At 43.1% G+C, this 121,970-nt stretch overlaps 1 protein-coding gene across 2 annotated transcripts; it reads left to right on the top strand.

The window, feature by feature from the left end:
* The first annotated feature begins 17,749 nt into the window (after positions 1–17,749).
* On the top strand, positions 17,750–108,998 carry scn8aa (sodium channel, voltage gated, type VIII, alpha subunit a). 2 transcript variants are annotated; one of them, XM_064957668.1, is made up of 26 exons: positions 17,750–17,901; positions 23,363–23,695; positions 44,962–45,080; positions 48,028–48,117; positions 48,501–48,629; positions 49,483–49,574; positions 60,558–60,779; positions 60,981–61,044; positions 64,588–64,729; positions 69,528–69,734; positions 70,569–70,856; positions 73,397–73,687; positions 75,801–75,936; positions 77,523–77,761; positions 80,007–80,180; positions 80,609–80,965; positions 81,225–81,698; positions 83,212–83,332; positions 83,561–83,715; positions 85,792–85,965; positions 94,579–94,701; positions 100,051–100,335; positions 100,710–100,901; positions 101,221–101,325; positions 102,000–102,270; positions 102,635–108,998. In XM_064957668.1, exons 2-26 carry the CDS (start codon positions 23,420–23,422, stop codon positions 103,783–103,785), a joined length of 5,877 nt encoding a protein of 1,958 aa, XP_064813740.1. In that variant the 5' UTR covers positions 17,750–17,901; positions 23,363–23,419; the 3' UTR covers positions 103,786–108,998. The 2 variants fall into 2 exon arrangements, with proteins under 2 accessions (XP_064813740.1, XP_064813741.1); XM_064957669.1 differs by having other exon boundaries at positions 73,397–73,720.
* Positions 108,999–121,970: the final 12,972 nt, after the last annotated feature.

Here is a 121,970-nt window from a genome sequence, read left to right as displayed (position 1 = left end):
CTTTCAGATAAATGTTTCTTTGTTAACTTCGGGGCTTGAGGTCTGTTCACGATGCATAAACGCTATGCATCAGTAGTGCAACTCAGAAAAGAGGCATAATTATGGCCTATTTGACCAACGTTTTGTGAAGTTGTTCATCGGGATCATTTGTTTTCTATTTGGTTTAGCAAAATAAAACTATAAAAATAGGCTTTTGTCAGCACTCCTCTGGGCCCTGTTTCCCAAAAGCATCTTGCTATGTTCATCATTAGAACCATAGGATGGAAACAGTAACGATGAACTTAGCCTTATGATGCCTTTGTGAAACCGGGCCCTGCTCTGTGATCTGTAAAGCCACTAGTCTATTTTCAGTTGCTTGTCTCTGCCCACTTGGTGTCTGATTGGTGTGATGACCTGTCAGTAACTTCATTTTTAACATCAACAGCCCATTGGCTGAATACCCAATAGTGTTGAACCGAGATGCTGTGGCGAAGACAAGTGAAAAGACAACTGTAAAAAGAGACTACAAAGCCACAGTGCAGCTCCACATTATTACAGAGAGAAGTTACATCTCTCCACCAGGGGTCAGCCAACCCTCTTTCTCAGCTGAATTTTCTAGTCGTTTCTAGATGTCAACAGTGGTTGCTCCATTTCCTGGCTTATCTTCATACCAAATGTAACTTGTCTGAATATACAGTACCAGTCAAGACACACCTTCTCATCCAAGGGTTTTTCTTTATTTGTACTATTTTCTACATTGTAGAATAATTATGAAATAACACATATGGAATCATGTAGTTACCAAAAAAAGTGTTAAACAAATCAAAATAAATTTGAGATTCTTCAAAGTAGCCACCCTTTCCTGACAGTTTTGTACACTCTTGGCATTCTCTCAACCAGCTTCACCTGGAATGTTTTTCCAAAAGTCTTGAAGGAGTTCACACACATCCTGAGCACTTGTTGGCATCTTTCACAACACTCTGCTGTCCAACTCATCCCAAACCATTTTCCACTGGTCAAATGTCCATTGCTCATGTTTCTTTGCCCAAGCAAGTCTCTTCTTCCTAATGGTGCCCTTTAATAGTGGTTTATTTGCAGTAATTTGACCATGAAGGCCTGATTCATGCAGTCTCCTCTGAACAGTTGATGTTGAGATGTGTCTGTTACTTGAACTCTGTGAAGCATTTATTTGGGCTGCAATTTCTGAGGCTGGTAACTTTAATGAAATTATTCTCTGCAGCAGATGTTACTCTGGGTTTCCTTTCCTGTGGTGATCCTCATGAGAGACAGTTTCATGATAGTGCTTGATGGTTTTTGTGACTGCACTTGAAATGTTCAACGTTCTTGAAATGTTCCTGATTGGCTGACCTTCATGTCTTAAAGTAATGATGGACTGTCTTTTCTCTTTGCTTGTTTCAGCTGTTTTTGCCATAATATGGACTTGGTCTTTTACCAAATAGGGCTATCTTCTGTATACCACCCCTACCTTGTCACAACACAACTGATTGGCTCAAACGCATTAAGAAGGAAAGAAATTCCACAAGTGAACTTTTAACAAGGCACATCTGTTAATTGAAATGCATTCCAGGTGACTACCTAATGAAGCTGGTTGAGAGAATGCCAAGAGTGTGCAAAGCTGTCATGGCGAAGGGTGGCTACTTTGAAGAATCTCAAATATAAAATATATTTTGATTTGTTTAACACTTTTTTGGTTACTACATGATTCCATATGTGTTATTTCATAGTTTTGATGTCTTCACTATTTTTCTACAATGTAGAAATGTACAATGTACAAATCTACAATGTAGAAAATAGTAAAAAAATAAAGAAAAGCCCCTGAATGAGTAGGTGTGTCCCAACTTTTGACTGGTTCTGGTATGTCTAACCATTTGAAGCAGTAGGCTATGTGGCGAGCTATACTTTGCCGATGCAAAGCAGTGTAGTATTTTTGGATTTACCATTGGGCCCTGTTCCTTAACATTTGGATTAATCTGGGATGCAAATTTGATCCACAAAGGTGTTGAATACAAGGGGGTTTTCATGTTCATAAGTGCAACGTTGTATCACAGTGTGATGGGATTAAACCTTTTATGACTGACTATTCTCTAAATTTGTAATGCCTGTGTGTTAGCGTCATTGTTGATTGCATCCATGGTCCCAGATTTGACTATCAGGTAGGTTGAAAGGCTGCAACAAAAAGCGCAAATGTAAGTTACATTTTGGAAAGAGTCATAACTAAAGTAGCTAAATGGTAGACATTCAATATATGATGGCGTGTATATATACACCAATGCTGCGGTGAATGATCACATACGGCAACTGTGAGTATTCAGTCTTGGCTGATGATGATGGCTCCTCCACAGTGATGCTGGAAAGAATCTGCTGCAGTCTGTCAGTTCATGATAGAGACTTGCCATGGCCAAATAATAGGGTCAACTTGTGGTGTTTTCAAGACAACTGGGAACTCTGGAAAAAAAACTTGGTCAAATCACAATGTCAGTGCCCTTCAGATCAGAACGTCGTAGCTCTAGAAAGATAAGTGTTTCCGACTTGGTATTCCAGAGTTCCCAGTTGTCTTGAACACACTGAAGTCGGAGACTTCCCAGTTTTAAACAAGGCATTGGAGTGCCACTAACAAACCGACCACCACCATAATCACCATGGTCGGGTGGCATCATCATTGATGGTGTCTGGTCTCTTTCCACAATTGACTAAAAAGGAAGACCAGAACCATAATACTGAGTTTGTGCTTCAGCTTAATTGCAGATAACCCCTCCATTTGATTTGGAAGGACTACAAAAAGGATGGGAAACTTTGATGGGGGTGGGGGCCACAAACAACTCCTCATGAGGGCCCGCAGTTGCTCGCAGGTCTGCATACCCACATCTACAGTTGAGTTGGAAGTTTACATACACCTTAGCCAAATGCATTTAAACTCAACTCTTAGGTCAGTTAGGATCACCACTTTATTTTAAGAATGTGAATGTCAGAATAATAGATTTATTTCAGCTTTTATTTCTTTCATCACATTCCCAGTGGGTCAGAAATTACATACACTCAATTAGTATATGGTAGCATTGCCTTTAAATTGTTTAACTTGGGTCAAATGTTTCAGATAGCCTTCCACAAGCTTCCCACAATAAATTGGGTGAATTTTGGCCCATTCCTCCTGACAGAGCTGGTGTAATTGAGTCAGGTTTGTAGGCCTCCTTGCTCGCACTCAGTTCTGCCCACAAATTTTCTACAGGATTGAGGTCAGGGCTTTGTGATGGCCACTCCAATACCTTGACTTTGTAGTCCTTAAGCCATTGTTCCACAACTTTGGATGTGTGCTTGTGGTCATTGTCCATTTGGAAGACCCATTTGCAACCAAGCTTTAACTTCCTGACTGATGTCTTGAGATGTTGCTTCCAATATATCCATATAATTTTCCATCCTCCTGATGCCATCTATTTTGTGAAGTGCACCAGTCCCTCCTGCAGCAAAGCACCCCCACAACATGATGCTGCCACCCCCGTGCTTCACGGTTGGGATGGTGTTCTTTGGCTTGCAAGCCTCCCCCTTTTTCTTCCAAACATAACAATGGTCATTATGGCCAAACAGTTCTATTTTTGTTTCATCAGACCAGTGGACATTTCTCCAAAAAGTACCATCTTTGTCCCCATGTGCAGTTGCAAACCATAGTCTGGCTTTTTTTATGGCGGTTTTGGAGCAGTGACTTCTTCCTTGCGGAGCGGCTTTTCAGGTTATGTCAATATAGGACTTGTTTTACTGTGGATATAGATACTTTGGTACCTGTTTCATCCAGCATCTTCACAAGGTCCTTTGCTGTTGTTCTGGGATTGACTTGCACTTTACGTAACCAAGGTACGTTCATCTCTAGGAGAAAGAACGCGTCTCCTTCCTGAGCGGTATGACTGCTGCATGGTCACATGGTGTTTATACGTGCATACTATTGTGTGTACAGATGAACGTGGTACCTTCAGGAGTTTGTAAATTGATCCAAAGGATGAACCAGGCTTGTGGAGGTCTACAATTATTTTCTGAGGTCTTGGCTGATTTCTTTTGATTTTCCCATGATGTCAAGCAAAGAGGCACTGAGGCCTTGATATACATCCACAGGTACACCTCCAATTGACTCAAATGATGTCAATTAGCCTATCAGAAGCTTCTAAAGCCATAACATAATTTTCTGGAATTTTCCAAGCTGTTTAAAGGCACAGTCAACTTAGTGTGTGTAAACTTCTGACCCACTGGAATTGTGACAGTGAATTATAAGTGAAATAATCTGTCTGTAAACAATTGTTGAAAAAATTACTTGTGTCATGCACAAAGTAGATGTCCTAACCGACTTGACAAAACTATAGTTTGTTAACAAGAAATTTGGGGTGTGGTTGAAAAACGAGTTTTAATGACTCCAACATAAGTGTATGTAAACTTCCAACTTCAACTGTATGTTGTAGTGTTAAAGCAAGTCTGTTGCAATTCTACACATTTGCCATGGGGCGGAGAGGAAAATGAGCTGTTTAAATTTCTTTCAATTCTACACATTTTGCCATAGAGTGGAGAGGGTTTGCATTTTTTAATATGATATCTGAGTAAAATTGATCATGATAACAAGTTTAGATAGCTGGCCACTAAACTAACATGGCAATCTAAAAAACATTAGATGACATGGCTAATTGACTGACTGATATCAGTGACTGACATAAAAAGAGAAACTGCTGATGCACAAGCAAATTTTGTATTTTACTATTCTCACTCGAAACAGTTGAGACCCTGACTGAGTTCCAAAAAAAAAAAAAGATAGTGGCAAGAAAAGGTATGTGAACCCTTTGGAATTACCTGGTTTTCTGCAAAAATTGGTAATGAAATTTGATCTGATTTTCATCTAAGTCACAACAATAGACAAACATAGTGTGCTTAAACTAATAACACACAAATTATTGTATTCAATATAGACAAAAAACAACAACATTTTAAACATTCACAGTGTAGATTCTAAAAAGTATGTGAACCCCTAGGCTAATGACTTCTCCAAAAGCAAATTGGAATCAGGAGTCAGCTAACCTGGAGTGCAATCAATGAGACGAGATTGGATATATTGGAGCTGCCTTGCCATATAAAAAACACGAACAAAATTTGAGTTTGCTATTCACAAGAAGCATTGCCTGATGTGAACCATGCCTCGAACGAAAGTAAAAAAACAAAAGTTTAGTTGAACCTAGCTAAAATGCTTGCTAGCCTAACTTCCTCGCATGGATTTGACTTTTAATATTAATCTGAAGACGGTTCTTTATCTAATCAGCCTAAATATGTTTAATTGTTACCCGATTTTAAATTAATCATGTCACAATTAACTAATTAGGATCTGGGGCACCACGAGATCAGTTCTTTAAAGTCACCATCTCTCGTATTAAACTCTAAAGGTCTTTACCTATCACATTTATAAACAGTTAACTTATTACTCATAACCTCGTATCATATCATCATTCTGAACAGTTGTAACCTCTTTGCATCTGCAAAAATCCGAGCCTTACTTATGATTCAGTACTACACAAATGTGTTTAATTATTTATTTACTTGCTAACTAAATGGTAACACTGGATAAACATACACACTTAATATATTAAAAACAGGTTCCTAGCGGTGTCACGTTCTGACCTTAGTTCCTTTATTTTGTCTTTGTGTTAGTTTTGTCAGGGCGTGAGTTGGGATGGGTAGTATATGTTCTTTTTTCTATGTTGTATTTCTGTGTTTGGCCTGGTATGGTTCTCAATCAGAGGCAGCTGTCGATCGTTGTCTCTGATTGAGAATCATACTTCGGTAGCCTGTTTTCCCCATTTTATTTGTGGGTGATTATTTTCTGTTTCGTGTTTTTCGTCACCTTACAGGACTGTTCGTTTGTCGTTTTTTTTTTCAGTGTTCAGTTGTTTTATAAAAAATATGAACACGCTGCGCTTTGGTCCTCCTCTCTTTCTCCAGACGACAACCATTACAAGTGGACTGACAACAATATGGCTGATTGTTACAAAAGACATGGAGAGGGACAGACACTTAATGTTGGTACATTTTAGATACTACTCTCACTTAGCACTCCTATGCTTTCCACACCAACCACCACCTGCTTGGAAGAAATCATGAATGTATTTACGTGAAAATGCCTTTTGCTGTGGTTTGCTGTGTATTTCTCTGAACCGGGCCACCTTGGAAAGGGGTTGGGAATTTTCGTGGCAAGCTTGTAAGGCTGTGATTGTCCAAAAGGGGTCCCCACCTGTCTTCTACTGTTCTCCTCTACAGTCGTCCGGTGACTTGTCGTGTAGTCCTGAACAGAACTACAGAGTTGATTTTCCTTCCATTCGCTCCTGAAGCTTCTTTGAAGATAGGCTAGCCAGCTGTGTTGATGGTTCCCAGTGGGGTGATGAGAATACGATGGTTTGAAAAGAGTAGTAGAATGGTCCCACTTAAATTCACTTTTGAAGATACTTTACTTAGGACAGCTAATCAGCCGTACCAGTGATTGTCCAGGAGGTGACTTTATCATCTCTACCTCGTGTTGAGATTGAGTACAAACTACTTTAAAAGTGAGCTGCAGCTCTATGTCTCTCTGGTCTGATAGGTTAATTCTTAACTCATCATTTTATGCAGTTTGTTCAAAAGGGCAGTTCCATCAGGCTGACACGCTCTCTGACCTCACTCACGGGCATGACTTGTCACTGTGCAAAGATATGTAAAACTATTATCTCTTATGGCTCCAAAATTCATGTCCCTCTCTTAAGAAAAACACTCATCATTTTTCATATTTCATGCACAACGCATAGGATGGACACTTCACACAAAGAGTGGGTATATACAATCCAAGTTACAGTATTTCCTTTATAACATTTTTAATGACATCACAAAATAACCAAAACGTCATTAGTGTTCTTTGGATCGCCTCTCACCATTCCCCACATCCTAAGTTAGAAATATTGTGCTAGTATTTGCTTTAGAACGTGTTAGAGTTACGTGTTAGAGTTTCGGCAGGGGAAGTCTTCTTAAAACAAAGGCACATTCCTCTGGTGAACATTGGAAAGGGAGATGCTGAATGTTCTGTCTTTGATTTACAACAGGGCGTGAGGTGTTAACCCCCCACCAGTTGCCTATTCCTCCCTCTACAGGTGAGGGGGGGTCTGGTTGAAGTTATTTATTGCAAAGCTGATCTGACCTATTTGGATCCTCACAGGACAGTCATGACACTAGTTAACGTGAGCCTATTAGGCTACATCTAGGCTAACGTTACATATTTAAGTGATAATGTCCGAGAAGCCAGTGTTTGGAGGATATATTGGCACTGGTGTTGTTAGGGCCAAGAAGAGGTCAAGGGCCGGCAAACCGTGCCAATATATCCTCCAAACACCGCAATTGAGGACATTACCACTTTTATACATCGGGTTACCAACATATTCAAATAATGATTGACCTATTTTCATTAAACATGTTAATTTGATTAATTTACTTGTGCTATTTCATCCTACAAGATATAGTCCCAACACAAATCTAGTGTTGCTTCCTAACCCGGCTGGTTGTTCGGTCAATCGGTTCGGTTGCCAGAGACGCGACCCAGTCGTTGTCTTTTTGTTCTGTATCTACGGATGCATCCCAGTCGTTCGTTATAAATGTTCCATTGCCATATTGGCTGACAACGTTCTTAACCCTTTCTTGCTAGCTAGCCCAACTACGGCTAACTTAGTCACTTCAAACAGTGCAGCCAGAAGAACAACAATGTAGCTTCATTTGCATTTGTTTAAGCTGTTATCTAGTGACATTTATTTAGATACATGCAAAACAATGATAATAATAATGATGCAAGATTTCACCTGGCATAGAAAATGTACTCTCTCGTCGGGACACTGTTGTTCAAGAGCTAGCCATCAACACAGATACCTGTTTTCTATTGATAGTTCTTCTTATACACTATCGGTCAAAAGTTTTAGAACACCCATTCATTCAAGAGTTTTTCTTTATTATTACTATTTTCCACATTGTAGAATAATAGTGAAGACATCAAAACTATGAAATAACATATATTGAATCATGTAGTTACCAAAAAAGCTTTGCACAATCTTGGCATTCTCTCAACCAGCTTCATGAGGTAGTCACCTGGAATGCATTTCAATTAACAGGTGTGATTCTTAAAAGTTAATTTGTGGAATTTATTTTCTTAATGCATTTGACCCAATTAGTGTTGTGAGGGGTATACAGAAGATAGCCCTATTTTCTAAAATACCAAGTCCATATTATGACAAGAACAGCTGAAATAAGCAAAGAGAAATTACAGTCCATCATTACTTTAAGTCATGAAGGTCAGTCAATACGGAACATTTCAAGAACTTTGAAAGTTTCTTCAAGTGCAGTCGCAAAAACCATCAAGTGCTATGATGAAACTGGCTCTCATGAGGATCACCACAGGAAAGGAAGATCCAGAGTTACCTCTGCTGCATAGGAACATTTCATTACAGTTACCAGCCAGTTACCACCCAAATAAATGCTTCACAGAGTTCAAGTAACGTCTGTAACGTCTCTCAGAGGAGACTGTGAATCAGGCCTTCCTGGTCGAATTGCTGCAAAGAAACCACTACTAAAGGACACCAATAATAAGAAGAGACTTGATTGGGCCAAGAAACATAAGCAATGGACATTAGACCAGTGCAAATCTGTCCTTTGGTCTGATGAGTCCAAATTGGAGATTTTTGGTTCCAACCGCCATGTCTTTGTGATACACGGTGTGGGTGAACGGATGATCTCCACGTGTGTATTTCCCACCACAAAGCATGGAGGTGTTATGGTGTGGGGGTGCTTTGCTGGTGACACTGTCAGTGATTTATTTAGAATTCAAGGCACACTTAACCACCATGGCTTGGGCTTAGTGGGAACAACCATCAAGGTAGACAAAATCTGTGCAAGGGTAGCCTTCCAGAGAGACTGTAACGTTCTTTGTTTCACGGAAACATGGCTCACTCGACACGCTATCGGAGTCGGTACAGTCAGCTGGTTTCTTCACGCATCGCGCCACAGAAACGAGCATCTTTCTGTAAAGAAGAAGGGCGGGGGTGTATGCCTTATGATTAACGAGACGTAGTGTGATCATAACAACATACAGGAACTCAAATGACTACCGCCCCGTAGCACTCACTTCCGTCATCATGAAGTGCTTTGAGAGACTAGTTAAGGACCATATCACCTCCACCCTACCTGACACCCTAGACCCACTCCAATTTGCTTACCGCCTCAATAGGTTCACAGACGACGCAATCGCAATCACACTGCACACTGCCCTAACCCATCTGGACAAGAGGAATACCTATGTGAGAATGCTGTTCATCGACTACAGCTCAGCATTTAACACCCTCCAAACTCATCATCAACCTCGAGACCCTGGGTCTCAACCCGCCCTGTGCAACTGGGTCCTGGACTTACATTTACATTTAAGTCATTTAGCAGACGCTCTTATCCAGAGCGACTTACAAATTGGTGAATTCACCTTCTGACATCCAGTGGAACAGCCACTTTACAATAGTGCATCTAAATCATTTAAGGGGGGGGGGTGAGAAGGATTACTTATCCTATCCTAGGTATTCCTTGAAGAGGTGGGGTTGAGACGGGTCGCCCCCAGGTGTTGAGAGTAGGTAACAACATCTCCACGCTGCTGATCCTCAACACTGGGGCCCCACAAGGGTGCGTTCTCAGCCCTCTCCTGTACTCCCTGTTGACCCACGACTGTGTGGCCATGCACACCTCCAACTTAATCATCAAGTTTGCAGACGACCCTACAGTGGTAGGCTTGATAACCAACAACGATGAGACGGCCTACAGGGAGGAGGTGAGGGCCCTGGGAGTGTGGTGTCAGGAAAATAACCTCACACTCAACGTCAACAAAGCAAAGGAGATGATCGTGGAATTCAGGAAACAGCAGAGAGGAACAGTAGTGGAGAGTGGAGAGGGTAGTAAGTTTTAAGTTCCTCAGCGTACACATCACGGACAAACTGAATTGGTCCACCCACACAGACAGCATGGTGAAGAAGGCGCAGCAGCGCCTCTTGAACCTCAGGAGGCTGAAGAAATTCGGCTTGTCACCAAAAGCACTCACAAACTTTTACAGATGTACAATCGAGAGCATCCTGTCGGGGTGTATCGCCGCCTGGTACTGCAACTGCTCTGCACAACCGTAAGGCTCTCCAGAGGGTAGTGAGGTCTGCACAATGCATCACCGGGGGATAACTACCTGCCCTCCAGGACACCTACACCACCCGATGTCACAGGAAGGTTCATCAAGGACAACAACCACCCAAGCCACTGCCTGTTCACCCTGCTATCCTCCAGAAGTCGAGGTCAGTACAGGTGCATCAAAGCAGAGACCGAGAGACTGAAAAACAGCTTCTATCTCAAGGTCATCAGACTGTTAAACAGCCATCACTAACATTGAGTGGCTGCTGCCAATATACTGACTCTACTCCAGCCACTTTTATAATGGTGTAATAAATGTATCACTAGCCACTTTAAACAATGCCACTTCATATAATATTTATATACCCTACATTACTCATCTCATATGTATATACTGTACTCTATACCATCTACTGCATCTGGCCATCTTGATGTAATGTATCACTAGCCACTTTAAACAATGCCACTTGTATATGTTTACATACCCTACATTACTCATCTCATATGTATATACTGTACTCTATACCATCCACTGCCTATGCCATTCTATACCATCACTCATTCATATATTTTTTGATGTACATAGTCTTATTCATTCCTTTACACTTGTGTGTATAAGGTAATTGTTGTGAAATTGTTAGATTAGATTACTCGTTGGTTATTACTGCATTATCGGAACTAGAAGCACAAGCATTTCGCTACACTCGCATTAACATCTGCTAACCATGTGTTTGTGACAAATAACATGTGATTTTTTTTTATACCTTTATTTAACTAGGCAAGTCAGTTAATTAAGAACAAATTATTATTTTCAATGACGTCCTAGGAACAGTGGGTTAACTGCCTGTTCAGGGGCAGAACGATAGATTTGTACCTTGTAGGCTCGGGGTTTTTGAAATTGCAACCTTTTGGTTACTAGTCCAACGCTCTCACCACTAGGCTACCCTGCCGCCCCTTTGAAGGCAAAGGATGGCTATTTGAAGAATCGCAAATATATCTTTATTTGTTGAACACTTTTTTGGTTACTACATGATTCCATATGTGTTATTTCATAGTTTGTCTTCACTATTATTCTTCAATGTAGCAAATAGTAAAGATAAAGAAAAACCCTTGAATGAGTAGATGTTCTAAAATTTTTGACCGGTAGTGTATATGAATTCATATCAAGCCTACACGCAATACAAGACTCTATTATTATGATGGGAGATTATAATACATTTTTAAATACCTTAATGGACTGCAAAGGAAATCACACGACAAACTATTACCCTCATGCACTTAAGGAAATCACGAATATCATGGATATATTGCAACTAGTGGATATATGGAGGCTTAAATATCCTGACCTTGTGAGATATATAGTACATGGCGGAGGATCAATCATGCTAGTCATCTTGACTACTTTCTTATGTCATTCTCGTTGCCACCAAAAGTTTAAAAAGTGTTGATAGGGAACAGAATGCAGTCGGACCATCAGATAATTGGCATATACATTACACTTACAGAATTTCCACTTGGGCAATGATATTGGAAATGTAATCAAAGCCTTTTGGATTACTTAAAATAACTTATAGCTGACTTTTTCCAACAAAACATAGGTACAGCAGATCCATTTATTATATGAGACACGTTTAAATGTGCCTTTAGAGGCCATGAAAATCTATACTCATATTTAAAACAAAATCAATTTAGGTTAATTGAGTTCATAATAGAGGGACTAACAGTACAGATAGATAGCAATTAAAACTGTACCATAGAGGCACAGAATAAGCAAGAGGAAAAACAAAAAGAACTGGAGGAACTTATTCAAGAAAGATCAGGTGTAATATATTGTAAAAAATAAAGTGAACTGGATGGAATATGGGGGATAATGAACCAAATTATTTTTGAACCGTCAAAATAGAAATGCTAGTCACCCATCATTCACCAAACTATCTTTTGAAAGTGGAAGCAAAGTACTTCCAGCATATGTTTTTGTTTCATTCTTCTCCATCTCCACTAAACCATAGTTAATTGTACAGATGTTTTTTCTATGAATAATTAACAGCTGTACAGAAAGACTCATGTGAAGGCCAAATTACAGAGGAGAAACATCTTGATGAAATTAAAGCCTTTTAAAGACGGGAAAACTCCAGGGCTGGATGGCATACCAGTTAAGATACATCAAACCTTTTTGGATGTTCTCATAGGACCGTTATTAGCATGTTTTAACCACTCCTAAAAAAAAGTGTCATACTCAACAAAAAGGTCTGATTTCACAATTGCTGAAACAATATATAGATCCAGTCCATTCAATAAATTGGAGGCCCCTTACACTTCGGTATGAGCAAAATACCAAGCGCATAAAATTAAAAACGCATTGTCGGATATTATTCAGCCTAATCAGATTTTTTTTTTTACATGGACAATACATTGGAAATAATATAAGACAAGTACTGGGAACAGTAGAACACTATGAAAAATCTGGGATACCAGGTCTGGTATTCATAACTGACTGAAAAGGCTGGAGTGAAGCTTCACCTTCCAACAGGACAACGACCCTAAGCACACAGCCAAGACAACGCAGGAGAGGCTTCAGGACAAGTCTCTGAATGTCCTTGAGTGGCCCAGCCAGAGCCCAGACTTTAACCCAATCAAACATCTCTGGAGAGACCTGAAAAAGCTGTGCAGCAACGCTCTCCATCCAACCTGACAGAGCTTGAGAGAATCTGCAGGGAAGAATGGCAGAAACTCTCCAAATTCAGATGTGCCACGCTTGTAGCGTCATACCCAAGAAGACTCAAGGCTGTAATCGCTGCCAAAGGTGCTTCGACAAAGTACTGAGTAAAGGGTCTGAATACTTATGTAAATGTAATTGCCGGCTGTCCTGCCTTGACTTACCTTTTGCCTGCCCCTTGTACTATAATGAACTCTGAGACTCGTACTATCCGCCTCCTGTGTCTGCATCTAGGTCTTAGCCCGAGCCTTGATAATTATAGCATTTCTCCTTTGCCAAAATAATCCAATCACCTGACAGGTATGGCATATCAAGAAGCAGATTAAAATCATGATCATCACACAGGTGCACCTTGTGCTGGGGAAAATCAAAGGGCACTCTGAAATCTGCAGTTTTGTTACACAACACAATGCAACAGACATTTTGAGTGAGCTTGCAATTGGAATGCTGACTGCAGGAATGTCCACCAAAGCTGTTGCCAGAGAATTGAATGTTAATTTCTCTACCATAAGCCTGCCTCCAACTTTGTTTTAAAGAATTTGACAGTACGTCTAACCGGCCTCACAACCGCAGACCACATGTAACCACGCCAGCCCAGGACCTCCACATCCGGCTTCTTCACCTAAGGATCGTCTGAGACCAGCCACCCGGGCAGCTGATGAAACTAAGGAGTATTTCTATTTGTAATAAAGCCCTTTTGGGGGGAAAAACTCATTTGGATTGGCTGGTGACTGATGACTGATTTCCTTATATGAACTTCAACTCAGTAAAATCTTTGTAATTGTTGCATGTTGCATTTATATTTTTATTCAGTATCCTGCGACCAAAAAAAAGCTACATATAGACAGTACCAAAACAAATGATCTAATGAGTCTGTCTCTTCGTGACCTAAATCTGCAGGGGTGGGATTGTTGTATCCCCTATACAGTGCAATAGGAAAGTATTCAGACCTCTTGACTTTTTCCACATTTTGTTACATTACAGCCTTATTCTAAAATGGATTAAAATGTGTTTTTTTCGTTCATCAATTTACACACAGTACCCCATAATGACAAAGCAAATACAGGTTTCTAAAATGTTTTGCTAAATTCTATAAAGTATATATATCACATTGTGTCCAGCCAAACACGTAAGTATTCAGACCCTTTACTCAGTACTTTGTTTAAGCACCTTTGGCAGCGATTACAGCCTCGAGTCTTCTTGGGTATGATGCCACAACTTGACACACCTGTGTGCCAAGTCTGAGGTCCTGAGAGCTCTGGAGCAGGTTTTCATCAAGGATCTTTCTGTGCTTTGCTCCGTTCATCTTTTCCTCAATCCTGACTAGTCTCCCAGTCCATGCGCGGAAAAACATCCGCACAGCATGATGCTGCCACCACCATGCTTCACTGTAGGGATGGTGCCAGGTTTCCTCCAAATGTGACGCTTGGCATTTAGGCCAAAAAGTTCAATCTTGGTTTCATCAGTGCAGAGAATCTTGTTTCTCATGGTCTGAGAGTCCTGTAGGTTCCTTTTGTCAATCTCCAAGCAGGCTGTCATGTGCCTTTTACTGAGGAGTGGATTCCGCCTGGCCACTCTACCATAAAGGCCTGATTGGTGGAGTGCTGAACTCTGGAGCTCCCTGATCAAGGCCCTTCTCCCCGATTGCTCAGTTTGGCCGGACGGCCAGCTCTAGGAAGAGTCTTGGTGGTTCCAAACTTTTACATTTAAGAATGATGAAGGCCACTGTTTTCTTGGGGACCTTTAATGATGCAGACATTTTTTGGTACCCATCCCCAGATCTGTGCCTCGAGACAATCCTGTCTCGGAGCTCTACGGACAATTCCTTCCACCTCGTGGCTTGGCTTTTGCTCTGACATGCACTGTCAACTGTGGGACCTTATATAGACAAGTGTGTGCCTTTCCAAATCATGTCCAATCAACTGCATTTACCACAGGTGGACTCCAATCAAGTTATAGAAACATCTCAAGGATGTTGGAAACAGAATGCACCTGAGCTAAATTTCGAGTCTCATAGCAAAGGGTCTGAATACTTATGTAAATAATGTATTTCTGTTTTCTATGTTTTATAAATTTGAAACAAATTCTATAAACCTGTTTTTGCTTTTCATTATGGAGTATTGTGTGTAATTTTTTTTTATTTAATCACTTTTAGAATAAGGCGGTAATTTAGCAAAATGTGGACAAAGTCAAGTGGTCTGACTACTTTCCGAAGGCCACTGTAATGGAGAACACAACTTTATTCTCATAATGAATTCATGAAGGGGAAAAAGGAATAAATTAACCCCTTTTTATAATGTACCATAAGCAGACATATAACGCCTTAGTTATGAGATAGGTATAATGCATGGGGTAAGCACAGGGAGCGATTATTTTAAAAAAAGTTCAAAATGGTTTATGTCCCAAATCGCACCCTATTTCCCATTTGCTCTGGTCAAAAGGAGTGCACTATAAAGGGAATAGGGTGCCATTTTGGACACACTCACATGATGGCCATCTCACCTGACATGTGTCAACCCCCCCAGTCTCAGAGCCAGCACAGATCATACCATTCCTGATGTAACTGTTGTACCAGTCTATCCGATTACAAGTATTTCTCTCAATCAGCTTCTCCTCAACTTCCTGCAGTATGCCCATCGGCTTTTCTAAAGAGAGACCAGACACACATGCTGTATTCATCTACTGCTAAATTCAACATTCAGCACTGGTGTGCCCTTGAGCAAGGCTCTTATAGTCTGGTCCCAGATCTGTTTGTGCTATCATGTCAACTCCTCGTCATGATGGCACAAACAGTTTGGTACCCAGGCTAAGGCTCTTAACCCCTAAACTGCTATCCACCCAGGGGCACTGAACTATGGCTGATCCTGTGGTTCTCTCAAATGGGTCTCTTTGTGTTATACGGGGGGTTGAGAGCAGTGCAGGAGACCAGCTTCCGATGTTACAGTTTGATTAATAAAGATAATATTGCACTGTATTGTAATTTCCTAATAGATCCCACACAAACCTTTGAAATAAGTGCTGCCCCAGCTACTGACAAAACACAGGTTGAGGTTTAAATTTAATTCCTCCATCTCGTCTTCCACTGTACAGACAGGCTGGACAAAGTCAGTGTTCTCCAGTGGAGAGCAGAGACGGAGAAGAGGTAGGTCACTGGAGTAGCTGGGGTGGTCAAACTCATGAGTTCGGACCTCTGTAACATAGCGCTGTTAGCACATTGAGTTTTGCCAACGTACGTAGACTGGACATCCTATGGGGTCTAGGTGCAGCAGAAAAGAGAGTTGGGGTGAACAACAAAAAGCAGAAAAGTGATAGCAGATTTTTTACATTGAGCAATGACTAGGAAAAATGGCAGCATGTGTGTGTCGGTAACTCATGTCATTTCAAAGTGTTATAGGATTGTTTTATTTGGCCTAAACAATTAACAAAATAGTAATCTGAAAGGTGTAGCCAAGCCTGCATGTATCAGTGGCACTGTCAATTACCTATCTCAAGTAATTATACCTTTATGACTTTTTTGGATTTATCTGCTTTCAGTAATTCCTTTAGCCTATACCAATATATATATGTGCTCTTGCCAACTACATTGCTGTCGTTGTCCAGCCAAACACATGGCGTGACAAGGAGTTGGCATGATAGCGCAATCAGACTGGCATTCAGGCTAGGATTTATCTAATAACAATATATGCTAAATATAGGCTGCCTATTCTTGCAGGCCTGTAAATGACTCACGGAACGACTGTGAAGCAGTGAGCACCCAGAGGTTGTTGAGGATAGTCCCGCCACAGAGGTGCCACGACTTCACCTGCACGCTGGCCTGCCAAGGCCAAGCACCACAGGTGCATCACGCCCTCCAACAACACGTGACCCTCCTGGAGCGTCTGCCAACGGCCGCTGTCAGCATGCAATCATTAACAACACCGAATATTGGACGTTTAGAATGTACATTTATGTTTCAGTTCAAGTTTTGATTTATATTAGAAAGGGGGAAGATCTCCCATGTGTCAGTTAAATAGAATCAGCGTTCGCGTCATGGCAACTTTGAGACACATTCAGGCCACGTTCAAGCATCATTTAGCGCCGGCTCCAAGTGCAAACCCTAGCCTACTCGTTGCGAACAAGTCTACGACTTACTTCCCGGTGCTGAAACTTCAGACAACAATACACTTATATACAGGGCACATAGAAAGATTCCAAATGCCCTAAAGTCCATTACTTGAGTGAGGAAATGTAGGCTAGATGGACTAAACTGACAGGTGGATCCAATCGGGGGTTCATTCATTGATTCCTTCATTGATTGTTTCAAAGTGTCGACATTGTGACGTAATACCACGTTTGGTCACTCTTCAATTAGTACTGCAGGCTTGTAAAAAAACGGGGATAATGTTGATACCCTTGAACAATGTTATAGGTTTATCCTACCATAGCCTACAATCTAATTTCTGATTTTGCATATCCTTATTTGCAACGAATTGTAGGCCCAATTTCAAGTTTCTCATGTAATCATTTTAGTAAAATATTCCTGTAGGTCTATACCAACAACTCATTACTTTGCCTACCATGTACCATGTAAGCCGCGTATCATCCATCAGAAATCTTACAAGACTGTAAAAAGTGGTCCACACCATGTTCAGCTGATATGGCTTGGCTCATTAAGTCGCCGTGCCTATGTTGAACGTCTTATAGGCTAGTCTTCTTTTAACGATTTCACATCTCGTGGAGGTATTTGAGCAAATGTTAGATAACAATTCACCTGTTTATCATAGGCCTATTTTTAAGCGAAGATGAATGGTGGTGGTGGTCACTGATTTCTTCAGTGAAAGGCACTTGGCGACACTCCCTTACATTTCTGCTGAGAGTCATCAATTATGCAGCCAGGGTAGCTGCAAGTACTGAGAGGGAAGATAGCAGCAACAATATGGCGACAACCGCAGTTTCTCCCGAATCTTTTCGACATCTGCAGTCCTACAACGCCTTTCTGGGTTCCTTGTAACGCTTATAAAGTAGGTGAATTCTTAGCTTTTTCTAAAACGGTTGCATGTTTTGACGAATCGGTTGGTTATAGTCTGTCAATAGCCTTATAAAAATGTCGCAGAGCCGCTCTCTGACCAGCATTTTTTGTTGTTGCTTGAATAGGCTGCCTGCCAGAGCCTAAACCAGATTCCCGTTATATTTAAGCTTAATCGATATATTGCTAATTTCTTTCACAGAGCTAACCATAATATTGTTCAGATAAATAGGAAAAAATATGAGGTGACGATGTCCCCGATTTTGACTGCTTAAAAAACTAAACGATTACATTTAAAAAAAAAATCTAAATGTATGATTATCAAACGAAAATGAATGATTTCGTGCTTAAATTTGTATTTATTTTCGTGACAGTTGTGCCACGCAGCAAATATGGGCCAATGTATGGCGATTAGAACCAGTAGCCTAATGTGATAGCCTAATTCTCTCCTCCACCATGCATTTAAAAAAAATCATCCATCTATTCTAGCCTATTCTAACATGTAGGGGGGTGGGGGGTGTTGGTACCAGAGTCTTTCAAACGGTGCCGCTATCCTTCACACATCTTTTTCATCCACCTTTCATCTAAAAAAATATATAATCAAAGCAAGAATCTTATTACCGTTGTAATTTCGTTGCATACACATACCCTGGTATCGACCTGGTGGTCGACATGGCTTTACGGGTGTGGTAGCCTACATACTGTATCTCCTTCCTTCAAGGAGCCTATTTTAGGACTAGGCAGCGTGTTAAACGCTCAGAATATCCTAGAAACACTGAATTATTGGAGAAAATGATGGAGAACAATATTTTTTTCTTGAGTAAATGATGTTGATGGCGACAAGGTAGGACTATGTGTTCGAGATGGGACTTTTGCTCCGTGGAAAAACCTGAGCATAACATAGAAACCACCCACTGCAGCATTTCGCAGTGTTTCCTAGGCTCTGATGGGCCGCACTTTTGGGTAGGCTGCTGCTAAACGTGTGCATCGCAATATCTCTGCACGATGCTTGTCATGCCTTATTATGTAAAGCCTACAAACCGACTTTGTAATTCGATTGGCAACGATAGAATGATCGATATTAATGTTTATACATCAGAACAAACACACCATTCAGCAATAGCTCGCCTATTGCGCCTGTGAAAATGAGATTAGATAACAACGATACAGTGGCCTAGTGTGCATGTCTTTGCCAGGGAGATTGGTGTCATTGAGCTTATAATATAGTAAACAATAGTATAAACTGAAATTGATAGGGCCATCGACTACCAGAAATAATGGCAGGTGGTGCAACAACCCACAGAGACCTGCCTGCTTCTTTACAGAATATAGATTGCCATCATACCATGACGCCGAATGTGTAGCCTAGGGTATGTTTGGAAAATTAAAGGGGTGGTCATTATGTAAGGGCTTTTTAGGTAGCCTAAGGACATTTGGCCACCGGTTTACATGTGAGACACGGTCGTTAACGGGAAAAGCTGCATGGTGCTCTCTGTCTGAAATGGTTACATAAAACATGCTGGTGCACCGCTACTGGATGAAACAAAATTGCTGAAAAACGGTTAATTTCGTATGTCCCATTGGGTCCAAGTAAGAATAGAATGAGGGATGGTTGCTATCACATTATGCTGATGCATAGCCTTATTTTACACCAGCCAGTGTGTAACATTTAAGTCGGTAAGTAAAACGCTGTAGCCTAAACAACCATCATGTGCTTTTTGATCTTGCTTGATGAGTTAAGTGTTTGTTTTATCAACGTGACATATTTAATTATCGGATTATACCACACCTGCAGCCCATATCCTTGTTAGGCGACAGGGTAATGGCTTACTATGTCTATAGGCTCATGGCCTGCATGCATCCCAAAATCTTGTTGTCTTGTTTGTCCTGTCATCTATATCCCTTTTGAGTGTAAAGCAATAACATAAAAAGAGTGACGAAGTTGATATCGCATTAAAACGGCTATTTTGTAACCTGATATTTCAGCCGCTAGTCCCCTTCCTTGCTCGATCTTGTGGTGCTGAAATGGACAGCGCCCGTGAGAAGCGTGAGATGAGGGATTGGAATGCAGCTTTCCTTCTCTTATCTCCGATTTTCGGCTGCAATATGAGATTTTAGCATTTTCTAATTGTTTCATGAGCTGTAAGGTCAGTTATGTTGTCAATCCCTGTAGTTAGTTATATTGTGCAAAGGCAAACAACACAATTATACAATCTCTACAGTGGACGAGCATTCAGCATGAGAACAAACCCTGACATTTTTGTCATTTGTTGAATCGAATCTTTAATTTGAAATCGTGAGATTTATACAACGTTATTCATTGCAATATGTTAGCAGGAAGTTTCGATATTTACAGGTTTCTAAATGATGAATGATAGGCCCATTTTGGATGTAGGCCTGGGCCTCATCCTCCTTCGACCTTCTGGGTCTGATGAGAGATCTGATTCAGAGGTTAGATATAAACCTATACAGAATGTGTAGGCTATAGACTGTACCATTTGTAAAATGTGCGATTTGTTCTGATATTTGTTTAACATACCTGTAATCTGGACAGCATGATTTTGCTATATGGACAGAAGTACCCTCCTGGAGACGCTTTGAAATGGTCTTTTGACAGATGTGATGCCCCGGCATGATTCTGTACTAATGTCATGTACGGTACAGTATCCTATTATGTGAGGTATGATGTGGGAAATAGATCTACTGAATTGCAACTGAATTGGGGCTGTTTTGATACTTTCTTAAGGAAATTCAAAGCAAAAGTATAGTTATACTGTTTTGGGACCCCATAAGCAAGCTACTGTAAGACAGTGCCAATGTAAGTGGAAGTTCTGGTATTTTATTAGTGGGATTAAACTGTGTAGTGACAGTGTGTCAGAGTTTTGCTCTGATTAGTCTCTCTCTCTCTCTCTCTCTCTCTCTCTCTCTGTGTGTGCGTGCGCGTGCGTGTGTGTGTGTGTAGGCTCTCAATGTGTGCTCTCAGGCAAGGGAGGGACTGCTGCTGCTGGCTCATTCATCCCCCTGACCGCTGTCTTAGTATCTTCATCCTTTTTGCTTAAGAGTCACGCGTCCCAAATGGTACCCTATTCTCTGCACTACTTTTGACCAGATTCCTATAAGCACTGGACTACTTTTGACCAGATTCCATTAAGCGCTGGACTACTTTTGACCAGATTCCTATAGGCACTGGACTACTTTTGACCAGATTCCTATAAGCACTGGACTACTTTTGACCAGATTCCATTAAGCGCTGGACTACTTTTGACTAGATTCCTATAAACACTGGACTATTTTGACCAGATTCCATTAAACGCTGGACTACTTTTGACCAGATTCCTGTAAGCACTGGACTACTTTTGACCAGATTCCTGAAGGCACTGGACTACTTTTGACCAGATTCCTATAGGCACTGAACTACTTTTGACCAGATTCCTATAACACTGGATTACTTTTGACCAGATTCCTATAACACTGGATTACTTTTGACCAGATTCCTATAACACTGGACTACTTTTGACCAGATTCTTATAGGCACTGGACTACTTTTGAAAAGAGCCCTATGGGCACTAGTCAAAGGTAGGGCACTATGTAAAGGGAATAGGGTGAAATTTTGGCTGCAGGCAAAACTACGAATACAGTATAGCCCTAAAAGCATGATGTCATCCCATGATCATGTAGCATCTCATGTAGCCATCTCATGTAGAATCTCATGCAGCATCTCATGTAGAATCTCACATAGCATCTCATGTAGCCATCTCATGTAGCATCTTTAGCTCTGTCAAGTAAGTGTCTATATTGTCAAACTAGGAAACATGACCCTATGAATGCACTTATGAGGCAAAACATTGTAAAACATTTTTTACCTTTAATCAAACTGGGAAAGACCCAAAAGGTAAGAAACCTTTTTTACGAGGGGAAGCCTATGAATGATAGGCTATGCATTGTGCTGCTGTTGTAAAACAGATTCTGTTGTACTATAGTGTGTCTGTGTATTCTCTGAATCAGCAGGAAATACAGGTCAGTGGAAGGTATTTCCTTACAGTTACACATCCCATTAGTCTTTTGTGGTCTGCTGGGTCTGTTGCCAGATGGGTCTCTTATTGCCTGTATTGGCACAGAGATTCATGACATGACACATTTCTATACTACTACTATATTATTACCATAATATTATTGTGTTTCCTACATTGGGCCAAGCATGGTTAGCATGGATTGTGACAGTGAGAAACTTATAAATTTCATAAAATGAAATGGCAAGTATTCTAATTCTATGCTTGCCATATGTAGACAATATTAGTGTTTTATACTGGGTTGGTAGTCAGGATGAAGCTCCTCCTCCAAGACGCTACCCATCAAATCCTTTCATCATCGTAATAATATCCTTTGAATATTCATATTCCTTTCAGTAAGTTGACACATCTCTGATTTCAACACGCCTGAATCAACCACACCTTTTAAAAATGATGCAGTTAGTATCTTCAATTGATAATGAGCACAAATAATATATCAATCTGAGTAAAACGCTATTGAGTAGTTTCTACCCCCAAAATACTTATCTTTTTAAATTTTAATAAAACACAAAGTGTCACCTATAGCACTTAATGGCTTCCTCACAAATGGCACCCTGCTTCCTGTATAGTGGACAACTTTTGACCATTGGGCTATGTAAACTATATAGTGACTAGGGTGCCATTTGAGATGCAGACAATGATCAAACCTACTTGTCATATCTATCATAGATGAAAGCCATTGACTCATATTTGTTCCTTCTTTCTACATCTGTAGTGTGTTTCGAAAATAGCAGCATCATTATTTGATGTTTTCGTTGGCATTTTTAGTTTGATGATCTCACATTAAAACCCTTATCTCTCATTCAGTGTTAGTGTCTGGGGGCCCGTACCAAATGGTACCCTATTCCCCACATAGTGCAATACTTTGGACTAAGGCCCATAGAATTCTGGTCAAAAATAGTGCACTATATAGGTAATAGGGACACATTTGGGACACACATTCTGTTCTTTTCTTCTTCTGTCAAGACTAGACTGTACTGGTCCATTTCTGTGATGGCTCTGCTGTGACAGAACTAGAAATACCTTCTCATGCTCTGAGGCTCTTCCTTACTGTAGACAAACAGGGAGAGAGTATCTGCACCCAAAATGGCACTCTATCCCCTATATAGTGCACTACTTTTCACCAGGGCACATAGTGCATGCACAAAAAGAGTTACACTCAGTAATAATAATGATAATACTTCCAGTTCATACAGATACATCTTGCTGTTATGATAATTCATGTATTACATTTACAAAAAATGCAAAAAATTATTCAAACCATTTAATATTTTATGCCTTTTATTTTCAAGAAAAATACATAGAAAACTCAAGGGCCTCAACTCCTCTCTTGGCTCAATTGTTCTTCTTTCTCCTCCTCTCTACTCTCTCTCTTTGGCCCCCCAGAGCTGGTTACAGTGGATGGTACAATACTTGATGACCAAGTAGCTGCAGGATGAAAACATGGCTGCACCCCTTATGGCACCACCAGGACCTGACAGCTTCAAGTATTTTACCGCGGAATCATTGGCTAACATCGAGCTCCGGATCAACGAGGAGAAGAACAAACCGCCGCCCAAGCAGGACAGCAGTCACCGTGACGACGACGATGACAACAAACCCAAGCCCAACAGCGACCTGGAGGCTGGGCGGAATCTGCCCTTCATCTATGGCGACATCCCTAGTGGAATGGTGGCGACACCACTGGAGGATTTGGACCCCTTTTACCAGGCTCAGAAAGTAAGTGAGAAACACACCTCCTCCGTGTCCCCTTCTCTATCACACGAACACACACACATCCCTTCTTGCCCTTGCTTTTTCTCAACACCTTACATCAAAGATACAGTGCCTTCTGAAAGTATTCAGACCCCTTGACTTTTTCCACAGTTTACGTTACGTTACAGCCTTATTCTAAAATTAATTAAATTGTTTTTTCTCTCATCAATCTACACACAACACCCCATAATGAACAAAAAAAGGTTTTTAGAAATTTTAGCAAATGTATAAAAAACATACCTTATTTACATAAGTATTCAGACCTTTTGCTATCAATCAATCACATTTATTTATAAAGCCCTTCTTACATCAGCTAATATCTCAAAGTGCTGCACAGAAATCCAGCCTAAAACCCCAAACAGCAAGCAATGCAGGTGTAGAAGCACGGTGGTTAGGAAAAACTCCCTAGAAAAGGCTGGAACCTAGGAAGAAACATGGAGAGGAACCAGGCTATGTTGGGTGGCCAGTCCTCTTCTGGCTGTGCCGGGTGGAGATTATAACAGTACATGGCCAAGATGTTCAAATATGACCAGCACGGTCAGATAATAATAATCATAGTGGTTGTAGAGGGTGCAACAGGTCAGCACCTCAGGAGTAAATGTCAGTTGGCTTTTCATAGCCGATCATTCAGAATATCTCTACTGCACCTGCTGTCTCTAGAGGGTTTAAAACAGCAGGTCGGGGACAAGGTAGCACGTCCGGTGAACAGGTCAGGGTTCCAGAGCCGCAGGCAGAACAGTTGGAACTGGAGCAGCAGCACGACCAGGTGGACTGGGGATAGCAAGGAGTCATCAGGCCAGGTTGTCCTGAGGCATGGTCCTAGGGCTCAGGTCCTCCGAGAGAAAGAGAGCGAGAGAGAATTAGAAAGAGCATACTTAAATTCACACAGGACACCGGATAAGACAGGAGAAATTCTCCAGATATAACAGACTGATCCTAGCCCCCCTACACAAATGTTGCAGTATAAATACTGGAGGCTGAGACAGGAGGGGTTTGGAGACACTATGGCCCAGTCCGACGATACCCCCGGACAGGGCCAAACAGGCAGGATATAACTCCACCCACTTTGCCAAAGAACAGCCTCCAAACCACTAGAGGGATATCTTCAACCACCAACTTACTATCCTGAGACAAGGCAGAGTAGAAGATCTCCCGGACAGGAAGATCACGTCAGTGACTCAACCCACTCAAGTGACGCACCCCTCCTAGGGACAGCATGGATGAGTGCCAGTGACTCAGGGTTTGAGGCAGAGAATCCCAGTAGAGATAGGGGAACCGGCCAGGCAGAGACAGCAAGGGAGGTTCGTTGCTCCAGTGCCTTTCCATTCACCTTCACACTACATCCAATATGGCGTAGCAGTGCAGACGTGTTTTGTTCGTCCTCTCGTGTACTTTTGTATTTTTTCATCTTTTTTGTATATGTTTAAATTTGATTTTCAATCTCTTCTCCATTTTAGTTAAATTATACCTTCCGGTAACCTGCCTCACCCAATGTGATACGGAACCGCTATTATTTTTAATTTCTAGACCTTATAGCAAGAACCATCTAGCCATCAGAAGCTAACCAGCTAATTAGCTACAAGCTATTTAGTCATTGTTAGCCACTGCTAGCGGCCATTACCTTCTGCACAGGTACCAGCCCTTTTTTTTAGCTTGGATAATACTCGCCAGCCTACCAGTAATGGACTGTCTCTCCACTACAACGCCGGATTCCTGCCGTAATCCCTGGACCATTCTCCTGATCTTCACAACTAGCTAGCACCCACCGAGTTACCCAGTACCGAAGCTATCCCTGAGGCCCACTTCCCAGCCTACTCAGTTGTTCACCGGGACTCCACCCAAACACGGCTATAACACACTACTCCACCGGATCCTTGCCGCAAGCTCTGGACCTTGGCACCGGATCACCGCTGCTACCGGGTGGCTATAGTGGCTAACGCCCCTGCCCCGAAGCTAGCACCATTTCGCCTTGAGCCAGGCGCATCTCCCGGATAGAAAACTAAATTACTACATCTACAATACCTCTTTCGCCATCTGGCTTGGATCCTTAGTCGACACGGCGCCCCGCCGCACCACCAAGACAGGTCTGCCGATGAATACTCCATCCGCTGTGCCTTCAACCGGCCTCCGTCGGACATTGGAGCAGATGTGTCTACTAGCCCCGGGCTACTAACTTTAAACGCCGTGTCGCCCGCGCGCTAGCGTAGTAGCGACTACTCTGCGGCTTCCCGGTTCCAACTATTGCTGCCCCCTGGACCCTATGATCACTTGGCTACATAGCTGATGCCCACTGGACTGTCCATTAATCACGCTACTACATTCTGTTTATTTAAAAAATATATATATATATGTATATATTTAAATCTGTCGGCCCCAGCAGCGAACTCAGGCTCTGTGTGTAGTTAACCGACCCTCTCTGCACATTCATCGCCAGTTTACCTGTTGTTGTTTTAGCTGATTAGCTGTTGTTGTCTCACCCGTTGTTGTCTTAGTTAGCTCTCCAAATAAACACATGTGGTTACTTTATGTCTCGCTGTATGTCTCTCTCATATGTCAATATGCCTTGTATACTGTTGTTTAGGTTGGTTATCATCGTTTTAGATTACAATGGAGCCCCTAGTTCCACTCATTATACCTCTGATACCTGCTTTGTCTCCCACACATGCGGTGACCTCACCCATTATAACGAGCTTATCCAGAGATACAACCTCTCTTATCATCACTCAGTGACTGGGCTTACCTCCGCTGTACCCGCACCCCACCATACCCAACTGCACATTATGCCCTGAATCTATTCTACCACGCCCAGATATCTGCTATTTTTATTCTTTGTCCCCAACACTCTAGACGACCAGTTTTGATATTCTTTAGCCGTACCCTCATCCTACTCCTCCTCTGTTGCTCGGGTAATGTGGAGGTAAACCCAGGCCCTGCGTGTCCCCAGGCACCCTCATTTGTTGACTTCTGTGATCGAAAAAACCTTGGTTTCATGCATGTCAACATCAGAAGCCTCCTCCCTAAGTTTGTTTTACTTACTGCTTTAGCACACTCTGCCGTGTCTGAATCCTGGCTTAGGAAGGCCACCAACAATTCTGAGATTTCCATACCCAGCATTTTCTGTCAAGATAAAACTGACAAAGGAGGAGGAGTTGCAATCTACTGCAGAGGTAGCCAGCAAAGTTCTGTCATACTTTCCAGGTCTATACAAACAGTTTGAACTTCTAACTTTAAAAAGGAACCTCTCCAGAAATAAGTCTCAAACTGTTGCCGCCTGCTCCCAGCTGTGCCCTGGACACCATTTGTGAATTTGGTCATCCCCCATCTAGCTTCAGAGTTCGTTCTGTTAGGTGACTTAAACTGGGATATGCTTAACACCCCGGCAGTCCTACAATCTAAGCTAGATGCCCTCAATCTCACACAAATCATCAAGGAACCCACCAGGTACAACCCTAAATCCGTAAACATGGGAACCCTCATAGACATTATCCTGATCAACTAACTATTGACCTCATCCCGTCAGTCGAGGATGCTTGGTCATTCTTTAAAAGTAATTTCCTCACCATAGATAAGCATGCTCCGTTCAAAAAATACAGAACTAAGAACAGATATAGCCCTTGGTTCACTCCAGATCTGAACGCCCTTGACCAGCACAAAAACATCCTGTGGCGGACTGCAATAGCATCGAATAGTCCCCGCGATATGCAACTGTTCAGGGAAGTCAGGAACCAATATACGCAGTCAGTCAGGAAAGCAAAAGCTAGCTTTTTCAAGCAGAAATTTGCATCCTGTAGCTCTAACTCCAAAACGTTTTGGGACACTGTAAAGTCCATGGAGAACAAGAGCTCCTCCTCCCAGCTGCCCACTGCACTGAGGCTAGGTAACACGGTCACCACTGATAAATCCATGATAATCGAAAATTTCAAGAAGCATTTCTCAACGGCTGGCCATGCCTTCCTCCTGGCTACTCCAACCCCAGCCAACAGCTCCGCCTCCCCCGCAGCTACTCGCCCAAGCCTCCCAGCTTCTCCTTCACCCAAATCCAGACAGCAGATGTTCTGAAAGAGCTGCAAAACCTGGACCCGTACAAATCAGCTGGGCTAGACAATCTGGACCCTCTCTTTCTAAAATGATCTGCCGCCATTGTTGCAACCCCTATTACCAGCCTGTTCAAACTCTCTTTGGTATCGTCCGAGATCCCTAAAGATTGGAAAGCTGCCGCAGTCATCCCCCTCTTCAAAGGGGGTGACACCCTAGACCCAAACTGTTACAGACCTATATCCATCCTGCTCTGCCTATCTAAAGTCTTCGAAAGTCAAGTTAATAAACAGATCGCTGACCATTTCAAATCCCACCGTACCTTCTCCGCTGTGCAATCCGGCTTCCGAGCCGGTCACGGGTGCACCTCAGCCACGTTCAAGGTACTAAACGATATCATAACCGCCATCAATAAAAGATAGGACTGTGCAGCCGTGTTCATCGACCTGGCCAAGGCTTTCGACTCTGTCAATCACCGTATTCTTATCGGCCGACTCAATAGCCTTGATTTTTGTCATGACTGCCTCGCCTGATTCACCAACTACTTTGCAGACTGAGTTCAGTGTGTCAGATCGGAGGGGATGTTGTCCGGACCTCTGGCAGTCTCTATGGGGGTACCACAGGGTTCAATTATCGGGCTGACTTTTTTTCTCTGTATATATCAATGATGTCGCTATTACTGCAGGCAATTCCCTGACCCACCTATATGCAGACGACACCATTCTGTATACTTCTGGCCCTTCCTTGGACACTGTGCTGACTAACCTCCAAACAAGCTTCAATGCCATACAACACTCCTTCCGTGGCCTCCAACTGCTCTTAAACGCTAGTAAAACCAAATGCATGCTTTTCAACAGTTCGCTGCCTACACCCGGCTAGCATCACCACCCTGGACAGTTCCAACCTAGAATATGTGGACAACTATAAATACCTAGGTGTCTGTCTAGACTGTAAACTTTCCTTCCAGACTCATATTAAACATCTCTAATCCAAAAGCAAATCTAGAACCGGCTTTCTATTTCGCAACAAAGCCTCCTTCACTCACGCCGCCAAACTTACCCTTGTAAAACTGACTATCCTACCAATCCTCAACTTCGGCGATGTCATCTACAAAATAGCTTCCAACACTCTACTCAGCAAACTGGATGCAGTCTATCACAGTGCCATCCGTTTTGTTACCAAATCACCTTATACCACCCACCACTGTGACCTGTATGCTCTAGTCGGCAGGCCCTCGCTCCATATTCGTCGCCAGACCCACTGGCTCCGGGTTATCTATAAGTCTATGCTAGGTAAAGCTCCGCCTTATCTCAGTTCACTGGTCACGATAACAACACCCACCCGTAGCACACGTTCCAGCAGGTATATCTCACTGATCATCCCCAAAGCCAACACCTTATTTGACTGCCTTTCCTTCCAGTTCTCTGCTGCCAGTGACTGGAACGAATTGCAAAAATCGCTGAAGTTGGAGACTTTTTATTTCCCACACCAACTTTAAACATCAACTTTCTGAGCAGCTAACCGATCGCTGCAGCTGTACATAGTCCATATGTAAATAGCCCAACCAATCTACCTACCTCATCTGTTTTTGTTTTATTTACTTTTCTGCTCTTTTGCACACCAATATCTCTACTTGCACATCATCATCTGCTCATTTATCACTCCAGCTCCTATGGCCTATTTATTGCCTACCTCCTAATGCCTTTTGTACACACTGTATATAGATTTTATTTTTTCTACTGTGTCATTGACTTGTTTATTGTGTTATTGGCTTGTTTATTGTTTACTCCATAAGTAACTGTGTTGTTGTCTGTGTCACACTGCTATGCTTTATCTTGGCCAGGTCGCAGTTGCAAATGAGAACTTGTTCTCAACTAGCCTACCTGGTTAACTGTGTTGTTGTCTGTGTCACACTGCTATGCTTTATCTTGGGCAGGTCGCAGTTGCAAATGAGAACTTGTTCTCAACTAGCCTACCTGGTTAAATAAAGGTGAAATACTTTTTTTTTAAACACTCCTGGGCCAGACTACACTCAATCATAGGACCTACTGAAGATATGAGTTTTAAAGGTCGAGACCGAGTCTTCGTCACTCACATGGATAGGCAGACCATTCCATAAAAATTGGGCTCTATAGGAGAAAGCCCTGCCTCCAGCTGTCTGCTTAGAAATTCTAGGGACAGTAAGGAGGCCTGCGTCTTGTGACCGTTGTGTAGGCATGTACGGCAGGACAAAAATCGGAAAGATGGGTAGGAACAAGCCCATGTAATGCTTTGTAGATTAGCAGTAAAACCTTGAAATCAGCCCGAGCCTTAACAGGAAGCCAGTGTAGAGAGGCTAGCACTGGAGCAATATGATCACATTTTTTGGTTCTCGTCAAGATTCTAGCAGCCGTGAGACTCGAAATTGAGCTTAAGTGCATCCTGTTTCCATTGATCATCCCTGTGGTAAATTCAATTGATTGGACATGATTTGGAACACACCTGTCTATATAAGGTTGCACAGTTGTCAGAGCAAAAACCAAGCCATGAGGTCGAAGGAATTGTCCGTAGAGCTCCGAGACAGGATTGTGTTGAGGCACAGATCTGGGGAAGGGTACCAAAGCATTTCAGCAGTATTGAAGGTTCCCAAGAACACAGTGGCATCCATCATTCTTAAATGGAAAACGTTTGGAACCACCAAGACTCTTTTTAGAGCTGGCCGCCTGGCCAAACTGAGCAATCAGGGGGGAAGGGCCTTGGTCAGGAAGGTGACACTCTGACAGAGTTCCAAAGTTCCTCTGTGGAGATGGGAGAACCATTTCTGCAACACTCCACCAATCAAGCCTTTATGTTAGAGTGGCCAGACGGAAGCCACTCCTCAGTAAAAGGCACATGAATGCCCATTTGGAGTTTGCCAAAAGGCACCTAAAGACTCTCAGACCATGAGAAACAAGATTATCTGATCTGATGAAACCAAGATTAAACTGTTTTGCCTGAATGCCAAGTGTCTAGTCTGGAGGAAACCTGGTACCATCTCTACAGTGAAGCATGGTGGCGACAGCATCAGGCTGTGGGGATGTTTTTCAGTGACAGGAAGACTAGTCAGGATTTAGGAAAGTATGAACGGAGCAAAGTACAGAAAGATCCTTGATGAAAACCTGCTCCAGAGTTCTCAGGACCTCAGACTGGGCAAACATACACCTTCCAACAGGATGATGACCCTAAGCACACAGCCAAGACAACGCAGGAGTGATTTCAGCACAAGTCTCTGAATGTCCTTGAGTGCACCAGCCAGAGCCCGGACTTGAACGCGATCGATCGAACATCTCTGAAGAGACCTGAAAATAGCTGTGCAGCAACGCTCCCCATCCAACCTGACAGAGCTCGACAGGATCTGCAGAGAAGAATGGAAGAAACTCACCAAATACAGATGTGCCAAGATTATAGCATTATACCCAAGACTCAAGTCTGTAATCGCTGCCAAAGGTGCTTCAACAAAGTACTGAGTAAACGGTCTGAATACTTATCTCTTTCCATTTTATTTATTTTTTTGCAAAAATGTCTAATAACCTGTTTTTGCTTTGTCATTATGGGGTATTGTGTGTAGATTGAGGGGGCAATGACTATTGAATACATGTTAGAATAAGGCTGTAATGTAACAAAATGTGGAAGAAGTCAAGGGGCCTGAATATTTTCCCGAAGGTAAGCAACATAGTAAGCAGCATGACTCAGGTCCTGTCCTGTGTAGAATGAGTCAGCTTCTGTGCAGGTTCGGCATTGTCAATGAGTTTTAACCTTATTCAGTTGGTTTAGAGGACAGGATTCCTGTCATCGATGGCTTTGGTGGTTTTGACAGTTTGATGTCAATATAGATATTTTATGCATATTTAAGAAATTATTTTTATATCAAAATACTGACACGTTGTCCAGTTGAGATATTTAATTAAACCACATAAAGGGGTTGTTCAGTCACATGATAAACTGTAGCCGACATTTACTGTAAGGCCCACTTTGTATATATTATTATTCAATTCCAGATATTATAAACCCATGACACAATGATCATGGCATCGTGTAAACTGGTGGTACAGGAGTTGCTTTTTGGCTCGTGATTGGTCTGTGCACAGTAGCTACTAGGGGTGTAACGGTACACGTATTCGTATCGAACTGTTCGGTACACGGTTCTTGGTTCGGTCCGCACTGAACCCGAATAAATACAGAAAAACTCAAGGGCCTCAACAATAGGTCAGCCTAGAAAATAATATATACAGTTGAAGTCGGAAGTTTACATACGCTTTGGTTGGAGTCATTAAAACTATTTTTTTCAACCACTCCACCATTTTCTTGTTAACAAACTATACTTTTGGCAAGTGGGTTAGGACATCTACTTTGTGCATGGTAGTTACCAGCAAACAGGTAGTACCCACAAACCAAAGCATAGGTTTTCAATGAATTGGCCAAAGCACCCTGTGCGTACTTAACAGTGACAGCCATTCCCATTACCCCAGAGTGGGAGATGTACCGTTCTACAGACACGCTCATGGTGCATTTGAAACCAAGTGGGAAGTGGGAATTTACCACAAATGATTGGTAAAAATCCACTTGAACGGCTCTAAAACTGGTAATTACTTGTGGGAAACTCGTCTATCATCCTGAGCACCCACTTCTCCCACATGGTGACCTCTGACGTCACCTACTAAGGAAATGGTTTCTATAACAGCATTTTTGGTAGTTAAATGCAATTATGTATAAAAAGCAATCTATGAATGTGGTTTTTGAACTCTATCATTTGTTTACAAGCATGATAGCTGTGCTTAAAGTTTATGGATGACACAGCTTCTTGGGCGTTAGCCAATTGACGTTTCTCAACGAGTTCAAATCACATGAATGTATCCAACTCGTATTTACAACTTCGCAACTGGCATCTCCCACATGGTTATTAACGCAGAATCAGAGTGGCAACTTGAGAGGCCCAACATAACAACCTGGTCACAACAGTAAATGTCATGGAAATTGTGAATGCTGAACATTGTGAATTGCATTTCATTTTCCTGCTGTACCGAAATGTGACCTCAAAACCACATTACCTACTGAATCGTGGGTTTGGTGAACCGGTACACCCCTGAAAGCTACATACAGTATATGTTTCATTATTATTATTATTATTCTGTACAATGCCCTGTCCCCGCTGTCCCCAAGGCATTAAAGTTTTAGTGTGCTTGAGTGCAGATTACTCTAGAATACTCTAGTTGTTGAGGTTCAGTTGTTGTACCTGCTTGTCTCCCCCATCTCTCCTCTTCCCTCTTCTCTGTGTCCACCTCGCTCTCCCTCCCTCTCCCCAATGGCTTAGAGGGCTACTGGGAAAAGGTTAATAGCAGACACTGTTCGTTGAAACACTGACGTTCCACATGACAGACTTTCCTAATTGTTCAAAAATGTATTCCTGCAGAAGAAATAAGGCAACGCAAACCAACAGAAATGCATTAGCGAGCTAACTTAAACAAGCAGTGTGGACAGTGTGTTTTTTATTTTACCTTTATTTAACTAGGCAAGTCGGTTAAGAATAAATTCTTAATTTCAACGGCGGCCTGAACAACTGCCTTGTTCAGGGGCAGAACGACAGATTTTTACCTTGTCAGCTCGGGGATTCAATCTTGCAACCTTCTGGTTACTAGTCCAACACTCTAACCACTAGGCTACCTGCCGCTCCAAGTGTAAGTGTGGCCTTGAAAATGGTTTTCGCCAATGCGTTACAGTAATAAAAAACATAGCGCCGGTAATATGGGTCATATATTTTGAACAGTGTGGGCTAGAAACCATCCGTTTTCTCTCTACTAATTAGGGCTGGGAATTTCCAGGGACATCATGATACAAATGATTATCTTCATACTTATGTGCCAATATGATATATGTTGCAATTCTCACGATTCTATACGATACTGCCATTTTATTGTGATTCGATGTGCCAAACAAATTGCTCGAATCGCTTATCTGCTGCAGAAGGACAATAGAGAACCATGAGAACTCGTTTTGATCAATCATAGTAACAAAAGTGCTGACAACATGTTGGCTCACCATTTAAAAAGAAGATAATGGCGAAGGAGAAATACCAGATTTTTGGCGCAGGTACAGCCGACTAGCGCTAGCTGACGCCAACTACCCAGCAAAACGTTTGTTTAAAGAAAAAGTAATAAATCGTTCTCCCAAATACATATTCTAGGTCTTACAGCTAAATCTTTAGGAGCGTTTGCGACCAAAATGGTCACACATAGCTAACCTCTATGGAAGTTATTGTATTGGATGATGTAGAATTATGTTAAATTATATTCTAAAGAGCCCGCGTGCTCTAGTATATGTGTGTTTCACTTACGTCCCTCTCTCTATCTAGTACTGCCGACAGTTCTGTAACAAGCAAGTTCAGTGCACAAGACAGAAATTGTGTTCTCCTGATGAAATGTGAAAAACAGACACAGGGCCAGTAGAGGGAAGGCGAGCCAGTTTATAATCCACAGCCCAGCCACTCTGTTCTTGCCTCCCTCTCACATGAACGCAGGGATGAACGAGATCTATGTTTTTCGTCTCTGTTTTAGGTTATGTCTGAAATGCCACCTTTTCCCTACAAAGTGCACTACTTTTGACCAGATCCCTATACAGGATAGGGTGCTATTTTAGACATAACCTCTGTTTTACAACCACTCTCCCTCCCAGCCTTTTATCAACACCCCTCTCAGCTTTCAGCTAACAGGGGAATCTGATTATGGCCAGCATCAAGTCTTGTGCTACTGCCAAAGGGAATGGATCCTCATTGGCTAAGATTATAGCATCCCTGTACAGCCATGATGTGAAAACAGTTACTGCTTGAAGGGGCAAAAGCTAATGAAAGGGAAGTCATCCTCCCTGGGCTAAGATTCTTCCATCTCTGTAGCCTATCTACAGTTTCTTCAGCTGGAGAGTCGCGTATGGCTCGCGAGAATACTACAGCCATGATGGGAGAACACCATGTTATTGCTAGTAGTCATGAGAGACCATGTTATTGCTTTGGGGAATAATAAGCAAATGAAGGAAACACACCAACAGCCTGTGTACGGAGGATGGATGGACGGATGTGAGGAGAATATAATGTGGAGAAAGCTGGTCTGTCTCCCCTCCCCTGACACAGTACTGGCTCTGTTAGAGTGTGTCAAGACTGAGACTGGGAGAGAGAGGGAAGGGGCCGGCCAACGAACAGTCTGGCTGGCTGATGGTTGATGATGCAGCACTCTCTCAGCCTCACTGCTGTGTGGGGGGCTGGGGCTGGGCTATACTGGGACGCTGTTCTGACTCTCTGAGAATACTGATGCGTGTGTTCCCACTCCCAAATGGCACCCTATCCCCTTTATAGTGCACTACTTTTACCAGGGCACATATAGGGAATAGGATGCCATTTGGGGCGCAGATGAGAATCTTCATTCAAGGGTATCGCACCCTCTGTGTGTAGGTCAGTTTGTCAGAACACCAGGTCAGCCAACCTGGATGCGGGCTGGGTTGTGTTGGGCTGGGGCTAGGGCTAGGACTGGCCCATGCTATACTGTCCTGGGTTGAGTTGAGGATTGGCCAGGCTGTGCTAGCTAGATTGTGTTTAGCCTCGATTTCCTCACGTCCGTTCTCAACAGCCGAGTGATGAACGAGACAATGCAGTGTGGTAATGCGAGACAAGCTTGTGCCCGGGTATGGAATTTTGTCACTACCAGCCCAGTTTAATGGGAGGGAGGCTGGAAAGGAAGGCGGGGGGAAATGGAAGACGTGTGCAAGGATGCGTGAAAGAGTGGCATCACTCTCTTAGATGCACAAGCCCATGTTATTGAAATGTATTTCGCTGTGAGGAACCTTTGAGGTACACTTAGACTCAATCCCAATAACTCTCCCCTCACCCCTCCCCCTCATTTTTTTTGTGTCCCTCGAAAACGGAGCAACTAGTGATAGGGAGAGAAATAACGCTATGGAATAGGACATCACTACAATACTCACTCGCGAACAGCAGAAGCGGCTAGGATAGCCTACCACGCAATTCATTGACGACGTGCCTTGTGTTTTTCACAATGCCTATACTGGCGGCAGTAACAGCTTTCCTTATATTTCTCATGCAAAATGCATACTAACCATATGGGCAACATATACTATATATACAAAAGTATGTGGACACTTCACATTTGTGGATTCGGCTATTTCAGCCACACCCTTTCTGACAGGTGTATTATATCGAGAACACAGCCATGCAATCTCCATAGGAAAACATTTGCAGTAAAATGGCCTAACTGCAGAGCTCAGTGACTTTCAACTTGGCACCGTCATATAATGCCACCATTCCAACGGAGTCCAAGTAGAAACCTCTAGGACCAACAATGGCAAGGCCACACAAGCTCACAGAACAGGACTGCTGAGTCCTGAAGCGTGTAGCATGTAAAAATCATCTGTCCTCAATTCCAACAATCACTACCGAGTTCCAAACTGCCTCTGGAAGCAACGTCAGCACATGAACTGTTCGTCGGGAGCTTCATGAAATTGGTTTCCATGGCCGAACAGCAGCACACAAGATCACTATGCGCAATGCCAAGCGTCGGCTAGAATGGTGTAAAGTTCGCCGCCATTGAACTCTGGAAGAGTGGAAACGCGTTCTCTGAAGTGATGAATCACGCTTCACCATCTGGCAGTCCAACGCACAAATCTGGGTTTGGCCGATGCAAGGAGAAAGCTACCTGCCTCAATGCATAGTGCGAACTGTAAAGTTTGGTGGTTGGAGGAGGAATAATGGTCTGGGGCTATTTTTCATGGTTCGGGCTAGGTCCTTTAGTTCCAGTGAAGGGAAATCTTAATGCTACAGCATACAATGACATTCTAGAATCTTCTGTGCTTCCAACTTTCTGGCAACAGTTTGGGAAGGCCCGTTCCTGTTTCATCATCACAATGCCCCTGTGCACAAAGGTCCATACAAAAATGGTTTGTTGAGATCGGTGTGGAAGAACTTGACTGGCCTGCACAGAGCCCTGACCTCAACTCTATTGAACACCTTTGGGAGGAATTGGAATGTAGACTGCGAGCCAATATCAATCAGTGCCCGACCTCACTAATATTCCAACATTTCCTGGAAAGCCACCCCAGAAGAGTGGAGGCTGATTGTTCAAAGTAGAGTAGTACTGAATCAGGACATTCCATAATAACAGTTTGACATGTAACAGTCGCATTCCTTTCACTCATTTTCTGCCATTTCTTGGGAATTAACGATTAACCAGTGGAACCAATAAAAAATTAAAACCACTGTTCTGAACTAATAAACTCATAAAAAAATAAACGTTCTCTCACTGTCAACTGAGTTTATTTTCAGCAAACTTAACATGTGTAAATATTTATATGAACATAACAAGATTCAACAACTGAGACATAAACTGAACAAGTTCCACAGACATGTGAATAACAGAAATGGAATAATGTGTCCCTGAACAAAGGGGGATCAAAGGAGGGGGATCAAAATCAAAACAGTCACTATCTGGTGTGGCCATCAGCTACATTAAGTACTGCAGTGCATCTCCTCCTCATGGACTGCACCAGATTTGCCCGTTCTTGCTGTGAGATGTTACCCCACTCTTCCACCAATGGCACCTGTAAGTTCCCGGACATTTCTGGGGGGAATGGCCCTAGCCCTCACCCTCCGATCCAACAGGTCCCAGACGTGCTCAATGGGATTGAGATCCGGGCTCGTCGCTGGCCATGGCAGAACACTGACATTCCTGTCTTGCAGGAAATCACACACAGAATTAGCAGTATGGCTGGTGGCATTGTCATGCTGGAGGGTCATGTCAGGATGAGCCTGCAGGAAGGGTACTACATGAGGGAGGAGGATGTCTTCCCTGTAACGCACAGCATTGAGATTGCCTGCAATGACAACAAGCTGAGTCCGATGTTGCTGTGACACACCGCCCCAGACCATAACGGACCCTCGACCTCCAAATTGATCTCGCTCCATTGTACAGGCCTCGGTGTAACGCTCATTCCTTTGAGGATAAACGTGAATCCGACCATCACTCCAGTGAAGACCAATTTGTGTCAGTCCTGTCTGGTCTAGTAACGATGGGTTTGTGCCCATAGGTGACATTGTTGAGGTTGACGTCTGGTGAGGACCTGCATTACAACAGGCCTACAAGCCTTCAGTGCAGCCTCTCTCAGCCTATTGTGGACAGTCTGGGCACTGATGGAGGGATTATTCATTCCTGGTGTTACTCGGGCAGTTGTTGTTGCCATCCTGTACCTGTCCCGCAGGTGTGATGTTCGGATGCACCGATCCTGTGCAAGTGTTGTTACACATGGTCTGCCACTGTGAAGACGATCAACTGTCCATCCTGTCTCCTTGTAGCGCTGTCTTAGGCGTCTCACAGTATGGACATTTGCAATTTACTGCCCTGGCCACATCTGCAGTCCACATGCCTCCTTGCAGCATGCCTAAGGCACGTTCACGCAGGTGAGCAGGGACCCTGGGCATCTTTCTTTTGGTGTTTTTCAGAGTCAATAGAAATGCCTCTTTAGTGTCCTAAGTTTTCATAACTGTGACCTTAATTGCCTACCATCTGTAAGCTGTTAGTGTCTTAGCGATCGTTCCCACAGGTGTATGTTCTTGGTTCATTGAACAAGCATGGGAAACAGTGTTTAAACCCTTTACAATGAAGATCTGTGTATTTGGATTTTTTTACGAATTATCTTTGAAAGGCAGCGCCCTGAAGTTGCTGAGTTTATTTATACCAAACATTTTAGGGTCTCTACACATATTGGCTACATTGCTATGCATCCATTGGCATACTTTTTATCCTCCACTTCACAATAAGCAAAAATAGTTAGCTAGTTGACATTACTTCAGCTCAGTGGTGGGCCGTCAGGGCCAGCAAGGCCTCTGCTGGCCTAAACATTAACAGAATATAACATTTTTTAAAATATATTTTCCCACAAATATGTATTAAATTATTCCCCAGAGTAAGAGTTACACTCTTCATTGCATAGCTTTCCTCTTGATTGCACTGCTTCCAGCCCCAGGTTGAGATTTGGAGGGCTGGTCTTTATGTTAGATCCTTTATCCAATCATATTCAGCCATCATGTGTTGCCAGGGGTCTAAAATCTGCCCTCAGGTCTTCAGAATCAACAGTGCGGGAGCTTGTAGCTTAAAGTGAATGGAAATGAAAATTTAGTGTCAACCAATCAGCTTTAGAGTTGGCTATTGTACGCCTGCTGGCTGGCTCCAGTGTTACACAGAAGCCAGCTAGCAGGCGTAGTGCGTGCACGTCTTTTGATTGGATCACCAATATTGAGAGTCAAGTCCTATGGGCACTGGAAACTGAATTTGATAAACAAATTAATTTGCGTACTACTAAGCTGTTTTTTCAATCCACAATGGCGGAAGGAGGAGAAGATATCAATTTGGTCGAGGTAATAATTATAACGCCATTCTCAAGACAAACTTTTCAAGAAAAGTTAGACATTGTTAGCAGAGGTTGCCCGACGCTACAAAGCCTGTCACAGGCGGGAAAGGGGTTCGTTCGCCACTTTCAAAGTTCCAACTACGAGCGCTATTAATGGCTCACAGGCTCCGAGAAGCACTGCAAACTGTACTGCTGGGAATGCCTATTATTTGCAAGTGATCGATTTGGTGTTTGGAGCCACACTGGCTTTGCAAACTTGAGTTGTCTAACCAAGGCAGCAAAGAGACACCAAAGTACGGCTGGGCACTTACAAGCAATGGGGCTTTTGAAAACTTTTGGAGACACCCGAGTGGATCTACAGCTCAACGAACAAGCGTGCAGGGCAATTGAGCTGCACAATGAAAAGGTGAAGAAAAATAGGGAAATATTGAAAAGACTCATTGATTGTGTCATGTTTTTGGGTAAACAGGAAGTGTTTGTTTTTTTGGACTCAAAGTTTGTGGACCAGAAATGGATAGAAGAAGAATATTAATATAACTCTGTTGCACTCGACTATGTTCTTTCCTATTAGTTGAACTGTACTCTATTGTACTCTTCCCCTGCAATTCTCTAAATAAAAATGTCAATTTCAAGGTGACGCACAGCTTGGTTATACTGTTTATCTGTCTAAATGTATAGTGTCTAAAGCCATGGCATCATAATGATGGTAATAAGAGGTGGATTAATTCAGGTGGGACTGTGTAGGACCTCACTGAAGGCCCAGACCCCAGGCCCACGGCACGCCACTGCTTCAGCTGCATTGCTTGACAGATATCTTCAATCTCTAATGTTAGTGATAGAAATTCAGACTTTTTTATGAACAGCAAGGCAAGCTTACAAAATTGTTTTATTCAATTTGCAGTAACATTAAATGCTTTAGCTACATTCTTTACATCCACTGTGTTACACAAGATGGTTTGCTGGTTTGCTCAGGAGTACCTAAAAATGAATTACAATTCATACAAATGTCAAACACCCATGTAGCAAACTAAATGTATACGTATAGCTGGCTAATGTTAGCTAGCAAGATAGCTTGTAAAATAGTGATTTTCGTAAATGAACTTCATGACGAAAAAATATGCAGAATTGTTTGTCTACTTTAGCTAATATATACCTCTTAACTGTAATTTTTTTCATGATTCCTCATGAAGTTATAATGACTTACAATCATCTATTTTCTGTGACAAATGTTTTTTTTATAGATTAATAGATTTATTTAAACTATTTTCATAATTCCTTATTCATTGTGATAATGTGTGAGTAACCCTTTTAGAGCGTCCCGCGAATCTATGCCAGAATATTATTTTATAGCTCACGTAAAATAGGTCATTCATTTTTAATGGTTTGAGCTAGAGACAAGTGGTTTTCTGCATTGTAAAGGTGCAACCACTGACACAAAGCCATGCTCCGTTTGTTTCTATCGATGGCAGAGGCTGTGGTACAGCTAAGCCTAATCAGACTTGCCTGTGCTAATGGTTCTCATAGGCAAAGTAAAATTCTACAAATAACTTTGCTTGTTATGCGCTCCCCTCAAATTATACAAATGTAACAACATTTCTGAGCGCACCGGACTTGAAACAACAACGATACAGATGTAACCATGTGCTATTCAATCAGTGTTTCCCCTATGTTCATTTATCAGCGGCGGATGGTAAAACATTTAAGTGTTAACTTAAAAACCAGATATAAAGTATGTAGAAAAGCTATATTTTGTAAAATAACATCATCTTTGAAAATTAACAATCACCAAAATAGAAACTAGATAGTCAGGGAGAATCTAAAATTATAAAAAATATCATGGCATATCACCCCCCAATTGATTTAGTTATTATGTTTGAGTCACTCAGATAGCATATGAACATGGCATAAGCCATGACAGAATTGCAGGAATTTAGCTTTAAAACTCAACATTTTCTTTATAGCCCCATGGCAATTGCTAGAAATTACTGTAGCTTTAAAGTAACTGTCCATTGTTTCCAGATTTCTATGAAATACCACAGCTTTTCTGCGTTTGGATGGTGTGGGCGTACCCCAAAAACAGAATGGTGTGGGTGTATACCAGTCATTTTAAAATATGAATGTGTGTAGACTGCTGATTGATGGAGGATGATATCATTCTCTGAGGCAATAGCATTTTTGAAGCGGTCTGTTTTGGCCACACAGGCAGCCCAATTCAGATTTTTTTCCCCCACTAATTGGTCTTTTGACCAATCAGATCAGCTCCGTAAAAGATTTGATGTGATTGGTCAGAAGACCAATTCGTTTTTTGTCCAATTTATGCTTTGGCCAGAAATACGAATATAAGATTTGAAAAGTTCGATTTTCACTGGAAAGTTACTTTAAAACTTCGGAGACTTTGTAATGCCAACTACCAAAATGTTGTCAACGTAAAATTATGTATTTTCTCAACTTGTCTCATATATGTTCCTTCATCTAGAAATTATTATTTGGGCGTCTTCACTAAAAAAGGCTGCGGAGCTAGTTACACACACAGTGTATCACAAACAACTTTAGCATTTTAGCTAATTATCAACGTTGCAACTTTTTACTACTTTTGAACTACTTTGCAACTACTTAACATATTAACTAACACTTCCCCTAACCCTTTAACCTTAACCCTAACCTTAACCCATAACCCTAACCCCTAGCCTAGCAAACATTAGCCACCTAGCTAACGTTAGCATTGCCACCTAGCTAATGTTAGCCGCAACAAATTGCCATTTGTAACATATCAGCTGTTCTGCAAATTTGAAACATATTGTATGAATTTGGAAGTTGTAAGATATCATATGAAATGTAATTCGTAACATATCATACGAAATGGATGATGGACATCCACAAATTAATACATACCATATGAAACGTAACATATCATACTAATTAGAGAGTCCCAAATTTATGTTTACTATGTTAAGTCTACCTCTGAGTCCATGTTGCATAGAGAGGACCACAATGGAATTAGGTGAATTTAAAAAACAGAGAGAGGATGCTTGACATATGGAAACTGAGAGAGTGAATGACATAGGGGTGTGGTGGCTGGGTAGCGGATGGATGGATTGATTGATTGAAGAAGAGTTGAATTTGAGGATGTAAGCACTAAGCAACTAGCCCGGCTAGTTTAAGAGGTTAAATGGCCACTGCTGTCCTTCGGATGCATATCCTGCTGCTGCTGCTACTGCAAACAACCCTCTTCTGACCTGCCTAGTGCCTGGTGACTGGAGCTACGGTCAATGCTATCAGGAATCCTTGGGACATCCCAACTCTGACGTTAGCCCATTAAAGTTGACATTTAAAACGATAAGGGTCGAGGATATTAGGGTTAGCTAAGAGTTATGCTTAAGGTTAGGGTAGGGGTTTAGGGTAGGGACATCGCAAAGGATTCCAGATAGCACTAACCCTGGAGCTACATCGTTTGAGCTACTGCTTTTCTCTCTCTCTCTCTCTCTCTCTCACCTTTCCTCCTCACTCTGACTTTCCTTACCGCTCCTTCACCACTCTCCTTCCTTCCCTCTATCCTGCCCCCCCCCCCTCTCTCTCTACCGAGTCTACTGCTACTACTGCTGCTGCAGTTGCTTCTAGCCTGCCTAGAGCCTTTTGGTCTGCCTGTCTCTCTCCCTGTTCCTCTGGATTATAAAATTTTCAGTAGCTTTGCAGCAGTTTAGTCATGCGTTACAAAAAGGTCTCTTGCATGCGGGTGTGTCTGTGTGAGACTGTGTGTTGGTGGTGTGATGTCTGTGTGTGTGTTTGTGTGCATATGTGTATTGTGTTTGTTCATAAATGTGTCTCTCCTTACATGTAAGTGCATATGTAGCACAACTTGTGTGTGTGTGTGTGTGTGTGCACAAGCAACTGCTTCTTTCCAATGTAATGTCATATTGGTATTCTTGGCATATCTAAATGGCAATTGGTACATGTCCAAGTGTATCACACTACAGCTGGACCTGTGTGGTTGGCTTGTAATGTTCAGAATATATGACAGCATTAATGCCGCTGGCCCGCTATCCTGACCCATATATATATATATATATATATATACAGTACCAGTCAAAAGTATATATACACAAAAGTTTGGACACACCTCATTCAAGGTTTTCACCCGACTTCAACCCAATTGATATGGTTTGGGATGAGTTGAACTGCAGAGTGAAGGAAAAGCAGCCAACAAGTGCTCAGCATATGTGGGAACTCCTTCAAGACGGTTGGAAAAGCATTCCAGGTGAAGTTGGTTGAGAGAATGCCAAGAGTGTGCAAAGCTGTAATCAAGGCAAAGTGAGGCTACTTTGAAGAATCTAAAATCTAAAATATATTTTGATTTGATGAACACTTTTTTGGTTACTACATGATTCCATATGTGTTATTTCATAGTTTTGATGTCTTCACTATTATTCTACAATGTAGAAAAAATAGTAAAAATAAAGAAAAACCCTTGAATGAGTAGGTGTGTCCAAACTTTTGACTGATACTGTACATACAATACAGCTCCAGGAGTTAGCACTGTACTGTAGTTAGCACTGTACTGTACTTAATGACTTACTCAACATCACTCAACCCTGCCTTACTTACATCAGGCTCTGATTTGAATTACAATCAAATTAAGGTATGCTAGCCATGTGACTGAAACAAGTCAAGTCATATGATTTCCATCCTGTGTCATGTACAGTATTATTCCCCATAGCACTTTGCTATAATAACTGTACAATATTTCATACATAACTGTACAGGATGTATACAAAATTGCATGTTAGAGCAGGTCAGCTGAGGATGATATAGTGTGCTCGCGGTATATGGCCTCTCTCTCTTTTCTCTCCTCCTCTCGTCTCCTCTCTGTGAAAGACTAGATGGGGAGCCCAGTTTGAGGTCTCCCAATGGGGCTGGGACACTCTCTCCTCTCATCTCCTCTCTTCTGTCTTTGGGCTAAAACACTGGTCCGTGGTCTCTGCAAGGCGTAATGCAGGGAAGCCTTGTCTTGTTAAAAGCACAAGGGTACATATCACTTTTGCAAATGCACACAGGGTCTCATTAAAGTTTCATGCAAATTGTCATGTTTTATTGAAACAATTATGAGGTTATCTGCTGAAAGAGGTTGGCCAGCCCTTCCTCCTCCGTCGGTCCCTCTGCTTGCTTCCACTCCTTTCAAAACCACTACAGCCATCAACGGCAGGCAGGGCAGGACACAATGTAGAGGCAGGAGCTGAAACATTACGACATTAGGACATTTCTCTACACACTGCACATTTCCCGTTATGATTGGGTGAGAGGGGCTGATGTGTAAAACTCAGAGATTAGAGACTGCCTCTGCCCTGCATCGAGTTTGCTTGGTGGCCATTTTCAAGATGTTGCATAGTACAGTATTTCAACCCTGTAGTTTACCTATGTTGATCTGATGTAAGATAAAGTGGAGAATTAGAAAATTATAGATTTATGCTTTTTGTTAGTGAAATGTGATTTTTTTTTTTTTTTTTTTTTACACAAAACCAACAGTATATATTCTGGTGGAAGAGAATACTGGTATTGGGAATTTTCTGTTCAAATAATAGATGAATGTCTATATTATACATAAAAGTTTGGTATGATGTATGTTGTAGACTTGTGTTTTATCTGACATTTTTGTGAGCACATATGGATGGATGAACCACCTCTAGCTATTTTGGGTGTGCATGCCTTAAATGATTACTTCAATATTTCACTTCTCTGTTTCTCTTGATCCCTTTCTCGTTGTTTCTTTCTCTCCACAGACATTCATAGTGCTAAACAGAGGGAAGACAATCTTCCGCTTTAGTGCCAACCCTGCCTTGTACATCATAAGTCCTTTTAATCTTTTCAGGCGAATAGCTATAAAAATTTTGATACATTCATATCCTTTCAAATGGTGTCCTACCAGGAGAGACAACAGTCTTTCCTGTTCGTTTAGAGTATTCACGGTGATGTTGCTCCTTCTGTTTCTGCTGCATGCTGCTATTGCTGTTCATATGGCTACTGCTTCAGTGTTGGTAGTATAGACTGTATCATGTCATGGGTTGATGTTCAAAATGGCACCCTATTCGCTTTATAGTGCACTATATGGAATAAGCCAGGGTGAAGTTTTTGGATGCACAGTCAGCTCTATAGAGTCTGAAAGCTGCAGATATCAGCAAGGGCAAGACTGTTAACCACAGTGGGGAAAAATACATGGATATGCTCTTTAAATTGAAGATTAAACCACCAATGAGAATGGGTAAATGCCAAAGTAGATGATCCTTAATCTTGGAAAGAGTACATGTATGGTTTTACATTTAATCTATCCTTAACCTGACAACCATAAACCCTCTTACTAAGCCCCCTTGTAGAGGGGCTTCTAAAGTCTTCTAAAAAGAGGGATTACTTTTTCTTCTTTCCCTCTTTTTGGGAGACTTCTAGTATCTATTAACCCAGGCTAGCACCCAATGATTTCCACAGAAACCTTAGGTAACGTAGACATACCTATGTTTACGCTTACGGAACTGATCAGAGCAGATTGCTAAATTGGGAGAGGGGAGGAGTGGAGGGCTAGTGTAAGAGTGACTTCGATAAGAATGCAGGTATTAATCCAGTATTATTCAGTTATAGTGTATTAAGACTTGTTATGATAGATTACCCCCTTATAATGTATTATTTCCTCAGGATGACTCTCAGCCATGGAGAAGGAGAGGGAACTCTGACTAATAATGATGTCACATCCCGTCTTTAGATGTTAAAAGAAGGGATGGCTATTGTCTACCAATATAAGAGTAGGTCAGATGGCTTAGTCCATACATCCTACAACCATCGATCTATTAAGATGATGAAAATAGCACTGAAACTGATCCTCATTCGTGGTTCCTGAGCTGGGCACTGACTTATAGACATTATATATCGCTACAGACTCGACAGGTAGATGTATAGACATATCCAGTTACAAAATGTGTATTTGACCCACAGTCCATCCATGCACCCACAAGAGATTTGTGCTCGAATACCACAGACAATCTGTTTTGAAGTATTACTTAGAGATTTGAGAGTGAAATTAATATGGGGGTTGCTGCTATTTTAACAGTCACACAAATCCAGGCCTCAAAGTCATAAAGCTTCTCAGATTAGGAGTGCTGATCTCGAATCAGTTTTAAATTATAATGAATACAAATATATGGACAGGGAGGACCTGATCTTAGATCAGCACTCATACTGTGAGACATTTTGTGAATACGAGCCTGATGAGTCTTAGTTATTGAAATCCTTGAAATTGTTGGTACTATAAGGCCTACTACTTCAAGGTTAATCCTGTCTTGAGAAGTTTGATCATGTCATTCACTTCCGAGATTGGACTTCCCACTCAGCACCAATCACAGCCTGCCATGTGGGTCTGCTGACACATCAGGGTTGCATCTCAATAGTCTAAAGATGTGTCCTCTCCTTGTCTCCTACTGGTCGCTTCTCTTCTCTTTGTCATTAAACCACTAGACAGGTGAGATGTAATTCATTGCTAGATAGACTCCGTTTTGATTTATCACAGTGTAGATAAAGGAAATGAGACGTAGAGGAGAGGAAGTCACTTTAGAATATTGAAATACATCCCTGATTGCTCTACTGCTGACATTGGAGTTTCCTTCACACTACCACATTTTTTTTCCTGTGGTGAAGCCTTGTTAGTCTTGAAATGTATAGTGCAGTATGGTTCATGGTTACATCCCAAATGGCACCATTATAGTGCACTATGTTTGACCAGGTCCCACAGGGGTCTATAAAGGGAATAGGGGACTGTCCACTCCCACCACCTATACATTAGATCAATATTTAATGGGAAATAATGGTTTTAGGGGGAACCTATATGTGACCTGTGTACACACTTAACCCATTGTACTAGTATTTCAGTTAGTGTTAAGTTCATCTACTATGAAAAGTCCATTAGGATATACTTTTAGCTAGATTTGATGTGTTCATTCTTGCCTTTTGCAGATATATGAATAGTTCTACAAATGTAGGATCTTAATTTGAGCCAGTTTGCTACAGCAGGAACATTATCTTGCAACAACAGGAAATGATAATTAATGGCCATTTTTTTTTGTAGGGGTTGATACATTTTTCATAAGGAAAAATCAAGTCTGAATGAATCGCCTTTTTAATCGTCACATACACTACACGTTTTAAATATCCTGCATTGCAGGAAAGTTCTCCTGCAACAGGGTGATCAGATTAAGATCCTAAATCTGTATTTATAGTATGCAGTAGCATGGTTCAGTAGTACTACAGTAGTAGGATATGGGTCATTCTACAGAAGGGGGCAAAAAAAGAATACCATTTGGATCCTATTTTTCCCAAACTTTCAGCAATATATAATTTATACTACTCACACACTTTGCTTGTATTGCATATTTGAAATATTTACCTGAATTCCTTACCGCTCCCCTAAATTTGTTGCTACCGAAACATAGTGAAGAAGTAATAGAGAGCCATGCACAGCCACCGCTCAATATAAATAGGTGCATAAACAATGACTTTGTACTATTTTAATGTTTGTAATAGCCTTTGGTTGAATTAGAACATACAGTACTGTATCATGATGTAAATAAATGTCCCAAGTTTGGAGACAACAGTTTTTTTTTTTTTAATTTTGGGGGTTGGGACTGCAATTTGCACCACTTCTGTCGAGTCACCCATATCTACCTAATGAGAGAGAGTGAGTGAATGTACATAATCTGCATGAACTGAATGGAAAATGACCATCAAACGTAATGTGATAGATAGTAAACTGTTTTGGATGACATTTTTGGGTTTGTTTCCGACTTTTCCTTAATTCATTTCCTCACTCTTTTCAGCATGATCATTATGTGTACTATTTTGACCAACTGTATATTCATGACTTTTAGTGATCCTCCTGAGTGGTCCAAACAAGTAGAGTAAGTACACGTTTATTATATTTATCTACACAAGTACATAGTAAATACTAGAACAAGTTTATTATGCATGTCTCAACCAACATCAGTTCAATTTTATCATTGGTGTATTACTAACCGTGCTCAAAAGTCGTAAGTTGTGTCTGAAATCTTTCTCGCCTACTACTTACTAAAACTACATACCGTGTAAAAAATTTAATCCTGCCAATTAGGCCATACTCATTTCCAACATACTATGAAACGGTCTATTTAGAACGCAAGTTGGGTATTCGGATGACGCCTTAGTGTTTTACCAGTGCATCATTTCAACAAATAAAAACTCTTTGTTGTTCATGGATTTGATAAATTGCTAATTCTGATCATGCTTCCATGCTTCTGTCTTCCAGGTACACGTTCACAGGGATTTATACGTTTGAATCTCTTGTAAAAATTGTCGCTCGAGGATTCTGTATAGATGGGTTTACATTCCTAAGGGATCCATGGAACTGGCTGGATTTCATGGTCATTTCTATGGCGTAAGTATCAGACTCGTACCTACCTGTTCCTTCTTATTAGAAATACTTAGCATTATTACTGTGTGAGGTCATTGAGTAGAGCATAAATACATCTCAAGTTATTTTTACTGTCCAGTCTTTCTTTCTTTCTCTTTACATTGGGAAAGAGTGGTTCAATCAGGTGTTTACAGAAAGGTTCCTGACTGTTCCTGTATACTCCCTTATCTCTCCCCCATTTTCTCTCTCTTTCTCTCTCTCTATCTCCATTTTTCTAGCTCAATTTGCTCTCAACCATGTTGAATTTGACATGATCTAGATGTATATAGATTTATAGTTACTAATACATGACATTTGTTACAAACTAACTATAACGCTAACTATTTATAACTATATACTACCATGTTTTTGATGATACGTAGAACTAGTTCAGCGACTTGGGCTTTGAATATCTTAAACATCAAGAAGTGCTTCTGTTGAACCACTACATTTGTGATTGTATCTGTGTTTAAATAACAAGAGCTTGTAACTTTGATTTGATTCTGCAGGTATATAACAGAGTTTGTAAACCTAGGCAATGTCTCAGCTCTGCGCACGTTCAGAGTGTTGAGGGCATTGAAAACTATTTCTGTAATTCCAGGTAAGACAGGATGGGGGAATGGGGGTTTGGTCCATGGGGTCAGTGTTAGGTGTATTGTGGGTTGTGTTTTTTCTTTCCTTTTTCCTTTCCTCCCCTTCAGTGGACAGGCTCTGTGAGTGGCGTCGTGGTTACTTCCTGGTTCGGTGCGTGCGTAGCGTGCGTGGTGGTGTTGTGGTGCTCTTGCGTGTGGTTTTGTCATTGGTGTTTGTTTGTGTGTGATCCTTCCCCTGTTTACAGATATATAACAGAGTTTGTGGACCTGGGCAATGTCTCTGCGCTGAGAACATTCAGAGTTCTCCGAGCATTGAAAACTATCTCTGTCATACCAGGTGAGATTCAGTTTAAACACTAAGGCTGATACTTATATCTCACCCTTTTACTTTTCTTATACTCACTATTATTATAATTTGTAAGCAACAAAAAAAAGATTTGGAAATAATAATCATTTTTATTTATTTTTTTCCAAAATTATCAAAAATGGTACTAATACATTTTTGATAGGCTTTGCAGTCTACTCCAGGGCCCTCCAACGTGTCTGCACTCTCTTCTACTAAAACTCTCATCCTAAATAAGGCTCTAGTTTCCAAGGCAGCTGTGGTTCTCCTCAGAAATTGCTGTAAGCCGCTGCAAATGGCTATTATAAAGAAAAGGACACTGACAGTACCAGTCCGATAGCATATCACCAGAATACAACCAGAGACAAAGTCAAATATATATGTTGATTATATATGGGATACATTTTTCTTTAGCTTAACATAAGGAATAGCTTATAGTTAACCAACCTTTACTAATTCGCTGTACTATACACTTTGTCAAAGACAGTTGAGCTCATCAGCTACAGTAAAGCTCATCCATAGTACTTTCACCATTGGATAAAGCCTCCAGGTTTTTTCGGAAGATGAAGATAATTATTCATATTATATAAAAATAACTTGATAATTGGCTTGGAAGAAAATATTCAATTAACAAAAATCCATTTACATTATTTATTACAAAGGATGGAAATTTCCGAATTTTACTCTATGTATCCGACTTGAAGAAGAAAGCTAGAGTATGATGACGTCAAGTTGAGAGCTGACATAGCTCTTAGCGACAGCCCACAGAATATATCCAGAAACATATATATAGAGAGTTAGACCAGGTTTTAGAACGGCTGCCATGTTAGCCTCCATATAGAACTGTACTCTTGAATTGTTGGTGTTGATGTAACAATACGAGAGCACCTCCGACAAATGACCTATGAAATGACCCACTGTAAACAAGCAAAACAGAGCAGCGAATTGAACAGACTTTCTTAGTGATTAGCATTCTGGATAACGTGTTGTATCTTCAACAAATTGCATATCTGCTTTCACGTCTTAATAGGTTTTGAAAACTATCCGAAATAAACAGCCTCCCATGTGGCGCAGTGGTCTTAAGGCGTCACTACAGACCCATGTTCGATTCCGGTCTGTGTCACAACCAGCTGTAACCGGGAGTCCGGTAGGGCGGCGCACAATTGGCCCAGCGTTGCCCGGGTTAGGGGAGGGCTTTACTTGGCTCATCACGGTCTAGCGACCCCTTGTGACGGGCAGGGTGCCTGCAGGCTGACTTCGGTCGTCAGTTGAACGGTGTTTCCTCTGACATATTGGTGCGGCTGACTTCCGGGTTGGGCGGGTGTTAAGAAGTGCGGTTTGGCAGGTCATGTTTCGGAGGACGCATGACTCGACCTTCGCCTCTCCCCAGCCCGTTGGGGAGTTGCAAGATAAGATCGCAATTGGATATCACGAAATTGTGGAGAAAAAAGGGCAAAATACAAAAAAAAGAGAAATTAAAAAAATAAACAGCATAAATGGAAGCATTAATAATCACTTAATAATCGCTATGGAGGAAAAAGCGGCGTCTCGGAACATATGGCTGTGAACTCTCTATATATATGGCTGTGAATATATCTATTATTGATGAAGACTGCCAAGCCTAGTTTGTGGACATATTTTATGCTGCATGATGCTTTTTAGTCACTTGCTTTACAGTATTAGCCTACCAAGAAGCTTGGCTGATATCAAAATGGCATTGAAATCGTTTGTTTTTCCAGTTTTCGGTTGCTGTTTTGTTTATTTTGATGATACATTTTTAGAAATAATACTTGACAAGAAAGTAGAACACAAACATATTTTCTGCTGATATTCTAAAGCGTTGTAGAATGCTGATGGGAGGACTGAATGACCAACTAACCTTTAATTGAATCAACTTATACGGTACCTACAGTACATACAGTACCAGTCAAAAGTTTGGACACACACACTCATTCAAGGGTTTTTCTTTATTTTTACCATTTTCCCGTTTTGTAGAATAATAGTGAAGACATCAAAACTATGAAATAGCACAAATGGAATCATGTAGTAACCAAAAAAGTGTTAAACAAATCCAAATATATTTTAGATTTGAGGATCTTCAAAGTAGCCACCCTTTGCCTTGACGACAGCTTTGCACACTCTTGGCATTCTCTCAACCAGCTTCATGAGGTAGTCACCTGGAATGCATTTCAATTAACAGCTGTGCCTTGATAAAAGTTAATTTGTGGGATTTCTTTCCTTCTTAAGGAAAAGTTGTGTTGTGACAAGTTAGGGGAGGTATACAGAAGATAGCCCTATTTGGTAAAAGACCAAGTCCATATTATGGCAAGAACAGCTCAAATATGCAAAGAGAAACGACATTCCATCATTACTTTAAGACATGAAGGTCAGTCAATCTTGAAAATGTCAAGAACTTTGAAAGTTTGTTCAAGTCCAAAAACCATCAAGCGCTATGATGAATCTGCCTCTCATGAGGACCGACATAGGAAAGGAAGACACAGAGTTATCTCTGCTGCAGAGGATAAGTTCATTAGAGTTAACTGCACCTCAGATTGCAGACCAAATAAATTATTCACGGAGTTCAAGTAACAGACACATCTCAACATCAACCGTTTAGGGGAGACTGTGTGAATCAGGCCTTCATGGTTGAATTGCTGCAAAGAAACCACTACTAAAGGACACCAATAATAAAAAGAGACTTACTTGGGCCAAGAAACACGAGCAATGGACATTAGACTGGTGGATATCTGTCAATTGGTCTAGAGTCCAAATTTGAGATTTTTGGTTCCAACTGCCGTGTTTTTGTGAGATGCAGAGTAGGTGAACGGATGAGCTCTGCATGTGTGGTTCCCACAGTGAAGCATGGAGGAGGAGGTGTGATGGTTTGGGGGTGCTTTGCTGGTGACACTGTCAGTGATTTATTTAGAATTCAAGGCACACTTAACCAGCATGGCTAGCACAGCGTACTGCACCGATAAGGCATCACATCTGGTTTGCGCTTAGTGGGACTATCATTTGTTTTTCAACAGGACAATGACCCAACACACCTCCAGGCTGTGTAAAGGCTATTTGACAAAGAAGGCGGGTGATGGAGTGCTGCATCCGATGACCTGGCCTCCACAATCACCCGACCTCAACCCAATTGAGATGGTTTGGGATGAGTTGGACCGCAGAGTGAAGGAAAAGCAGCCAACAAGTGCTAAGCATATGTGGGAACTCCTTCAAGACTGTTGGAAAAGCATTCCAGGTGAAGCTAGTTGAGAGAATGCCAAGAGTGTGCAAAGCTGTCATCAAAGCAAAGCGTGGCTACTTTGAAGAATCCAAAATACATTTGGATTTGTTTAACACTTTTTTGGTTACTACATGATTCCAAATGTGTAGTTTCATAGTTGTGATGTCTTCGCTATTATTCTACAATGTAGAAAATAGTAAAAATAAAGAAAAACCCTTGAATGAGTGTGTGTGTCTGAACTTTTGACTGGTACTGTATATGATATGATATATGAAGGATGGTCAAATGTGGTTCTTTATCCTCAGCACACAAAGCTGGGCAAAACTGGTTGAAATTACCTAATGATAACTTCATGCTGACATGACATCACGATGACCTGTTTCTGGTTGTAATGATGTCATTTTAACCTGTTTACTCACTGGGTTATTGTTCTTCTCACAGAAAAGAGTAACTGCTGTTTTCTCTTATTTTGATGGAACATTTTTGGGGGAATCTGTTGTATTGACAACTCAGGTGATGTCAAAGCAGTGAGGTGACAAAAATAAACAAATATTTATCTCAGATTAATTTAAAGTAAACGCTGTCTGGATAATAGTCAATGGCCGTGTCCGAAGTCTCGCCTACCACTTACTAAAACTACTTAATGTGGGGTAATCATACTACATACTTTTTTAGAAATTACTGTGTAGTAAAAATGTATGCAGTAAAAAGAAATATCAACATACTAGACTCATAGATAGCTTGTGGTGCATGCTCAAAAAAACATAATTTGGTAAGAATTAAGTATGTGATGATGGGTATGCTTAGACAAACAAACTATGAAGGGAAATAAGTGGCTACTGTTAACACAGATTTTGTTGCTTAATAAAATATATATTTTTAGAAAAGCAGTGTTTTTCCCCTCTGAGTTAAAATTAGTGTATTGAATTATATTTTATTTATATATTTGTTTGTAGTTAACTCTTAAAAACTAAAGTCTACACTGCAACGGAAAACTGTAAATTATACGGTAATATTTTGTATTATCAACAGTAAAATACGTTTTATTGCAGCATACTGTAAATTATGGTGCATTCTGGGAAATAATTGCTGTATTTAGAATGGTTCTGTAATTTCACCCCACAGAACACAGTACAGTACCGTATTTTTACAGTGCCAAAAACCTTTTGACCGCTAGTGAGTCCATGGTATTGTTGTTACTGGTGCATTAACATATTTTGTGTTGTGCCTTGTAAGAGGCTATATTTGTTGCACCCTTAAGTGAGAATGCTGTACCAATTTAATTTGTATGTGGTTACAGTGCCCCATCAATTAAATATTTACAGTGGACAGATTGGAGTGGCAGCGTCTTAAACCTTAAATGGTTGAGCATTTTGCCATGTCCTTGTTTTCTCTGTAGTCGCTGCAAGTTTGGAAGCCTTTGTTAAGGCCTCTAGAAGTGCAGTTGATATAAAACACGAAATATTCATTAATATGCTGTAATGTTTGTAAACACTTGATTTAGCAGCCAACCTGCTTGCACCAATCCCTTGTAATTACAGTAAAATACTGTCATTACACAGTACTTGCTTTGATACCATGTAATATGAAATACCAATTTACTGCTAAATTCATTGTAACCCCTGTACTGTGTTGGTATCTTATTTTAATCAAATATTGAAACAAAATGGCTTCACACGTTACTATACAGTGCCTTTGGGAAAGTATTCAGACCTCTTGACTTTTTTCCACATTTTGTTAGGCTACTGCCTTATTCTAAAATGTATTAAATATTATTTTCCTCTCATCAGTCTACACACAATACCCCATAATGACAAAGCAAAAACGTTTTTAGACATTTTTGCTAATTTATAAAAAATATGACATATACATAAGTGTTCAGTCCCTTTACTCAGTACTTTGTTGAAGCACCTTTGGCAGTGACTACAGCCTCAGGTCTTCTTGGGTATGACGCTACAAGCTTGGCACACCTGTATTTGGGGAGTTTCTCCCATTCTTTGCAGATCCTCTCAAGCTCTGTCTTCTTGGATGGGGAGCGTTGCTGCACTGCTATCTTCAGGTCTCTCCAGAGATCGGGTTCAAGTCTGGGTTCTGGCTGGGCCACTCAAGGACATTCAGAGACTTGTCCCGAAGCCACTCCTGCATTGTCTTGGCTGTGTGCTTAGGGTTGTTGTCCTGTTGGAAGGTGAACCTTCTCCCCAATCTGAGGTCATGAGCACTCTGGAGCAGGTATTCATCAAGGATCTCGATCCTGACTAGTCTCCCAGTCCCTGCCGCTGAAAAACATCCCCACAGCATGATGCTGCCACCACCATGCTTCACCGTATGGATGGTGCCAGGTATCCTCCAGACCTGACGCTTGGCATTCAGGCCAAAGAGTTGGTTTCATCAGACCAGAGAATCTTGTTTCTCATTGTCTGAGAGTCTTTAGGTGCCTTTTGGCAAACTCTAAGCAGGCTGTCATGTGCCTTTTGCTGAGGAGTGGCTTTCGTTTGGTCGCTCTACCATAAATGCCTGATTGATGGAGTGCTGCAGAGATGATTGTCCTTCTTGAAGGTTCTCCCATCTCCATAACTCTGGAGCTCTGTCAGAGTGACCATCAAGTTCTTGGTCACCTCCCGGACCAATGCCCTTCTCCACCGTATGCTCAGTTTGACTGGGCGGACAGCTCTAGAAAGTGTGTTGGTGGTTCCAAACTTCTTCCATTTAAGAATAATGGAGGCCCATGTGTTCTTGGGGATCTTCAATGCTGCAGACATTTTTTGGTACCCTTCCCCAGATCTGTGTCTCGACACAATCCTGTCTCAACGCTCTACGGACAATTCCTTTGACCTCATGGCTTGGTTTTCGCTCTGGCATGCAATGTCAACTGACAGGTGTGTGCCTTTCCAAATCATGTCCAATCAATTTAATTTACCACAGGTGGACTACAATCAAGTTGTAGAAACATCTCAAGGATGATCAATGTTAACAGGATGCACCTGAGCTCAATTTCGAGTCTCATAGCAAAGGATCTGAATACTTATGTAAATAAAATAAAATAAAATGTTTTCGCCTTGTCATTATGAGGTTTTGTGTGTAGATTGCTGAGGATCTTTTTTTTATTTCATCCATTTTAGAATAAGGCTGTAACGTAACAAAATGTTGGAAAAGTCAATGGGTCTGAACACTTTCCGAAGGCACTGTATATATCCCCACTATGATGAGGCTTTGGGTGTAAGGTGCCTCCTTTCATTTCTGCACCAAATCATGTCCCAAAAAATGTATGTACCATATACTTGCATTGGATTGCTCCAATCAAACTCACCTTAAATTGTACTGCTTTATTAAATAAGTCAATTATAAATGTTTAGGCTCCCCTAATGGTATATATATAACTTATTTGGATTATACATTACTTTTTCTTAAATTATTAAATATTAAATACATTTACCTCAAAATTGTTTTGCTGGAATGACTTTTAGTTTTTGTTTTCGAGAAAAAATATTAAATTATTAGTTGAGCAAGAGGTTTGTGTCCCAAGTAAAATTGGTGACATAAAGTGGTTTCTGTGAGAATTATAGGCAGGGGGTTAGATAGCCCACGTTTGTCCTTAGAATGCATCATCTAATGTTGTTTCCCACCATTCCATAATTTTGGTATAGCGCGTCCTCTTATCTGATTATCAGATGATTATCAGCTGTTGTCAAATACACGTGGGTATGAAAAGACAATTCTCTTCCTCAATAGCATGAAAAGCCAAAAAGATTATGACCTCCTGGCATTTAAAGCATAGCATTTTCTTTTAAACTTTATATACTAAAAAACATTATATTCGCATACCCAAAATGCTTACTATTTAGACCGCAAGTATGGGTATTCGGGCAAGGCCATTAAGAATAAATAGATTTTATAATGTTTGAAGTAAATTCACGCAGAAGCGTCACTGAAAATATAGCAAAAATTGTTTCTTATTATGTCAACAATATATTGATTAGGTGCATGACGCCTTATTAGTGGTCCATTTTTTGCCACCAGTCAGCATCGTAGTGGTTTTGTTTTTTGGTGCATTCAAGACAACTGGGGAATCTGGAAAAAACTATGAAAAATTGTGTCGTCAGTGATCTCTTCATGTCGGAGAGGTCGTGACTCTAGGAAGATGCCAGAGTTTCCGATTTGTAATTCCAAGTTGAATGACAGTTTAAAAAAAAATCACAGTCTGAGCTCGTTTTTTTTCAGAGTTCCCAGTTCTATTGAATGCACTGATGTCAGAGTTCTGAGATTTCCTTGTTCCGAGTTCTGAGTTCCGAGCTGTCTTGAACACACCATAAGATGGGAGCATATTATAGAATGAGAGGCAAAGCCTGTTGTACCACTAGTGCAGGCTTGGTCTAAACCAAAAATGGGCCCTGGGTATGTGAGAGGTGAGTCCCGAGTTATGAGAATACATCTATAATCACACACTATTTTGTTCTTAATTTGGGTTGTTGGATTACAATTTGGGTCACCGATGTTCAATTTCACATTTGCGTCTCGAGCTGAAAAGGTTTAAGTACCCCTAAAGTAAAGAGTCAACAGAAGCCCCGCAGGGGTTTCGGTTCCATGTTTGAGGGGACTTTCTGGTTTCAAGAGTAAGAGACATTCCGTTTCCAGAAATGTTTGGAATCCTCCTGCACTTTATGGACCCATTGCTTCAGCCACTGTGAGTTCTGCCTGAGGATGATGCCTGTCCTGAAGGTAAAATAATATGATTCTGTCTTCAGTAAAGCGCTGTAGGTTTGGAGAAAGAGTCTGGCTGTAGTAGGGTTGGGCTAAGAAGGGGTAAGAGTCTGTGCTTCAATCTAACAACAGTAAAATACAAGAAAAGAAGAAAGGAAAGGCCACAGAGTGGCAATGGCATTGAATTGTTTCTGTTCAGCCTTGGAGTTTAAATGACCTGCATGTGGTTGGTTTCGATTCCTGCCTGCTTGTGCCTCTGTCCTTTTATCATGGCCCCCTTGTTGTGCTGCTGTGCTTCCTTTCTTTCTTTTCCTTTCTTTCTTATGGATTTTCACTGTTCTGTTTCGTCCTCCCCCTCTAGTTCAGGTGTAATCCACCATTGGCCCTGCTGGCTAGAAGTGCAAATCTTTTGAAAGGCAAGATACTATAGGTCTCTTCCTGGTTCAATAGTGATATCTCTTCCTGGTTCAATAGTGATATATTATCTCTGTCATATTTTTCTCTGACTAACTGTATAAAGCCATTGAGTGTCTCAATACTGAAGCTCAGAACAGAGGGGGATGGCTCTTTAATATTTCTTGTTCGTTTTGTATTTAAAAATGTGTTGTATGTGTTCAGTTGTTGAAATTTGTCTAAAGTTTGACTGTCTTTAACCAATGAAATGTAAATTTAAGTAACATTTCTGTGATTATGTTAATGAAACTACTTTCAGTATTCTATTTGCCAAGATTTAATCAAATGTCAGTTTTTCAGCCCACCTTCTTAAAGACAATTTTACCTTTTTTATATACACTGAGTATAACAAATATTAGGAACACCTTCCTAATATTGAGTTGACCCCCCCCACACACAAAACCTTTGTCCCTCAGAACAGCCTAAATTTGTTGAGGGTTGAAAAGCACTTATATTTTTGGTCTTGCCCATCCACCCTCTGAATGGCACACATACACAATGCATGTGTCAGTTGTCTCAGGGCTTAAACATAATTATTTAACCGGTCTCCTCCCCGTCTTCTACAATGATTGAAGTGGATTTAACAAATGACATCAATAAGGGATCATAGCTTTCACCTGGATTCACCTGGTCAGTCTATGACATGGAAAGAACAGGTGTTCTTAATGTTTTGTATAATCAGTTTACGAAGTGCATTTGAGAAAATATTCAGACCCCTTGACTTTTTCCCCATTTTACTTTACAGCCTTATTCTAAAATGGATTAAATTGTTTTTTACCCTCATCAATCTACAAATAATACCCCACTCAAGGACATTCAGAGACTTGTCCCGAAGTCACTCCTGTGTTGTATTAGCTATGTGCTTAGGGTCGTTGTCCTGTTGGAAAGTGAACCTTCGCACCAGTCTGAGGTTCTGAGCACTCTGGAGCAGGTTTTCATCAAGGATCTCTCTGTACTTTGCTCCGTTCATCTTTCTCTCGATCCTGACTAGTCTCCCAGTCCGTGCAGCTGAAAAACATCCTCGCAGCATGATGCTGCCACCACCATGCTTCACCGTAAGGATGGTGGTTTCCTCCAGACATGACACTTAGCATTCAGGTCAAATAGTTAAATCTTGGTTTCATCAGACCAGAGAATCTTGTTTCTCATGGTCAGAAAGTCTTTTAGGTGCCTTTTGGCATACTCCAAGCGGGGTATCGAGACTTTTACTGAGGAATGGCTTCTGTCTGGCCACTCTACCATATAGGCCTGATTGATGGAGTGCTGCAGAGATGGATGTCCTTCTGGAAGGTTCTCCCATCTCCACAGAGGAACTCTGGAGCTCTATCAGAGCATTTGTGTCTTGGTCACCTCCCTGACCAATGTCCTTCTCCCCCTGATTGCTCAGTTTGGCCAGGCAGCTAGCTCTAGGACGAGTATTGACGGTTCCAAACTTCTTCCATTTAAGAATGATGTAGGCCACTGTGTTCTTGCTGCAGACATTTTTTGGTACCCTTCCAGATCTGTGCCTCGACACAATCCTTTCTCGGACCTCTACGGAGAATTCCTTTGACCTCATAGCTTGGTTTTTGCTCTGACATGCACTGTCAACTGTGGGACCTTATATAGACAGGTGTGTGCCTTTCCAAATCATGTACAATCAACTGAATTTACCACAGGTGGACTCCAATCAAGTTGTAGAAACATCTCAAGGATGATCAATGGAAACAGGATGTACCTGAGCTCAATTTTGAGTCTCATACCAAAGGGTCTGAATATTTATGTAAATAAGATGTTTCTGTTTTTTATTTTTAATACATTTGCAAAACTTCCTAAAAACACTTTTTCGCTTTGTCATTATAGGCTATTGTGTGTAGATTATTTTATTGAATCCATTTTAGAATAAGGCTGTAACGTAACAAAATGTGGAAAAGGGGAAGGGGTCTGAACACTTTCCGAATGCTCTTTACATAACATATTTCAAACTGGGTGGTTTGAGCCCTGAATGCTGATTGGCAGACATCCGTGGTATATCAGACTGTATACCAGGGGTATGACAATACATTTTTACTGCTGTAACTACATTGGTAACCCATTTATAAGAGTAATAAGGCACCTCTGGGGTTTGTGATATATGGCCAATGTACCACAGCTAAGGGCTGTGTCCAGGCACTCTGCGTTGCGTCGTGCTTAAGAACAGCCCTTAGCCATGGTATATTGGCCATATACCACACCCCCCCAGGCCTTAATGCTAAAATACAAACTGTGTATTATACTGATAACATTTACATTCGTATTGTATGTGATTAAATACCCAGCTCAGGCATTAGGTTTTAATATGCGTATTATAATGGCTGCTCAGAACAATCCATTCCCTTCAAACAATATACTGTTAGTTGAATACTGTCTGATGAAGGAATGGCCTTAAAACAGACAGGATAGTACAGTACAGTACTGTAGCTATAGCATCTTTAAAAAATCGCAGTCACCTTGTTTGGGAACTTCAAGACACTTCAAGTATACACACCTTCTGCATCACCTCTTGGTTTGTGCGTGTGTGCGTACGTTTGTCTGTTCGTTCGTCTGTGCGTGTGTGTGTGTTTCTCCCTCTCCAGGCCTGAAGACCATTGTCGGTGCTCTAATCCAATCTGTGAAGAAATTGTCAGACGTTATGATCCTCACGGTCTTCTGTCTCAGTGTCTTCGCTCTGATTGGACTACAGCTCTTCATGGGCAACCTACGGCAAAAATGCGTGATTTGGCCAATCAACTCCACCGAGAACTACTTGGCCAACGGCAGCAAAGGCTTCGACTGGAATGAATACATCAATAACGACAGTAAGTAGCCTAGTCACAGTCAAACACACCAGGGTTGTGTTCTGTAGCGCACAGTGGCACACCATAGCAAAAGGTTTCAATTCTCTGGAAACCTTTGTCCTATATCCCTCTCATAGCTAGAGAGAGATGTTTTTTTGATGCTGTTCTGTCTGTGTGTGTGTGTGTGTGTGTGTGTGTGTGTGTGTGTGTTTCTTTCACCAGCCAATTTCTACTTCCTGCCTGGACAATTGGATGCCCTTTTATGTGGCAACAGCTCAGATTCTGGGTGAGTACCTACTCTGTCTGTCTGTCTCCTTGTCTGTCTGTCTCCTTGTCTGTCTGTCTCCTTGTCTGTCTCCTTGTCTGTCTCCTTGTCTGTCTGTCTCCTTGTCTGTCTGTCTCCTTGTCTGTCTGTCTCCTTGTCTGTCTGTCTCCTTGTCTGTCTGTCTGTCTGTCTCCTTGTCTGTCTGTCTGTCTGTCTGTCTGTCTGTCTGTCTGTCTGTCTGTCTGTCTGTCTGTCTGTCTGTCTGTCCTTCTCCTCTTCAGACCCACTCTTCGACTGTACGACAACTGTACGATACGGCAACCATGATGTTTTTGTATGTACAGTGCATTTTGAAAGTATTCAGACCCCTTCACATTTTCCACGTTTTGTTACATTACTGCCTTATTCTAAAATGGATTAAATAAATAAAAAATCCTGAACAATCTACACACAATACCCCATAAGCGTAAACTGTATTTTGTTTTGGCAAATTTATTACAAATAAAAAACAGAAATACTTTATTTACATAAGTACAGTGCCTTGCGAAAGTATTCGGCCCCCTTGAACCTTGTGACCTTTTGCCACATTTCAGGCTTCAAACATAAATATATAAAATTTATTTTTTTGTGAAGAATCAACAACAAGTGGGACACAAATCATGAAGTGGAACGACATTTATTGGATATTTCAAACTTTTTTAACAAATCAAAAACTGAAAAATTGGGCGTGCAAAATTATTCAGCCCATTTACTTTCAGTGCAGCAAACTCTCTCCAGAAGTTCAGTGAGGATCTCTGAATGATCCAATGTTGACCTAAATGACTAATGATGATAAATAAAATCCACCTGTGTGTAATCAAGTCTCCGTATAAATGCACCTGCACTGTGATACTGTCAGAGGTCCGTTAAAAGCGCAGAGAGCATCATGAAGAACAAGGAACACACCAGGCAGGTCCGAGATACTGTTGTGAAGAAGTTTAAAGCCGGATTTGGATACAAAAAGATTTCCCAAGCTTTAAACATCCCAAGGAGCACTGTGCAAGCGATAATATTGAAATGGAAGGAGTATCAGACCACTACAAATCTACCAAGACCTGGCCGTCCCTCTAAACTTTCAGCTCATACAAGGAGAAGACTGATCAGAGATGCAGCCAAGAGGCCCATGATCACTCTGGATGAACTGCAGAGATCTACAGCTGAGGTGGGAGACTATGTCCATAGGACAACAATCAGTCGTATATTGCACAAATCTGGCCTTTATGGAAGAGTGGCAAGAAGAAAGCCATTTCTTAAAGATATCCATAAAAAGTGTTGTTTAAAGTTTGCCACAAGCCACCTGGGAGACACACCAAACATGTGGAAGAATGTGCTCTGGTCAGATGAAACCAAAATTGAACTTTTTGGCAACAATGCAAAACGTTATGTTTGGTGTAAAAGCAACACAGCTCATCACCCTGAACACACCATACCCACTGTCAAACATGGTGGTGGCAGCATCATGTTTTGGGCCTGCTTTTCTTCAGCAGGGACAGGGAAGATGGTTAAAATTGATGGGAAGATGGATGGAGCCAAATACAGGACCATTCTGGAAGAAAACCTTGATGGAGTCTGCAAAAGACCTGAGACTGGGACGGAGATTTGTCTTCCAACAAGACAATGATCCAAAACATAAAGCAAAATCTACAATGGAATGGTTCAAAAATAAACATATCCAGGTGTTAGAAAGTCCAGACCTGAATCCAATCGAGAATCTGTGGAAAGAACTGAAAACTGCTGTTCACAAATGCTCTCCATCCAACCTCACTGAGCTCGAGCTGTTTTGCAAGGAAGAATGGGAAAAAATTTCAGTCTCTCGATGTGCAAAACTGATAGAGACATACCCCAAGCGACTTACAGCTGTAATCGCAGCAAAAGGTGGCGCTACAAAGTATTAACTTAAGTGGGCTGAATAATTTTGCACGCCCAATTTTTCAGTTTTTGATTTGTTAAAAAAGTTTGAAATATCCAATAAATGTCGTTCCACTTCATGATTGTGTCCCACTTATTGTTGATTCTTCACAAAAAAATACAGTTTTATATCTTTATGTTTGAAGCCTGAAATGTGGCAAAAGGTCGCAAAGTTCAAGGGGGCCGAATACTTTCGCAAGGCACTTTATTTAGACCCTTTGCTATGAGACTTAAAATTGAGCTCAGGTGCATTCCGTTTCCATTGATCATCCTTGAGATGTTTCTGCAACTTGACTGGAGTCCACCTGTGGTAAATTCAGTTGCTTGGGTCCAACAGCTGACAGTGCATGTAAGAGCAAAAACCAAGCTATGAGGTCAAGGGAATTGTCCGTAGAGCTCCGAGACAGGTTTGTGTCGAGGCACAGATCTGGGGAAGGGTACCAAAAAATGTCTGCAGCATTGAAGGTCCCCAAGAACACAGTGGCCTCCATTATTCTTAAATGGAAGAAGTTTGGAACCACCGAGACTCTTCCTAGAGCTGTCCGCCCAGTCAAACTGAGCATACGGTGGAGAAGGGCATTGGTCCGGGAGGTGACCAAGGTCACTTTGGTCACTTTGACAGAGCTCAAGCGTTTCTCTGTGGAGATGGGAGAACCTTCCAGAAGGACAACCATCTCTGCAGCACTCCACCAATCAGGCCTTTATGGTAGTGACCAGACGGAAGCCACTCCTCAGTAAAAGGCACTTGATAGCCCACTTGGCCCACTAAAGACTCTGACCATGAGGGACAAGATTATCTGGTCTGATTTAACCAAGATTAAACTCTTTGGCCTACATGCTAAACGTCACGTTTAGAGGAAACCTGCACCATCCCTATGGTGAAGCATGGTGGTTGCAGCATCATGCTGTGAGGATATTTTCAGCGGCAGGGACTGGGAGACTAGTCAGGATCGAGGCAAAGATGAACGGCACAAAGTACAGAGAGATCTTGATGAAAACCTGCTCCAGATTGCTCAGGACCTCAGACTGGGGCGAAGGTTCACCTTCCAACAGGACAACAACCCTAAGCACACAGCCAAGACAACACAGGAGTGGCTTTGGGACAAGTCTCTGAATGTCCTCCCAGCGAGAGTCCGGACTTGAACCCGATCGAACATCTCTGGGGAGTCCTGAAAATAGCTGTGCAGCAACGCTCCCCATCCAACCTGACAGAGCTTGAGAGGATCTGCAGGGAAGAATGGGAGAAACTCTCCAAATCCAGTTGTGCCACGCTTGTAGCGTCATACCCACTAAGACTCAAGTCTGTAATCACTGCCAAAGTTGCTTCAACAACATACTGAGTAAAGGGTCTGAATACTTATGTAAATGTCATATTTCAGTTTCTTATTTTTAATACATTTGCAAACATTTCTAAAATACAGTTTTAGATTTTTAATGATGGGACATTGTTTGGAGATTGATGGGGGGGGGGGGGGAATGATTGAATCAATTTTAAAATAAGGCTGGGACATAACAAAATGTGGAAAAAGTGAAGGGGTATGATTACTTTCCAAATGCACTGTATACAGTTTAATGAGTCATTGAATGGCTGTGTGGCCCTCTCTCCTCTCCCCCCAGCCGCTGCCCCGAGGGCTACACATGCATGAAAGCTGGGAGGAATCCAAACTACGGTTACACCAGCTTCGATAGCTTTGGATGGGCTTTCCTGGCTCTCTTCAGACTCATGACACAGGACTTCTGGGAGAACCTCTACATGCTGGTGAGTATGATATACAGTATAAATTATGATAAACAGTATGGTATACAGTATTATATACAGTATGCAGTATGATATGCAGTAGGACATACAGTATGATATAGGGTAAACAGTATGATATACAGTATTATATACAGTATACACTACCGTTCACAAGTTTGGGCTCACTTAGAAATGTCCTTGTTTTTGAAAGAAAAGCTATTTTTCTGCCCATTAAAATAACATCAAATTGATCAGAAATACAGTGTAGACATTGTTAATGTTGAAAATGACTACTGTAGCTGGAAACGGCTGATTTTTAATGGAATATCTACATAGGCGTACAGAGGCCCATTATCAGCAACCATCAGTCCTGTGTTCCAATGGCACGTTGTGTTAGCTAATCCAGGTTTATCATTTTAAAAAGCTAATTGATCATTAGGAAACTCTTTTGCAATTATGTTAGCACAGCTGAAAACTGTTGTTCTGATTACAGAAGCAATAAAACGGCCTTCTTTAGACTAGTTGAGTATCTGGAGCAACAGTATTTGTGGGTTCGATTACAGGCTCAAAATGGTCAGAAACAAAGATTTTTCTTCTGAAACTCATCATTCTATTCCTGTTCTGAGAAATGAAGGCTATTCCATGCGAGAAACGGAAGATCTCGTAAAACGCTGTGAACTACTCCCTTCACAGAACAGCGCAAACGGTCTCTAACCAGAATAGAAAGAGGAGTGGGAGGCCTCGGTGCACAACTGAGCAAAAGGACAAGTACGTTAGTGTCTAGTTTGAGAAACAGACGCCTCAGAAGTCCTCAACTGGCAGCTTCATTAAATAGTACCCGCAAAACACCAACATCTCAACGTCAACAGTGAAGAGGCGACTCCGGGATGCTGGCCTTCTAGGCAGAGTTGCAAAGAAAAAGTCATATCTCAGACCAGCCTATAAAAGATTAAAATTTGCAAAAGAAAACAGACACTGGACAGAGGAAGATTGGAAAAAAGTGTTATGGACAGACAAATCTAAGTTTGAGGTGTTCGCATCACAATGAAGAATATTTGTGAGATGCAGAAAAAAATGAAATTATGCTGGAGGAGTGCTTGACGCCATCTGTCAAGCATGGTGGTGGCAATCTGTTGGTCTGGTGGTGCTTTGGTGGTGGTAAAGTTGTAGATTTGTACAGGGTAAAAGGGATCTTGAAGAAGGCAGGCTATCACTTCATTTTGCAACGCCATGCCATACCTTGTGGACGCCGCTTAATTGGAGCCAATTTCCTCCTACAACAGGACAATGACCCAAAGCACAGCTCCAAACTATGCAAGAACTATTTATGGAAGAAGCAGTCAGCTGGTATTCTGTCTATAATGAAGTGGCCAGCACAGTCACTGGATCTCAACCCTATTGAACTGTTGTGGGAGAAGCTTGACCGTAAGAAGTACCCATCAAGCCAATCCAACTTGTGGGAGGTGCTTCAAGAAGCATGGGGTGAAATCTCTTCAAATTACCTCAACAAATTGACAACTAGAGTGCCAAAGGTCTGCAAATGGAGGAATCTTTGACGAAAGCAAAGTTTGAAGGACACAATTATTATTTCAATTAAAAATCATTATTTATAACCTTGTCATCGTCTTGACTATATTTCTGATTAATTTTACAATTAATTTAATGTATGTTTTCATGGGAAACAAGGAGTTTTATAAGTGAACCCAAACTTTTGAACGGTGTATATCTATGATATTGTATCTCTATGCTGGTGAGACAGGCTTGTTGTTTCACATGGTCATCCTTTACCAAATTATATATTGGTTTGGTTTTCACTTTTGAGTCAAATGCAAATGCGTTGTCAGACATATTCAGCTGCCCGATTTGCTTGACTTTGGGTGATATTATACATTACATTACATCTATACACCCCCCCCCCCATTACAGTATAGATTACAGCACAGTATAGCAATAACGTCTGGGGGAAGGGAGGATAGTATTTTCTTATATCTGAGATACAGGGAAAATGGCACCCTATTCCCTATATAGTGCACTACTTTTGGCCATATATTTTCTTGGGATTTTTATGTCTGATGGTGTCTCAAGGAGAGTGGAATATGCAACTGGCCAATAGTAGTGCACTACATATAGGTATTGAATGCCATTTCAGACACATGCAAGGACAACCACTAGTAGAGATCACTGAATTCCTGTCAAGAGAAAGATATCCCTCCCACCTTCCACCTGCTACTGTATGACCCAAACACTCCCCATCCTCCAGTCTAATATAAATACTGTGTTCTCTGGGCTCAACTCGCACAGGCTTTCACCTCCATATTGTGGCTCTTGGATCGACTCATGCTGTCTTGCATCTCAGCGTTCTCATATTCATACTATGGCTCTTAGCTCAATTTATCCTGTTTTACAGTTCAGCAATTTAATCTACATACTGTGGCTCCTGGCTCGACTCATGCTGCCTGTTTTACAGCCTAATCTCCACACTGTGGCTCCTGGCTCGACTCATGCTGCCTGTTTTACAGCCTAATCTCCACACTGTGGCTCCTGGCTCGACTCATACTGCCTGTTTTACAGCCTAATCTCCATACTGTGGCCCCTGGCTCGACTCATGCTGCCTGTTTTACAGCCTAATTTCCACACTGTGGCTCCTTATTCCATAGTGCACTACATATTTAGGGTGCCATATGGGATGCAGCTCCTCAGCCAGACAGGCTCTCTAGAATGGTGGAAAGAGACGCTTAGGCTTTGTCATACGGAGCAGAGAGGGCAGGAGTGGTCAGAGGGAGGAGAAGGAAAGGATGAGGACCTGGGGATTACAGTATGAGCAATCAAGGAGACTACGTCTGCATCCCAAATGGCACCTTGTTCCCTATATAGCGAGCCACTTTTGATCAGGGCCCATAGGGCTATGGTTAAAGTAGTGCACTATATAGGGAATTGGGTGCCGTTTGGGATGCAGGGTTACATGGCTTCTTCTCACTTAGTTCAGAAAATACCAGTTTTTTGATCAGATCTCCAAATCTACTGTTGTGCATGTGCCAGTTTTCGCTCATCTGAGCTTTGTAATATGGAGAATCAAGTCACCGTTTGCATTCATCTGTATTCCAGAAGGATATTTGCGCTCTCCTGTTTTAAATCAAGATACTACAGTACAATATGTGCTGGTTTTCTAAGGAGGAAAATCTGAAATGATCTGAAATGATTTCCCATTGTATTGTATCAGATTGTCAGACCATTATGGTTCAACCTAACATTTAGATTTTGCATGCATAAACTACCCGCTCAAAAATGACCAGGTTTTAAGATTGCAGCCAATCATATGCACTGTATCCAGAGTATGCTCAAGTGTGTTTGTGTAGAATATTTGGTCTGCAGTACATTTACATTGTGGTCATTTAGCAGACGCGCTTATCCAGAGCGACTTACAGTGAGTGCAGTCATCTTAAGGTAAAACATTTCAAAATATTTTTGAAACGTAAAATGTTAAGATAGCTTTGAGAGACGACCGCATATCACGGTCTTGGTAAGCTAGTTATTTTATGGACTCTGCTGTCCTAATGTCAGGGGGAAGTCTATGTGTGGAACAGGAGGACAGTAGAGTGTCTGTCCTTTTGGCAGTTTGTGCTCCTACTCTGTGTTGCTGGGGAGTGTCGCAGTGTGTTGTGTTGAATATTCTTACCAGCACTACATGTAAACCGCATCCATAATTGATGGGGTAGGGAATTGCTTCTGCCAGAACCCAGGAAGTCCTCTCTCTCTGCCTCAACTCTGCTCCCTACAGACCATACACCCTCTTTTGAAGGGCCCTAGTGCAGACCATACTTTACTCCCTCTTTTGAAAGGGGAACTAAATGTGCATCCAAAATGGCAACCTATTCCCTAAGTGGACTACTTTTTTTCTAGTAGACTGAAATATTGCCTCTGCATTTATACAGTAGAAAACTAGTACATGACATGGATCATGTAATATATACATAGAATTATAAATAGTACTATGAACCATTTAAGCGACGGGCTATTTTTAAAGGCTGCTTTTAAAGGTATGTTGGAGTCTTCTTTGTCTGCTGCTCTGTGCTTCTGCTCGAGCCTCTTAATCCTCTCTCCACTGGGGATAGCATCCCAATTCACTGAAATCATTGGGCTTCAGTTAGCTAGCTCGCTAGCTCGCTGGTGGAGTGTGCTTCCACTGCACTGCTTGGAAATCTAGGTCAAAATGCAGATATTGGGGAGTTGTGCCCATGCTGGGAAACTAATACACACACACACACTGGGAACCTAGCGAAATGCAGTCAGTGCATGGAAGTGCTTCTGGAGCTGGCACACCCAAGAATAATTCCTACTTCCTAGTTTCAAATCAGTTATAAATCATTGATTATCAGCGTACATGACAGTGAATTCGAATCAGCATCACGCTCTAGTATGCAGAAGGGAATCTAAATATAATTGATTGTGTTTAAAGTGAGGAAGTGTTACAGTAGATTCTACATTTCTACACGGCCTGGATAACTTCACGACTACTCAGTAACTGATACATAACCTCTGACCTCTACCCTCTAACTCTACCTCAATATGAACCTCACAGCCCTGTCATATGTTAGCAGTGGAATGAACCAGATCTGAGTACAGGGGGAGGGGGGAACAAAGTGACAGCCTATTCTGGAGGGCTGGATGAGTGACAAGTGTCTGATGCTCTGCTGTACTCTCTGTTCTCTTCCAGACCCTGAGGATGGCAGGGAAGGGATGTTGTCTGGTTTAGAGGTCAGCGGTTTAGGTTAAATATCAGTGTATCTGACCCTCTGTTGTCTTCTCTCCCCCCTCCCAGACCCTGCGGGCAGCAGGGAAGACCTACATGATCTTCTTTGTGCTGGTGATCTTCGTGGGTTCCTTCTACCTGGTCAATCTGATCCTGGCTGTGGTGGCCATGGCCTATGAGGAGCAGAACCAGGCCACCATGGAGGAGGCCGAGCAAAAAGAGGCTGAGTTCAAAGCCATGCTGGAGCAGATCAAGAACCAGCAAGAGGCTGCACAGGTCAGTATCCCAGTGTCTTTGTGTCTCAGCATGTCAATGAGGTTGCGAAATGGCACCCTTTTCCGGATATAGTGCATATGTCTTTGGTCATTTGTGTTTGTTTCTCTGTCTCTGTTGTCACTGGCTCTGCAGGAGGCCACACAGGTCAGTGTCTGTCTGTCTGTTCTGTTCTGTCTGTCTGTCTGTTCTCTCTGTCAGTTCTGTCTGACCGTCTGTCTGTCTCTCAGCAGCTTTCTGTGTATACTGTATGTGCTTGTCTTTCTATTGCCACTGTCTCTGCTTACTTTACTCCTATCCTTGACTGTCTCTTTGGTTTAAATCTGTTGTGCCTAATATAAGCAGTGGAGCCGTGTTCGTTACCGTGCTCCTATACCTCACTGTGTTTGTGACGGAGGTGAGTAACCTTGCCTGAGACCTGAAGATCTGCATGGGCTTCCTGAGCCAATGCCTAGGCTTTGGCTTAGCGGGCTAATGCACTCTTCTGGCTCACAGCAAACCGGGGTTCGAACCCTGTCTGTCACATATGCTTAGTTTAAGTCTGTTTAGCCTGATAGAAGCTGTACAGCCATGTCTCTGAAGCCTAGCTACGCAAAATGGCCGTTCTGCGTACTTGCTTAGCAAAAAGATGCACACTTTCACAGCCCCAAGTGAAGTAAGTCAAGTGCAGCTGCAGCCCCGCAATTTGTATCTTGATGGAACTATGCAGGATTGCCACTTTGAGTAGCTAGCTAAATGCATTGCGTATTTGCACGGTGTATAAATTAGGCTTCAGGAGGGCTGGACACACAGGTGTTTTTTTCACTCTCTCTGTCCTGGTGTTGCGGTCTGCGATAGGCCAACGCCATGGCGACGTCGGCAGGCACGGTGTCGGAGGACGTAGCGGAGGATGACGGTGGGGGGAACCTGTCCTGTAGCTCGTCAGAGATGTCCAAGCTCAGTTCCAAGAGCGCCAAGGAGCGGCGCAACCGCAAGAAGAAGTGGCGCCAGAAAGAGCAGTCACAGAGGGAGGAGAAGGGGGACTGCGAGAAGTTCGTCAAATCCGAGTCAGACGACGGCAGCAAGAGGAGCCGCTTCCGTTTCCCTGACAACCGGTTGGGTCGAAAGTCTTCCATCATGAACCAGGTGAGATGACGAAGGTTGAAGGTCACGGTGCAATGTATTCTGGGGCATAGATCATTTAGGCTTGAGTGATAAACTCAGATAAACACTATTTAGAGCTTTGTAATGTATCTGTTTAAGGCTCCTACTACAGTGTGAAGTATATTGGTTGTAGCTAAAGGTTATAACTAGTTTATAGCATCATAACATATACAGTACTGTGGGTATATTTGTTGTAGCTAAAGATACAGTAGCATGATTTCAAGGCTTGAATTATTAACAGTGAGTACATGAATGTTTCAGTGAGAGAAGAGCAGTCACACAGTGTTGTTTTGCTCTGGCATCTTTCATAGGGTACTGTTACTGTATCTGTTCAACAACACAGGGCAGTATTCGTTCATGCGTTCATGTGAATTCTATGGGTGTTAGAACTATGTTTTGTCTGAGATCTTGGTCATCGTCATCATCAGTATTAAAGAATAGACCTGCTAACCAGATGAGTACTCAAGCAGGCTTACAGATACAGTACAGGTCCAGGTTCACAGTGAGAACAGTGGTATGCATACAGCTCATATTTCCATAGAATAACTAGAATGGAGAATCCCATTCAAGTCAATGTTCCGACTTTGCGTCGACTGGCAGCAATATTGAGAGTACCCATAGAAGAAAAACACAAAGTAGAAGCAGGAAGTGAATCTTTTCCCATGCAGCGTTGGGCTCAGCTGTGCGTTTCTCCTGTCTGACTGGCCTGTGTTTGACCTTGCTGGGGTAGGATGTCAGTCACCTAATTATTTGATTATACGACACGGTGAACCATCATCAAGTCCTGCTCACCAGACTTGAGGGTCTGGGTATGAGGGCACTGCGCTTTACTGGCTACAATCATACCTTACCAACCGTACCCACTACATCTCCCTCAATGGTCATATCTCTGACTCCGCTGCTGACACACAGGGAGTTCACCAGGGCTCTGTGCTGGGTTCATCATCTACATCCTCCTCCTTGATCAGATCCTCCGCCACTACAATCTCGACTTCCACTGCTACGCCGAAGACACCCAGATCTACCTAAGCTCCAAATCCCTCCTCAACGCACCTCTGACCCTCATTGAATCCTGCCACATTAAAAACCTGGATGCAACACAACTTCCTCAAGCTAAACAGTGGCAAAACCTCCTTCTCATAGGCACCAAAACCACACTCTGCAAAGTTGGCAACCTCACTCTCACAATCGATGACACCATTGGTCCCCCCCCCGTGCACGCAACCTTGGCGTCTTCCTGGACTCCACACCCTCTCCTTCGACCACTACATCCAACAAACTGTCAAATCCTCATTCTTCAAACCTTCCGTCCTGCAGCTGAAACCCTCCTTCACACATTCATCACCTCCTGTCTCAACTACTGCAACTCACTACTCTCCAGCATCAACTCAAGCTCCCTCCGTAAGCTCCAAATGGTTCAGAACTCTACAGCCCAAATCCTCACGCACACTTAAGACCTGGCAGCACATCACCCCCATCCTCTGTGAACTCCACTGGCTCCCTGTCTCCCAACGCATTAACTACAATATCCTCCTTCCGACCTACAAAGACCTTCATCACCTTGCCCCCCCCCCCTACCTCTCTGACCTTCTTCTCCCCTAGCACCCTACTCGCTCACTCCGTTCCACCGCAGCAGGCCACCTTGCCGTTCCCAAGTGCGACACATCAGTCTTTTCCCTTCTTTAAGCCCCTCCCCCTTCTCTTTGTTACATTTTCTGTTTCTTCCTGTTGTTAGTCTGCTGTTGTCTTGTTTGGATCTCTGTTTTTTGTTTAGTTTTGACAATTGTAAAGCAGCATTGGATCATTGAAAATACAAGTCCAATATATTATTTTTATTATGATGCATTTCCCTGAGTTTAGTAGGTCACTTGATCCCTCTCCATCAGAATTTCCCTAAGTGACACACACACACACACACACACACACACACACACACACACACACACACACACACACACACACACAGATGTTGCCTTTCATTTTGACCCCAGAATTGATGACAACGAGGATTGTCCCAAGTAATGGCACAATCAATGACTCAAAACAACCCCCTTTGTCTCTTTTCTTCTCTCAAGGAGATTGGACTTCTCATAGGGATCCTATAATTCCATATGTAGTTCAATAGGAATTCCACCTTCCTTTCATGTTTTTGAAGCTACATTTAGACCAGGGCTCTCCAACCCTGTTCCTGGACAACTACTTCTTGTAGGTTTTCACTCCAACCCCAGTTGTAACTAACCTGATTCAACTTATCAACCAGCTGATTATTACAATCAGGTGCACTGGATTAGGGTTGGAGAGAGAACCTACGGGACGGAGATCCCTGATGTAGACAGTACTAAAACAGATAAAGACGTAAGGCAGGAGGACAGATAGTAGGAAAGGTGGTTGTGGGGATTCAACCCACGACCTTGAGTGCTCTTTTGTATGCTTTGTGTCAGGAGTTTTACACAGCTACATCAATCTCTCTCCTCTCGTTTCCTCTTCTCTCCTCATCTCATTGTCTTCTTGTCCCCTTTCAGTCCCTCCTCAGTATCCCAGGCTCGCCGTTCCTGTCGAGGCACAACAGCAAGAGCAGCATCTTCAGCTTCAAGGGCCGCGGCAAGGACGTGGGCTCCGAGAACGAGTTCGCCGATGACGAGCATAGCACTGTGGAGGAGTGCGAGGAGAGGCGGGACTCCCTGTTCAGCCCGTACCGACGGAGCAGCTACACGGGCTACCACCATGGCGGCGGGAAGAGGAACTCAACGGTGGACTGCAACGGCGTGGTGTCGCTGATCAGTCCGGGGACCGGCGGACGCCTTCTGCCTGAGGTGAAAATAGATAAGGCATCTGCTGACGACAGTGTAAGGAAGTCAATGAGTAACTCAGACCCGTCTCGTCTAGGCATGGCCCCCTCTTTCTCAACTTTCTCTCTTCCCTCACTTTCTTATTCTCTCTGTCTCTCTTCTCAACTTTTTTCTTTGCAAGTCCGTATGTCTGCGCTATCTGCGCTCGCCCTCCTCCCCTGCTCCTAGTGTGTGATATGCTGCCCCCCAACCCAAAGAAGCAAAATAGAGAAACTTTAGTTTACTTTATCAGAAAAACATGTTCTTATTGTTACTTTATAACTGGGGTTTTCAGTGACTTCCAGCATACTGTTGTTTTATATCTCAACGTTTTCATTTTCTCACTCCAAACGGTGTTACATTGCATTGACATTAAAGGGATAGTTCGAGATTTTGGCAACAAGGCCCTTGCTCCTGTAGACTTCCAGTCATTGCACTCATGCTAGTTAATAATGGCTCCAGAAACTACCTTCAACTTCCTTCAGACTGCACACAGAAACATAATGGTATCCATGAGTTCATCTGACTCTGTGTAAGTAGAAAAAAGGGCTTAATTGCCAAAATCTTTAACTATCCCTTTAACTTTTTAGTCATTTAGCAAACTGTCTTATCTTAGAGCGACGTACAGTCAGTGCATTCAACTAAGATAGGTATAAACAACCACATATAACAGTCATTGTAAGTAAAAACCCTCTTCAAAATAGAGGAAATATTTCCTTCCTTTTCAAACAATCAACAGTGAGCAAACCAAAACAAACAAAACGAAAGAAGAAAAAAAAACCAATCTTTCTCTCTTGCTAGTAAGCAGCATGGTAGTTTGACCTGCCCTTCTACCAGGTCTTGTACAATGTTTTGAACTAGCCAGCATGATAACAACCAAACTAGTGGCTATGATGTCTATCCTATCCTCTCCTACTCTTTGACTTGGTGCATGCTCAATGCATGACGACTGGAACGACCGCGATCCGAATAGTGTTGCCCCTGTGTTCTCTTAGTGTTCTCCTACAGTAACCAGACTACTCTTCCCTCTATGTTCTCCTCAAATGCTACAGGATTTGTTACAGGACTTGAAGGTGATATTTCAGGGTGAAATAGAAAATGGATGACTATCAGATAGTGTGGATGGGGTTAGGGACAGGATAATGCTTGGAAAGTAGAAAAAAGTCTGTGTCTGAAATGTTTCTTGCCTACTACTTAATAAAACAGCATACTGTGCACTAATCACTACATACTACTACTACACTGCAACATACTATTTAGAACATACTGTCTAGTATAAATGTATGCAGTAAGCAACCAATATCAACATACTAGGCTCACCCCATACTGAGAAGGCGGCGTCCAATGCGCAATTGCGTCGTTTCCCGCCACTCCTTCATTTGGGTATAGCGCGTCCCCTTATCTGATTATCAGCTGTTGTCAAACACACGTGGGTCTGAAAAGGCGCTTTTCTTCCTCAATAGTGTTGCAGCGAATTCTACTAGATATAAAAGGCGGAATTAGTACGACATCCTGGCATTTAAACCATATGACCTTTTCAAAATGTCACATACTTTAAAACGTTCAGTTTTCTTATACTCAATCAGCCTACTATTGAGAACGCAAGTACGGGTATTCGGACATGTTCAAAGTGGCAGCATTGGAACATTTAGGCAGGGGGACATTTAGTTAGAATGGGTGTGATGTAATGGTGGTTGGAACCTATTTTACACGTTTCAGAGAATAGGTAAGTCACAACGTTAATACCTACACACACAAATACAAAACACTTCCCTGCTCAATATCAGAATGTTACATTCTTATTCAAGTATTATGTAACTGTCAAATATCCCCATACCACAGCTCCCACACTGGCTGCGTTATGACCTGCATGTTTCTAGACACAACATATTCTCAACATCTAGCAACAACAAGACAAATACTGTACTATCCACTGTGCCAACCAAAGAATGACCAACCTCCAATATGGGCCTAACCCCTCCTTCCAATCCAGTCTTGTTACAAGAGCACATCCCTCCCTGGCCAGCGATGGCGCTGTGGGATGGTGTTCATGGTTTGACTACCATCAGTGCTTGATTCTTCTTCTTCCTCCTGGCAGCCCACTACTGAGGTTGAGGTGAAGAAGAAGCTGTCTGGTTCCCTGATGGTGTCTGTGGACCAGCTCAATACCTCCTTCGGAAGGAAAGAGCGGGCCAACAGTGTCATGAGCGTCATCACCAACACACTAGTGGAGGGTACTGTCCCTATACTATTCATACTATTAATTTCCCTACACTAATTAACTCGCTATTTCCATGCTCTATTGTTTTCAGCTGACAGTGTAAACCAAAAAGTTTCAAATCTGAAGAAAGGCAGATCTTACTTCACATATTTTCTTAGTCTAAACCTTAGATGCCCTTTTTTTGGACAAACAGTTCTTTCTATTTCGCTATTTCTTTTTCTAACTGATTTAAGATAAGATTTGTACGTTAAGACTTTATTGATCCCCAAACGGGATTCAACTGAGGTGCCCTCTCGTTGGACGAACAGTTCAACATCTCCTATATCTATATCTATATACACTACCGGTCAAACATTTTAGAACACCTACTCACTGAAGGGTTTGTCTTTATTTGTACTATTTTCCACATTGTAGAATATTGGTGAAGACATCAAAACTATGAAATAACAGATATGGAATCGCTTTTCCTTCACTCTGCGCTTCGACTCATCCCAAACCATCTCAGTTAGGTTGAGGTCGGGTGATTGTGGAGGCCAGGTCATCTTATGCAGCACTCCATCACTCTCCTTCTTGGTCAAATATCCCTTACACAGCCTGGAGGTGTGTTGGGTCTTTGTCCTGTTGAAAAACAAATGATAGTCCTACCAGATGATAGTCCTGCAGAATGCTGTTGTATCCATGCTGGTTAAGTGTGCCTTGAATTCTAAATAAATCACAGACAGTGTCACCACTAAAGCACCCCCACACCATCACACCTCCTCCTCCATGCTTTGCGGTGGGAAATACACATATGAGAACATCATCCGTTCACCCACACCGCGTCTCACAAAGACTCCCGACCAAATGACAAATTTCCACCGGACTAATGTCCAAATTTTCCGTATTGACTTACCTTCATGTCTTAAAATAATGATGGACTGTCATTTCTCTTTGTTTATTTGAGCTGTTCTTGCCATGATATGTACTTAGGGCAATCTTCTGTATACACCCCTACCTTGTCACAACACAACTGATTGGCTCAAACGCATTAAGAAGGAAAGAAATTCCACAAATTAACTTTTAACAAGGCACACCTGTTTATAGAAATGCATTCCAGATGACTACCTCATGAAACTGGTTGAGAGAATGCCAAGAGTGTCCAAAGCTGTCATCAAGGCAAAGGGTGGCTATTTGAAGAATCTCAAAATATTACATATATTATATATTATATTATATTTTAACACTTTTTTGGTTACTACATGATTCCATATTTCTTATTTCATAGTTCTGATGTCTTCAGTATTATTCTACAATGTAGAAAATAGTACAAATAAAGAAAAACCCTTGTATGAGTAGGTGTTCTAAAACTATTGCTTGTCATTCTTGTACTTACAGACACACTGCATGACATACATATTATTATTACTACATAAACAGAACATATTATCATTATTTTATAACGTGTATCTCTGTTTTCTTTCAAATACTTTGAGTGTTTCCTTAAGCCTGGCTGTAGCGCCAGGTGGGCAGGGACAGGATACGCGCTGTTGGAGACTATTCTATTATTTGGAGTTTTGATATATTCCTTTCCTGGCGTGGTCTCTTAATGAATTTTCTCAGAACTGGAGGAATCTCAACGTAGTTGTCCACCTTGCTGGTATAAGTTCTCCAACATCTTCCTCATCTGGGAGTGTTGTCCCATCTGGCTGAAGATCAAGGAGATTGTCAACCTGATCGTCATGGACCCTTTCGTGGACCTGGCCATCACCATCTGTATCGTCCTCAACACCCTCTTCATGGCCATGGAGCACTACCCCATGACCCCGCACTTTGAGGAGGTGCTGTCTGTGGGAAACCTGGTGAGGATCTCTTTTTGTGTGTGTGTGTGTGTGGTATTTTAAAACCGTTATAAGCTGGTACTTAACGGGGCATTTTTTTACCTCATATTCACATGTAGACACTGGTATGGCGCTGTAGATAATGAATATGAGGTTAAAAAAGTGGTGAAGTGCCACTTTAAAAAGTACTTTAAGCTGGTACTTTAAGTTAGTACTTACCTAGTATTTATATGGTATTAACTTAGAAAGTATATGGTAACATTAGACACTTTCTAGTATTTAGCTCAAATGATTCAACCCACTTGATAGGACAGTCAGTAGAGGGGACGGGAAAGACAGGAGGAGAGTGTGTGTGTCAGACAGATTCATGCGTGTGCACCTGGGGGCGGCCACACTAACTGCGAGCTAGACCACGATGTGACCACCGCAGGCCTCTCTCTCTCTCTCTTTCTCTCTCTCTCTCTCTCTCAACTCTCTGTCTTGTTTCCATTGTATATCCCATCATTGATAGTGTGTTCATTAAAAAACTGAACAGAATCTGGCATGTGATCATTATCTCGTCCTTGTCGTGGTGCGTTGACAATGACATCTCCTCCTATAAGATCTATTCGCTTGTCGTCTGCTGAGAGAGCTGTGTTATTTTGGTACACATAATTGGCAGTTCTTTCATTGGCTATTCAAAGCTAAATGAAAACGTTCCCGGACCCCCTACCTACAGTGTCCCTGAATCTATACACATCTTCCTTGTGTCTTTCTCATCTCTGCTCCTCTCCTCTCTCCTTCTCTCCCCCCTCCTCTCTCCCCATTTCTTACATGGGGCTGTTCTGTATACTGTAGGAGTCTCTCTCTCTCTCTCTGTCCTTTTTCCTTTCTCTCAACCCCCCCTTATCATATGATTCTTCTGTGCTGCTATTTCCTTGTCCCATGCAGCAATCTGCTTCACGCTGCCTGCTCTGTCTCTGTGCTGCATGCCAGGCTGGTGGGTGGCCCAAATTAATATTTTATGCTGCCTGATCGATGAGCTCCCCTAAAATGGTGCCTGAAGAACGGATCTTTCTTTCTGAAATCCCAACCTGGCCCTTTTTACAATTAGCATTTCTACAGGAACTGAGTCAAATTCCTGAGCTGCACATACGGTTTCAGCATATTGCTTAGGGCCTTAAGCCTACTAGCTAATGCAAGCTAAAGCTATAGCAACTAGCTGATGCTGTTATCATGGATGCTATTAGAATTTCCACAGAAACACAGTAAAAGTAGAGCTAATGCACATAGGATTTTACTGTCTAGTTAGCATGTTAGCTAAAGCTACAAGTTCATGTTGTTAGCATGGATAGCATATTAGTAGAACACAGTCTCTCTTTCTGTGGTATGGTTAGGATATTGATATTAGTGGTTTGATCAATTTACAGCAGCTGGAAAATGTATCACTTTCAGTAAATTGTGAGATCAGTCTTTTACATATTAGACCAGTGTGTGTGTTGTGAAATCATTTGTGATATTCAGCATCGGGCAGTGTGTGTGTTCTGTTAAGAGGTATTTTCATTCATGGGTTGGGTATAACCTTGAAGCACGAGTCATCTTCACGCACACAAATGCTCTCTCGCACGCACGCACGCACGCACGCACACACACACACACACACACACACACACACACGCGCGCGCACACAAACACTGCCCGGCCACGCCTTGATCTATGGACACCCAGGGTGTTACATCAGCTGACTCCATGATTAACTGTGACCTTTAGCCATTCATTAGACTCATTAGCAGAACACAGAGGTGTCACAGTGGCCTTACTGACTTCAGAGCAGCTGTAAGAAATGGAATGTAAGGATTTTAAGCACTGATTAGCCGGGCTAGTAAACCACAATTTCTACTAGCTTCGGTGACATTCTGCTAGCCAAATGTCTGCCCTGTGATGAAAATGTCACTGTCACTAAGGGAGCTAGTTTTGCACATTATGAATGTGAAGGCAGCCTACACAAGGGTCTTCTTTAGACAGAGAAACACACGCCATGGAGACATTGGAAATGCATTCAAAGAGACTCCAGAAAGCATTCTTGAATCTTAATTGAAGTAAGTGCTAGCCTCTTGCTAGTGGGCTAATCTTAATTTCCATCTAAGGTAGTGCTCACCGCTAACTTTTTAAATAATTATCGTACCAGTTCCTACAGTACGTCTGACCTCTGTTTGTCACTTTGGAAGGTAAATGTTTCCGTAGCAGCTATTCCAACTGACCTCTGACCTCTATTTGTCCCTGCCAGGTGTTCACAGGGATCTTTGCTGTGGAGATGTTTGCCAAGCTGGTTGCCATGGATCCCTACTACTACTTCCAGGAAGGGTGGAACTGCTTTGATGGCTTCATTGTGACCCTATCGTTAGTGGAGCTGGCATTGGCTGACGTGGAGGGGCTGTCCGTGCTCAGATCATTCCGATTGGTAATCTCTCTTTTAGCCCCGTCCTCCCCCCAAATGTACGTGTCTGTCAGTTGTGTACACAAATTACATCAATTCCACAGTGTACATTGATTCACGTGCTGAATGATTACATGGTGTTGCTCAACTACAGCACTGTCTGTTGTAGTGATACATTTACTTGTATGCAATACAACTTACTGTATATACTGCCTTACTAGTCTATGTACTGCTAGTTTTCATAATGACTGCTTCTGCTCTATCAATTATCATACCAATACCCCAAGAGCCATTTCCACAACCAGAACTATTGATCACTCAAACCCCAGCTGCTAATGAGTATTTTCCTCTCTCCCTTCTTCCATCATTCTCACATCCTCTCTTCCCCCCTCTCTCTCTCTCTCTTCCTCCCTCCCCTCTCCATCACTCTCTTCCATGCCCCTCTCCCTCAGCTAAGAGTGTTTAAACTGGCCAAGTCATGGCCCACACTCAACATGCTGATCAAGATCATCGGTAACTCTGTTGGCGCCCTGGGAAACCTGACCCTCGTCTTAGCGCTCATCGTCTTCATCTTTGCCGTGGTCGGCATGCAGCTGTTCGGCAAGAACTACAAAGACTGTGTGTGTAAGATCGCCCTGGACTGTAAGCTGCCCCGCTGGCACATGCACGACTTCTTCCACTCGTTCCTGATGGTGTTCCGGGTGCTGTGCGGGGAGTGGATCGAGACCATGTGGGACTGTATGGAGGTGGCCGGACAGGGCATGTGTCTCATCGTCTTCATGATGGTCATGGTCATCGGGAACTTGGTGGTAAGTGTCCCCAGAGTGTATCTTTGTATACAATACTAGCCTTCCTGATGGTCCTCAAATCCCAGTCGCCATAACTGAGGGCGGTGACCATAATCGCCGGCCCAAGAAACGTAACTCTCTGGGAGCAGTTTTCCGTCTTATGAACGGCAGGTTCGTTGCACTACACATACCAGGTCCCATGTGTACACACATCTCCGTTGGCCATACCACTTCCACCCTCACGTCTGACCCAGTGTGTGCCTGATTCTCCTCCCTACAGGTGTTGAACCTTTTCCTTGCCTTGCTGCTGTCCTCGTTCAGCGCAGACAACTTAGCCGCAACAGATGACGACGGAGAGATGAACAACCTTCAGATCTCCGTCATCCGCATCAAGAAGGGCATCGCCTGGTTCAAGATCAAGCTGGCAGAGTTGGTGCTCAGCTTGACCAAGAAGCCACCAGTGGAGGATGAACAGAAACCTTTAGACGACATGTACAACAAGAAACTGAACTGTATCGCCAACCACAGTGGTGTGGATATCAACCGCGACCTGGACTACACCAAGAATGGTAACGGCACCACTAGTGGTATAGGGAGCAGCGTCGGGAAGTACATGATCGACGAGGACCACATGTCCTTCATCCACAACCCGAACCTGACCGTGTGCGTTCCCATCGCGGTCGGAGAGTCCGACTTCGAGAACCTCAACACCGAGGACTTCAGTAGCGAGTCGGAGAACGAGAACAGCAAAGAGGTGAGTGAACAGAGAGTTAGTTAGCCAAATGCTTAATGCACATGTCGCCATGAGAACCTGGTACCTCAATATGGCTCTGATGAAAAGTAGCACATGGCCAGGAATAGGGTGCCATTTTAGACAAACCCATAGTTTGTCTCTTGATAATGATGTTGTTGTAATGTTGTGGTGATGTTGTGGTAATGACGCAGGAGGTCATTTGAAGATTATGTTGTAGTAACGTTGTGGTGTTTTTGCAGGGGGTAAGTAACGTTGTGGTTATGTTGTAATGTTGCAGCGATGCAGTAATGTTGCATGGGGGGGTAATGTTGTGGTCGCCAAATGGTGTGGTTATGTTGTGGTAATGTTGCATTAATGTTGTGGTACTGCTTTGGTAATGTTGCGGCAGTCTTATTGTAGTGTGCCGGTAATGTTGTATCAATGCTTTGGTAATGTTGAGGTAATCTTATTGTAATGTTGTGGTGATGTTGTAGTAATGCTGTAGTAATGCATCGCTCCATGGTTGCTGTTTTGTGGCCTCCTGGTGGTAAAGCACGGGTGTGGTCACCAGTTTAACATTAGTTTCCACTGCCCAAGGCTCTTATGTAACTCCATTACTCATATATATACACACACTCATATAGTAATGGCTACAGCCGTGGATGAAATGGATATCTGCTGACCTTTTTTTCTTAAAACGTCGCCGATACATTTAGCAGTATGGCTAGAGTGGAGGGTTATTTGATATTCCACCCCTGTAGGCTCCAGTACGTCTTAAATCTGTGGCATATCACAATGTTAGGAATTGCAGTTGGTTGCTGTGGCTTTGATAGTTACAGTTAAGCCTCATCATCTGTAGTTTCGCATTTTAAGGCAACTTGAATCGCTCATTGGAGGCTCTCGTTTAAAATCTAGCGCTCGCTAATGTAATGTAAAGTCCAGGTGAATCACAACCAGGTCATTGGTACTCTGCTAGTCATGGCATGTGTTTCCTCAAGGTCATTTAGAACACGGCGAGCATGACAGATCACACACTCAGCATGTGGACATGGGTAGACGCAACTCATTGTGTGTACGACCAGAATGTATCTTAGCCCCAGGACTATGTCTACATCATCGTCTTCTTCATCCTTTGATCTCTGTATCGTCATCTGTCTGTCTACCTATATGAAGCCTCAGGGAGGTAGCTATTTATACATCGAGACAGGAAGTGAGACCCGCTGCAATGCACGCAGCAGTATGTATGAATGGCTGTGAGAGAGGCTTCGCCGTTTGTCATGTCTCTCTCTCCCTCTCGTCTGTCTCTCTCTGTGTACCAATAACCCAGGATCCATTGCTGCCGACAGGGCTATTGATCAGTCAACCTGCTGCTGATGATGTGTGTCTCTCTGTCCCTTGTCCTGTCATTCTCACGTCCTCTTTGTGTGTTTTTGTGTCTGTGTGTCTCTCTGTCGCTCTCTCGCTCTGCGTCTGTCTGTATCTCTGTGCATATGTGTGTGTGTGTGTGTGTGTGCATCTCTGTCTGTGTGTGTAGCTGGACGACACCAGCTCATCGGAGGGGAGCACCATAGACATCAAGCCTGATGTGGAGGTGGAGGCGGTGGTGGTGGAGGCTGTGGAAGAGTACCTTGACCCAGAAAACTGTTGGACACCTGGTAGGACTGCACCTTGCTCTTCCTTGTCCCGCCCCTCTGTGCCCTGCCCCGCCCCTCCCTGCTCTGCCACTCTGAACCACTCCTTGCCCTCCCTGCCCTAAACCATACCCTGACACTCCCTTGTGCCCCTCCCTGCCCTGCTCCTCCCAGTTTGTAATTCATACATTATTTTCAATGTTTTAGTAACGGTATGATGTTGTGTGTTTGCTCCTATCCCCTTCTGTACAGAGTGTATTATCAAGTATCCATGCTGCGACGTGCCCATCACTCACGGGTGGGGAAAATATTGGTGGTTCCTGAGAAAGACATGCTATCTAATTGTGGAGCATAACTGGTTCGAAACCGTCATTATCTTTATGATCCTACTCAGTAGTGGGGCCCTGGTAAGTCACAGTGTGGAACGTTAACACACACACACAAAAAATGCATGTTTACACACACACACAGTGAGACAGAGAGGCTTTGGTCAAAAGGTGTGCGCTAGACAAAAGTGTAGGGTGCCATTTCGGACGCAGAAAGGAGGTCGAGTGTGAGTGGAGAAGGTTGGCTATTGAAGGGCTGTGTTTCTCTCTGCCTGGCTTTGAGGACATAGGACACAACATGGAGTGGTGCGGTCAGCAGGCCCAGTCACTGAAAAGGGTGGGAGGGAGGGGCCAAGCAGAAGCATCACAGGCAGTCACTGTACTAAGAAGGGTGGGGGGATGGGCCGGGCAGGAGCATCTCAGCCAGTCACTGTACTAAGAAGGGTGGGGGGATGGGCCGGGCAGGAGCATCTCAGCCAGTCACTGTACTAAGAAGGGTGGGGGTAGGGGCCAGGCAGGAGCATCTCAGCCAGTCACTATACTAAGAAGGGGGGATGGGCCAGGCAGGAGCATCTCAGCCAGTCACTGTACTAAGAAGGGTGGGGGGGATGGGCCGGGCAGGAGCATCTCAGCCAGTCACTGTACTAAGAAGGGTGGGGGTAGGGGCCGGGCAGGAGCATCTCAGCCAGTCACTGTACTAAGAAGGGTGGGGGTAGGGGCCAGGCAGGAGCATCTCAGCCAGTCACTGTACTAAGAAGGGTGGGGGTAGGGGCCAGGCAGGCACATCTCAGCCAGTCACTGTACTAAGAAGGGTAGGGGGGATGAGCCAGGCAGGAGCATCTCAGCCAGTCACTGTACTAAGAAGGGTAGGGGGGATGAGCCAGGCAGGAGCATCTCAGCCAGTCACTGTACTAAGAAGGGTAGGGGGGATGGGCCAGGCAGGAGCATCTCAGCAGTCACTGTACTAAGAAGGGTAGGGGATGAGCCAGGCAGGAGCATCTCAGCCAGTCACTGTACTAAGAAGGGTAGGGGGGATGGGCCAGGCAGGAGCATCTCAGCCAGTCACTGTACTAAGAAGGGTGGGGGGGATGGGCCAGGCAGGAGCATCTCAGCCAGTCACTGTACTAAGAAGGGTGGGGGTGATGGGCCAGGCAGGAGCATCTCAGCCAGTCACTGTACTAAGAAGGGTGGGGGTAGGGGCCAGGCAGGCACATCTCAGCCAGTCACTGTACTAAGAAGGGTAGGGGGGATGAGCCAGGCAGGAGCATCTCAGCCAGTCACTGTACTAAGAAGGGTAGGGGGGATGAGCCAGGCAGGAGCATCTCAGCCAGTCACTGTACTAAGAAGGGTAGGGGGGATGAGCCAGGCAGGAGCATCTCAGCCAGTCACTGTACTAAGAAGGGTAGGGGGGATGAGCCAGGCAGGAGCATCTCAGCCAGTCACTGTACTAAGAAGGGTAGGGGGTAGGGGCCAGGCAGGAGCATCTCAGCCAGTCACTGTACTAAGAAGGGTAGGGGGGATGGTCCAGGCAGGAGCATCTCAGCCAGTCACTGTACTAAGAAGGGTGGGGGGGATGGGCCAGGCAGGAGCATCTCAGCCAGTCACTGTACTAAGAAGGGTGGGGTGGGGGGGTGGGGGGGCAGGCAGGAGCATCTCAGCCTGTCACTGTTCTAAGGAGAGGGGGGGGACTGCCATTTGAGACACATATGGACTCTCTCTGTGATTAATGGACTGTACCATTTATCTGAGAGGGGATCTAATGGACTGTGTGATTTATCAGATAGGATAGGCGGGGGGAATCTATTTCTGGGGCCAAGGGAGCTATGTCCTCAGGCATGACGTCAAATCAGCAGGAATGGAATATTGCAATCAATACTACATTTTTCCTGGGAATTTTAAATGTTATTTTTTTGTCATGATTGAGCAACAGAACCGTTGCTGTGTACATTTTCATCACTTTTCATGTAAATAGTCTGTTGACTTTATTGTGTTTCTAATCCTCCGTGATTTGTTATATATTCATTGTTGTACTTATATGGCTGAGGCAAATGATAGGCTATGTATTTCAAATCTTTCAATATATTCATCAATCCCAGAGCATGTTCATTTTACCCACCAATTCAGCTGAAGATAACCGTGTATGTGCTCCCCCCCCAGGCTTTTGAGGATGTGTACATCCAGCAGAGGAAGACCATCAGGACCATCTTGGAATACGCCGACAGTGTGTTCACATACATATTTATCCTAGAGATGTTGCTCAAGTGGGTCGCCTACGGATTCCACAAGTACTTCACCAACGCCTGGTGCTGGCTCGACTTCTTTATTGTCGATGTAAGTAACATTTTCTGGTTCTTTACGGTAGATTTGGTAGCCATTTTGTATAGGCAGGATAGGAGGCTAGGACCTTAGAAATAGAATTGACTTGAATGGGGAGGCCCATTCTAGGAATTCTATTTCTATGGCAACCGCACTCTGTTGAAGCAACATACTATACTGTGTACATTCTAAAACACTGCCTGTCATGTAGAGTTACAGTGAAAAACACACATTGTTATGTAAAAATAGATATATTCCATATATTATATATAGGGCCTACGGCGTGCTTTCAGTCACACAGTACACTGTTAAAGTAGCTGTCCAGTGTTTCCAGATTTCTATGAAATATGATCTATAATTAATTACAATATGAGTGAAATAGTTTTCCTTCCAAATCTTTTTTATTAAGTATGTTTGAAAAGCTTTTTTTGTGTTTGAATAGTGTGGGCGTACACCAACAACAGAAATATTCTTTATGACAAATAAACAGCTGATTGGCCAGTTCAGCCAATGAGACGTCTCAGACAAAAACATTATGTCATAGTCTATGAGGAAATAGAAAACATTTTTTAAACGGTCTGTTTGTGACACAAGTTTGAGTTTTTTTTTCTCATACTCAAATCGAGATGTTAACAGATGATGTGTTTTTAAAAGTGAGATTTTCACTGGACAGTTACTTTAAGTTATCCCTCATAGAGGTATTCGGTACTGTGATTCCTAACGTAGGCTTCTGTCTAACAGGGTGTGGTGTGGTATGGTAGGGTTGGGAGGACAGATAGAGTAGTAAAACAAACAGCAACTTCATGTTATGCAATGGGTGAGAAGACATGATGATATTCACATATTAACAGAAAGTGTAGGATTCATCAATCTTACAATATCCAATATCCATATCCCAAGAGAACATGGAATTGTTTACGATACCATGAGTTAGTCCATCAATTTCAACTGAATCTATGTCTCTCACCACTTGCATCTCCATGAAGTAATTTCTCTCTCTCTCAGTTTACTTGGTTTCTTGTCAATCTGCAATGCTTGAATATGAACGGCAATTCTCTGTTTGTGAGTTTGGCTATTATGTGCCTTCGTGTGCGATGAAGCAAGGAATTGTGCGCTCTCTGTTTCCCCATCATGTGCAAATAGAAACCAATTCTATTGTTTTACGACATAACAGCGGTAAGAAAAATGATTCAAATTTGATGACAATGATATTGGAATGTGAATGCTGGTAGCTAAGCAGCAGTACAAATTGGAATCAATCAGCCAATCAATAACCAAGATTATTGATCAACATATTCAAGCAATGCTCAGCAACAACAGGGTATGCGTCCTCTACTGTCTTCTACCGTGTCTCTACTGTGTCCTCTGCTGTGTCTCTGACCTGTCTACAGTGTAATCTACTGTATGTCTAATGTACTGGATGTCTTTTATATCTCTGTGTTATTGGTCATTCTCTGCCCCTTCTGTGACACAACTCTTGACAGTCTTTGGAACAGTGGAATTTCTTTAATTCCGTTATTAAATTCTAAGTTGAATATATCATTCTAAATGAATCCAGGACCATTGAATTGATTAGTTATGGGAATGATAATTCACGGTTGGTTGCTTTAACAGTAATATATATATATATATATAACAGGCAGAGAAATTCCTTCAGACTTGAAAGTTGACGCCTCAGCAAGGGGCATTGAGTAATGTCATGGTGCCAAGATATGATCCAATCCCCTGACTGAACTGTGTCTGTGGTGTGGAAATCCTGCTTCGATGGTCAGATTTGGCCAATGACCTTGGTTATTACCTTGCCATTGGAAAGATGAAGAAGCTCTCTTCTGTGTGTTTTTGAATTCTTACCTCTGTCCTTGAACTAACCACCTCTCAACAGTCGCCGACACACTGTTTGTATGGTCCAGCCCAAGCCATCTCTGTCTGACAGGAGTTCTATCTGACCCCTAATGGTTGGAGGTTAGACATGATCAGTGGAGGCTGGTGAGGGGAGGACGGCTCATAGTAATAGCTGGAATGGAATGGTATCAAACACATTGATGGAATAACGTGTTTGATACCATTCCGTTCCAGCCATTACCGTGAGCCCGTCCTCCAATTTAAAGTGCCACCAGCCGCCACTGGAGATGATACAGTATGAGAATGTGACTGTTGACCCCATAGAGATCCTGTGATTCTCTATGTATTTCCGTGGTTGACCCATCTATTCTTAAACACCGAACAAACACTGCTGAGACGCACCGAAAAGACAAACGGCGAAAAGCAGCGGGTGGCCGTGCTCTGTTAGCGAACACCTGCTGGGTGTCAACGAACGGTGGTGATACAATATGTAGACTCGAAATGAACAGAAAATGACGCCCGCCCGCTGTTTTTATCCGTTGGTAGTCATGGTGTGTCTTGGCCTTTACGGTCACAGTATGCTTGACTTTACAATAGGCTGTATTGATTGGCATCAGCCATTGTCAGAGTTAAAGGCATGTTATACCGATCTCATTTTAGTACAGTTACTTTCTTTTCATGCCTTTTAAAATGACATTGTTACTCAGTAAATCCCTAAGGAATAATCAACTTGAATTAATTACAGTCTTTTTGCTAACTATTTTCAGTCGTTGTTAATGTCAAACATGTTCCAGATATGGTGCTGTTTTATGTACAGTAGTAACTGCGGTAGAATATAGTTAACACTAACCTAAAACGTACCGTAGTTTACAAAACAATCATGTAAAACACAAGACACCTTACCTTCAGTGTTGATTCTGGTAGAACAAATTCTACCTAAATCTAATTGAAGTCCTATATGTACCCCACAGAGTTAGTGACCCCTCTATGATCTGACTGACTCCAATGTAACCCACGACCCAGAGCCATTGATATACACTACAATATAGTTAGGTGGTGAGTTTGGTGCCACTATGGGGTTCTATCAGAACACTTCACCAAACTCTGTATATTGATGGCTCTACCACACCCCTCCATAACCCCTTCTTTACCCACAACCCTCGGCTTCAGCCCGAGCCAACAGGGTTGTGATGCACAGAGCTGCAGTGTGTTCATTGTTGCGGTGTGAACCAACACTTGGGAGGATGGCCGTACTGTACTACGGCCGTACAGTGGCCTATATTTCCCAAGATGCACTTGGGATGGTCGTATGGTATGGGGGCCGACAATTCCCTCCCAAGCTGTCAATGTTTGACAACAAAGTGTGACATACCCCCACCCCCTATCCCCCCTCCCTCCCTCTCTCGACCCAACCCCCACCTACCTCCCGTCCTCCTTAAAGTCTTACGCTTCCTCTTACCCCAGGAATGTTGTGAGTGACCTTTGACCTTGTGCTGAGGTGATGATGTAATGATGGTGGCAGCCAGTTGGTAAGTTTGGTCCTCCAGACTGGCAAACAAGCAGTCAGTCCCTCTTAAAATGCTGCTGTGCCTCACCGAGTCTAGGTCGTCCTGGGTAGTCCGTCTGTTTGTGGCCTGTCTGTGACTCTACTGTCTGTCATTGTCACTGTGATGTCTGTGGTTTGGTTTGGAGTTAACCATGTCTCTCTGTGGGCACCATCAGAAGGGGGACACCATCATTGCTTAAGTTTATACGAGCATGAATTACTCTCTGTGTGTGTGTGCGTGTTTATCTGTTCCACATACCTTTTGTGTTTTGATATATTTCTGTTGAGTTATATTTTCATTGGCCTCTCTGGTTCTTGATTTGTATTTTAGAAATGTGAAGAGCAAATGTGATACAGTAGAATTACTATGAGAAGACAGAATAACTTACTGGGCCCTTGCTTTGTTTAGCCATACATTACTTACCTCTATTTGGTCCAAAATTTGAAGAATAGATTTTTGATCAAATCAGGTGCTTTACAGTGTTGAGAAAACAGTCAGTTACAGTACACCACTATCTTAATAATACAGAACAGTATTTCTTTGGATGCCAACGTTTTTATGCAGGACTCCGTACTCTTCAATTATATAACCACAGTGCTGTAAGGTAGAATCTAGATCAAAACAAATCCTTCTAGTAAAAGCTAGTAGCCAGTCGAGTTTGGGGATGGAGTCGTTACGTAATAGCGGAATGAGGCTGGATCCATCCATCCATCCTTTTATTTTATAAGACATTTAGCCATTTTCATCATTGTTGTTTTTGTTCTGTTTGATTTTAGTTTCCGTTGTCTTTCTGTTTTTCTTTCTGTTTCTGTTCCACTGTTCCTCATTGGATCACAGCCCAGAGATGTGATTGGCCTTGCCTTGCAGAGCTCGACGCTGATTCGCTGAGGGCTGCCACACCCACACAGCAGGCCCCTTGATCTCTAAGGGGGAGGGGCACTCCAAGGGGTCAGGCTGAGGCTGAAGGTGACAAATACCCCAAATACTGTGACGGTAGAATAAAGGCAAAATCTTTATTTTATTTTTGTGTATCTGTTTAAAAGAAGCACAATGGAAATAAGTCAGTGACTTATCCTTGAAGTGTATTTAAAAAAAAAAGTTTAATAAATTCAATCAATTTAACATCGCCATGATCATACAGCTTGCTGGGTTATTATACAGCTATACTGATTATTAAATAATGGGAGGTCCTCAACTAAAAGAATCGAGCCACCTAGAATCTGATGGAATCGTGTGTAATACACAGGTCATACGGAATCCTGGATACTCAGGAGCCCTTGAACCACATAACCCAGAGATGACTCATCATGAGTCACGAGTCCAGTGGTGAGTTCCATGCCGATAGCTTCATCGCCGTCAACTGGAATGACCAGAGTGCCATTGTACATAGTATATCAGTTTTCATTGACTGTAGTACCGCCAATGGCCTTAAAATCTAAATAAAGATTTTGCCTTTGTTAGAATCCCCCCTCTATCTGTGACTGGTCTGGTCAGCTTTGGATGTTGTGTTCTTTGCAGTGAGTTTGACCAGTATGGTCTGGTTGGCTGGTTGGAGGTGCCTTCACATGTTTTTACTGTGCACCACTGTTTTCCCTTTGTTAAGGAACTGGTGCTCTCTCTCTTCCCAGTCTCAACACCTGAACAATGGCAGTGTGAGGAGATCGGGCCAAACTTTTTGTGTTTGCCGTTCTAAGAACTATTAGATGGACATCTGTAATGTTGAATCAATGAGATACTGAAGTACCATTTAGTCACGTCAGGGTGGGGGGTCAATTCTATTTTAATTCAGGAAGTAAACGGAAATGACTAATGATGAAAATTGACATTGGAATTTCAGTTTACTTCCTAAATTGACAGAAAAAGCCATTGCCACAACTGGCCTTGCTCTCCTCTCTTCACTATATGCCTACTGGTTCTGCTTTCCAGACTCATGGTACTCCGACCCCAATTATGTCTGAGATACAACAGGAGGTGGCTACTGTACAGGCCTACTGGTCACAGCAGCTCCCCTTCATCTTCTAATGACAGACATTGCCTCCTTGAGGTGAACTCATCATTCCTTAACACCCTTCCCTCGCTTCTATACAGTGCATACAGTATGTGCTGCTGCCTATTTATCACCAGACTCTCCTGTTAATGATGACTCTGCAAAAGCTCCCTTTCCACCGAGTGTCTAATCTGACGCTTGAATTTAGTACCAAGGTTACTAGTCCATTTCCATAGGCTAAAACAGAGCTTAGAGAGTCTGAGGCCCAGCTCTGGGCTAAGCACTTACTGAGCGGTCCAATGCATTATTATCTAGCTATATTACAAAACCTCTGAGATGGAAGCAAATCATTTGTTGACTGTCGGTATGTTGCCTTTCTATGAATGATAAATGTGAAGAATGATGACTAATCAATATTTAAATTTTCAAGCTTAGGGGAGTTGTTTGTGTTGATTACAGAAAAGTCACTCCTGTAAACTTTTATTTTTGGCTAGTGTTATCCCCCAAAATCATATTTGCAAGTACAAATAAAACCTGATTAACGCTCATGAATTTAAAACTGTACTGCAGCGCCAGCTGTGCCACCAAAGACTCTGGGTTCGCGCCCCGCTCTGTCGTAACCGGCCGTGACCGGGAGGTCCGTGGGGCGACGCACAATTGGCCTAGCGTCCTCCGGGTTAGGGAGAGTTTGGCCGGTAGGGATGTCCTTGTCTCATCGCGCACCAGCGTCTCCTGTGGCGAGCCGGTCGCAGTGCAAGCTAACCAAGGTCGCCAGGTGCACGGTGTTTCCTCCGACACATTGGTGCCACTGGCTTCCAGGTTGGATGCGCGCTGTGTTAAGAAGCAGTGCGGCTTGGTTGGGTTGTGTTTTGGAGGACGCATGACTTTCAACCTTCGTCTCCCCCGAGCCGTACGGGAGTTGTAGCGATGAGACAAGATATTAGCTACTAAACAATTGGATACCACGAAATTGGGGAGAAAAAGGGGTAAAATTCAAAAATATATTCGGGCCCCATGACTGAGTGGCAGCTGCGGTACTGTGTGTGTGAGAGTGGGGGAGCAAGGTGGAGCTATTTATTTATTTATATTTCACCTTTATTTAACCAGGTAGGTTAGTTGAGAACAAGTTCTCATTTGCAACTGCGACCTGGCCAAGATAAAGCGTAGCAATTCGACACATACAGCAACACAGAGTTACACATGGAATAAACAAAAAATACAGTCAATAATACAGAAGAACAAAAGAAAACAAAAATTCTATATACAGTGAGTGCAAATGAGGTAAGTCAAGAAAATAAATAGTCCATGGTGGCAAAGTAATTACAATATAGCAATTAAACACTGAAATGGTAGATCGGCAGAAGATAAATGTGCAAGTAGAGATACTGGGGTGCAAAGGAGCAAGATAAATAAATAAATAAATACAGTATGGGGATGAGGTAGGTAGGTAGATAGATGGGCTGTTTACAGATGGGCTATTTACAGGTGCAGTGATCTGTGAGCTGCTTTGACAGCTGGTGCTTAAAGTTAGTGAGGGAGATGTGAGTCTCCAGCTTCAGAGATTTTTGCAGTTTGTTCCGGTCATGGGCAGCAGAGAACTAGAAGGAAAGACGACCAAAGGAGGAATTGGCTTTGGGGGTAACCAGTGAGATATACCTGCTGGAGCGCGTGCTACGAGTGGGTGCTGCTATGGTGACCAGTGAGCTGAGATAAGGCGGGGCTTTACCAAGTAGAGACTTGTAGATAACCTGTAGCCAGTGGGTTTGGCGATGAGTATGAAGCGAGGGCCAACCAACGAGAGCGTACAGGTCGCAATGGTGGGTAGTGTTTGGTGACAAAACGGATGGCACTGTGATAGACTGCATCCAGTTTGTAGAGTGTTGGAGGCTATTTTATAGATGACATCATCGAAGTCGAGGATCGGTAGGATGGTCAGTTTTACGGGGGTATGTTTGGCAGCATGAGTGAAGGATGCTTTGTTGTGAAATAGGAAGCCATTTCGAGATTTAATTTTGGATTGGAGATGTTTGATGTGAGTCTGGAAGGAGAATTTACAGTCTAACCAGACACCTAGGTTTTTGTGGGTAGATGTGGGCAGCGATTGGTTGAAGAGCATGCATTTGGTTTTACTTGCATTTAAGAGCAGTTGGAGGCCACGGAAGGAGAGTTGTATGGCATTGAAGCTCACTTAGCCCTGACAAATCATTTCAGTACTTCACAAGTGCATAGCTTAGGGGTTGATTTGGTGTTGGGCCATTGTGTGTGAGAGTGGGGGAGAAGCACCCGTTTCTTTGAGTTTGTGTGTTGTTACCTGTTCCTGTGTGTAACTCTACTGTACTCAGTGTCTCTCCAGTGGTCCTTTAAGTGCCATCCAGTGCCAAATAACTAATGTGTCCAATCTCCCCTTAACCCTCTATCCCAACCCTTTACTACTGTCAGTGTGTAGTTAACTGTATGAATTGTATGTGGCTCCAATTTGATTCTAATGCTGTGTGAATATGATAAGGAGATTTTTGGCAAATCAAAATGACGTACATGTACATATTTACCTGTATTCTTTCTCTTAGGTTCCGTTAAGTTTGTCTGTCTTAAATTATATGGGATATTATGCCTCAGCCGAGCGCGACAGACATGGAGAGACAATGTTAGAGGGGCCAGGGTAAGGTTCCACATGTCTGTTGGGTTTTTATATGAACTTCTACAGGTTGTAACCTCTCTCCTTTCCTCCCTCCCTCCCTCCCCTCTTCCTCCTCCTCCTCCCCGGTCCCCTTCGTTCGCCTGTCTGTATCTGTACTGAATCAGTCGTGTGCTGTGGCAAAACATTTTGGTCTATTTTTCCCTTCCTTTGAGTCTTATGTATTTCTCTTTCTCCTCTTTTTCTCTCTCTCTCTCTCAACCACAAGTTTCTTTGCAGGTACAAAGGAGTTTGTCAAGTCTCGTCCAACTGCCCTAAAATTACAGAACCAAACCCCTCCTCCTGCGGCCTACCTACTACTGCTACTAAAACACTACGCACATAAAACCTATACTAAACATTGACCTTCTCTCTCAATGTATATACATATATAAATGCAATATTATACATGTATATACATACATATAGATTTATGTGTGTATGTCAAGCAACTCTCTCCACCCAATGCCAGCCCTATTGCTCCAAGGGCTCTCGTCTGAGTCTCTCTTCTACTTTTAGAGAATATTCTCACTACTTCTAACAGTTTGGAACTCTTTTGCTTCTCTGTTTGTGTGTAGGTGTCTATAATCAGTCTGGTAGCTAATGCACTGGGCTACTCGGATCTAGGTCCTATTAAATCACTAAGGACACTAAGGGCCTTGAGACCCCTCAGAGCCTTGTCACGTTTTGAAGGGATGAGGGTAAGATCCAGAAGCTAAGCAGCTGAACCTTACGCATGCCCATTCAACAGTTCATTAAAGCATGCTAGGAACTGAAATAATTTCCAAAAAGTAACTAAACTCAATTTTTTTTTTAAATGACAAAAAATGATACATTTATTTATTGGGGGATTTTTTTTTTATAGTAACTTGAAGAAAATAGTCAAGACAAGAAGTCATCTTTTCATGCACACAAATCCTGTACCATACTTTACACATACAATGTATATATAGATATATATATACGCACACGTCATGATGCAGCTGGAAGTGTAAAGTAATGTTAAATAGTAATGCTACAAAGTTATACAGTATTACCAGCAGGAACTATTTCCCTGGTTTCAATTGAATAAAAAAAGATGAATACTAATTCATATTTTCAGTATTACTGCTATGAACAGAAAGAAAAGAACAAAAAAGAGTGAACTAGAGGGACGTCACAAAGCTGCCTCATCACATAAAAATTTGTCAAATGAACTGTTATTTATTTATTTTTTTGTTTTAATGATTGGCTCGAGGGTTAAGATAAAAATTAATGTTAGTCAACACTAACTGTCAACAAAGCCAAACTACATTTCATGGAACATTTGAATCAACAATTGGCTGTTCATTTGGCCTGATTATCAATCTCTGCTTTTAATCGAGAAGCCCCCCCCGCCCCCTACCACCACCTGTCCCCAGTTCCCCTAACCCACCCCGACTCTCACCCCAACCACTATACTCACCCTATCATCTGACACATCTATCTGGCACAGAGAACAACCAGTAGGAACCAGGTACCTGGTGGTAAAGACAGGTTACAACTGGTTGTTGTCACCCGTAGTCCCTCTTTCTCTCTATCACATGTAGTCCCTTTCTATCTCCCTATCTTGGATTGGTTGCGTTGTCGTCTAGTTTGAGCTTTACCACCCTCTCCACCCTCACCCTCTTCTGAAGCCTCGTATGTAAGTGCAGCACTGTGCAGCACCCCCTTACCTCTGCCCCTACCTCTCCTCCTAACCTTCCACTGCTCACTCCATCTTTGCCAAGTAGATCTGCTGGGCCTGCAGCAGGTCTCAGTCTGTCTGCTCCTCTCTGTTTCCTGCTTGTCCAGGATCTATCTGCATCATCAGGGACTGAGAAAGAACCACACATACACTCCACACTCACATTGTTGTGGGTCTGAGAAGATAATATTTTCTAAGCTTCTGCCTGTGTCATTGTGATTATCACTTTGTGTGATGTTAAATGGCTGAATCGCAGAGGTCAGTTAAGTCATGTCAGCTAGTTCAATGTAGACCAGGGGCTTGAAACCCAGATGTGGCCCGAGAGCCGATTTAATGTAAATGCAGACCGGATTCAATATCTTAGCTTTTTTGTCTTCTTCTTGATCCTAAGGCAGAAGGTTAGGAAATATGCTGATGGGCTGCCATCTCACCTAAGGCATTACTATCCCCATGTCATGACACAATACATTACATAGCAACTATACTGCAGGTCTTATAGAGCTTCCTGCTTCCTGTTGCCTTCCACTCCCACCGGAAGTAAAACTGGGAGGCAACATTGTTTAGCACACTGGAGCTTTCTCTTATATGTTATATTTTCTCATATAAGAGGAGTGGGTTGGGTTGGGTGGCAGGCAGGCAGGGCCGATATTATATTAAACTACAAGGACCGCATTAGGACAGCACTCGTCTTTCTTAACCCCTAGACAGTCACAGAGCATTTCCCCCATTCCTCTTCATAATGTCCCAAAAATGACAGACCAGGTGTAGTGGCTTAGACGTGTGCTATGCACTACTGTTACTACGGTACAGGAGAGGTTAGCTAGCTAATCATCAATTTGACTGACATTTCTGTTCACACTGAAGTGCCCATTCATATTAAATATCCAGTGGCTAAATATGAGGATGACATTGCAAATACGAGCTGATGACATCACAAAACATTTAGGCCCTGGATAGGCTTTATGGATGTAGGCTACTATACGTATGAGTCCACCTCACAAAAATGTACATGGTAGTCATGTTTGTTTAGTTTGCTCAGGTATGAGACTAGCATTGAATTAGAAGGGTTGTATTTCTATGGCGGCTAGACTGGTCAATATTCCAATGTCATTTTTGGGTGAAAAACCATGGTACATTTTTAAGGAATGTTGTAGTCAAACATTGCATTGCCCCTATGAATGATCTCATTCATTGGGTGTGTGTGGTAGGAGGTGAGGGTGACCCAGTAGGCCAATACCTGAGGCAGTGATAAACAAAATAAAAAAATGACGTACTCGCCTATTCAAGACCATGTCTATGTTCATCAATTGAGTTGCTATTTTGTTTTGAAAACTTGAAATTCAAATGGACAAGTCAAAGTAGTAAATAAATTGATAGGGAAGTACGAGAATGGAGAGATGACACCGACAACCATAATAATGAAAAGAGATTCTGGAGAGTTAGAATGTTGAGAACTCTTGCTGACTTGAATTTCCTGGCTGTTGCAATGGAAGGTTGTGATTGGAGGAGGCCAATGCAAGTCAACAGCTCGGAGCGAGCAGCATAACACAGCTTTACATTTGAATATATTGCACTGCTTAACATGCAATGATGCAATGGGCTGTTCCTACCTACCTGACTGCCTATGGTCACTTGTTAAATGCTATATCTTTAATTATGCTGCTTTGTAGCCTCATTTCTTTTCTTTTGGAGCAATGCAATATACTGTACAAGCATGACACAGTCGCCAAGTCACCCTTACACCTGTCTAACTATATATTTTCTAATGAGCTCTCTAGTCTTTAGTCCGAAAAACTATTTTTAGATGATTAACTTTAAATGTAAACAAATAAATAAAAATACCTTCCAGCTGCATCATGTAAAAAATGTGCAGCAGACACATTAGCAGGAAACATCATGAGTTACAGACCAATCACGTGGAGACCTTAGAACCATGGGACCTTTAGAATTGAGTTCTGAGAACCGTAAAACGGATGTCTGAGTTCTTAGAACAGAGGGACTGAATTCTAACTCTGCACCATCTATTCCTGACTGGTCTTGATTTGTGTCAAGAAGGTACACAAGTGTCAAATCCACTTGTCTGATAGATATGTAACATATAAAGACTAGCAACATTTTTGGGGCGGTTATCTCTTTATCTCTCTATCCAAAACATTTCTCTCTCTGTTTATTTATCGATTTGAACGGTTCTTGAGATTGCACAACAATGCCATCCATGTAACAACACGCATGTACTCTAATTGCCGATGCACTTTATGCACTTTTGAAAGCCATTTTCCCTCTGCTTTGAGAATAGATTTATAATATATGATATATACAGGTATATATATATTATATATGATATAAGGCATGGCCAATTTGATTATATAAGGCATGGCTAATATTACCTTGAATCTTTGAAAACAAGTTCAATTATACTACCTCAGTAGGAGCAAGTAGTTCATTCTCTCAGCATGTGCAGTGATATGTGTTCTCTTATGGGAAAGGTGGGAGGTGTGATGTTAGTGAGATGATGCGGCATACTGATAACTCTTTACGCATCGTGATTGTTCCTCTCAAAAGGTAGCTTTTCCTTCACAGCTATTTCATTTTTCACAATAGATTCTTACGAATGTATTATTAGAGGTCTAAGAACAAGCCTTCAGCTAATTCAGCTATTTCAGTAAGCTATTTTTATAATATTTTTTGGGATACTCACACAGAAAGAAGTTGGCACCCAACTACCTGAAGCGTCCATTCTGGCCATATGGTGTTTATCCAACCCCAGTGCCATAGCAGCCAGTTAGCAGCCAGTATCTCCATATGCCATAATCATTCAAGAGGAACAGTCAAAAGCCTGTAGTTAACACTTCCAATAACATGTAGAAAGAGAGTACCTATGATGTCATAATTTACATGTTAACCTCTAAGAGAAGAGTTAACCTATATTTTTGGTTAAAATAAAGACATCCACTTCCGCTAAGCACTAAAAGCATTTGTAAGTAATATTTCTCCAAGAACCAATGGGTAAATCAATAAATATCCATCATTGACATGACTGTTGAACAGCTCCCCCAAAAAATCTGTAGCTTTAAATAATTGTTGCAATGTCCTGCACGTTGCTGAGAGAATGCTGATCGGGAAGCTCTCGTTCTGCTCTCTGTCTGCCTGAATGTATGCAAGGAGGGAATATGGCTCCACAAAACAAGTCTGTCTGCTAAAAACAGATGATATGCATGCTTAGCCCAGCTGTGTGCCTGAGAGCTGCTGGTCTGGTCGGCCTGCCTAACACTGTTAGTGAGCTAGTGGTAAACCCCACTATGCACTACCCTCTTAGAAAAAAGGGTTCCCGAAGGGTTCTACTTGGAACCAAAAGGGTTCTACCTCAAACCTACAAGGGTTCTTCAAAGAGTTCTTCTTTGGGGACAGCCAAATGACCCTTTTAGATTCGAGATAGTGTAGAATGCTGAGCTTAGTGCACATCAGTGTATGGAAGGCCGGTCTGGGGGGTGTTGTGGAAGTGGGACGTAGTCTATGTGTTGTGCCTCAAATTACACCCTATTCCCTATATAGTGAACTACTTTTAACCAGAAAGTGCACTACTTTTGTAATATAGTAATGCGCTATACAGTATAGGGAATATGGTGCTATTTAGGATGCACCCTATGGATCAGAATGCTTTCCATTGCATTGAAATGATAATGTTAGTCTGGGTGGAGGGTGTGTAGAGTCTGTTTTATGAAAAGGGACAGAGGGAGGAAGGGTGGGGAATGTTTGGGAAGAGATGAGGCCGCATACTGGTGTGGCAAAACACTTGTAGTTCAATTTGTTTGACAGTTATATGCTCACTCTAAAGGAAGGTGTGGCGTTTGTGCGCAGACCCCTTAGGCAACACTAGTGGTGTGCTCGAACAGATCCTAGACTATTTGTTCTAATTAGAACAGAGCTGATACTGCTCTTTTACTGTTATACTATATTATATATGATTTTACTAAACTATACTATATTATACTGTAATATACTATATGATACTGTACTACACTATACTATACAGCTGTATTACATTATACGATACTCTACTATACTACAATATACACAAACATACTCTAAATTGTACTCTAACTATATTCTTAACCGTACTGTAAACTATACTATACTTGATACAAATATTATAATAATGTTGAAACACAATTTGTTATGTGACTCCAATAATAAAACATGTCAAATTCAATTCCGCTACCACTTTCTGCTACAAGATGCCATGACAGTATGCTGCTGCTCTGATGGGGGTTGATAGGTATCATGGAGTATGTTTTGTCTCTCACACTGTTCTATCCTCCTGTCTCCTCCGTCGGGTCGGGTCTAGGTGGTAGTCAACGCCCTGGTGGGAGCCATCCCCTCCATTATGAATGTGTTGCTGGTTTGCCTCATCTTTTGGCTGATTTTCAGTATCATGGGAGTCAACTTGTTTGCGGGCAAGTACTACTACTGTTTCAACCAGACCTCAGAGGATAACTTTCTTGCCACCGAGGTCAACAACAAGACACAGTGCCTGGCCCTTATGAATCAGAACTTCACTGAGGTCAGGTGGAAGAATGTCAAGATCAACTTTGACAATGTTGGTGCTGGATACCTGGCTCTGCTTCAAGTGGTGAGATTGTCACTTCATCCCCTCTCTCTCTCTTACACCCCCCCCCCACACACACACACGTCTATTCACTGTTTTTAACCTATTTTGTCATGTTGTGTCTACTCTTCTCTCTTCCTTCCATCCTCTTTCACAGCGCTCTGAGGCTCTTCTCTCTCCCTCTATTCCTCTCCTTTATGCGTTTGTCTATTTATTGGTTCTTTATACTGTTTTCCACATGCCCTCATTTCTTACCATGTACAAGCTCTTCTCCAGGACACACGTCAAATTTGGGTTTGAGTTTGACATTTTTTATTTTCCTTCATATGAAAACGAGACATAACTTTTTTTGTGTGTTTTGAATATTCTAAGTTAATCGGATCTCTTTGCCTCCAAAGGCAACATTCAAAGGCTGGATGGACATCATGTACGCAGCCATAGACTCCAGAAGAGTGGAGGACCAGCCCATCTATGAAGACAACCTCTACATGTACATCTACTTCGTCATCTTCATCATCTTCGGATCCTTCTTCACCCTCAACCTCTTCATTGGTGTCATCATTGACAACTTCAACCAACAGAAAAAAAAGATAAGACCTATTTTCTCTCTTCCTCTTCCTCCTCTTCCTCCTCCTCTTTTTGCTAAAACCCTATAGCATATTATATACTGCTCTGTTGTAAAAAAAAATGTATAATGGCTCAAACATGCTTATAACATGTTATAAAGCATTATACCTGGTCATATGAAAGTATCACAGTTTAATGTAGTTATTTACACTGTTTGCATACGGCTCTGAATGTGTAACGCGGCTAATGGTATTGTTATCAACGTTTGGCTAATGGCTTAGTGCTGTATTATTGGTTTGGGTTAGGTTTGGGTTGTAACCAAATGTTTGTGTGCCCCTATACTTTGGAGGTCAGGACATCTTCATGACAGAGGAACAGAAGAAGTACTACAATGCCATGAAGAAACTGGGTTCAAAGAAGCCCCAGAAACCCATTCCCAGACCACAGGTTGGCTGTTGCTCTCTGCCTTTATTAGCCGGGCTTCATGGAGTGATATTAGTACCAACGGTTTGTTGGCAGTAATATCACTCCATATTTGTTTAGCCAGCTCAACACACAGTATGGGACAAGGCTAGGTCTTTGTGGTGTACAACACTGCCACAAAAGAATGAAATAAGTATTGTCAGTATTGCATTGTTGACGGAACACTGAATAGTGATATGGAAAGATGACAGAGACTGTGGCCTTGTTGCTAGCGCCTACTCAACTTTGCAGTTTTTGGCTGTTTTTAGTGGGGGTTTCTTTTTGTTGCATTATTTGAACTATTCTCATGTGTCCTTTTTTATTCTTGTATGTAGTATATTTTATATGACTTAGTATGCATAACTGCATTGTTGAGGAAGAGCTTGCAAGGAAGCATTTCACTGTACTTTTTACACCTGCTGTATCCTGTGCATGTGACAAATAAACTCTGATTTGATGCTAACACTGAAATATTGATTTCAATCGATTGTGACAGTGTTTCCCTGCGATTAACAAAATGTGTGTGTGTGTGTCGTTGTTGTTGTTGTTGTTGTTGTTGTTGTCTGTGTGTGTGTGTGTGTTTTCTCTGCATGCGTACGATTCTGTCTGTGTGTGTGTGTGTGTGTGTGTGTCTTGCTGTTGTCTCCTTGTCTCTACAGAACTATATCCAAGGGTTGGTGTTTGACTTTGTGACCCAGCAAGTCTTCGACATCTCCATTATGATGTTGATCTGCCTCAACATGGTCACCATGATGGTGGAGACAGACGACCAGTCGGACGAGACGGAGAACATCCTCTATTGGGTGAACTTCATTTTCATCGTGGCTTTCACCATCGAGTTCGTCCTGAAACTCTTCGCCCTGCGCCACTACTACTTCACCAATGGCTGGAATGTGTTCGACACGGTCGTGGTCATCCTGTCCATCGCGGGTAAGTAGAGTGAGGATGTGTAAGAAGTGTGAGGCTCTGTCTTGAATGGCACTCACTTCCTTATGTAGTGCACTACTTACTGGCCAGGACGCAGCGAAAAAGTACATTCTGTTAGCACTACATCAAAACACACTGATTTTTATCCGCAACAAATCCTTTTTGTGGAAACAATCCGCTGGTGGGGAAATGGCATATTATGCGGATTGCAGAATATTCTCATGAAATTCTGGAGCCAATTGGATGGAAACGTAACTATAATTCCAAAAATCGTAGAAGGGAAGAGACATTTTGAAGGTAGACACTGGGTAAGAGTCATTTCTGCTGACTGTGTGCTCTGTCTTGTCTCTACCTTCTCCCTCCACAGGCATGTTCCTGGCTGACATCATTGAGAAGTACTTCGTTTCGCCAACCCTTTTCAGGGTTATCCGATTGGCTCGAATTGGCCGCATCCTGCGTCTGATCAAAGGAGCCAAGGGCATACGGACTTTACTCTTCGCCTTGATGATGTCACTTCCAGCCCTGTTCAACATTGGCCTCCTGCTCTTCCTGGTCATGTTCATCTTCAGCATCTTCGGAATGTCCAACTTTGGCTACGTCAAACATGGGGCCGGGATAGACGATATGTATAACTTTGAGACCTTCGGGAACAGCATGATCTGCTTATTCATGATCACTACTTCTGCAGGCTGGGATGGTCTCTTGCTCCCAATCCTCAACTACCCTCCTGACTGTGACCCAACCATGGAGAACCCAGGTGCTCCGTCTACAGGCAACTGCGGCAACCCCTCAGTCGGCATATTTTTCTTTGTCATGTATATCATTATTTCCTTCCTTGTCGTAGTCAATATGTACATCGCCATCATCTTAGAGAATTTCAGTGTAGCGACAGAAGAGAGCGCCGACCCGCTCAGTGAAGACGACTTCGAGACCTTCTATGAAATCTGGGAGAAATTCGACCCCTCCGCTTCCCAATTCATCACCTTCCAAAAACTGGGTGACTTTGCCGACACCCTGGAGCACCCTTTCCGCGTTCCAAAACCCAACACCATCGAGCTGATCGCCATGGACATGCCCATGGTCAGCGGCGACCGCATCCACTGCCTGGACATCCTGTTTGCCTTCACCAAGCGTGTGCTGGGCGACAGTGGGGAGCTGGACATGCTACGCACGCAGATGGAGGAGCGCTTCGTGGCGGCTAACCCCTCCAAGGTCTCATACGAGCCCATTACTTCTACACTGCGCCGGCGCCAGGAGGACGTATCCGCACGGTGCATCCAGAAAGCCTACCGCGCTCACCTGCTTAAACGGGGCTTCATCTGCAAGCGCAGGCCCAAGACCAAGCTGGAGAATGGTGGGACCAACAACGAGGAGAAGAAAGAGAGCACACCCTCCACCGCCTCTCTTCCCTCGTACGACAGCGTGACCAAACCTGACAAGGAGAAACAGGAGGAGAACGAGGGAGAGAGGAAAGAGAAGGACAGAAACCAAAAAGATGAGCGGGAATCGAAGTGTTAGTTAGGGTTCAGTGACTGTCATTAGCAAATTAAGACACACAACGAGAACAGACTCTGAGCCCAACAAACAGACAACTGTATAAAAAGATCATTTGCAAGTTAAAAAAAAAATGTACGAAAACTATATAAAAAAAAAATGTTTACGGACTTAAATACAATACAAAATGAAGGATCGAGATTCGTCGTTGGATACTTAGGGTCGGTTGAAGAAAACCACCGATGGCGATGTACATGTTGCCCACGATAAGGATTTAGTTAGGACACCATCATTATCACAAAATGGATTTTACTGCCTAATGATGAATTTCTTCTTTATATCTTGGAAATAATGTGAGGAAGAACCATGATAATATAAATAATTATCAATAATAACTCAATAATAATAAAAGTGTGCCCGCCATTGACATACTACATATTACATATATGTTGGGTATTGTCGGGGAAAAAAGGGACAGAAACCCTTGCAAACAAAATGGAGGGAGATTTTTTGGAGCAAATAGTCTCTGACTGCCACCACCCTGTGTGGACGAGCCCCTGCAAGCGAAAGGTCCACCACTATGGGAGCACCCCAGGAGTGGAACGGAACGGAACACTACAGAACCCTCTAGAACTGTTCTACTACGCAGTCTGACTGGGCCTCTGGAACATCCAGTTCCTGTACCGTCCTTCTTATCAAGGAAACATATACAATAATCAACATCTAAGCAAGTTTTAAATACGAAGAATGAAAGATTAGAGAAAGAAGGGAAAACCCCCAGAACAGTAGACAAAGGGTTTTTACTTTTCGTTTGTTTGTGCTGATTATACTTGCGTCTTTACATTATTTGAGCAGCAAAAAAAAGAAAGAACAAATAACGTTTAGCCCCATGTCACACTTGCCTCTTTTCATCTTCTCTCTCTTTGTTATACCGACATAATGGAAAATACATTTTCTACATGGGCTTTCACACTGTCACACTGGGTAGGGGACATTAGTCAGCATTTTGACTTGGGCTGAAGAAGGGCGGGGACTCGCTCTGACCGACCGAGTCTCAGATAACTAATAATTATTGTGCTCGTTCAATGCATAGAAATGACTTGCATGAAGGCATGTTTTGATCAGGAATCATGCATGACGTAATCATAGTCCACAAGACACGAATTCTCTGACCACTACAATGGCTTGACCATACGTTTGAGGCCGTCCACTGGAAAAATGTATATGAGAAATATAACTGGAAAATGATTTATATATATATATATATATATATATATATATATATACAATATTGAAGGAATAAAGTGGTATGACCTACCCTTTACTATAATGTTGCTTTTCAACTGCCAGACCAATCTTTTTATGAAGCCCGTTGGGATATTAACAGGGGATGTAGTGAGGCACTCAGAGGCAAAGCTTTATTCAGACACATTTATGAAAAATAGAAACTAGAAGTTTTTTTTGCTGCTCTGTTTGTTCTGAGAGGGATAGGGAAAGTTGCTGCTGAGTTGTACCAAGAGTATATCTTCAGAATGAGGATGCACAGATTTAGAAAAAAAACTTTTCAGACCATTCTAAGGAAACCAAATCTGGGGCTTAGCAACATACCTTGATTTACCTTTTGACATCCAACAGTTACCACCCTTGCCTGTGTTACTATGGTTACCAGTCTTAGCTGTGTTTACTACGGCTACTCCCCTTACCTGTGGTCTCCAACCAACTCCGTCTTGTTGTTGTTGCTGTGGCAGTACGAACAGGCAATGTTTGATGCCATATCCTGTATAGCCATATCCTTTACAGATTTGTGTGTAGCGAGCTCAAGTGTCAGTTGACATGTTTAACTCCTCCAATGCTTTGTCTATCTGTGGACAGAGAAGAGAGACTGTCATCTGTAGGGTGAGATGTAACCGATTTTGAAACAGCTGTTTGAAATGTACTAAAGATATAGCGATGCTTCCATAGATTCGTTCTTCTTTTCCTATCTGTTTCGTCCACTTCTGTCCTCTTGTCACTCAGTTTAGTTCCCTATTAGAATATTGTTCACTGTGACCCAGTGGTACATCGATGGCCTTTTCCACTTTGAGTTGCCAGCTCTGAAGTAAATAGATGTACCTTCTCTGAATCGGATGTCCTTCTTGCAGTGCAATCATTCTCAGAAGAAAGCTCGAAATTTCGAGCAGTGAGAATGTATGTGGCGTAGCCTTCCTATAAAGCAGCACAAGATGCATACTGTAGAAGTAACATAGAGGACAGATAGAGGATACATAGAGCAGATGCAGCAAGACATGCTCAGTCACTCCTGGCATGATGTGCTGTAGGACTAAAAGACGGTCGGCCATGGAAGGTTTGTAAGAGAATAAAAACGGATCTGATTTGATAGGCTTAATTAGGGAGGTGGAGGATGGTATAACAATGGACCAATGGAGAGACTCGACAGATCCTCTCCCGGACCCTCCACAGTTTCTAGACTGACTGCCATGAATGAAAATGATCAGAGAAAGTCAAGATGGCGAGCCAGAGCAGCAGGGAGAATAGTGATTTTGTCTTAGGAGTGAGTGCTGAAAGTCCCATGTTTGTCAGTGTATCATTGCGCTTTGTGGGACCGCTTCAACACTGTTTGTAGTGTATGGATGTTGGACCCAGGCTTGCATCACCATGTCATATGCTAGCAGGCTATTATTTTATTGGTCACCTGCTGTATGTTTGATAAATGAAAAATCTGCCTGGGGGTAAGCTCAAAGTGGCGTGAACCGTCCAACCGTAGTTTCTCACAGATAGTCTGTGAGACTTCTATCAGATAGGCCTTGTATGATCAACTCGTATCAACTCATGGTAAGTTGATTCATGGTTCACAGTAGAATCGTGCCTTTAAGAACACGTGAGGCGTTTTCAAAGGCAGTTTGAAGCTACTACGACTCAGATGAAACAAGATGAGAGCGCGAGCGCTAGGCCAGGCCAGGCCAGCGTAGGCCGGACCAACGATACGAGTCAGATCTCTGTGAGTGACAGGCAGGTTAGACAAGATGAGACATAATATTAACACTTCCTCTTTAAGGTGTCGGCTGTTTTTTTTTTACACAGGCGTGATGGTCGGTCCTCTATACAAACAAACAAACAAACGGATGCCTGGTCGAACAACGACCTGGTATCTACAGACACACCACTAAAGCCATTGTGGTGTGTTGATTGAACACTGCCTGTACCCGTACCTGATATCCCCATGTCCTGTCTATTATAATACTATCTAGAGGACTGTTTACAATATGAAGACATGTCTCCAGATAACGTCCGTCTGTTTGGCTGCTGCACACTTAAAACCAAATACATTCCCGATTGATCGTTCACTGACGATACAACCATAAGAGCAAACAATGCCATCCAATTTTAACCCGTGTTCATTTTGGATGTGATGTTTTAGATGAGTGATGCATTGATCATTGAACTTACTTGGAGAGAAAAAAAATGAACAAAAACAAGAAATATATGTACAGTGCAGGCTATGGTGGCACAATCACTGAAAAGGAAGGAACTTTTTGAGAGAAACTATAAATAATGTACTATATTCTTTTATTTTATCGGCATGCTTTGTTGTGTTTTTTGTAAATACGGAGTTTTAAAAAGTTACCACTAATAATGTAAAATGAAACAATAACAGTATAGAATGGCTTCCAGCTATGCCCTTTGTCACATTTGTTACCTTTTGGATTTTTTGAGACACTTTTCACTTTGTTGACGGAAATTGAATGAAATATAGATATTATATAATACAAAAATATATATACATGTATACATATATATGTCTATATGTATATACATATTACAAAAGAACACTGTTTGTTTGTCACATTTGATTTATGTGCAACATGTTCAGTGGCTGTCTAAAACTGGTTGGTTTCCAGCACCCTACTGTATGTGTTGGGGAATAGCTCATACAATGTCACTGGAGCTGCTGCCATGGATTGTAGCCTGATATGATTAGAGGTTTATGCTACCAGCACATTTCTCACATTCTCCTGCAAACGTTTCATACTTTTTCACCTTCACTTAACAAACACAAACACAGAATAGACACACACACACACACACACACACACACACACACACACGCATCTAAATAAATTCACAACTATTCACTGACCAGCCTAACTAATCAGTAATTTGTCCCAACAAGATGAAGTAGGTTGGATGTGACTGCCTCTTCCAGTGAAGATGGAGTATGTCTATCCCAACCGAGGCGTAGTAGATCTATCTATGGATACGTCCAACGCTCTAGTATCTATCTATCTACACATAAGGTCTAGCAGGCCAATCTATCGTTACATGTCAATGTAAATGGATCTATCCACACCTACAGCCACAAAGCCTAATAGGAGTAACTTCCCACACATAAATACAGCCACACAACATCAGTACTGTTACAGTTCAACACTTCAATGTCTGATCATTTGTGCTTCAATCATCTCTCACTTTTACTTTGAATGGTTTGTTTATAATCTAGTGTTTAACTCCACTCATTGGCATGTGCCTTTTTCTGCTTTTTTCTGTGATTTTTGGGAAGATGATAATACCACACTTAAATGTTCAAAACTGTGTAAAGAGGGAACAGGTGAGGGTGGGGTGGTCATTGAGTTGAAACGTATGGAGCACAACATATATCGGGGACTCGAGGCTACAGCACGACAGCGTCTGTCCGTACCATACGGCGCAAGGAGTCAGAAATTATACTGCCGAGGATCAGATCATCCTAACAACTATTACAGGCGAGAAAACAAACTAACACCCCACTTCTCTTCTAGATAGGCTTCAACAATGTGATGTTACCTAACAAAACAGCTCAAACTCAAAATGTTATGTTTCTTGTGCTTATGTGTGTCACCCACTTCTATCGCTTGTGAAAAAGCAGCTTGCCTTCTATATTTCTGTTCTTTCCATCTGAAATTTATTTTTGTATCAATATTGAATTAATTAAATTACGGGACTCTGTTTTCTTTTTTTCTTTCTTTTTTTTTGGCATGGATTTATTACAGGCTTTTTTCTTTTTTTGCTGAAAAATAATTAAAAAGTGCTTTCAAACTGTTGTTTATCATTTGAACACCGTGATATAAAACAGGATATATACAGTATGATGGTAGTGATGCACAACCACTTGGACTCTTAGTAAGAACTTATGAAAGATTGTCTTCATTTGAGCACGAACCTTTTTATTACCAATAAAGCAGCCTTCCAGTTACAAACTGTATTGTCTGTGGGTTATTTTTAACTATAGATCAAGATTCAGAATATCAGTATTCTACAGTACAGAAGACTTCTACAATATTGTGATTTATTAAAGCAATTGGTTGAAATTTCAAAATATTTCCACATGCAGTGCCTTCGGAAAGTATTCAGACCCCTTGACCTTTTCCACATTTTGATACTTTACAGCCTTATACCAAAATTGATTAAATCGTTTTTTTCCCTCATCAATATACACAAAATACCCCATAATGAGACAGCAAAAACAGGGTTTTAGAAATTTCTGCTAATTTATATATTAAGAAAACAAAACTGAAATATAACATTTACATAAGTATTCAGACCCTTTACTCAGTACTTTGTTGAAGCAACTATGGCAGTGACTACAGCTTCAAGTCTTCATGGGTATGACGCTACACACTTGGCACAGCTGTATTTGGGGAGTTTCTCCCATTCTTCTCTGCAGATCCTCTCAAACTCTGTCAGGTTGGATGGAGAGCATTGCTGCACAGCTATTTTCAGGTCTCTCAGGAGATGTTTGATTGGGTTCAAGTCTGGGCTCTGGCTGGGCCACTCCAAGACATTCAGAGACTTGTCCAGAAGCCTCTCCTACGTTGTCTTGGCTGTGTGCTTAGGGTCGTTGTCCTGTTGGAACCTTTCACCCAGTCTGAGGTGCTGAGCACTCTGGAGCAGGTTTTCATCAATGATCTCTCTCTAGTTTGCTCCATTCATCTTTGACTTGATCCTGACTAGTCTCCCTGCCTCTGAAAAACATCCCCACAGCATGATGCTGACACCACCATGCTTCACCGTAGGGATGGTGCCAGGATTCCTCCAGATGTGACGTTTGGTATTCAGGCAAAATAGTTCAATTTTTGGTTTCATCAGACCAGAGAATCTTGTTTTTCATGGTCTGATAGTCTTTAGGTGCCTTTTGGCAAACTCCAAGTGGGCTGTCATGTGCCTTTTACTGAGGAGTTGCTTCCGTCTGGCCACTCTACCATAAAGGCCTGATTGGTAGAGTGCTGTAGAGATGGTTGTCCTACTGCAAGGTTCTCCCATCTCTACAGAGGAATTTGAGAGCTCTGTCAGAGTGACCATTGGGTTCTTTGTCACCTGCCTGACCAAGGCCCTTCTCCCCCAATTGCTCAGTTTGGCCAGGCTGCCAGCTCTGGGAAGAGTCATAGTGGTTCCAAAGTTCTTCCATTTAAGAATGATGGAGGGCACTGTGTTTTTGGGGACCCTCAATGCTGCAGAAATTTGTTGGTACCCTTCTCCAGATCTGTGCCTCGACACAATCCTGTCTCTGAGCTCTACGGACAATTCCTTCGACCTCATGGCTTTGCTTTTTCTCTGACAGGATGATCAATGGAAACAGGAAGTACCTGAGCTCAATGTCGAGTCTCACAGCAAAGTGTATGAATACTTCTGTACATTTTTTATTTATTATTTCATCCATTTTAGAATAACATTTGGAAAAAGTCAAGGGGTCTGAATACTTTCCAAAGGCACTTTAACTACAGTATAGACTTATACAATATTGTGATTCTTCACTAATTTTAGTTACAGTAGGCAACACTTTTGATGCAAATTTGAATATAGAAGTCTTTTATGGTTCTTTTTTTACTGACTCTTAGTCATCATTTACCATGTGTTGTTACTAGCCTAGCACTTAGAATCCCTTGCCTTGCACTCTTTCACCATTCTGTGTATTAGTTTGTTTTGTTTGGTTCCTACAGTACTGTGGATGTCATTAAATGCATCACAACACACTCCAGGAAATAGAGTCAAGTGTGGTATGGCATAGCAGCTAACAGTCCTTCCTGGCCGTTGAAAGCCATCCTTTGAAATGTAAGGGCTGTATTGAATTTGTTTAAAGCCCCATGTTAACGACATCCACCCCACAGCCATAAGACAGACCAAAGACCATTATGTTGGTGAGTCCATCTGTATAGCAACACGGCTGCTCCTCTTTGTGGTTCATTGTAAAGAACCAGAGAGTAGATAGCCCAATGGTCCAGTATCACTATCACCCCCCCCCTAACCTTAAGACCATTTATGCGTCCCAAATGGCACCCTATTCCCTTTATAGTGCACTACTTTTGATCAGGTGTCCCAGATGACACCCTATTCCCTTTATAGTGCAGAAATATTGACCAAATGGCTCCCATTTGGGATGCAGCATATGTGTGAATTTCTGTCATCGCCTGTAATAAGAGCAGGGAGAGGGGAAATACATTTAGGAGGAGATGGAGTTGTATGTATCTGATGTGGTAGAGTTGTATTGCTGACGTCCACACAGACAGTGCATGGTACTGACTCTCTTTATGTGTATATTGCACTGTACACATTCACATTTCCTTCCTCTCCTTCTCCCTGTCCCATCCCTTCCTCTTTCTCTCCTTCTCATCGCTCCGTCTTCTTGTCCCCTCCCTCCCTCTCCCTTTTTTTCACTGTCACAAAATGTTCAACCCTGCCTGGTTCTCTCTTCTAGTCACATGGTCTCCCCTGCTCTGCTCAGCTCTCTCCCAGCGTTTCTCTCTCTTCTTCTTCCCCCGCTCCTCCTCCTCTCTCTCGTTTGGTCTCACAGTTTTTTTCTACATTAAATGTTTTTCTCTATCTTATCCATTCATCGAGACAATTATGCGCGTCGGACCCAGTCCTTTTTTCTATTGACTGTCTCTTCTCTTCCTTTGCCTCTCCCTCGCTCTGCCGGGGATGGCTGTGTGAGTGCAGTGAGGTGGAGAGAGAGAGCGGCAGAGAGAGAGAGAGAGAAGGGGAGGGGGAGGGAGTGGTGGAGTGGAGCACTGCAGTGCAGATAAATTAATGCAGCAGAGCAGGCTGACTCAGCAGCCCACTCCCAGTATGCCCCCCCCCCCCACACACACACACACACATGGCCCAGTCACTGGGAGACAACAACCAGAGCACTGGGACATCACCATGGCACTGGGATATGCTGTGCTAGCTACTAGCCTCCCTGCCTCCACCTTGCTCACGCTACATACGCCAAAAACACATATCACATTCATAGAGCTTAATAACCATTATAACGGCCAGCCCTTTACCTCTCTTCGTCTCAGGACAGACATGTACTGAGGGTGTAGTCAGGGATGTTATTTAATGTTTTTATTTTGTGGAGGCGGTGTGATGGGATGTGAGCTGGTAGGTAGGTGTTCAGCGAGTGCTCTGCTAGCTAGCTACAGTACAGTTAGCGCTGGTCCAGGGCGTTAGTGCAGCTTGCTAACGCTGAGCCTTCCTGAAGGACCAGAGCTACAGAACAAAGTCCTCTTGTCCCATGTGTTGGTGGGAGGGGAAGTTGGCTTGTAGGCATAGGCTGAGCCCCGGAATGGTAATGTGTTTAGTGTGAGCAGGCAGGCTTACAGTCCGACCTACTTCATAGACAGCCACACCTACCGCTCTCTCTCCTGTCTCTTTCTCTGTTTCTCACTTTCCCACTCACTCTCTCTCTCTTTCTCTCTCCCTCTCGCTCTCTCCACACCCCTCCCCTCTCACTGGGGTGTATTTGGTCATGTAGCTGCAGTACTTATCATGTGATTCCTCTCTTTATGACACGAATTGGGGGCCATTATTCTGGTTAACAATTTACGTCTATAATAATCAACCATTATTGTTTATTGGTATAGCTTTGTTATGATCTTTCAATTCCTGTATCACACAGGAATAGCATGTGTGTAATATATGACAGGTGTATTGTGCTAGCTATTAACCATTTGAGATGTTTAACACAGAATTTAATCAATATGGAATTAGCCTTTTTCAATACACCCAGGTGGTGAAAGCCAAAATCAGCAGTGAGAACAGCATGTGTGACTTCTCTCAGCATTTTCTAGCAACTCCTGTTCCTCTCTGCCTTCTCATCTACCCTTCTCTTGCTTCTGTCTCTCCCTGCCTTCTCATCTACCCCTCTCTCTCTTCTGTCTCTCCATGCCTTCTCATCTACCCCTCTCTCTTTTCTGTCTCTCCCTGCCTTCTCATCTACCCCTCTATCCCTGCCTTCTCATCTACCCATCTCTCTCCCCGCCTTCTCATCTACCCCTCTCTTTTCTGTCTCTCCCTGCCTTCTCATCTACCCCTCTCTCTCCCTGCCTTCTCATCTACCCCTCTCTCTCTCTACCCGTCTCTCTTTTCTGTCTCTCCCTGCCTTCTCATCTACCCGTCTCTCTTTTCTGTCTCTCCCTGCCTTCTCATCTACCCCTCTCTCTTCCTGCCTTCTCATCTACCCCTCTCTCCCTGCCTTCTCTCTACCCGTCTCGCTTTTCTGTCTCTCCCTGCCTTCTCATCTACCCCTCTCTCCCTGCCTTCTCATCTACCCCTCTCTCCCTGCCTTCTCATCTACCCCTCTCTCCCTGCCTTCTCATCTACCCCTCTCTCTCCCTGCCTTCTCTTCTACCCCTCTCTCTTTTCTGTCTCTCCCTGCCTTCTCATCTACCCCTCTCTCCCCATCTACCCCCTCTCCCCTGCCTTCTCATCTACCCCTCTCTCCCTGCCTTCTCATCTACCCCTCTCTCTCCCTGCCTTCTCATCTACCCCTCTCTCCCTGCCTTCTCTCTACCCGTCTCGCTTTTCTGTCTCTCCCTGCCTTCTCATCTACCCCTCTCTCCCTGCCTTCTCATCTACCCCTCTCTCCCTGCCTTCTCATCTACCCCTCTCTCCCTGCCTTCTCATCTACCCCTCTTTCTCCCTGCCTTCTCTTCTACCCCTCTCTCTTTTCTGTCTCTCCCTGCCTTCTCATCTACCCCTCTCTCTCCCTGCCTTCTCTTCTACCCCTCTCTCTTTTCTGTCTCTCCCTGCCTTCTCATCTACCCCTCTCTCCCCATCTACCCCCTCTCTCCCTGCCTTCTCATCTACCCCTCTCTCCCTGCCTTCTCATCTACCCCTCTCTCTCCCTGCCTTCTCATCTACCCCTCTCTCTTTTCTGTCTCTCCCTGCCTTCTCATCTACCCTCTCTCTCTCTCCCTGCCTTCTCATCTACCCCTCTCTCTTTTCTGTCTCTCCCTGCCTCCGCTATCCTCCCCTAGTCCTACTCCCCACCCCCCTCTCTCTCACCCGGTCCTCCCTGCATCCTCTGTCTCTCTCCAGGGAGCTGTGTAGGGGAACCCGGGTAGAGGAGGGGGTAGCCGGGAGGGGGCTCTCTCCATGTCAGTAGGGAGCGGGCTCTCTCTATTTCAGTAGTGGCCAGCAGCCTCTCCCTCCAATGAGAGGCGGACACAGACTGCGCTGTACCCCTCCCTCCCTCATGCATCTACATCCCCTCCCTCCCACCTGCTCCCTCCTTCCATCTCGCCCTCCTTCCATCAGTGCAATTATATTACCGGTAGTCATTCCTCATAGATATCTATCACATGATACAGCCAGCACATATGAGTAACATGGATGAAGGCCTGCAATAATTACTGTGATGGGAAGACACTGTTGATGTTTGCAGTGTATTTACTGTGATTGCTAAACATATGCTGTTACTCACTCCCACGCATAGCGTTTCTAGGCTACATTCCCAAGTCAACATACATGTCTGTGGTGGGAAGCTGTGGTTCTGTTGTTGGTGACTGGTGTGTCATCTGAAGAGCAAGGGTGCCCACTACTGGTTAGGCAATGTAAGTGTACTGAAACTAGTAGGCTGGCATCATTGGCTAGTCTATCAACAGTCCCTCTCAGTGGGTCTCATTTGAGATGATGTATTATCTCAATTCTTCTTTCCATGATTCCTTGCGTTCATGATCTCCTTGCCCCTCATCTCCTTCTCAACCGTATTGGAGGAGAAAGTCTAATATTCCTCCTCTTCTCTCCTCCAACACAGTTTAATAAAAATAAAATAAATTGGGGGCTGTCCAATCTGTAGCACTGAACAGTTGCAGGCGTGTTCCTGTGGTCGCAGAGACTGCATTCACAGTAAATGCTGCATATGCCAGAAATTAACTTGAAATTTTAACACAGGTCTTTGGCGATATGGATTAAGTCCAGCTTGTTTTTACAAGTTAGTATCACAACTTTCCTGACATTGTTAATGGTGACCCTGGAGCATTTAGGGTTAAATGGCATGCTCAAGGGGATAATGACAGATTTTTCACCATGTCAGTTCAGGGATTTGAACTACCGACCTATCTGTTATTGGCCCAACACTCTATCCACTAGGCTGTCGGCCTCTGAGTAAAAGCCGAAGAGACGATAGGAGTAATTGAGGAAAGATTAATTGCGAAATCCCCATCTCTGTCACAGCCCTGTGTCTCAAGCGTGACTATGCACTAACAAGGGCAGCGCGTGGCGCCTTCCCGGTAACCAAATAGTTGCTAGTTCGAATCCCCAAGGTGAAAATCTGTTGATGTGCCCTTGAGCAAGGCACTTAATCCTAATTGTTCTAGGGTCAATGTTGATAATGGCTGGGACAAATATAAGCACCATTAAAATATCAAACATAATGTAAGCTGTTTTTATCAGAAGGTCATCACGTGCACAAGCACTCACAATAAACAATACCGGACAAGGACATGGGAGGAACAGAGGGTTAAATACACAACATGTAATTGAAACCAGGTGTGTGGGAAGACAAGACAAAACAAATGGAAAATGAAAGGTGGATCGGCGATGGCTAGAAGACCGGTGACGTCGACCACCGAAAGTCGCCAGAACAAGGAGAGTGACCGACTTCGGAGGAAGTCGTGACAGTACCCCCCCTTGACGCGCGGTCGACACCGGCCTCGGGGACGACCTGGAGGGCGAGGCGCAGAGTGAAGACGGTGAAACTCCTGCAGCATTAAAGGGGCCAACACGTCCTCGATTGGAACCCAGCACCTTTCCTCCGGACCGTACCCCTCCCACTCCACGAGATACTGAAGGCCCCTCGCCCTACGCCTCAAATCCAGTATGGAGCGAACAGAGTACGCCAGGGCCCCCTCGATGTCCAGAGGGGGCGGAGGAACCTCCCGCACCTCAGACTCCTGGAGCGGACCAGCCTCCACCAGCTTGAGGAGAGACACATGGGACGAGGGGTTAATACGGTAATCGGGTGGAAGCTGTAACCTATGACAAACCTTGTTCACTCTCCTCAGGACTTTAAATAGCCCCACAAACCACGGACCCAGCTTCCGGCAGTGCAGGCGGAGGGGCAGGTCACCCGGTGCCTCACTGCGGTGGCGTTCTGCGTTCTCCTTTTGGCGCAGCACGGCCCGCTGAAGGTGAACATGGACAGCTTCCCATGTCTCATCCGTACGCCTGAACCAAGTCATCCACCACAGGAGCCTCGGTCTGACTCTGATGCCAAGGTGCCAAGGTTAGTAGAGGAGTGACGAAGGGAGTTCTGTGCCATCTCGGCTCAGGGCACAAACGCTGCCCACTCCCCCGGCCGGTCCTGGCAATAGGACTTCAGAAACCTGCCCACATCCTGGTTTACTCTCTAAACCTGCCCATTACTCTCGGGGTGAAACCCTGAAGTAAGGCTGATCGAGACCCCCAGACGTTCCATGAACGCCTTCCAGACCCTAGACGTGAATTGGGGACCTCGATCAGACACTATATCCTCAGGCACCACGTAGTGCCGGAAGACGTGCGTAAACAAGGCCTCTGCAGTCTGTAGGGCCATAGGGAGACCGGGCAGGACTGCGAGAACCAATCCACAATGACTAGGACCGCGGTGTTACCCTGTGAGGGGGGGAGATCAGTTAGAAAATCCACCGACAGGTGCGACCAAGGCCGTTGTGTAACGGGTAAGAGGTGTAGCTTCCCTCTGGGCAAGTGACTAGGAGCCTTACACTGGGCGCACACCGAACAGGAGGGAACATAAACCCTCACGTCCTTAGCCAAGGTAGGCCACCAGTACCTCCTGCTCAAACAGCGCACTGTCCGACCGATCCCAGGATGACCAGAGGAGGGTGATGTGTGAGCCCAATAGATCAACCGGTCACGAACAGCAGAAAGGACGTACAGACGCCCAGCAGGACACTGGACGGGAGCGGGCTCTGCATGCAACGCCTGCTCAATGTCCACGACCAGCTCCCACACTACCGGCTCCACCAGGCAGGAGGCAGGGAGTGGGATCCATGGGCCCCCCACCGTGTCATACAGCTGGGATAATGCGTCTGCCTTCACCTTCTGGGAGCCTGGTCTGTAGGAAAGGGTAAACACAAAATGGGTGAAAAACATGGCCCACCTTGCCTGGCGAGGGTTCAATCTCCTCGCTGCCCGGATGTACTCCAGATTGCGGTGGTCAGTTCAGATGAGGAAAGGGTATTTAGCCCCCTTAAGCCAATGTCTCCACGCCTTCAAAGCCTTGATGTTAGCCAACAGCTCCCAGTCCCCCACATCATAGTTTCGCTCCGCCGGGCTGAGCTTCTTCGAGAAGAAGGCACAGGGGCAGAGCTTCAGCGGTGTACCCGAGCGCTGAGAGAGCACAGCTCCTATCCCAGCCTTGGACACGTCCACCTCCACTATGAACGCCAAAGAGAGATCCGGATGGGCCAGCACGGGAGTCGAGGTAAACAGAGCCCTCAGGTGACCAAAAGCCCTGTCCGCCTCAGCCGACCACTGCAAACGCACCGGGCCCCCCGTTCAGCAGTGAGGTAATGGGAGCCGCTACCTGACCAAAACCCCAGATAAACCTCTGGTAGTAGTTGGCAAACCCTAAGAACCGCTGCACCTCCTTTACCGTGGTGGGAGTCGGCCAATTACGCATGGCTGAAATGCGGTCACTCTCCATCTTCACCCGAGGTGGAAATGCGGTACCCTAGGAAGGAGACTGACGGCTAGAAAACAGGCACTTCTCAGCCTTGACGTACAGGTCATGCTCCAACAGGCGACCAAGCACCCTGGGCACCATGGACATATGCTCGGCGCGTGTAGTGGAGTATATCAGAATGTCATCAATATACACCACTACACCCTGCCCGTGCAGGTCCCTGAAAATATAATCTACAAAGGCCTGGAAGACGGATGCCGCATTCATCAACCCGTACGGAATGACAAGTTACTCATAGTGCCCTGAGGTGGTACTGAAAGCCACCTTCCACTCGTCTCCCTCCCAGATACGCACCAGGTTGTAAGCGCTCCCGAGATCTAGTTTGGTGAAGAAGCGCACCCCCGTGCATTGACTCAATCGCTGTGGCTATGATTGGTAGCGGGTAACTATACCTCACGGTGATCTGGTTCAGACCCGAGAGTAAATATACGGGCGCAGACCTCCCTCATTCTTCTTCACAAAAAAAGAAACTCGAGGAGGCGGGTGACCGAATGTACCCCTGACGCAGGGATTCGGAGACATATGTTTCCATAGCCTCCATCTCCGCCTGTGAGAGGGGATACACTTGACTCCTGGGAAGTGCAGCATCTACCAGTAGATTTATTGCGCAATCGCCCCGTTGATGGGGTGGTAATTGAGTCACCTTCTTTTTGGAGAAGGCGAGAGCCAAATCGGCATATTCAGGGGGAATGCGCACGGTGGAGTAGTAGCACCAACAGAGACCCCTAAACACCTCCCCGAGCACTCTCGCAACCACCCCGTGAGAGACTTCTGTGGCTAAGAAACAGTGGGGTCATGACAAACTAACCAGGGTAGGCCTAGCACCACGGGAAATGTAGGAGAGTTAATAAGGAAGAGACTAATTCTCTCCTTGTGACCCCCCTGCGTCACCATGCCCAGAGGAGCGGTGGCCCCCCTGATCAACCCTGATCCTAATGGTTGACTAACTAAGGCGTGAACGGGGAAAGGCACAGCCACGGGAACAATGGGGATCCCTAAACTATGGGCGAACGATCGATCTATGAAATTCCCAGCCACGCCTGAATCGAGGAGCACCTTATGCTGGGAATGCGGGGAAAACTCAGAAAAAGTGACATACACAAACATATGTGTGACAGAGGGCTCTGGGTGAGAATGGTGCCGGCTCACCTGGGGTGACGCCAGAGCTCCCTGCCTGCTGCCTCGATACCCAGAGGAACCAACCTGGCACTGACCGGCAGTGTGACCTCTGCGGCCACAGATGGTGCACGAGCTGGAACCCCCTCCGGTCTCCCTGCGCACCGCCCCTCCCAGCTCTATGGGTATCAGAGAGGGGGTGCGGGGGGATGGAACCAACAGACCCCAATCTGACAGGTCCACCAGCTGGTTGAACGTGAGGGTAGTGTCTCTGCAGGCCATCTCCCAACGGACGTCCTCGCGCAGACTGCTGCGATAATGGTCAATCAGGGCCCTGTCGTTGGCCATCCTGCGCTGTCAGCCAGCGTCCGAAACTCCTGGGCGCTCCTCGTCCCCTACCTCAGATGGAATAGGCGTTCACCCGCCGTTCTAACCTCGGGCGGGTGGTCGAAAACTGCCCGGAAAGCGAACTCCTCAAACTGGTCCAGCATCTCCCTCTCTACACACGGCGTTGGCCCACTCCAGGGCTTTCCCGGTGAGGCACGAGATCAAATCAAATTTTATTTGTCACATTCACATGGTTAGCAGATGTTAATGCGAGTGTAGCGAAATGCTTGTGCTTCTAGTTCCGACAATGCAGTAATAACCAACAAGTAATCTAACTAACAATTCCAAAACTACTGTCTTATACACAAGTGTAAGATGATAAAGAATATGTACATAAAGATATATGAATGAGTGATGGTACAGAGCAGCATAGGCAAGATACAGTAGATAGTATCGAGTACAGTATATACATATGAGATGAGTATGTAAACAAAGTGGCATAGTTAAAGTGGCTAGTGATACATGTATTACATAAAGATGCAGTGGATGATATAGAGATGAAGGCGGACACCCTCTCACGGCCCGAATGAGCCGGGTGGACTGTTGCCAGGTATAAGTCCAGCTGTAAGAGGAACCCCTGGCAGTTCGCAGCCGTCCCATTGTATTCCTGGGGAAGGGAGAGACGAATCCCACTGGGACCAGGAGAAGGTGGGGCGCGTAGTGGAGACCCCGGCTGTGCTAGTAGAGGCGCTGGGAGAACTCCCTGTCTCTCCCAGTGGTCCATTGTCTGGACAACGCGGTCCATGGCGGTGCCAAGATGGTGGAGCATTGCTGTGCACTCCTCCACCCCTATACCTGGGGTATACCTCCTGCTGATAAGTTTGGTCCAGTATTCTGTAAGGGGTGCCCACTGGCGGCAGAGAAGTCAGACGCAGGAGAGAAAAAACTGTGTTTCCAACGGCGCAGTTTAATAATAAAAACCACAGGAAAACAGAACAATCAATAAATGGGTACACAACCCGACGCACACCAGACATCACGTGCAGAAGCACTTACAATACCGGACAAGGACATGGGGGAACAGAGGGTTAAATACACAACATGGAATTGACACCAGGTGTGTGGGAAGACCAGACAAAACCAATGGAAAATTAAAGGTGGATCGGCGATGGCTAGAAGACCGGTGACGTCGACCACCGAACATCGCCAGAACAAGGAGAGTGACCGACTTCGGAGGAAGTCGTGACACATAGCCTGTAATACAGTTGAGAAATAACGTCCAGGTTTCTATGTAATTTACCACAGCATAAACCAATGACAGGACACTGCCTTTTCTTTTTTGGTGGTAGAGTTCTGTTTTATGTTGCTGTATATGGTAATAAGGAGCTAGGAAATGTCCTTGTGGTACTTCTGGTGATATCTGGGTCATCTCACACCCCCTCTAGGTTAAGGAGGGGAAGGTCCTCACATTTGTTTCAATTACAATGTCATAACCAACAATTCTAACAACAACAAAAAAGTTGATATTTTCTAACAATTTTGACAAACAGAAGTATTTCAGCATTTGGATTGATGATAAAGCTGTCCTTTAAAGGTTCAATGCAGTCAATTTTATCTCGATATCAAATAATTTCTGGGTAACAATTAAATACCTTACTGTGATTGTTTTCAGTTAAAATGGTCAAAAAGAAACAAAATAGCTTCTTAGCAAAGAGCAATTTCACAAGCAAGAATGTTGCTAGGACTCTCTTGGAATGGTCTGAGTGGGAAGTGGAAAATGAAAACTAGCTGTTATTGGCAAAGAGGTTTGGAACTCTTAATTAAGCAACGTTTTTATTTTGAAGTCAACCCAGGTTGCGCTGGCCTTGATGGGCTAGCTCAAATTGCATTTCCACTGCATCCATAAATTATAAACGATGTCATGTTGCTAGGTAGCCAAAATGTGACTGCAGCTGGCTTCGCTAGCTAGCTAACAAGATGTTGAATAATTTAATGTAACCAACGTTACCCCATACTCCTGCCAGTGCCAGCCAGACTCATAGCTATGTACAGTATTTAGCTTGCTGACATTAGATAGCTAAACGGTTAGCGTCATTGGTAGCATTACAGGCTAGCTAGCTTAATTCTTACCTTAATTCCTACCTTGCTTGCCATGGCATTGGCTAGATAACCAAGCAAACCAGATGATAGGTTTGATGTGATGTAGATAGCTATATTTAAACACGACCTGGCCAGCTAAAAGTACTGCTAACTCACATTAGCTAGCTAGCTTGTTCAACTCAAATTTGCTAGCTAACGTCAGGTGGCTAGCATTTGAGGGCTAACTGTTCTCATGACATTAGCTAGGTAGATAAACGGTTCGCGTCATTGTTAGCATAGCAGGCTAGCTAGCTTAAATCCTGCCTTCCTTGCCATGGAATTAGCTATTAGCTAGCTAACCAAGCAAACCAGGTGACATATTTGATATGAGGTAGCTAGCTAGATAGCTAGCTTTCAACACGACGTGACCAGCTAAAATGACTGCTAACTCATATTAGCTAGCTTGCTTGTTCAACTCTGATTTGATAGCTAACGTAGGTGGCTAGCATTTAAGGGCTGACTGTTCTCATAAAAGTTTCTTTGAACTCAAGACTGGCGGGTTTAGAGGTTTTGTGGGTCTCATCTGAGTTGGGGAAGACTGCATTTAGTTACTTTGCCCCTACAGTAGCTCCTGAATGACCTCCTGGTCACTTTAAACTTAATTGTCTGGTCTCAAAAGCTCAGTTTGAAGAACCTGACT

The sequence above is a fragment of the Oncorhynchus masou genome, chromosome 33 (assembly GCF_036934945.1).
Source record: "Oncorhynchus masou masou isolate Uvic2021 chromosome 33, UVic_Omas_1.1, whole genome shotgun sequence".
NCBI lineage: Eukaryota > Metazoa > Chordata > Actinopteri > Salmoniformes > Salmonidae > Oncorhynchus > Oncorhynchus masou.
This window is presented reverse-complemented; position numbering and strand designations above follow the sequence as displayed.

Bases quoted from the DNA above. Each gene is read 5' to 3' on its own strand.
- scn8aa (XM_064957669.1), top strand. From the start codon at position 23,420: ATGGCTGCACCCCTTATGGCACCACCAGGACCTGACAGCTTCAAGTAT. The intron at 23,696-44,961 runs GTAAGTGAGAAA...TTCTCTCCACAG, and splicing joins CCTTTTACCAGGCTCAGAAA to ACATTCATAGTGCTAAACAG. The intron at 48,118-48,500 runs GTAAGTACACGT...TCTGTCTTCCAG, and splicing joins GAGTGGTCCAAACAAGTAGA to GTACACGTTCACAGGGATTT.